Source organism: Calypte anna, chromosome 3 (genome assembly GCF_003957555.1).
Source record: "Calypte anna isolate BGI_N300 chromosome 3, bCalAnn1_v1.p, whole genome shotgun sequence".
Classification (NCBI taxonomy): Eukaryota; Metazoa; Chordata; class Aves; order Apodiformes; family Trochilidae; genus Calypte; species Calypte anna.
Window position 1 is genome coordinate 101,003,492 of NC_044246.1, and position 130,514 is coordinate 101,134,005.

At 38.1% G+C, this 130,514-nt stretch overlaps 3 protein-coding genes and 1 long non-coding RNA gene across 9 annotated transcripts in view; 2 read left to right on the top strand and 2 right to left on the bottom strand.

The window, feature by feature from the left end:
* Window positions 1-2,228, top strand: part of SLC66A3 (solute carrier family 66 member 3) — a 10,027-nt gene extending 7,799 nt beyond the window's left edge. The window contains exon 7 of the mRNA XM_030448469.1: window positions 1-2,228. This exon is cut by the window's left edge and continues 54 nt beyond it. Within this exon, the coding sequence (XP_030304329.1) occupies window positions 1-35 (35 nt within the window). The 3' untranslated portion in view covers window positions 36-2,228.
* A 6,817-nt stretch (window positions 2,229-9,045) lies between these two features.
* On the bottom strand, window positions 9,046-105,375 carry ROCK2 (Rho associated coiled-coil containing protein kinase 2). Of its 5 annotated transcripts, XM_030446890.1 has the most exons (35): window positions 104,650-105,375; window positions 65,129-65,210; window positions 54,754-54,854; window positions 48,887-49,024; window positions 46,201-46,461; window positions 41,010-41,154; window positions 38,365-38,503; window positions 36,577-36,668; window positions 35,612-35,771; window positions 34,981-35,044; window positions 34,816-34,827; window positions 33,155-33,234; window positions 32,746-32,794; window positions 31,867-32,002; window positions 31,654-31,745; window positions 31,159-31,405; window positions 30,735-30,841; window positions 29,941-30,100; window positions 28,920-29,080; window positions 28,335-28,519; window positions 26,918-26,987; window positions 24,897-25,000; window positions 24,518-24,704; window positions 24,101-24,194; window positions 23,888-23,982; window positions 23,101-23,280; window positions 22,701-22,869; window positions 22,128-22,304; window positions 19,584-19,654; window positions 19,029-19,117; window positions 18,200-18,278; window positions 17,724-17,985; window positions 16,892-17,102; window positions 11,718-11,827; window positions 9,046-10,497 (listed from the first exon to the last, which is right to left on the bottom strand). In XM_030446890.1, the coding sequence occupies exons 1-34, from the start codon at window positions 104,797-104,799 to the stop codon at window positions 11,731-11,733; spliced, it is 4,446 nt and encodes a 1,481-aa protein (XP_030302750.1). In that variant the 5' UTR covers window positions 104,800-105,375; the 3' UTR covers window positions 9,046-10,497; window positions 11,718-11,730. The 5 variants fall into 5 exon arrangements, with proteins under 5 accessions (XP_030302750.1, XP_030302751.1, XP_030302752.1 ...); XM_030446891.1 differs by lacking the exon at window positions 34,816-34,827; XM_030446892.1 differs by lacking the exons at window positions 22,128-22,304; window positions 34,816-34,827.
* A 202-nt stretch (window positions 105,376-105,577) lies between these two features.
* On the top strand, window positions 105,578-116,157 carry LOC115598131. Its single transcript, XR_003987410.1, has 3 exons — window positions 105,578-105,846; window positions 114,560-114,712; window positions 115,643-116,157. It is a non-coding gene; the product is annotated as an uncharacterized LOC115598131 (long non-coding RNA).
* Window positions 116,158-123,062: 6,905 nt separating this feature from the next.
* LOC103529867 (transcription factor E2F6) lies at window positions 123,063-129,033 on the bottom strand. Of its 2 annotated transcripts, none has more exons than XM_030448581.1 (7): window positions 128,693-129,033; window positions 127,515-127,563; window positions 126,503-126,719; window positions 126,030-126,188; window positions 124,906-125,020; window positions 124,035-124,182; window positions 123,063-123,385 (listed from the first exon to the last, which is right to left on the bottom strand). In XM_030448581.1, the coding sequence occupies exons 1-7, from the start codon at window positions 128,747-128,749 to the stop codon at window positions 123,336-123,338; spliced, it is 795 nt and encodes a 264-aa protein (XP_030304441.1). In that variant the 5' UTR covers window positions 128,750-129,033; the 3' UTR covers window positions 123,063-123,335. The 2 variants fall into 2 exon arrangements, with proteins under 2 accessions (XP_030304441.1, XP_008493591.2); XM_008495369.2 differs by having other exon boundaries at window positions 128,684-129,033.
* Window positions 129,034-130,514: the final 1,481 nt, after the last annotated feature.

Below are 130,514 nucleotides of genomic sequence, written 5' to 3' on the forward strand. Positions count from 1 at the left end.
TCCTGCACTACAGGAAAACTAAAAAGACTGATTAGAAGACACTCATCAGCATACAACATAGATTACATCAAAAAAAAAGGTGGTACAGTTAAGTTCAAACAACAGAACAAAGGTTGAGAAATCTATGTCTTAAGCCTAGTATTTTTTCCTAAGCATAATAAGTCATGTTTATTTTCTCTTATAAATAACTCTGATACTTAATTTAAGCAGCATCTTTTCTTTGGTCATTTAAGACAAGTTTCATTGATACCACATTTTCTCTGGGTTTTTTTACTAAATGAACAAGGTATTTTGTATTTAAATGTATTTAAATGTTTCTCCTGTCACTTCAGTACTTTCTGGTCACATACAAGGTTCTTTAATTATACAAGAGCAATTTTCAACCAACATATCATCTCATCTTTTTGCATCTGCTGAGTTTTAAAAACAACAGATGTTTGTCTTCTTGCAACTCAGTTAGTTCGACACCATAACTATCGTTTAGGATCTTATAGGATTAAGAAAATCTGAGTCAAGGCCCAATCCAAATTAAAAAAAAAAAGCTTCTGTTTTACTAAGTCATAATCCAGTTGGGATGCTTACATGCAACACTTATACAATCTATACAGCTGATATAGGATACCCATGGTCACTTTCTTCTATATGCCCAGATTTTATTAGGATTTTTTTATTAGAATTTTTATTAGGATAGAGCAAAAACTCAACTATGAATTTTTCTTTTTCAACCTGGGCTCTCATTCACTGAACATTCTGTTTTAGGAACAGCAGATACCACTATGTATAGAACTTAATGAAACTTTGACCAACAGTTAAAAACTGTGTTCAAGCAGAGTTCCTGAACAGCTACTGAGTCCCCCAGTGCAACCCATACTGACACTGGTCTGTTTACACTGGTCTGCATACTTGATGCATCACAGCAGACTCATCAGCTGTCAGTTCTTGACGATACCACTCTGTGCTTTCTTAGTTTTTAGCCTGTCTTAAATAAAGACATCAGCTTTTACTTTGGAGATTCTAATCAGTTCGTAGTAGGAATACTTAAAAGGGAAAAGGATATTCTTGGGAACTATTAACAGAGGATTTTGCTTTATGAAATAATGCCTTTCCAGCCAGAAGGTACAGAATTTATCCTATATTGCCTGTTTCTCATTATGTTCTCCAAAATGAAAGGTAATGCCTTTTTGAGAGTTCTTGTGGTATTCCAGTTGATTGGCATGTTAAAACCAAGGCACCCTTGGGCCTGACACCCTTGAAAACTATCAGAAGGCTGCACTGACTACGTTTGAGGCAGGTTTTCCTTGCAACACACAAAATCACTGGAGTCCAGTGGAAGAGCAGGATCTGCTCCAGCAGATGTTTCTGCCAATGTACACTCTGCAGTCAGACTGAGACCTTCACAATCAGAAATAGCTGCATTGGAAACTCACGTTAGAGTGGGAAGGAGTGGGAAGCAGTACATCTGTAGACATAGAGTTTCATGAATCTCATTTACTGACAGCAATTTCCAAGATGAGGATTTCTCACTGTTCCAATAAAATTTATAAGTGTTTCTGTCCTGTTTAAAAAAGTAAACATCCTGTTACTGATTTTATTAAAGCTGTATAAAATACCTGGAGTGGTCTGAATGGTGGCAGGTTGCATGTGATACATTTTCCATGTCATATTAATAAATGCTATTCTTCATGATTGAATAATGTCATACTTACAGTTAATTTTCATTATAGTTATTTTTTTATTGTTTCCGTATATGGAGAAAAAAATGAAATATTCATTACAGGTCATTAGTGGCAGCTTTCACCTTAATATTTGAAGCATCAGTTTGTATTAACCTGTAAAATGCCAGAGAGCTCCAGCATCATAAAATAAAAGACTTACTTCTCATCTTGTCTTTTTATTTTACATATCTTCTTGATAGAGAAAGATTGATATGGAGTCCAAACCCTGTCTGACACTGACATCCTGAATGATGCCATAACAATTTGAAGACACTCCATTTTCAGTTTGAGGATCAGCACTTCAAGTTGTTTTGTTGTCATAAAACACTGGAAATACATCTAAGCAAATTTCTTTACAGATTGCTTAACATACCTACAATAAATAATCCTAGAAACTTTAGGCAAAAAAAGTGAGAGACTGAGTAGAAGAAACAAATCTGGGTAATTCACAAGCTTAAGGTAAAGTAATTTTGTGGACTTAAGAGCTGGACCATGAGTTCTCATTCAAGCTGCAAGAGATGTGTAACAAATCAGAAAGTACCAGTAAATAGTTTTACACACTTCCCTGGCCCCCTTCCTCATCCAACACTGATTTATTTCACTTTCAGAAGGTGGAGGTATGATCAAGCCCCACAGAAGTGGAGGTGCAGACCTAGTTTTTTCCAGTACATAAAACCATCATCTTCTCAGTAGCTGCATTAAAGGCAACAGTTTTAGACAAGACACACAGGGACATTAAATCTTGTTAAACTTGGATTTGTCGGGGTGGACACAACAAGATGTGTGCTGCAGACTGCAGCAGTGTACCAGAGACAGGCAGAGCTGCATCCTGGATTTATTGGGATAATTTATTGGGATACTGGCTGCATAAGCCAGTAAGCAACTTCTGCTCACAGGGCTGGAAGTAATTGGGCTCCATTCACAGATCCTGCAGAAGTGCTCAAGTACACTTTTGGTGTCTAATTGCAGCAGTCACAGCAAGCCTCAGAGGTAAAACAGCCTTTCCTGTCCTGGTTGATGAAGTTCAGGTCCTGTTGGGGTTTTCAAAAAGTATCAGTTTTCTTGCCTTTGAAAAGACAAAATCTGAGATCTAATACCACCCACTGAAGTGTTGCTGTTAGCCCAGATCTCTCCAGCTGTGGATTTGATGAACTGGGGCTGCTGTTTGACAGCACGAAAGAGTAAACATTGATCATGAGATTTACAGCCCAAAAAAAAGGAACGGGGGCATGATTCCAGAGGTAACAGGTTGCAGGCTTGAAAGTGAAGTGCAGGCAGGAGGAGGCACCTTTTTTGTGACCTGACCTCAGTGAACAGAAACATCACGCGCAAGCGCGAGCCCATCATCTGCCCCCACACTCTGGGCCTCCTGTAACGCTGTGCATTTTGTGCAGAGTGGGACTATGCACACATGGGTGTGTTTGTGTTGCTCTAATCCAGCAGATTTTATTGCTTGGACTGCTGAGAACTCCCTGTCCCTGCCTGACCCCTGAGCCTCTTCCATTGGCTCCAGTTGTGCATGCAGCTGCTCCCTGCCCTGGTTCTGCTGCTCCATTAAAACAGGAAGAAAGGAGCAGGGTGGGGCATGGGGGCACAGACTTCCACAACTGAAGCTCAGAAGCTGGATTTGAGAGCACTTTGAGTCTTTGGAGAAAGTCACAATCAGCTAAAAGATCCCAGACAGCTCGCAACTTGTAGAAAGCTTTCATTCATGCCTTTCTGTGAGGTAAAATTACACTTCCTCCACCATACAATCAGTATCCATTTCAGGATATATGTAGCAGGGAAAAAATAAAAAAGGAAATAACACTTCAACTCCCACAGGAAGAACTGTTATAAATGAAAAGCTAAATGAATGTGGATCAACTCAAATGAAGTAATTTCCCAACCATGTATTTTCTATGATGATAAATAATTATTTCTTCCTTGTTAACTCCTTTAAGGCTGGTTTGTTGCACTTCCTTTGGTTCCAATATTCTTCAATACTTGAAATTCATACTTCTGTATGAAACAGAACATAAAATGATGCCTTTCATCACTAATAGTGGTCTAAGGATGTCCCAGTTTGGAACGTGAGAAAGCTGAAAAAAGACTTGGGTTATTAAATTCTTGATTTGTACTTAATTTAGTTTGCTTGATTTTAAGTGAAAGTTCTCCAAGATACTTAAAGGTTCTTGGAGACAGATGTCAAATAGGTATCTTACAGCCACAATAAGCATCACTGTAAGAACCTGCCAGCTCAACACTTGTACAGGATCCAATTGCAAGACATTGGCAGTCTCACAGACCTGAGTCCAAAAGGACCTCAGGTGTTTCTTTCCTGATGTCAAGACAGACATAAAGACATCTTCATATAGACATCTTCAAATTAAAGTGTCAACTGTTCCATTCTACCTCCGACATGGCTTGGGGCAAGCACCATCTCTGTCTTCAGACCAGGGGTAAAGTAAGTTTTTTACACTGTACAATACTCTTAATGAAATTTAATTGAGGATACCTAGAGGACAATTTGAATAATTGTCGTAACATTTTTATGCCCTGTTTCGCTTCATTATTGCAGCTCATAAATCAGTATCCTAAACAAGTACTTTTGTGTATTATGTGGTATTATTGATTCACAGGAAGGGAGCTTTAAGAGGTCAGACATCTTTTTATCTGTTAAGTGTTCTGGAAACTCATTCAAAGGCCAGAACCTGCACCACCCTAAAATGTGACAAGTTAGCTAATAATGATAATGACTTGAACTGAACAGTAACATGGTTACATCCTGAAAATATATTCTTCTTACCACCTTACTGTAACTGCAAGTTACCTGTGTGACTGCCTCCTCTGGGCTGTACAGGTGAAATAAACCTCCTCAATTTGGAGGATTCTGGCAGTAGTACCAAGAAACTCACCTGCCTCATAATGTACAAAAAGCATAAGTAGAAGAACTCTGTGTCACCTCTGTCATGTAAATCAGGACTCTAATGAAGCACAAACTGAACTTACGTAAAGTGTACTTTAAGTTACACAATTGCTGTAAAGCAATTATTTCACCTTTAAGCAATTGACTAGAGTTTTCACTGACTTCAAAAAAATGACTTGAGATCTTAAATTGTTTTCCTTGAAATGCACCATCAGCACAACCTGCTGTTCTCATCGTTCCTCTTATCTCAAGGATGTTTTTTTCTCTGTCTTGATGTTTGTTTTAATCTTGCACACATGTCCAGCCTTTCCATTCCAGTAGCTCTCAACAGTATATATAGCACAGCACACATCCAAGACACATTGCTAACATGGCAATTCAGTGCCTGAAGTCTAAGCACTTGAGAAGCTAAAGGAGAAGAGCACGACTGGCAGTGATCCTACAAGTCTGATGAGCTTCTTGTTGGGTGGCCATGCTTACCCTGAAGAGCAAGCAACCGTGATGACAAATTATATGAAGAATTTGATCATCTAAGAGGAATGCAGGGACATAACAATGCAACACCATACATACAAGTAAGCTTCTATCTCTGAATGAACACAGAAGGTCAAGACCTCAAAATGGGGACATACAGCTGAAGCATCACATGCTATTGCCTTGGCTTGTAAAAGCATTTCTATGTAGATCCTGCAAACAATCCAAAAAGGGCTGCAGGGACATGCAAATGCTATGCTCTCTGCTCTTTCTTTTCAGGATGAAGACATGGCTTTGCAAGTTCCTCAAGATATGCAGAACTGCAAACACTTATAACTTTGTAATCTTGCTACCTTTCACCGTGACTTTAATTTTCAAAGATTACTTTAATCCTGGGGATTCTGTAAGACAGATGGAGCAGCAGTGGCCAAATCCAGCTTCACACTTTCCATAGCAATTATTGGGTAGCAACTTGACTTATAAAACAATGCATCCTGCCTACAAAGGACAAGAGTCCAGAGCAAGCTCAGAGGAGGGCAATGAAAAGGAGGCTGAGGGGAGACCTTATTACTCTCTCCAACTACCTGAAAGGAGGCTGCAGCGAGGTGAGGGTCAGTGTCTTCTTCCTACTAACAAGCCACAGGACAAAAGGCAATGGCTTCAAGTTGTGCCAGTGGAAGTTTAATTAGGTATTAGAAGAAACTTCACTGAAAGAGTAATTAAACACTGGAATAGGCTGCCCAACGAGGTGGTGGAATCAACATCTGTAGAAGTGTTTAAGAAGACACACAGATGTGGTGCTTAGGAACGTATTTTGAGCTCTAGCCTTGCTAGTTAGGTTAGACTTGGTAATTAGAATCCTTGTAACAAATTACAGTTCCTCTGAGTCCCCACTTCTTGGAGAAACGGTTTTACAGGGAGCATTACTACTCACTGCAGTAGTTTCTGAGGAGAACTACATTTGATGTGTTTAGAGTAAGTGTTCTTTTCTGCCATGTACAGCTCAGTAGACTTGTCTCATTATACTCAGATGAGCATGTCTGAGTACATCATTGTCCACTTTATAGGCAAGTTCAACAAAGTACATGCATTAGTTTCAGAACTGCTCCATCAACATCTTTTAGAGAATTACAAAAGAAGGCTCTTTCCCCTTTCATGAGAGATACTTTGAAGCTGTAGGCAAAACCCCATGGTCCATGGGATGCTGATACTCCCTGGTTTATAGGATTGTCTTAAAAAATAACAAAAAATGCTTTAAGATTAAAAGGTAATATCATCAGAGATTATAATCCAGAAAATATTCTGAAGATCAACTGTAATAACTGAAAAAACACCATGCCTGTCAGAGTTCAAGAAGCATCTGGACAATGCTCTTGGTATGGTTTAGTTACAGGCAGTCCTGTGAGGAGCAGGGTGATGGACTTGATGATCCTTATGGGTCCATACCAATGTGAGATATTCTGTGATGCTATGAAAAAAACAAACAAATCACTATTTTAGCATCAATGCCAAGAAAAAATAACCATGAATGTGGAGAAGGCCTGAGCTGAACCATTGACTGTTATGTTCTCCCACCTTAAAAACAGAATTAGGAGATGGTAAGGGTTTGTAAGAGCTGTGCAGGTAATAAACTTGTTTTTGTACAAGTTCCCCCTTTTCAACAGCACCATCCCAAACTTGGCCTCACAAGCACAGGATGGGTGAAGGCACTTGAGACCAAGACATATAAATCCCCTTCTCTGGATGACTCTCTCAAAGCTAGATGGAGAACTAATACAATCTAAGACTATAAACACAAATGCTCCAATTTCTCATCATCATCTGACACTGCCTGAGAAACTAAAAAGTGTCTAATTTCGAGTGGCAGCTTTCCTGGCCCTAATGACTTTAGAGAGCCACTGAATACCTGTCAAAAATGTAGGAGGTCCAGTGCTTTCAGCAGTGGTAAGAGATTTAGACATTTGCAGTAAAACTTCAATGATGTTTTAAATTTGGTCAGTCACTGCCAACATACCTGAGCCTATGGTCCATATCACATTTTGGTTACAGCATCAACTCATGCCAAGAAGCACAAGAACCACAGTGTTTCCTTCAGTATGCAGACTTGGTGCTGGATTGCTGGCAGCACTGTGAGGGGTTGAGCTTTGGCAGGAATCAGGAGAAGTAGGAAACTGCAGTACACAATTAGGATGGAAGTGGCAATCTCCTTGCAGAGGGGTCTCTGTGACAACTGACACGTTACCTTCAATGGATCTTCCTGTCCAGCTTCCGTGTTGGTGAGCTCTTGGCTGGGAACCAAAAAGCAAGTTCCTTACATGTGTCTTCAACTTTTGGTTCCAAGTTTGACCCCTGATTTTTCCAGAAGGTTAACTTGCAGCTTGGCTATGCTATTTATTTACCCTTGTGAAACAAAAGGAGTTGGAATGAGAGAGAATTTCTACAGATCAAGTCATCCCAGCCATAAAAATGTCCTGTTTGCTGGGACAGTCCTGTTACAAAAAGGAAGTGTTTGTGTGTCAGTGGCTTTAAGACACTTATTCCTGATTTCAGGAACATGCTCTTCTCTCAGAAGTTTAAAATATTACCTCTGGACAATAAGGAAACAAAATAGCTTCCAGGAACTAATGTTTAGGAGATCTTTGCACTCCATAGATCAGCAGATGGAAGCTCTGTCTCTAGCAGGAGGACAAGTAAGAATAACAGAAGAGCAGCTTTGCATTTTGTGCCCTGGGTAGCAAACAAGGTTCAAACCATCAGCCAGTGATCCCCACACTGCAGCTCAACACAGCCCAGGCTGTTCCTTTGTTTTTGGGAAAAACTGCATGAAGAAAATAGGAGTGCTATGATCCTTGCATCCTTAGAGGCCAAAGGCCAGGAGGAACCTATGCTAAGCTGGCCCTGCCTTCAGGCAGAGGTCAGACCAGAGGAGCTCCAGTACTCCCTGTCAGCCCACAATGTTCTGTGATAGCTTCCCAATACAGGCTGCTGGATGCGTAACTAGGAACTAAGCTGTGGCTACTGAACACTGTAATACAGTACATTTCTTAACATTTCAAGCTTAACAGGGCCCCAGGGATTCACAGTAAATGAGGGCAAGCCAAGGACAAGAAGTGAAACAGATCCAGCTCCAGCACCTGATGGTCAGACAAAAAGGTTCCCTTGGAGTCTGTGCTTCCTGCAGGCACATCCTGTTGAGCAGCCCTTGCCTTCCCCACATCTGCTGCAGTAGTTGCCTATATAAATATTCCATATTAATTACCAGCTTCTCAAGTTCAGAAACTATTTTACCTTACTCAAATAGTTTATTTAAAAATATATATATATAATATTCTCCAATTCAGAAAAGGATAGAACTTCCCACAACGTAACATTTTTATATATATATATATATATATATAAAATATTTATGCATTCAGTGAATGGAAACAGTTTTACTGCATACATTTTTAATGCTGTGCTCTATGCAAACCTGCATTACCTAAAAATATACCTTACTTCTGTAAATTAAAACAAGCAGGAAAAAAAACCACTGTAGCTTTGTGTTGGGTTATAATTCCTAACAGAAATTATATGAAAGATTTTGTTTTGAATTTAAGAACTCACAAGCAATATTTTACTTTGTGAGTGCATAAATAGAAGACTGAATACATTCTGGCCCTGTTACATTGAACTGCAGTAGAGGTTACAAAATGTAAATATGTTTATTCACTTTCAGTATTTCAGTGTTTCCAAGTCCACCTTTCATGATAGTGTTAAATAAATCATGGTCCTATCCTTCCAAAAATTTCAACACTCTTTAAAAAACAAAAGCAAATAAAATCTTAAAGTGAAATGTCCTCCTTCATTGAAGTGTTAGATCATATTTTAAATTACTGCACTCCCACACAATATTTTATATATATATATTTTTAAATATATATATATTTATATATATAAAGAGACCAAATAGGAGACTACATTTTTTACTGTCAATATGTTTAACTTTGCATACTGTAGTTGTATAAAACATGCATTTTCTGGGATAATTATGAACACATCATGAGTAAGCCCACATAAATTATATTTTTTGTACAACTCCAAGTTAAAAAAAGAAGTCAGATTAAGTGCCTCTGAGGCCCTTTCTTCCCAGCTATCAGTTCTCAAAACACACTACTGAAATACTTATCTATGCCTACAGCTATGTGCTAGAGAACCAAATTTAAAATTTTAAAACACATCTACAGTATGTTTTAACTTTTCTTAAAGTTTGCGACAGTTCTCGGATATTGTGTTGTGAAATGTAAAAATAGTCACAGATTCTCTCTTCTTTTCCAGAAATAAAAAACACATCTAGGAGAGTATGCAAAAACAAGGCAAAATGAAGTTTCATAGCACTTAATGAGGGTTAATATAAGTCAATAACTAATATTGAGGTTTGTAAAAAGGGCTGGATGAGCAGTTACATGCACAAGCAAACGGTTTAGTAATCCCAATGGTATCAGACATTGTTTCTGTAACCAACACTTCTCCACCCTTAAAACCAGTCGATATACATTCAAAATAGACTGACATTGATATACTTACTAGGTGTAAAAATAGTGCACTATTTTTTCTGCCACAAAGCAAAATTGCATCCTAAGAGCTGGTAAACCTTCTCTTTTCTTTAAATAGACAGAATGGGCAAAAAACTTGAAAAACTTAAATTAAGGCAATTAGACAGGTAAAACAGGACTGCCCATGATGGTGTAGCTGAAACTAGTATATACTTCAAACTTACACTAGCTGCTGAACACTGACATGCAGCATTTGATAGGCATGTATGAATGATATAAACTTCAACATTATGGCTTTATACAAGTGCATAGTTGCAACTGCGATAAGTAACGGGATCTGATTAATAAGCATAAAAAAATAAAGTGGAAAGATTTTTAAAACCCTCTTGCAGTATTACAGTACAATATATATACACAGTATAATGGTCACTTCTTACAGATGCAGTCTATATCACTATGGTGGATCTTCCTCCTGTTCTTCTTGAAGACATGCTGGTGGCATCTTTATGAAGGTGAAAAGTCAGTTTCTTCCATTTTAATATTCATTCTTCTCAATCCTTTTATGAAATGTAGTGTAAGTGTCTTGCCAAAAAAGCTTTTATGGAACAGATTTCAAAATGTTACCTAACATATTCTTTAACTATTTACCAACCATTCCTCATTTGATCAGTCACTCAGGAAAATACAAGAAAACCCTCAGAGATTAGTAATTTATATTGCAGCAAAAATGTAAACCTCTGATATATATAGCACAATCTCTCAGGAAAATATATATATTTTTTAATATATTTTGGGATGTTTCAGTCTTGCTGTAACGGGAAGAAAATTATCACCTTGAATTGTATCTGCATTCACGGAAAGTGGTTAGCTGAAAGAGAACCAGGAATTTTGGTCAGTAAATGCAAGAAATGTAAACCTGACAAAAATATACTTCCTCAAAGTCTTCATTTAAGAAAGGCTTATCATCATATTTTGGAGAGCCATCATTCCTTTATATCAAGAGCATTGTTATTAAAGTACAGCACATCCTTAGACATGATCCCAAATCAGTTAAACTCCGTTGTAATATATGAGGGCAAAGTAAAATGTGCATAGTGTAACAGTCACTTCTAAAAGATTAGTAATTTCTAAGCTGTTAATAAATAAAGATGCTGTATATTTAATTATTATTTTTACTGTAAACACTGGGCCAGGTAAGTTCTACAGGAGCTGGTATCTCAGTTAACTGAGTACACAGCTGATGTAGAGCCCTAGTGCTGTCCTTGTCTTTTCTTTTGTAAGGCTGAGACACACCTTATGTACCATTTAAAAGAATGGTTAGGAATTCAACATTGAGGACTTTTTTTCTGTGTAAACATAACACTGCATCAATATGTAAACACTGAGAACTACAAAACTGTTACCACTATTGCCCATATATTCATACTGCATGTTTAAGTAAGCTAGGGGACAAATTAGATCAATAAAATGGATGTATCTTTTCAAATGCAGTCAAGGAAACCAGGTGACATAAGCTGCAAAGCTCATTGTTCACGTAGCTTTCAAATGCATGGTTAGATACCCCAAAAGCACAGCACTGCAAAGGAAAGCCAAGTCAAATTCACTTCATAACACAGATAGAAAAGCAAAATGCAGAACTCTGGATTTCATGTCTGCTAGCCATAGACCAGTGAGTTTATGTTAAAAGCTTAAAAATGAAGTGTTTGTAAATGCTAATTTATTTTCAGCTAAACATCCAGCTGTTATGATCTCTATTTCTGCCTTCAAAAATTATCTGCAGAGGTTTAGCAGTATTACCACTATAGATGAAAAGCTATTCAACATCAGCAGATATTTATTTTTCAGGCAGGCAGACATGAATTTTCAATAAAGATCTAGAATTAAAAAAATAAAAACACTGGAAAAGGCAACAACATAGTTTTAATGAAGTAACTCCTGTAAAAATTCATCAACATGAACAGAATCTCATTTTTCCTGTTTAAAATATTAAAATGAGATCTTGTATTTTCTGTGTTTTGAGAAACAAAATCCAACATAGCATGCTGTATTCAAAGGCAAACAAATCCATTCCTCACTATTTAGATTTACCCCTCATACTTCTTCAGAAATCAAAAACATCGTCATCATCATCATCATCATCAATATCATCAACATCATCAAATGACCAATCCCAGTCCTTAAATGCCAGATCAAGTAATCTGCAACAGGAGGGTTTGATGTTTAATGTGTGTCACAGTTCTGTGAAAGACTTCAAAATTCCATTTGCTATCACTAAACCTTTTCGAATAATAGATTGTGTGGTCTTTTATAAAAGGTGGGTTTCCTTCTTTGCCTGTCATTGGATAAGAAGATTCAGTTAGTGCTCCTGCAAGCCATGAATACTGTATTAATTGGAAATTTATCTCACAAATCATTCAGGTCCATAGAACAATTAACCTATTTATCAAAAAAAAAAAACAAACCAAAACCAAAAAAACCAACCTTCTGCAAAGACCAATATATTTATTTCATAAAATTATCTATCTGCTTTCTGCTTTGCTGCCGTTCTTGTGACTGAGATGCAGTTTTAAGCTCTCCTGCTGTCTCTTTCAGTAACAGTAACAAAAGGCAAAGTTTTTCCAGTAAAATCAAATAATTTTGATTGCTGAACAAAACACAAAGTAAAATAACACCATCTGAATTTACGAACACAGTAGGATTTTACTATATATATTTAAAATACAGTGGAATTACTCTACGCAGCTATCCTGTAGTTCATTATTTAAAGCTAAGCAATGCCAAAAAGGAGGATTTATCAACTTGTTCTCTAGGCATTGCTGCCTGCACCCCTCCAGCATAGAACAAAGAGAGCAAGCGAGGCAAACTGTGTCAGCAAATGAGTCATTTTACCTATTTTAGGCATTTATTTTAGGATGGGATGAATCACTGTCTAGAGGTATTCATCTTTCTGTTGTTATAGAAGGATCTTAGACAACTTAGACAACTATCTAAAGTATTAACTTCTCAACTGTTACAGCTACAAGAAGTGAAAACCAGTCCAGTCATCTCTCCAGCAAGCAAATGGATTTTAAATCAGGATTACACACCAACCATGGCAGGCAGAGATAGAAACTTCACCCTAACAAAGTTCAGTTTGTTTTAACTAAAACATCGCACAGTGTTTAATACAGCTAATCACGTCTTGAGCAAAACTGGTTTCAGTGGTTTTTTTTGTTTTTAGGTTTTAAAATTTATACATTTTAAAATGTGATATATCCCTGAAAAAAGACCAATATTCATTTATTTTAAACTATGGCTACTGTAATTTCTACACTCTTTAAGAATTTATTAGGCATTAAAATATAAGAAAAGTTGGATTTTTTTTTAATTTCAATCCTTTTGGAATTATCCTATTGAATGGATAAGCAGAAATTGTATAGTCTATATCAAAACTAGGCTTGCCCTGATTCTTACATTATCATGAAAAGCAACAGCCCTGAAAATTCTATATAAACAACCAGTGTGTGAAATTCCTAGGGGGGACAGCACTTATAAGACCACGCAGGTTAGAAGGGATGTTGGGTGGTCTCAAAACCCAACCTGAAGCGCAAAGCAGGGTCAGCAACAAGGCCAGCCCAGGCTGCTTAAGGCTTTGTCTTGTCAGGTCCTCAAAGCCCCGAGGTATGGACCCTGCCCAGCCTGCCCAGCTCCTCTGCACTGGCTTTCCCTTCTATCCTGTTGGAATCTCTCTTGAACCCAGTCCCTTGTTTCTCACCCTCTCACCATGCTGGGCTTAAGAATCATAGAATCATAGAATTGGCTGGGTTGGAAGGGGCCTCAGAGATCATCAAGTCCAACCCTTGAACCACTACTGCTGCAGTTACTAGACCATGGCATTGAGTGCCACATCCAGTCTCTTTTGAAATATCTCCAGGGATGGAGAATCCACTACTTCCCAGGGCAGCCCATTCCAATGCGTGATCACCCTCTCAGTAAAGAAATTCTTTCTAATATTCAACCTAAACTTCCCCTGGCACAACTTAAGACCATGCCCTCTTGTCTTGTTGAAAGTTGCCTGGGAAAAGAGACCAACCCCCACCTGGCTACAGCCTCCTTTCCTACCTAGGAAGGTTGGACCAGATGATCCTTGAGGTCCCTTCCAACCTGGCATTCTGTGATTCTATAATCTCTGAATGATACCAATAGCAGTCTTTGGGTTTATGAGTTTTAAGGTAGCATTTGCAAACCCTGTGCTAATGAACAAGAGTTGTAGAGAGCGATGAGGTCTCCCATGAGCCGCCTCTTCTTTAGGCTGAACAGCCCCAGCTCTCTCAGCCTCTCCTCATAGGGTCTGTGCTCGAGTCCCTTCACCAGCCTGGTTGCCCTCCTTTGGACCTGCTCCAGGACTTCAATATCCTTCCTAAACTGAGGGGCCCAGAACTGGACACAGAACTCAAGTGTGGCCTCACCAGCGCTGAGTACAAGGGCAGAATCACTTCCTTGGACCTGCTGGCCACATTGTTCCTGATACAGGCCAGGATGCCATTGGCCTTCTTGGCTACCTGGGCACACTGCTCGCTCATGTTCAGCTTCCTGTCAATCCAAACTCCAAGGTCCCTCTCTGGCTGCTCTCCAGCCACTCTGTCCCCAGCCTGTAGCGCTGCATGGAGTTGTTGTGGCCAAAGTGCAGGACCCGGCACTTGGCCTTGTTGAACCTCATCCCGTTGGAATCAGCCCAACTCTCCAGTCTGTCCAGGTCCCTCTGCAGAGCCCTGGCTCTGGCTCCCTCATACCCTTCACAGGCAGGGAGAGGCTGCTGTGATAGCCAGGTTGAACAAGCTCAGCTTCCCCAAGCCTCTGCTCTGAGCATCCTGCTGGTCCCTGCTGGACTTTCCCCAGTTCATCAATGTCTGGGTTGAATCTGGGGGGCCCAAGCAGAAGGGCTGTATCTCCCTGCAGACTAAGGAGTGAACAGAGAGGGATAATCTCTTCTCTCAATGACCTGGCTCTGCTGCTCTTGGTGCAGCCCCAGAGCCTGCCCTGCTGCCAGGGTCCATTGCTGGCTCATCTCCAGCTTGTCCCCAGCCACACTGTCCCCAGATTTCACTGGCAGCTCAAGCTTCATTCTTAGTAAAGTTCCAAGAGAATGTTATTCCTTCATACAGTAAGTCCTTGTACAAAAGCCTCATAGAGGCACCAGTCAGATATTAATTTACCATAGTACTTGGAGTAATTTATAAGTATGTGGTTTCTAATTGAAAGTGTGTAAATTTATACAAATTTCCACTGGTTTGACAGGCCTGCATTAGTAAGATGATAGGGGAGATGACCTCACAGGACGACACTATTTCCATCTGTTAGGTACATTTGCAAACTTAACTTGGAAAGTTTAATTTACACATAAATGTTCCTTCTCCTCCTTTTCCCACCATTACAAAGTATACAGATAGAAATATATATATACACATACATATAGAAAAAAAAATCCCTTAAGACTGACTCAGACTGGAGGACCACAACTAAAAAGAGGTGTAATAGTAAACAGTGTTTTATGAAAATTTTTTTTGTAAAAAATTTCATGGGGACTGAAAGAAGGGTCTTAGAAGGAGAGGAATTAATTTATAAGCACCTAGGAACAGCTGTCAAAAACCAATCAGAAGTTACAACATAGCCTTTATGTCAGCAGTAAGAAACAGAATAAACTAATGAATTAAACTGTAAACACTACACAAAGGAAAAGCATTTTACTTGTGCCCAATGTTTTCATGCATGTTTCCTTGATTCATACTTCCATCCAGTCACTGATATTTTTGCTAGTTTTGCACAAAGAAACCCTTTAATACTCAGTCCTTAATTAGTAATTAAACAAATGTTTATCCCCATGGTTATAATCAAAAAACCCTGATCATTTAAAATGGAAATTATGGGGTCAGACTTGGAGTATGTAAAGAAATCACAAAAAAAACCCCAGATTGTATGGAAGCTAGGAGAGAAGTGAAATGAGCTTTGATTCATTTCACTATGTATTTCCACACACACTAAAATACCATTAATTTTTTTAAGAGCTAACTCCTTGTAGTGTAAGGCTGTTCAGGGATAGCATCAGCAGCATGCATACAGTGCATGCTTACAGTGCACTCCCCTCTGTATTATTACTCTAGGTGATGAAAAAAGCAAACTGAGAAAATTCTGTACTGTGCAATCACATATGCACTACCTGCAAAATGTTATCACTTCCACAATACAGCATAGCATGTTTAAAACATATCCAGTAATTGATAACTGAGTTGGTTCTTTTTTTCCGAATCAGAGTAGGAATTTGATAAGACTAGTATTTAGCAATCATGAGATATGAGCATCAGTCCTTTCAAGCTAAATGAGGAACTGAAACCAGTTCTCCCACACCTTAGTAAGTGCTCCAGCTACACAAAATGTTGATTCAGCTCCTCCCATCTTCCTGCTCTCATGCAAAAAGGTCAAATGATGCTCAGACAGGTGCCTCCCATTGCAGCAAGTGGGATTCATCTGAACTAGCTTTTTACTGTAGCTGTCCAAGAGCATGCTGTACGCTCCCTTTCTACACTAGGAGGATATGAATCCTGATAAAATCAAATGTAAATGGAGACAGAAATAGATACATACATTTGGTCAGATGAAACACACTCTTAACATACTAATCTGCAGTCAGATATCTAGCCTTAGAGCAGGGCAGGAATTTCAACACATGCCTCAAAACCAAGCAGTAAGAAACAAAAGACAACACAGTCTTTTGCTACATGTAAGGCCTTATGCACTGCTTTTAGAAGGCACTTAATTCTTTCTGAGGCTCATTAGAGCCACAAGCACTTAACTTTAATGCTCAGCTTCAAATCAGGTACAGCAGTGACCATTTTGAAAACTGTTAAAGCTTTTTTTGTTCTTTTCTACTTTTAAATCTCCACAGTGCTCTCACTGACCATTTGCCTAGTTAACTCCCATTTACCCTACTAGCTGCCAGTTTACAAGAACTATCAGGCTACAGATGGTGCTTCACATTCTGCCTATTACACAGTAAAGCAACAGGGGACATTACCAGTATGGGAGGGTTAACTAAGAGGCAATGCAAGGTCCTTTAAACAAAAAAACAAAGTGGTTCCTATAAACTGAGGTTTGTAGAAGATAACATGCTAGACCACACATCAGTAGCTAACAACATCTGTGGCCAACTGACTTTGTCAATGCATATGGCATTAACTGTAGTAAAATACTTAAAACAATAAACTGAATAGCAGCCCTTGTGTCACCTTGGTTTTGGAGGAAGCTGTCGACTTGGTCGTCTGATGGACTGGTTTGGCTGTACCTTCATGGAAGTTCTGGGAGAAGATCGGGCAAAGGGGTCAGGTGCTGGAGGCTTCTTGGGTATTTTTTTCACCAGTCGGCTCACCCATTTTTGCTGTTCTTCTGTAGAATTAGCTAACAGTAGTAGATTCTTGGCCGTTGAAATATCATAGTACACTGTAATAAGAATTTTTAAAATTAAAATTAATTGTTATAATTCTAAGCATGCACACATCAAAAATTACTTGTCAGATTACTGTACTCACACAAAGAGAAATCAGCAGGGAAACGAAAACCAAAGAAAGCCCAATTTTTACCAAATTTTGTTTCCTGACAGTGCCTCCTCCTCACATTTAGAGGGTAACTACTTTCTACTAGAGAAAACAGACACTCCCAAGGAAAATAAAACCAAGGAAGAGGTATGTCTGAGCCCAAGAAACTATGCAACCTGAGTCACAAGGAGTAAATTTCATTGAAAATAATCTATTCCATAACATGCACTAACACCATCATTTTGTATAGCAATCCAGCACAACACACAGTGTGAGTGGTCTTAAAAATACCACGTTTTACTGCGTGCTGGTATATATGTGTATCAGCTACACACCATTAATTCACAGCAGTGAGTTGATCCTTGTGCAGACATTCTTAGCAAGGTTCCAGTGGTTATGTACTAACAAAATAAAAACCTACCTCTTTATGTTTAGTTGGTGTCAGACCACTACTAGAATCCTCTGAAGTATTAGAATGCCCTGTGACACCAGTGACTTTATCCATATTCAAGTATCTGATATTTACCTTTGCAAGGTGCTATAATCTCTTCTTTTTTATCCATGTGATCTTTGTGACATTTGATATGGCAACGGCGACATTCTAGAGCAGGAGGAGGTTTAAACATATGCCACAGTGGCTTCATACAAGCTTCACAATTGGTTGGAAAGTGATAAAGAGTAGGTATAAACTCATGTCCTTTGTGACAAATGTAATTTGACTTCTCTCCCATGGGCTCCACTGGAAATTCCTGTTCTTTTTTGCTCTCTCCTTCATTAGCATACAGAATCTAAAATCAAAGCAAAATAATCTCAGTACTCTTATATGACAAATGGAAATACAAAGTAATAACATAGAAAGACTGAGGAAATACAATGGAGCAGATTTTTTTAATGTTCTTTATATTAGCTAATATATCATTAGACAAAATTATGAAAATATTTTTGGAAATGTGCAAAATACCATCTTTGTTACACTAGAAATATTAATTTTCTTCTGAATACCTGGAATATCCTAGGTATTTCCTTGGAGTCTGCTCTGTACACATCAGTCTGAGTGACTGGTCGGACATGGAAGAGTTTGCTAGAGAAAATTATTTCAATAATGACAAAAACTTATGTTAACAAAATGATAAATTCAAATTGACAGATTAAATTAGGACACAATATACCACATCAAGACTTAGAGCCCTTAATGATTTGCCAGTACAAATTTATAATCACTTGCTTAGTCCTGTCTTTCAATCCTGCACATGAACTTCCAAAACTCCTAAATGAAAACGTCACAAGCATCCAGCTATATTTGCAAAAAATAAAGAACTACAGCACTGAAAAAACAACATCACATGACTTAAATTAATTTATAATCACATGCAGCTTTCTAACACAATCCTCCTCTCCCTACACTCCAACCTCTGGATATCCACATTCTGTATTTATTAAGGAAATATCTTAATTAATTGTACAATCCACTTGCAAGGACACGTTGTAAGTAAAAATGTACGAACACTGAAAATTACAGCCTCTCCTTTACACTTTTTATTTGCTTTTTGCTACACTGTGTACATGAGGCAATGGGTGTAGTGGAGCTAGAAGAAGCAGTTCAGTTACATCAGAGCTCAGCAGAGGTACCAGTGTGAGGCTGAGCACCCCACTACTGCTGCACCACTCCTTACAACCCATACTTCAGCTCCCAGCTCTGCAGTTCAAATTGTGAAAGGATGCCCCATGTTACCCCCTGCTCCTGGACTAGACTTCAAAAGGTCTCCTGTCAGTCTTTCTGGCAAAGTTCACCCACGAATCAGAAGAAGGAAAAGCACATGATAATACTTACTCTATATCTAATACCATATAGGGATTAGACTGCTCTTTATCTTGTTCACTGTCATAGAACAGGATCTTCTTACTGCTTACAATTACATACTGGTAAAGAGACAGAAGAGAATGAAATATGTTTTAATCAAGCTCATCACACATGTCAAAGATGTCACAGCAATTGCTACAGATGTCACAGCAATATTTTTTCTACAGTCTTTTAAAATAGTAGCTAAATAGACACTGGTAGTATTGTATCTGAGTACATGATTTGCCAATAAAGTCAATGCACAAAAAGAAAATCTAACTATCTGACAAATCAATTTATGTTATCAAATAAATTGATATTTAAACATATTTAAGTACCTATGAAGAGATAAAAATGAAAGTCTAGAAATAAGTAAGAAGGTTAAGAAGTATCAACATACTACAATTGTCCTAACTAACTCCTCTCAAACATAATTATACCAGCTAACATATTTCAGGTAATGAGAAAACACATATTGAAGAAAATTAAAGTGTTGAAATCCTGTAGACTACACATAAAACTAGATAATAATCCTGGTTTTCTTACCTTTTTAACCCATCCAAACTTTTTAGTGTTATTTCTAACAGGCAGTGACAGCCAGCCTTCCAATCTTGATTCTGAAAAAAAGTTACATAACAAAAAGAAGAGATATTCACAAAAGATTATTTTTGAGACTACTGTGCATTTTAAAATAGTTATCAAAGATAAAAAATAAAGCTGTAGAGCAAACATGAGAACATTAAGTATTGAAAATTACAAGGTTTTGCAGAGTTTATCACAGTGGATGTTCAAGAAAAATTAAACTGTATTCCTGTATAGAGCCAACAACCAACAATGCAATCACAAAAGAAGTAGAGCAGTAGGCATAAGGAAGAAGGGGAAGAATAAACTTGCAATTATAGCACACACATTCCCTTTAGTAAGTTTTTAAAGACATTTTAAATGCTTACATCTATCAACCTTCAACTTTTAGAGCAGCATCTGAAGATATTAGTACAGCCCACACAACATCCAGCTCAAGACAAAAAAAGGGCCAATGACCCCCACCAACCTATATTCTCTACAAGCCAGGTAAAGTTTCAGAAGTTTAGTAATTCATATTTTTTGCCCTGTCAATTTTTCTTTCTTAGAATTCTGCCTAAATCTCCTAGGGTTTCTAATTCAAAATAAGTAATTTTTGGCTAAGCCTTAGGCCTTTCCTAGATTCAACTGCCCGTTCACTTGCCTGCAATATTTAATTCCACACTGAAGTGTTAAATTTGATTTATCAACAGAATTAACAGCTCAGCTGTTGTTTGACACACATTTCAGTAGCAACCAAAGGCTCACCAGCATCATGCTTTCCTAGTGCTGGGTAATACATAGTATCACACAACCTTTGACCCTATTTTTACAGCTGCACTTAATACACACATTTTTTTCTCTATTTCGTATTGAAAGGAACTACTCAATTGCAATAAAATTTTCCTAATGAGTTTCCCACCCTAGCAGATAACATCTACTGCTGCTGAGAAACCTACAAGTCAAAAATACCAAAGTCTTAAGTTTTAATAAACACAAAACCATGAAAGGAGCATAAACATGCTCCAAAATTGCAAAAGCAATTTACTCTCACCAGGGGACATTTTCGGGGTCCTGTCCATGTTTAACACAGTGTAACAAATAGTTATAACATGTTCAAATAATTCTCATTTTGCCAAGAGACTTCAAGCAAGGTTATTTATTCAGATATGGCCTGTCTTCAGTCTCTATAAGCACTGCTGCTGATGACACCTCACTATATGTATCAAGTAAATGAAGTAGTTCCATAATGTGCATTTTACCTCATACCTGACACTTTAAATTGTTCCTTTCAACTATATGTGATAAAAAGGGTAGCAGGAATAATGCTGACACAAAAAATTCTTTCCCACATCCAGGAAGCAGATGTTTGTTAAAGGTGTGAAAAAAATTTTTCCTCTGTAATCACTAATATTATCCCATGAAATCTGACAAAATGAGCTTCTGGTTATACTTCTTCATTTTTGGTGTCCAATCTATACTAATGGATCAGACAAAGGTCAGAATATTCAAAAATTTTCACAGTACATGCTTATAAGAACTAGAGGGGAAAAAACCAACAAAACACAACCATCACACCTCAAATCTGTTGTAATTATGTCAAAAAAAAGTCCTGCTTTAGGATAATTTTTACTTTAGAACAAAACAAAACCATGCAGGTACCACAACAGCAGCTAATAAGGAAAAATCAGGTACATACTTAAAAATTCTTTTACTAGAAGCCTAATAGCTTCTAATAGCAAAACCAGAATGAAGAAAAGAGAGGAAATGCTTTATTTTTTACTCCAATTTGATGAAGTAATGTCATTATTCCAAAACAAGTTTTGTCTTCAAAGGAAAGGTATTCACACTTTAAAGGAACCTCAAATGAAATACAGAAATTTGAACACACTTAAAAAATCCACCTCTGACATTAACACTGAAGTTTTGTTCAACACAGTGTATGTGTAGTCATAGAAAATATAGAATTAGTAAAACAAAAATAATCTCAGTATATGCTTAATGTACTGAAAAAATGAATAAATTTTGTTTGCCTTATCATACAAGAATCAAACAAAAGGTTTGAAATATGGCAACACCATGTAATAGTCAGAAGCCCTGATTTCTACAAGCAAGTAAAGCACTTTGTGACAGTGAGGATTTAGATGTCTCCACACTTCATTAAAACCACAAAGATTTGACTATTTGGTGTCCAGTATCTTGGGGTCACCCAGCAAGCTGCAGATACTGGACAGAGGCTGCCTTGAAAACAAGAGCATAAAGCTTGTTTATTCAATGCTTTATTAGAAGAGGTGAGTTTATAAATGGCAGCAAACATCTGTAAACACTTAAGAGAAACCAGGCCAGTTGTTTGTCCATGCAAACATCTTCACAGCTTTGACAGCAAAATTTACTGTCACTGCAGAGCATTTACTGCCAGATCTGTTTTTTGCAGGTTTTTTTTTTTAAATAATGTATTAATAGTGTTAGTTTTGAAACGGAGAAAAAGACAAAGTAAGAACAAAACCAAACAGTTCTCAGGGATGTCACCTGTGCTATCAACTTCTGTAGGGCTGTGGGAACAAGACAAAGGTTCCTCCTCTGAGTCAGAATCAGAATCGAGAAGCATGCGAGAACTGGAAGGCTTAGTGGCAATACTGACAGAGGTAGAAGAGTGCTGGTAGGTAAAAGACATTGATTCCATAGTGTGGGATTGAGTGATATGGACTAAACATGAAGCATAAAGGAGGAAAAATGTAGAAAAGAAGTCAAAATAGAATCTCTAAGAAGAAAGTATTAGTATTACATTTCATCACATAACACAGTAATTGCAAAGTAACCACCACAAAAAAAAAAAAGGAAAAATATTTAGTTTTAATGGGGTACAATAGAATTGTTTTGAAAAAAATTCTTTAAATAAATGTAAGATGATGTATGATTACAGACAGATTCAGTTAGTAGGTGGATAGTGATCACTACCAGATCATTAATTAGATGGTATATACACCTGAAGGTGAAAAGCCACAGAATCATCAAAGCCATCAATTTGAGACTTCAGCTTCTATGGTAAAAACACTTGATACAAAACCAATTAATGCAGAAATATTAATAAACCTAACATACCAGGAAATCCATCATCTGCCTCAGCATCTCCAGGTCCACTGCCTATGCTACTGTTGTCAAGACCTATGTGTAATGACTGCAGCTGTGAACGAAGCTGTTCAATGTCACTGTCCTTGCTGTCCAGAGTCATCTGGAGTTCAATCCGTATCTGACTCTCTTCTGCTATTTGCTGTAAGAATAAATGACAAGATTTCCTATTAACACAATACTCAGTTACTCAGAGAAAATACACACAGAAAACTATGCAGAATTTGCAGCCAAACTCAGTATATGTACTGCATATTTCTTTTGGGCATGGGAAATGCAGGAATAGAGACCCTGTCTATTCCTGAAGCTCCTGTTGATTTTATGAGAATTACAGAAAATGCTATCAATGTTTGTATTTACAAAAGGATCTTACTGCCTGCATTTCATTGATTTCCTTCTGATACTTGATCATCATTTGGGTTAACTTTTCTCTTTCAGACTTCAGTTCCATGTGCAGTTTTCTATTTTCCTTTTCCTTGCGCCGTACGTCAGTGTCAGCTCCACGTTTCACCGGACCCTTCCGATTCATGATCTCAGCTAATTTATTCACAGCCTTCCCATGGGAAAGAAAAAGACAAAAAAACCACCAATAAATTCACAAATTTATATCGTGAAGAAATAATGTCTTCTCTTCTTTTAATTTAACTGTAACCTAAGACACCTGCATACCCAGTACTTTAAAGTTGCTTTAATTTAATGTACTACTCAAAACTGAAAAGAAGGCAATGATTCCATTTTCACTTTAAGCAAGCAAATGCTTTGAACGTTTCTACTTGAACAATTACTTTAAAGTCTCTTCCATTTCCATTAGCTAGCTCCAAAATATATCTTCGGATTGTAATGCCAGTTGTACTAAAAATCAACCCAGATTAAAATAAAAAATACACTGTTTTATGGAAATTATAGAGGAATACAGATCAAGATTAAAAGAAGCAAAATATGAACTAATTTGATTGAAATGAAGAATGTTGCTGGTGGACTGCATTTAGATTAGGAGTTCCTCTATAGTAAATCATGAGGATGCAGTTTCACTACACTGAAAGTCCATTGAGTACAAGCAAAATAAAAGATTAATATATTTTGTTTCAGGGGCAAAAAATAATTTTTCTGTTAAAAATTGTGAATGTTATCTCCTCATTTCTTTACATAAATTTGCTTACCTGGGTTTTCAATGTTCTTTCATTCAACAACTGTTTCTCAAATTGTGCTTTAATATTTCCTACATTCGCTTCTTCTTCTTTTAGCTTTGCAATTTCTGTAGCAAGGTAATTAGAAAAAAAAAATCTATGAAAACCTATTACAAAAGCAAATAGGATTACTAAAGAACAAAACTGGTTTCAAATCAAATTACATTTTGTTCAGAGAATACATACGTTCTTGTCCTTCCTTCAGCTTATTGTTTAGTTCCTCTTTCTCATTAGCAAGATTAGCCACATCACTAGTTAGTGTCCTGTTTGCCTCCTCCAACTACAAAACAAAAAGTACACGTGACTATGTAAGAAAACACATTTGGCATACGAAAGCACTGCAGGACAGAAGGAAATGCTTCAGAGTGAAACCAGGGTAAGAGCTCTAAAGTGTGTAGGGGCACAGAAGAAAGATAGATCAGAGAGATGCATGGAAGAAACATGGTAATAGATAGGCTTTACTTTATTCATAGAAAATAAATATCTTTAAAATGTCAGATATACTTGTGTATTACTCATCTTCAAGTATGGTAAATAACAAAGGATAATCCAACATTCAAGCTCCTGTAAATCTCTACCAAAATTATGATTCATATTACTCACAGAGGCTATGGTGGCATCTTTCTCAGCAAGTTCCTGTTTATGTCTAGCCATCATCTCTTTAATCTCCAGTTCTTTCATTATCTTCTCTTTTTCCAAATCAGAGTACTGTTCTTCAGCAATGGAACGTGCAAGTTGTTCTGAATCCGCTTTTGTCAAAGTAATCTCCAGCTGAGCAGCCAAAGAATCCCTGCAAATTATTGATATATACTATTAAGTTTATTAACATTTAGAAATAGGAGGTCATGGCAGAGGTGGGGGTCATGTTAAAAAAAAAGAAAACAACAAAAAAAACCACCACCACCACAACAAAACCACAAAAAAACCAGCAAAATGACATACTAATTTTTTATATATTATTAGCATAACTAGTAAAATCTACCTTTCATCCTGTAACTCTTGTATCTTTTGCTGTAGTTCTTTACAAAGTTTGGTCTTTTCCTCACATTCCTCTTTAAGTTCTCGAACTTGTGTCTTGTACAGAGTCTAGAATTTAAATTCACATAGAAAATGACATGATTTGCATATTCAAGCATGAATGTGCACAAAAAATGATATGACACTATGCAGTTCTTTGATCATACACTCAATTAGAGTGTAACTGTGCAATGCCTTCTCTAAACTTAAGAAAACATTATTGTTCCCAAATATGTTGCAGTTATTTTACTTTGTCTGGTTTTTTTTTTAGCTTGTATATTTGTGAATGTACAGATGTAAATACACATTTTATATGTTTGTAAACATACTGTAAAGAGACTCTTGATGGAAATACCACTATTTGATAGCAAATCATAAGTCTAAGAAACAAGGAAAACCAGTAATTACTCTTTTTTTACTATTTTAGATTTTTGTCAGAGGAAGGTAGGTGGGTATAATTTACAGCTTAATCCTAAAAATATATTAAAACAATATCTCCTTTAAAGTGCAAAACAAAGGAAGAAGGAAAAAATACAATAGAAAAGCATTTGAAATAAAATTTTTTGTGAAATGGATACAAATTTAGAGCTTAAAGGGAAATGTTAGAAAAATTGTATTGCTTCATACACTCAAATGACTTCATACAGGTAGTGACAGACAACTGCAAGTTTTCTGTTGATCTGCAAGAAGATTCAAGACAGACCATCTCTGGCCCATCCACAGCAGACAAATTACCTCAACTGTTCCTTTCTCTACTTTAATGTGTACACCTTCTTGATCTACTAAACCTTCTCCTCACTGACCTAAAGACCAAAGTAAAACATTAAGCTTCTGTGAGAAACTACTAGAAGCTTCCTCCATATCTGACAGAGCAATGCCAGCCAGCTCCAAGATGAACCTGCTGCTAGCCAAGACCAACCCATCAGTGACAGTGGTAGCACCTCTGGCACAATCTATTTAAGAAGGCACAAAAGTTGCTGCATAACAGCAGCCAGGAGAGTAAGAATCAACTCTGTAGACAACAAGGTCAGTGAAGGAGGAGGAGGAGGTGCTCCAGAAGCTAGAGCAGAGATTCCCCTGCAGCCTCTGGTGAAGACTGTGGTGAGGAAGGGTGAACCCCTGCAGGCCATGAAAGACCCCATGCCAGAGCAGCTGGATGCCTGAAGGAGGCTGTGACACCATGGGACGCCCATGCTGGAATAGGCTCCTGGCAGGACCTATGGATCCATGGATAGAGGAGCCCATTCCTAGTCCTCCTATGCCTCTCTGGGGAGGAGGCAAAGAAAATTGGGAGTGTAGTTAAGCCCAGTAAGAAGGGAGAGGGTTGGGTGAATGTGTTGTAAGGTTTTTGTTTATCAGTATCCTACTCTGATTTGATTGGCATTAAGTTCATTTCTGAAGTCAAGTCAGTTTTGCCCATGGCAGTCAATGCTGAGAGATCTCCCTGTTCTTATCCTGACCTACAAACTTTTAGTTGCACTTTCTCTCCCTAGTCCAGCTGAGAAGAGGAGTGATAGAGCAGCTTTGGTGAGCACCTGGTGTCCAGCCAGGGTCAATCCACCACAGATCCCTCGCAAGTCTGGCTGTAATGGAAAAATTTATTTCCAAGCTTTAATTATACTTTTTGCCACACTATGTGATCTGAGAAAACAGCTATTCTCTGTTGAGCAGCACAGAAGAGATGCTGAATGCAAAAGGCTTGAAACATGCAGAAAATTATTCAGAAAATGAGCTGTTTGACTTCTCCCTCTCTCTAAGCTGTGTTTGGGATTCCCTTCCAAAGCTGGAAAATTTTGTTGCACAAGCTCTTTTCACACTGCTCTGTTATCAAGAACAAGGAGTAATGACAAGGCTGCAGACAAAGATGAAGGCCTACATAAGAAGGATTAGTTTCAGGTTAGAGATGTGAAACACCTGATGACTGAGGAAGAAAAAGTAACATTGTACTCCATAAATAACCAGTATAATAATAAGCACAAAACATACTGAGAAATACTGTTCAGCTTCAAGTTGGTCTTGAAGTTCTTTCATCTGTCCATCTGCATCTTGACGTTCCCTAGAAAGGCATAATATACTTTTAAAAGAGAAGAAATGAAACACACTCCAAACAAGTAAACAGAAAAGACAGCATTCACACTCTTAAGCTCTTTAGTCCATACCAAAGTATGGTCAAAAATTAAATGTGAGACTTCCTTTGGCTACCAGCTCTCTTTTTCATATGTACAGCTGAGAAAATTGCAATAGTAAGAAGTCACTTTAATGCTCTTAAGCACACTGACTGCTACAGTCACACAGTTTAATCAGTAAGAGAAACCCATAAAGGAAATGGACACCAAGACAACCCTAGTTTCATGTAAAACATCATTGATCTGACAGATTTAGGGTCTCTTCTTTACTAGAGCTCAGACCATGAAAACATTTCTGTATTCTTTGACACACATCACTGCTTGAATTCATCTGTTATTAAAATAACTCAGAAAGTCAATTAGCCACTCAACAAAAAAGAACTGTAATGTAGCAAATTTCTGCCAGTGTTTCACATTACAGCAACCATCACATGCAGGCCTCTTCCAGGTGAGTAACAGCATCTTTGTGACAGAAAAGAATAGAATAATTTTTGTTGGAAAAGACCTTTAAGATTGAGTCCAACTGTTAAGCCTAATACTACCAAGTCCACCACTAAACCATGCCCCTAAGCACATCTGTACTTTTTTTCAATACCTCCAGGGATGGGGACACCACCACTTCCCTGGGCACCCTATTCCAGTGTCTGACAGTGTCTGACAACAACCCTTTCAGTAAAGAATTTTTTTCTAATATCCAATCAAATTTTCTCCACTATCACAACTTGAGGCCGTTTTCTCTTGGCCTATGGCTTGTTCCTTAGGAGAAGAAATTGACATCCACCTTACTATAACCTCCTTTCAGCTACCTGTGGAAACCAATAAGGTCTCCCCTCAGCCTTTTCTCCAGACTAAAAAAACCCAGTTCCTCTCAGCCATTCCTAGCAAGACTTATGCTCTATAACCTAAACTGATAAACCATCACAGGTCATTAAGGAGCTGAAAATGAGATTCAACTGATACATGTGCTAAACATGTCTTTTCATTCACAAGAATGTTTTTTGTGAAAAAAATACAAAAACTCTTTATTATCAGGAGCAAATACTTCTTGTAAATCACTGAAGAACAAACACCTTTTTCTACAAATATATACATTACTTAATTGCTAGGGCAAATCTCAACTAGTCACTATAAATAGTTTTCAACAACAATTAGGTTTTGTACAATAGAGTAGGATATGTTTTATAGCAAATTAAATAATCACTATTGCTTTCAGCTTTTGCAACAAAATAATTACGTCTCAATAACAAAACTAAAAAACACAGAGCCACTCTGCGTACTTGCGGAGTTCGTTATTTTGTTTTTCCAGACTTAATTTGATTTCCTGAAGATGGTTATTCTCCTGCTTTAACTGCTTCTCTGACATCCTCAAAGTGTTGACCTGCTGCGTTTGCATCTTGAGGTCATTTTGAGTGAGACAGCGTTTCTGTGTTTCTTGCTCTATTTTTAATGTCAGGTTTTTTACCTGAAAAATAAACAGAAACCTATGAATTTTACATGAAACCAATATTTAAACAGTGTCTATTACCGACCTCCTCTACACTTTTGTACAACACACTCACACCTTTTCACAAGTCAAAGCTGTTTCCTGAATAAAGGCACTAGCACACAGTAAACAAGATATTTTTCCTGTCTCAATCTCATAGCATTTTAGACTTCAGAAGAAACATTTTTTGAGATCAATAACACCAAAATATTTCAGAAAAACTAAAAAATCTAAAGTGTGGTTTCCAGTTCCAAGTACAGAGAAGGAAAAAGTTGCTGCTACTTAAAATCATAAGCATTCCTAAATACAGCTGTAACAAGGAAAGTATTATGTTGAAAACCAGGTTCCACTCAAGAGTCCTTTTGTTATTGTTCCTTACATCTTCATTCAGTATATCCTTTTGCCTAAGGAGTTCATTGATTTTCTGCTGTGATTGTTTGAGATCGCAGTCCAACATGGAACGCTGCTTTTCAGCTTCTAACAACCGATTTTCTACTCTTTGCTTTAAGGCTCTCTCTTCCAAAAGTTTCTTCTCCATTTCTGTGAAGTAAGAGATTTCAGACATCAGTCAGGGTAAACTAGCGGATTTTGGAGGGCAAGAGGAGGAGGACTGTCTCATACTATCAATAACCAGTGTGTTTATTCATTTATGACTGAAGAGACAGATTGCTCTGAAGTGATTCATTAAAATTTTCACAGTAAATCTACACCCAAAGAATGTTTTTACAAGCATTCCTGACTGATAGCTATTTTCCTGCTTGCGAGTTTCAAGAAAACTTGAAGTTTATCTGCAACAATCTGAATAAACAATCTGTCTAAATCTTGACTTTGACTAAGATAATTTGAAATCATATGAAATCTGCATGCTTGTGAATGCTCTCCGATTGGAAGGACAGAATCTATAGGTAGCTTTTTAAGTAGCTGCAATAAATTTAAATCATTTAATTCAAATATAAGAGCTATGTTCAGTAATTGTTTGATGATTACTCCTCTTTCCAAGATATTTCAGTTGTCACTTCATGCATGTGTGACTATGAAATCATAGCTCATAGTGACTCAATATACTGAGTAAGAACACAGATAAGCTCTTAAAAATGTTTTAAGCAGTTTTAGTAATATAAATTTGAGAAAAAGTAATTGAAAATACATTAGAACAGAATATTAATTAGTGAGTCTGCAATGGAGAACCTGTTTTACTCTAAGACTGCATCAATGTCTTTAACCTAGCAAAGTAAAGAAAAAGGGTCTACTGTTAATCTCTAAGTCAGTAATTATATTTCAAAAGAGGAGGAGAATCAATGAAAAAAAGCCTACACTTATCCTTCCACTAACTTCAGAAGATCATATTTCCTACTTTGTATAACTTATGCCTAAATCCAACTGTGATATCAAATAAATACCTTTCATGGCTTCAGATTTTGCTTCCTCTATAGATTCATAGATCTTATTTTTGTCTGCTAAACGTGCTTTTGTGGCTTTATGTTCAGCTTCTTCTTGTTCGAGGTTCTGCTGCATAACTTTGAACTTATATGTCATGTCTATTTCCATGTTGCTCTTTTCCTGTTGAAGAAAACATTACATTGAAAAAAAATATTAAATAGAATATTAAATAAATTGAATACCAAAATTCGGACAATAGATTGGAAATATATTAAGAGTAGATGAGAGAGCTTAAGACTCTAAAAAGCTGAGAACTCAGTTCTACAAATGTTTTTCTATGGATCACTAAGTGATCTAAAAATGCACCATGGCATCCCCAGCTGCAATTACAGAATCACCTCCTTAACAACCAGCATTCTCTGATAAGAGCAGTTCAAAGATCAGGTTTATTGAAGATTTTTTTTCCTTTTTTTTTGTGTGTTTCAAAGACAAGTTTGTAAAAATAAAAATGCTATCAGAAGCTTTTTCATCTTGGCAATACTGAGGGTTTAAAGAAAAACCTACACATCTACACTGTGGAGTATACTATTACATACTTCAGAAGTATAACAGATTGTGATCATAAGGAAAATTAAGTCTTTTATCACCACTTCTCAAATTGCAAAAAAATCCCAAAATATTTAAAGAAAAAGGATAAGTGCTGAAAACAAGGCTCATTTTTTCATAGTTTTGTCTCCTATCTCAAGCAATAAAAGCCTAAATTAAGACATTCCATCAGAATGTAACAACAACGTTCACCTAGAAGTGATGTTACCTTTTCTAAGTCTGTAAGTTTTTCCTGCAATTGTCTCTTCTCCATTTCTAGTTTGGCTAATGCACTCTTTCCATTTTTTACTTCTTCTTCAAGGCTAGATATTCGACCTAAAAATTACCAAAACATCCATGAGGCTGTGCAGCGTGTGAAAGAAAAAGATACTTTATCTACTTAGAGACAAAATGTTTCAAATATAAAAGCTCTGAATCGAGAGTATCAAGAACACCTCCCTTTTGGGATGATTTTTAATGTTGTCACTGACATTTAATAAATCACACATTTTCTCTTAAACGTGTGTCCACAGCTGTGTAGCATTGTATAGCATCGTACACTAACCAAGTCCCACTGAAGCTCAACCAACATCAAAAGCTACTTGTATTTCTGAAATGAAAACCACAGCTTAATTTTAGATGTGGAGAAATACCTTGCAAATCACTGATAATCTCTGATCCATGACTTCGATCTCTTCTTTCTGATTCTAGAGCTGACTGAAGATTTAGAAAATCCTTCTCTAGTTTGAGTTTTGCATTCTCCAGCAAGCAGTTCTTATCTTGCAGTTCTCTATTATTAGCTTCCAGCTGCTGGATTTGCTTCGTGCTTTCTGTCTGGTTCTTCCTTAACCTGGCTGCAGTATCAGACTCTGACCGCAACAAAGAATTGGCTTCATCCAACTGAAGATTGATTAAAAACATACTTCAGAAATAATTAAAATACAACAAGTACCATTTCTACTACAGAACACTAGGTCATAAGGAGGAGTGTATTTCAGGATTATTTTTAGCACCAGAACATGAGGAGAAAGAACAGATTTTAAAATGCCATTACACATTTCAATTCCCTTCACTACTAACAAAATCTGTACTGCAAATAGCTATTACTTTAAAATACATATATATATATATATATATAGTTGGCTTGCCTGTCTTTGTAGTTGATTGATTTTCTCATTGGATATTTGAGAGTTCTGATTCCTCTTTTTTAAATCTTCAAGCTGATCTTTCAAACTGTTAACTATAACAAAAACAATTCAACATTGTTAATCACTGTCACGATAACTTGAATTATAATTTATCGATCTTATCTTTTTAAAACTGGCATCAAAACTGAACTCTTCAAGTATGGTTTGACATACCCTCATTTTCCAAATTGCGTTTCTTATCTGCTTCATGTTCTGCTTTTCTCTGGTATTCTGTATTCTTATGCTGAAGAAGAGCCTTCTCTCTTTCTAACTGTCTGACTGCAGACTCTACATTCTTCCTTGAAGTTATCTGGACGTATTTAAAAAAAAACAAACCACCACTAAGTATATAAGGAATAGCATTACTCTTTAAATGATAAAAAGACAGCTCATACACTTAATTTACTTTCTAATGAAGAAGCCCACAGTCTATTTGCCTGTTGCAAATATGAAGTGTCAGAACACATGGCCAAATGCAGCCCATGAGGACTACAGTCAGCAGCTTTTACAATGTAAAGGCTGTTTGACAACTTGGATCTGATGAATCTGGTAGAACAGCCTAGCAGCCACTCCCAAAAGCACAGAAAGATACATGTAATGTAAGGTCTTCATGTGCACCTGGATTAGCAACACATTAAGTTGTACACACTCATCCAAGAGATGACAAATTTGGAGTAGGATTAAGGTGCAGAGCTAGGCAAGAAATAGGATCCTTTTACTGACACTGAACAATGCAAAGAAAGGCCTTCCTCTTCCAGTACCATTACTCTCACATCTTCAGTGTTTAGAACCATACATGAGATCTTTATATCACACTGTCCTCTACATGAAAGACATCGTAAAAACAAATTCTAGAAACAAATGCGTAGCTGCACTACAGAAAGAGTGAAATCTTTTAGCAGTGACAATAATTTTGTGCTTGTGAATATCAAGCAATCAACTGATACTACTTGCTAGAAATACACAGCAACTCAAAATATAATTTGTTATTTCAAAATGTAAAAAGCTATCTATAGAAGTTCTAATTCCAAGAAGAAATAACTATGGACTTACCTCTTCATCTAGCTCTTTCACTATCTTCTCTAAACGAGTTGTAGTAGACCTAAAGAAATTTTAAAAATATTTTTAAGCTCTGATGATTACACAGAAATAAGCATGTTTGGATGTGTCTCATTAATTTTACATAACATACTCTATTTCCAGCAATCACATGAAAATTTGAGGACTGGGAAAATCACTCAGGAGATTCTTATGGAGAGTTAAGGAAAAAAACCAAAACAATAAAACAACAACAAGAAAACAAAACACAGAAGTAGCAAGAATTAAACCAGCAACTTACAATGAAGTCTGCTTGCAGGGCCAGGAACCCCCACCGTGGATTAAAAACTTTTTAGGTACTCAAAACTGAAAGGTGTAATAAAGTTTCTTTATAACCATACCAAACATGTCAAAGCAGTCTCACCTGTACTTCTGTTCTAGTTCATCTTTGGCTTGTAGTTCATTACTGAGCTGTTCTTCCAGCTTGCTTAGTTTTTTCTGAAACTGTGTAAAATGTCAAAAAAGCATAGCCAACATATAAAGACACTGTCACATAAAAGAAGTGTAATTCCATTAAGTAACAAAAAAAAAAAATGAAGTGAGGAAAAGTAATTCAAACTTCCACTCTATTATTTTTAAATCCTCAAGATGATACATCTCTACAAGGTGTTAATCCCAGTGATTTTAAAGACTCAGATCCAAAGCAAAAAAATTTGTTGCATGCTACATTAAATCTAACCATCACAGAATTATGGGCCACAGGTTATGAGTCATAAAATTTCTTTGGGCAAAGAATATTGTTACTGGCCCTGTCCTGCACTCCTCCTCTATAGACAGAGACTTTCCACTAGAGCAGAATTTTTAGGGTAGTTCTTTCTAAATAAAATTAAAAAATAATAATAAGGGCACACAACCAAATTGTGCAATATTCAGAGAGTATTACTAAACGTGCCCAATGATGTCATGTAAAGTACAATTTCTTAGTCTAACACATAGAGAAGCCAACAAACACTTTCTAGGTTTGGGGATGCCTTGGTATGTGTACTAAAATATTGAATAGAAACTGTGAGTCAAGAATTTTAATGAAAGAAATTGCAAATAATAAATTTTGGATTTCTTTAATGTCTTCAAGCTTTCAAATACATTTATTTTCATCCCTTCTTTCCTCCTTCACCAAAAAGTGGTTTTCTAATGTATTTCAATTTTTTTACAATTAAAAGAATCCCAGGACAGGGGCACTGAAAAGGACATAAAAACTGGAGATTCGTTGAGAAAATACAAATAAAAAAGGCTGTCAGAAGTGAAATGCAGAATTTTACCAATTATGTTTACTATCACAACATAAAAAGCAAATATCATGAACACGACACTACGTATTTTAAGCAGCAGCAGTATTTCTTTTAAAAAAGGAAACTCTAAAACTATCGATCTATCCAGCAATGTCTAAATCTCTCCAGCTATTCAGCAATGACAGGAAGGAATGCAATGTAGTCTGATAAATATTTGCATTTAAACTTATGCCAGTCAGTATAGAACATATTTTCTTCACTTATTTTTTAAAGCTTTGAAAAGGAGTTAGAAGTTTTAAGTAATGTTAGCAATACGCTATTTACACTTGACCAACACAAATCCTTTAGTAATGAAGTAAACAAGTACACGAAAATTCTATAGCATTTTCCTGTCATATGTAAATTTAAATTCAATTGTCAGGCTTCACAAGCTGGATAAACACACTCCATACACTCACTACAACTGAGAGCATGATTTAAAGATTCCTTTAGCACTGCAGGTGACAATTTAATTTTCCAAACTCTGAATAAATCAGTCACGAATCATTCAGGCAAATCTGGAGCCAAAATTCACAAGCTTCTCAAGAGTGATATTGTTTGTGGCAAACAAAGCCTTACATGTTTTCCAAACAAATTCTAGATGCCAAAAGAATTAAAGAAAAGTGCTTGAGTACAGCTGCTTCAAAATACAACTGGTTTACTGTTAACAATTTGATGAATAAACGTTTATTTCACATTCACGTAAATTATGTAGGAAATTTTTTTATTCCTTTCATAATTCAAATAATGTGCTTACCTCCTTGTTGTCCTGCAAACAGAAAATACCATTTTTATTGAGGATCATTATATAAACTCCATCCCCCCAATCTACTGAAAACTTACTTTAGACTTTGTCTTTTCTTACCAGACTTAACAAAATTTGTTCATCATGCCATTAATACTAAGGAAAAACGGTACTAACCTCATTTTTACTAGATTGCACAGACTCATTTTCCCTGCAAGACTGAGAGGAGTCACTTAGCAACCTGTCAAAAACAAAAACAAATCCCTCTAGCTCTTATTCAGGTTTTCAACAACTTGGCAGCCTTGCCAATCAACTCATTTTAATAAATTCTCTCAAGACTTAATTTGTCCTATGCTATTCTCAGAATGAAACTTGCTTTCTTTCAATGTGAATGCAGCTTTATGATTAAAATCTTTTCTTAATTGAGGTATCACATACATTTTTAAATCCATTGCAGATTATAATTTTTTAATTACTTGAGGCCTAGCAAGCTATTATCCTCTATAAACGTCTTCCAAAAGCTGCTAATATAAAACTATTTTAGAACTAAATTACAATCCTATCAGTAATTTAACCCTAGGGAATTTTTTAAGACAATATTATTTTGTTTATATAAAAAATATTGGTTTTAATCAATTACCAAAATAGCAGCAAATTATATATTCTACTTAAACTCCAGTCTGTATTTTCACAATTTCACATAAATTAATACTATGCAATGAATAAATTATGCACCTAGAGTTGAAGTAAAATAGGATAGAAAAATCTGCAAGTGTATTTCTAAAAATGCATATTAAAATATACATACAAATTGTCTCTGTAGTAGGTAAACCCTATAAAAGGCAGCTGGTTTCCCACGAAGGCTTTGGGGATTGGAAAAGTTTCCACGTCTCCCTTGTCGTCCTCGATGTCATCAAAATTGCTGCTATCTATGTCACTGCTAAGCTCAGGAACAACAGGAGCAGCAGCTATAAAAAGAGGGGAAACGATCAACTTCACTTCAAAATTCAGTCACTTGATATATAATGGCATATTTACAGTGTTAATAAGACTGTAGCTTGTCCTGCTATAATAATAAACATATAGTAATATGTAGTAACCATGAAGCAGATCTGTAAGTATTACTGAGAACATTTTTTTACTAGAGAAATTTGGTTTTAGATTGCACATGCATGGACTATTTAATGCACAAAATGCATTTGTTAAGGTAATCACATTTGGGAATAGAACTCTAGATACAATCATTATTTAAGAAACTTCAGTAAAACATGACTACCTAAGTTACAATCAAGCTCATGATCTAAACTGAAATGCTCCATTTTTTCCATTAAAAATATCAAGTTCACAATGCCTTAATTGAAAAGCAGTAAAACTGACAAGACCACAGTCAAAACAGTCTTAACTACAGAATGTTTCAAAAAAATAAAAGGGAAAAAAAACCAACAAACCCCAAAGCAAAACAGTAAAAGCCACAAAGCAACTAGCATACATTCTTAATATTAAGAATTCTGAAACATCCAGGTCCAGTGTTCAAAACAGAACTACAAACATTACAAAGCATAATAAAGTTGAGGATAATTCCAGTAGGAAAATTGTTTACTATTCACTAACTGTTGGTAACATTGGTAATAGAGGTTTTACAATACAAAATATCAATTTTTGAGCATGGTTCTTCATAGAAAGAAAATACTTTATACAGCATAAAGTGTCTCTTTTAATTTCTACTAATGCAAATATTGAATAAAAACAGAAGTTTTGTGCTAATCTACTTACTCTCTCGAATGTTGTCCCAGTTCCACTGATCACTCTTGAAAAAAGGGTGATGCTTTATTTCTTCTACACCATTCCTCCCTAGTCGCACATCCCTAAACACAGCAATTAAGCCAAATTCACATTAGGAAAAATAGCACTTGTGTTTTTTCATTTAATTTAATTCTGACTTGCTCACAAGCAGTAAAGAAACTTTCAGTAAAAACTGTCTGTGTTAACCACACTCATGGTCAAAAATAAAAATTAAAAAAAAACAAACAAAAAACCCCCACCAACTACTGATCTGTAGTTCCTTATATAAAAGGTACTGTTTCTTAGCATGGCCTCTCCCTGCAACTGCTAAAATGTCCAGAATCTGGAGTCTGCCACGTGGGGAGTAAAGCAAGAAAGAAATCACTGAGGCAAAAACGAAGAAAAAAACCTAAAAACACAAACAAAAACCTAACACCCTCAGGGGGAAAAAAACTGCAGAAGTTCCGTGTCTGCCAAACCACATGATAAACCTTAAGATGCAAGTGAAGGAAAGTCTAACTTACTGCACAGAACAGTTATTCAAAGCTGGACTGGAATAAATATTTTAAGAATTCCATCCTCTGCCCCATAAATAACCCTGACACATCTTCTGCTGATACTTGCTGTGAAGTAAATTTTAAGTGCAACAAAAAAATTCCAGTTGGATCAGAAGAGTCTCTCTTAAAAGTATCTACTAGAACTGGACATAAAAACAATGCAAGTATAAGAAGTAATAAATCATATGGTTGATGCTTATTCCTTCTTTAAGTGCTTAAGCAGTGATCACCCATCCAGCAAGAAGGAATCTGTTTCAAATAAATCACTCCAGCACTGTATTAAATATAAACAGGAAAACGGACACACGTAGTGGAAGTGCACCTCACCACATCTACATTATTCAATCCTACTTGTATTTTCTCTCTACCCTTCAGCTACAAAGAGTGAAAAATCCTGTTAAAGCACATCCTTCCTGAGAAACCATGATAATTGCTCAACAGAGCAAACATTCTCTCTTTGAATGCAAAACAGATTATAAGGCAATTTTTTTCCTAAGCCTTGTCTACAAAGGCTCTGCTGTAGTCAAGTTCAGGTGACCACAGCAAAGTACAAGAAGTCATGATGGATACAGAGTTATTATGGACCTATAGCTCTTCTTTTAAATCAGAGAAAATGAAGTTGATCTCTGCTTTCTGGAATTAGAGAAAATATAAGTGTTCAGAACAAGAACAAACTTACACTGCTTAACATCAATGAACACTCAGTTACATAAAGGGAGACCTCTCAGATCTATTTGTAACCAAAACCATATCCTAGCTGGTTTGTTACCCCAACCTATCAATAAATACAACAAAGCAAGTGAAAAAAGTTAAGACATTCTAAGAAAGCCTAAACTCAGTAAATACATGCTTACTTCCATAGAAGTATTTGTTTTAATTTTTTTAAGTAACACCTACTTAGACACTGAGCACAACAACTTGGTTCCTGCCTTGGAGCTCAAAAAAGTTCTTTCAGACTTGCAAGTTTACTGTTTTATACACTGCCACTGCAAGGATTTATTTGGCACAACTTGTGTTGCTAACAAGAACTGTCAGAACTACTCATAGAAATAAAATACAATACCTGGAAAAAACACCCCAAAAGAAAAACTTGAGAGCAGAATTTGCAATAAGGATTTGAACAGAGATTAGCAGAAGTAATGGAAGGAATTAATTTTTAAAATGTTCATGTGCTAATACACCATCCAAAATAAAAATAATATCAGCATAATAATACACTTACCTGTCAGTTAAAAAGGCACAGATAAGGTTCTTAGCATGCTTAGAAATTTCCACATCATCTGGGAAATGTAATGAGTTCTTATGATCCATAATTTTACTGTATGTTCCTACTAATGAGTCTGCATAAAAAGGAGTATCCCCTGAAAAACAACACCACAGTAAATTGATTGTGATTTTGAATGCTGTCCAACTCACGTACGCTGAAACTGACAACAGAATATAAAGAAAAGTCTACAAGTTGTTTTACCTAAAACAGTCTTTTGTTAAAAAAAAATTAAAAATTGGAATGCAGGGTACAAAATAACATCTACTTTAAAAAATATTCTTTCCCCAAAATGCCTGTGCTACAAAACTAAACTGTTTTCCATCCTGTGTATCACTACCAAGATTTTTCCCAGTGAATTACATCTTTTTTTCTACCTGTAGACTATCACTGTGTTTTTTAACTCACAGTATGGCTGAAATCCACAAAAATCTCCATCCTCAAGAGCTTCCATCGGTATAATGGCCTGATACTCATTAAAGATTTGCTAACACACATTTTTTGGAGTGAATCCAACAGTCTCCAAAGACTCTTTCAGAGGAATGAAGGTCTACCCTGCCTAGAGCTGCCTAAGGCAAATCAGCTCTGAGCAGAAGCCTTCACAGTGTGTTACTGCACTGTTAAACCCATATTAATAAATCTTGCTGACTGATAAATTATATGAGCTTGGGTGCCCATACTAGCATGGGCAGGTGGCTTTTAAAATTACAGCCCTTCCTCACACAAAGTTTTGCAGCACAGCCTGTAGCTGAATCCAGGTTCTTTGCAGACATATCCTTAATAAAGGTAAAACTGGGACAACTGAAAAGAATCAGTACCAATAAAACTGACACTCAAGTTACCTGGCAACATTTTGAATATAAAAGTGGTTCAAGTCAGTAACCAAGGTCAGCAACTTTTATATTAGTAATTTCTGAGAACTAATCCATAGGTTTATGAACAATTAATGACAGGAACTCGGCACTTTCCTCCGTCCTTGTGTGCTGCAGGCAGGCAGGGCCAACCCAGCAGGTCATGCTGCATGCTGCCTGCCTGCCTCCAAAAAGCTACTGCAGCTGCCAAAAGCTAAATAAATGTACAAACAGACCAATGGACAAAAAAACCCCAAAACATTCAGCTTGCAAAATGACTATAAATGCAACAATTAATTCCGCTTTTAGCATCTTTGTGTCACTTAAAGCAAAATAAGAAATTTGTGCAACCAGCTTGAATTAAACTTCTGGTTTATTAGGCTGCCCTACCAGTACATCAGTGGGGTGGAGGGATAATCCCTGTGATAGCTGTTTCCACAGGTATTTGCTGCTGCAAATAATAAAATACCATAGACAGAAACTGATGCATAAACACAAACAAAAAGTTTCAACAGGTGTGTGGGATATGGAGAAAACAAGATTATCAAGAGAAAACCTTCTATGAGAGGCCACAAAGACTTTAAAAATGGTTATTGTTAATGGGATCTTGACACTGGTAAGATTATTTAAGAATGGAAATGGTAACACTAACAATGTTTTATGTTACATATTGTTGAGGGTGAAAAAGAAAAAAAGTCAAAATACTTAAGTGTGAGAAAAAAATCAAAAAGGTAATGAAAGCAAAGTTTCCAGTCTAAACAGAAGAAAAAAAAATGTGCTGAAAACTAAAAAAAAAAACCCAAACAAACAAAAACAGTAAAAATATCTTAGATACAAATATTAAAACAAGGCATAGCTTGGGAAGAAAAATTAAAAATTAAATAATAGAAATTTTCCAAGACACAACTCCAAACTCTAGGAATAACTACACCAACTAAAGCTTAGCAACCCATACTGAAACCTCGGAATAACAACAAAGCATATTGCACTGAAATCCAGATGGATTTTTGTTTGAATCAAGTACAGGCTCCCTAAGATAACACCAACACCTCTCCACTTTCACTTTATAAAAATGGTTTTCCTTTGAAGGATAAGAATGGGGAGAATTCTCTTAGACATAAAGGGGGAAAAAAGAGGCTCTGCAAAACATTCTGGGCAGCTACATCCATAATTTTGTTTATTGCTAAAATTGTTTATGAGAGACTATTTATTATAAAACACACTCAGGATACAAGAAACATCAGATCTGCAATATTCCCAGAACATGCTGATTTGGATTTTTAATAATTATATGCTCAATTCCATCCTTCTATACTCTGTATTTTGCTACCAGCATATAATACTGACCCTCACAGTCTTTTAAGATGCAGATGACTCATTTCCCTAACAGATTATATTCTATTTTAGTTACCATAGCAGTCCAGTGTATTTTACTGGAAAATCCTGACTTAACACAGAAGAGAGAATCAAGCCATTCTACCACAGCCATCTTGTCTAACAGAAGGCACTGGTACTGCCCCTGAGGTGGCAGAAGCCTGCATGAGATGGTGAGGAAGCTGATCCCTGTTAAAAGTATTCTAAGAATTATTTTTTAAGGTGAACAAGCGATCACTGAGCAAGCACGCAAATGGCTGTCACAGAATATGAGCGACAAAGCGCAAAGGGAACAGGAATAAAACAACAGCCAAGTACAGCTAAAGGCATAGTCAAGGCTCGACAATAATCTCGTGAGCAGAATAAATCCCTACTTACCAACGAGCATCTCAAAAAGGAAAACTCCTACAGACCACCAGTCACATTCCCGTCCATAGTAACCATCACCCCCCTGTGACTTCAGGACTTCAGGGGATATGTAGTCGGGGGTCCCCACAGCTGTATCGCAGCGCACCATACCCGTCTGTGCAACAATGGGAATGCAAACAGCTCAAATAAAAACACTTCTCAGTCTTTAAACAATTAGTCTATCAGTAGAACAGAAAAACAAAAAATACAGCCCAAAATACTTGAGAATGAGTTTGGAAGTTTCAGGTTTTTTATTCCAGAAGCAACATGGAACGAAATAACTATTCCTGATAACGTCCTCTCCCCTGCCTACTCCATGGAAGAGTTTCTTGACTGCATCTTTCAAAAACTGAGCAACTCATTATTTTCACCATTAGTTTCAATATGACCCTATACTCCACACCCTTATTTCACTTAAGTCAGGGACAAACTTCAGAATAACTCTGACAAGCTATGAGTTCTCAGCCCCACATAACAGTTTTGTCTAATTCAGATACAACAGATAAATATTTAGTCACACCTTGGTATTTTTTTAAAGATAGGGAAAAACTATAAACAATAGCAATTTCTGTTATAGCAAAGTGTCCTTAAAAAGTAAGGTAAAATACAACCACCTCATTGATGTTTATTAACAGGGATTTTTTGTTTCAACTGAATGATTCTCTTAAGGAATGGTTTCACACTGAGAGACTAAAAATGCAGGTGCTAAGTGACGCAGAACCATCACCAGACCTGCCAGCATTCTAGTTCAGACTTATAAGCCCTGTTTCCTTTAATCAAATCCACTGCATTCATTCCAGAAAGAACAGATGGATGAATGAAGTTAGAGAAATACCAAAAATACACTCCTCTTCAACATCAAGTCTTTCCTAAGTCATCTTATTAAGTTCTTAACGCATTTTGCCATCAGTTTTTGCTGAATATTAATACAGAATATTAGTGGCAACTACTGAAGTCAAAATACACACTAACAGACAGGAAGATAAACATTTTGCTTTTAGAACAGTATTGACATGTAAAATTTGAGACACTGGATTACAAGCTTTCTTTTTCCACATAATATGGATGGCCAAAAGCTTTTATTCTTAAACCAGAATCCTGGACAGCCATGAACTGGTAGGCAAAAGCTAAAGTGATGACTAAATACTGCAGAGACCTAAGAAGTACTTTCCAGTGTCCTCCTGGCAAATATCTTTCTTCTTCTACAACTCCATGCTCAAGCTGAAACCTAAAGGAAGTTTTAACTTCTCAGTTCCATAATAAAGAGCAACTTAACTTCTGCTTTCTATACCAGGCAACACATAGCTTGACCATCCTGGAATAAGAAAATTAAGTTATATCTTTTCAAAAGACCTAATGCATTCTTTGGACCAAGAATAATACAGATGAACACTAAGAAACAAACTAAAGACCAAAAGCCCTAGAAATCTAAAGCTGAGAACACTCAAAATTGAATCTAGTACATGGCAGTAAACACTATTTGATTCTACCATGTCCCTTGAGAGGCTAGTCCACTATCACCTGAATATAATACTCCTAGATACTGCTCCTCTCATTTACACACTTGTTCCTCCAAAGAACTTGGAGGTTGCTCTGTATGTATTTTTAAGTACTGGATACTCTTAATGCCACAGCCAGTCTAGCTTCTCTGCTTTCTGGCATCAAAGCCAAGTGAACAGGAAAGTCTTCTCTGTGCAGCACATGGCATCTTGACAGTCCCTACATTCTGCACGACGACTCTGCCTTCTGTACTACAGCATCTGAAGAGCTCTAAAGGGTGTGGTTTTCTCTCTGGACAAAGTGTTACTCCTGTCTTTCAAATGCTAAGCCTATGTTTTATGCTTGAGTAGCATACTTACTACAGCATTACTACAGCATTACTTACTTCCCTTTTGGATGGGAAAAACCACTCAGGCCAGTGTTTTACCTGGGACTTCTCTCCTTATTCAAATATGATCTAAGTGGACCCTGGAACTTCATATCCAGGGAGGCTTCTGCAGGTATGTGAGAGAAGCTGTACATGACACATAGCCTGTTCTCACAGCTTATGACAGCTTGGTGTTGAGACTTGCATTTCCTATTATGATTCAGAATTATTATATTTTGCAGACAAAGCTGTTCAGTTATCATCCTCAGAAGAATCTCCATCAGACTTGAACTACTTGCTGTCACTCCAAGGACTTAAAGTCACAGACTGGACTGGGTTGGAGGGTCCCTTCACAAAGATAATCTAGTGCAATCCACTTGCACATCTTCAACTCTACTGGGTTGCTGAGCCCCATCCAACTTTGAATGTTTGGAGGGATGGAGCATCTACTGCTTCTTTGGGCATCCTGTTCCAGCGTCTCACTACCCTAACTGTAAAAATTTCTTCCTCATATCTAATATAAATCTATACTCTGTTAGTTCAAGACCATTATCCCTCATCCTATCAATACAGGCCTGGACATAGAGTTATTGACCACTACCCTCTAGATGTGACTGCCCAACCAATACCTATCCACTAAATCAGGCTTTCACTCCCTCATGAAACTCTTTTCAGCAGCCAAGAGCTGGAGCAACCTAAGTATGAGGATAGCTCAGATCAGGTGTTAACACTGCACCCAGGTGTGCACAGCATGTTGTAAGCAATGAACTGAAGCAAGAAGGATCCAGAAGTATCTTGGATGAGCTTCAATAAGAAATTAGTTCTGAAAAGAGGAAAATGTTCCTTCTTTCAGCTGAACTGAGATGATCATTCCAAACAGTAAACATCTCTTCTTTTGGTCACATCTCTTTTCAACAGATATCTCTAAAGCTGTGCTCTTCTAAAAGCTAAGTTAGCACCAGAAAGCATTATGTACTGAGCTTGGCAGCACCAAGAGTTCCCAGCTCTACAAAACTACCAGAGCCAACCATGCTACTAACTAGGTTCTAACAAAAAGCCTTAAGAAGTGTCTGGTGACACTTGCCCTGGGCTATCTTGTCATACCTAAATACCAAAAGGGAACTACAATTCCTACTAAACATTTCAGGCCAGCTCCATTCTTTATTAAATTATAGAAACACTCACCTTACTACAGATTTTTTTAAAAAGGAAGCAAAAACAAACAAAAAAAACACACAACAAAATAATAAAAAAAAAAACCCTACTCGAAAACCCCAAAACCATCATAAGTGAGTTGCACAAACAACTTAGTTCCTTTTATTTTGGAAAAGATCACTAAAACTTAGCAATTCTTTCCACACACTGGTAAGGAGGAATTCTGCTGCAAGCATCTGGACTGGCCTGGAAGACTTAAGAGGACATCAAGTTCAATTCCACTGCAGAGGTCAGAAAAATGTCTCACCAAGGCAGCAGAATTTTCCTGGGTTCTCAACAGCGTAAGAAAGATGCTAATGTGCACAACTGCTAAAAGAACTCCAAATTAGAAAAAATATGTGTTGGGTAAGCATATATTTTCTAGAAATCATCCTGCCAACTTCAATATTATATTTACACAGCTGGGATGCGTTCATGTTTTGTAAGAAGTAGCATGAGATTTGGAGACAATCCAGAACCTCTCAACTTCTAAACCTTCCTGTATAAAAAATGTTTGCCATTCCACTGAGTATGAAAAACACAGAGAACTCAAAATGTGATCTGTTAAAAATTAACTTCTTTAGGAGATCACTGGTTCATTGATGAAGCCCAGTCTATGCTGGAGGTCACTTAAACGCTTTAGGAAAAACATGCACACACTTCTCACATTTATAAAATGATTAAACACATTGTAGTATTCCATCCTTTTAACAACAACGAAAATAAAAAGGGAGGGAGGGAGGAAGGAAAAAAAAGAAAAAGAAAAAAAAAAAAAGGCCTTGGATCATCATGTCTCGAATCCCTAAAATAGCATACAGGATTCATTCCTTTTTTTGTAGATTTATACTACAAACATTCTGATGGTTTTTAATAGTCTGTTCTGATGAAATCAGATTCCCTTAAAACTTACAGTCGATTAGCTATAAACCAAAATTAATTCTTTTAAGGTCTCAATTACGATGACATCAAGTAATACTACTAATTTTCTGCTTTAAAGTAAATGCTGTCTCCTAAAATACAGATCAGTAAAACATCAGATTTAGAATTGCATTTAGAATACCAATTACAGTATCATCAAAAGGCAGTTCAGACTACTGAGCCTCTGTAAACAGCTGTAGCTATTCAGTGAAGGTAATGGACTGTCATAGGAATGAAAAAAACCCAAACCAGAGACAGTACTTCTACACACAGTTGCAGAGACATAACTTGATGATGTAAGTGGAAATTAGGAAGTTTGAAGAGTTTATACCAAGCAGTGCCTAAACAATTCATTACAAAAAAACTAATGCATTAAAGCAAATAGGCTTAAAAGGATCATCCTTCCCAACATTATTACATAAACCTTTCAAAGACCTTGCAAATGGTACACATATAATTTTTAAAGAATCTATTACAAAAGGCAGAATATATTGTGCAAATTACAGCATAACAATGTTTTTCAGGGGAGATTTTATAAGTGCAAACTACAAAAGGTAGCTTTATTTTTAAAGCACAAGCTGTTCAAAACCACCATATATTTAATGAAGACAGAGTGTTTGGCTGTATGTGGTAAAATCTGACAAATTAAAATGTATGACATCTTGATGAATACCTAGCATAAATTTTAATCAGTAGACACATGACTGATGTCTTACTGTAACCTCATTTTAATGACCACTAGAGGATGCTATGAGAACAATTAGAGTAAAAAAAATAGGTACTGTTATCTTGCTTATAAAATAATTTCACTCAAAGAGAAATGTCAGTTTATGAACTGTTCCTAGGCTACTAATGTTGAAACTGAGCTGTCATTTAAGCTTTTCAGACATTTGGCAACCACCCTCCCCCCAAAAAAACCACCTCAGAAATTCATAAACACGCATGCTTTCAAAAATAACAAAAAAAAGCAAGTTTACTTCCTCCTTCCACGAGCCAGAAGAGTTTATTATAGACAAGGTTACACTATTTAAAGTATCCTTGTATTTGAAACTAGGAGAAAAGGAACAGCTTTTCAAGCAAGTGGACTATTTGATGAATATACCTTTGGGTATTATAATTCAGAAGAAAATAACCTTATATTTACAGTTTTATAGATGATAAAATATTCAGTTGCATACTTACTTCATCCATTTTCATGCAAGTGCCAAAATCTGCCAGCTTCAGATGCCCATATTTATCTAAAAGCATATTATCAGGCTTCACATCTCTGTGTATCAAGCCCATGGAGTGAATTGCATCAAGAGCAAGAACAACTTCAGCTGTATAGAACTTGGCCCATTTCTCAGGCACATCATAATTGCTCATAAGGTTTACAAGATCTCCACCTGGCATGTATTCCATTACCATGTACAAGTATTTGTCATCTTGAAAGGCACAAAATAGCTGCAACATTAAAAAGAAAGGAAAGCAAAAGAAAAGTAATTACTTTTCAGAGACACCTAGGAAAAAGAATAAAGCATTTTACCTTGAAGCTTCCTCAAACCAAAACATGTAGTTTCAAGACTAATTAAAGTAACTTCATTTTTTATATTCAGATAATCTACATTTTCCATTAATTATGACAGTACCTTGAAATTTACTGAATTTCAAAAGCCCCTAATTTTCATTTTTAAGAAAGCGAAGATTTCCTGACTATTTTAGTCATATGGACTTCTACATACCCATGCTTCTTGGCATTAAACAGTACTACTGAGTCAAAACTCAAAATATTACATCTGAGAAAGGGAGACTCATGTATTGAAAACAGCTCAACAGTGAACAGCATCTTGGACTGTTTCTAAATTTCTTATGTTATAAATCTCTTTATTGCTGTACCTATTTAGAAAAACACTGGTCATTACTGATTTTGTCCTAATTCAACAAATATACTGAAATAAGAATGAAAAAAAAAATCCTAATTACAACTATAGCAATTTAAAAGAAAAAAAATCCTTAAAACCAAAGTAACAGTCTGGTTTGGTTGCAGTTAGCATGTTTCCTACTGGTACAACACTATAAGGAAGTTTAAGCTCTTTAAAATGATCTAGAGTGTTGAAGTTTGATAGATTTGACCCAGAATTCATCACATCTGAAAATGGCCCACGACACTAAAATGCATTACTATCAAATATTCAATGACCACTTCAAATTCACCCACATCAAATTCAAAGTTAATTGAAACAGGGAATGTGAGGAAAGCAGGGGATAAAATACAGGGAGATCAGGGAGAATGAGGAAATATGAAAGGCAGTAATGCTAGTAAGGAGATTTGACTTTGAGATTAAAATCTATTGTACAATAGTGACAGAAGACCTGAAAATAAACATGCATTTTAATACATATATATATATATATATTGCTCTGTGCTTGTTCTCACAAATGGACAGTACATACACAGTGTAATGATAATGGATTTGATCATTAAAGTCTAAAGTCAAAATAGATTCTGTATTCTCATATGCAAAGATAAAATAACATACTAAAACCATCAATACTACACCCTTTATATACCATCTTCATTATAGTCCTCGAGGGATTTAATTAAAAAAAAACCAAAACAACACAAAAAATATCAAAATTATCTAGGGCTCTGATTTCACTTGTTTTTTTTTTTTATAAAAGAGGAGGCACAGAGAAGCATTGTGATCTGTCCCAGTTTCTAGCGAAGAACCTACACTTTCTTCAAACTAGCTCAATGTCCTATCCCACGGGACCATATTAACCAATATATCACACAAATACATTTACAAATACAAACAAACATTTATATCATGCTTGACACACTTTCCTTTGACAATTGAGTGTCAAACATTTCTCCTTACTTTCAACTGTATGTGAAAAATAAAAACAATTCCAGATAATTGCTATTATTACAAAGAAGCCCAAACAACTTACTAAAAACCCCAACTATTTGGTTAACTATTACTGTTGAATACAGTCAAGAACACAGAATACACTCAGAAGAGCAAAACATCTAAACAAAAAAACCAACCTTGTACAACATTTCTTGCATACCTGAGGTAAAATATTATGAAGAATATAAGGAAAGCTTAAGGCCTCTCTTTTCTTATTACATATACAGAAGCATTGCAATGTATGTGAAAGTATTTAAATGTATTAATTATTTAACAAAGTGAAGTACTAACAATTTCTCTAAACATATGCTTTCACTACTCATTTTAGTAATTGGTCTAATTTGCCAGTTGCAACAAATTGCAGTATTTAGCACTAATTCTTCCCAAAGGCATAATTCATATTACAAACACGATGCTGATATATGTCATGAGACATCTTCAAGCAACAGTGTTCAAGACCAGCTGAAGGAGTCAACCCTCCATTACTTGTGTATCACTGCTGAGCTGGGATGCAGTAACTGACAACCAGACAGAGGATGGTTTCATGCAAACCACTGCTACAACCTCCTGTTCTGCGGGAGACCAAGAGAGTGCACTCATCCATCTACCAAACCACAGCTGAAACTTAAAGCACTCCTAATACTAATTGCCTACATTTCTATTTTTAATTAGTTGCAAAGGTAGCCTCTCTGTTTTTCCTAATAATTATGTGTATATCTAAAAAATCTGTTTAATTCCATTTTATGATGCATTTGAAGTGATTAAAATATAAATTAATATACTTTCTAACACAGCCAAAAGTGTTTCTAACACAAACTCAGCAAAATGTAAAATGCTGTAAAAATGTATCCTTTAAAATAAAAACTGAACCAAAACCATTATTTCAATTTAGATGTAAGTTCAAAACCAGCTCAAGACTGAAAAAGATTTATGGCTCTATTATTATAATTTTACTCTTACATATCTTTTCTTACCTGAACAACCCATGGACTGTTGGCAAAGGCCATGATGTCTCTTTCTTCCCAGAAAAAGGCTGAATCTGATCTCTTGATCATTTCAAATTTACTCAGTAGCTTCATTGCATAAACCTTCTGTGTCATTTTATGGCGAACCTGTTGGATGAAAAAAAGAGAAATAACTTTTTAAAAATGCCATGTGAAAACCTGAATGCCAGCATAGTGTATTTCTGGTATGTGCAAACTGCATTGATGCAAGCCCATGTTCTTTCTCACTATGGTTCTGAACACAAAAATGAGAGTAGATCCTACTTGTCTGCTGAAAAAAACACAACCTAACCCAAAACCAACCCAAAACTCAGAATAATAAAAGCACTGCCTTTCTCTGAAGAACTGGACTGTCCTTCTTAACACCTTAGCAACACACCTACTTTGTATCACCCAGAGCACTAAAAAATATTAAATAATTCTGGTCACAGACTAAAAAGGAAATGTTTGTCTATTCCCTCTTCAAGAGTTCCACTACAAAAGGAGAAATAAATGTTTACATTTTCTTATTCTGAACACCATCAATCTGTTGGATTCAGCTCAGAAATTCTGCAAGCAGTCAGTCTACTTCGGCCTCTTCCAACTTTTCTTTCACCAAAAATAAGTGCTCCTATTTCTTAAGTAGTAATTAAATTCAATTTAAATAGTGTAAAATAACATAAATCTTGTTGGAAAACTGAAATGAAAACTCTTTAAATCTGGAAATATTCTGCAAAACTTTATCTGAATACGGACATGAAACCAAATCCTTAAAAGCACAGACTGAAAAGTCATTACTCTGTTAATGAAACCCTGTTAGACTTATGCTGCTTTATGAAACAACTACTAAAGGACCAGTAGTCTTGAGTGTTCCTTGAAGAAACCAAGGTGAGAAATATTCAGCAGTAAGATATCTGAGTCAGCAGAAAAAGAAATTAACTGCATCTTAAGTTTCTGCATACTTTCTTCACATGAAAGAAAAAAACAAAACCGTGGACTAATTTATGAAACCAGAACCAAGTGGTTATGACTTTCTGGTATGTTTATAATCCTCACATTTAGCAACATAAATCATACTCTCCAACCACTTAGTTTTACACAAGTTTAATTACTCTACTTGGAAGAACGTTTAATAGGCTCTACTGATGAACATTTGTAAGAGTTTCAGGTGCATTACAACTGCAGTGTGAAGCTTCAGAGCAGCACCTATTTGGTCTACAAATTTGGGAACATCAGTCTCTTGCTCCTGAGGAGCTGCAAACATTAATGTTGCTGAAGCAAACAGGAATTACATGTCAAAATAGGAGAAGCATTAGGGGGAGAGGAAAGAAAACCAATCTTGGAAAGGTGAGAACATGAGAAACAGGATTATTTATGAACTTACTATTCTTGAAATTGGGACTTTTTGCTCTGAAGATACAGCTACCAAAATTTTAGGTAGATAGTAGGAGGGCTTGAGCACCTCTCATATGAAGACAGGCTGAGTGAGAGACGTGGGGTTCTTCAGAAGAGAAGGCTCCAGGGAGACATTTAGATTTAGGTTAGGAAGAAATTTTATAGTGTGAGGGTGGTGAGACACTGACACAGGTTGCCCAGGGAGGCTGTGGATACCCCCTCCCTGGAAGTGTTCAAGGACAGGTTGAATGACATCTTGAGCAACCTGGACTAGTGGGAGGTGTCCCTGCCCATGCTGGGAGGTTGGAACTGGATGATCTTTAAGGTCCCTTTGAACCCACACCATTATGTGATTCTATGACCAGAAATCACAGCCTGTGCACCATCTAAGAAAGTGCCAATAAGGCTATTAGTCAGCTAATTTAGTTCTCAAGAAAATTTTGAGATAGGTTCATTCTCTGTATGAAAATAAGGAACCAAAGCAGTAGTTAGCATACTGGCACACCCAAAGGCTGAGTGTGTCCTACAAGTGAACAGAACCACTGATGTTATTACTAATATCACACCATGCCCCTGGAGACAGCCTATTTAGCTGCTAGCCACTGCACTTTTTACCCAGGCCTATATTTGAACCTACATATAATGGCTCATAGCACATATTTTTCATGTATTAAACTGTCATGATGTTTCAATTTCTTCCAAGTGCTTAAATGAACTGCCAAATTTAAACTGCAGTTTACAAGAATAACTCTCAAAATAGGTAGGAAAATCCCCTCATGCTATCAGTACCAAGTAACACAGCCTCATTTAACTTACAAAAATGCATTAAGAATAAGAATTTCCCTCTACTCTGGTTCATCCATTTAAGACTTTCAAGAAACAAATATGCACAAAATGCACATAATTTCTATAATATTCAGCCCAGAAGACAATCTGTAGGCAAAGAAAACAACATATCCATTTGAAGTTACCAGACTGACTAGTATTGATAATGGTACGATCTCTTTATGATAAAAGAAAATTTTATTTGTCCTAAATTTATCTGTCCTAGAACAGAGCTATGAAATGGAGTCTAAGGTTTGAAATAATCACAAATATTGTGAAATGCCTAATAGAGTCATAAGAAATTACTACAGATAGGGTACCAAAGTTCATATCTTGGTAAGTTTTCAGGCTATAGACCACAACTGCTGTATTTGCTTTACTGCAGCAGTCTACATCAGCAGTAGCTGGGGAACTAAACCTAATAACAAAGTACTCAGTTAAAGAAACTAAACCGGTACCTTTTTACATGGGCAAAAATGCTGGTTTGCAACACTAAGAAATCACATAGAAGAGACAGTCATCCAGACCATCCTTTACTACCTAAATACAACAGAGTTTGCCTTTCTTTAGTTTTCTTTTCTAGCACATGATCAAGTCAGCCTGCTGTGTCACAAGTGTGGCAATGACACAGCACTTTGTGATGGGACCTGGAAGAAGGAACAGAGAATGTATTTGTTTCCAGTCTTGAGGATTTTTCCTCAAGTGAAAACAACAGAATTCTCAGGATGTGCTTTCATAAATTACTGTTTCTGCATAAACCGTAAGTAAGAAATTAAGCCAAATAATTCAATTTTTCTATCTGTCCTAGACACCAGTCATTTTTTTCCACAGTACTGTATAAGAGAAACAGTGATCTGGCAGCTAGCAACTATTTTCTTAGCTTTCCCCATCAATACAGATGCAGCAAAGCTAGAGGCAAGAGCTAAAGAGTAGAGTTTAATATTTCTGGAGTTATAGGAAATTGTTTTTCCACCAAAGCCAGACGCTCAGACCAGAGTCATCTGATCTCTCTTTAATGGACTGAATTTTTTAATTTTTTGGTGGGGAAGATGGGATAGAAAGTGAGGCTTTTTTAAAAGATCTAGCTGTAAGATGCAACAGGAGATAATGTGTTTTCCTTTCCTGCTAGAATCCAGAAACTAATCTCTCCACAACACTTCTTTCGCAAGAAAATGCTATTTTGGAGCAGAAAGCTTGGGAGAATAACACTAAATTAAGGAGCTCATAGCTGATTATTTTATGCTATAGATTAAAATAATTTTTTTTTTTTAAATCTGTTATATTTAAATATTACAAATGTTTTAAAAATATTTGTGCTACAAATATTTTTGCACAATGGCACACACTGATAACATGACAGTCATGAATTTAACTCATGTTCTCAATCATGTTTTATTTATGGTTCTTTCTGTGTTTAGCCCCCACTGAAGCAAATTTCTATTTTGATCACAGAATGTGTTGCAAAATATTTTGATTACTGCAAATCCATCATCTGCAACTGTGGTGTTAACATTCTGAATGGAGTAGAAATAGATCAAGCTTAGCTCAACAGATTAAACTTGTCTCATACCCTGTGAGCAAAAAAATGTAGGTATGTATTCCCTCATCACCAGCTAATATTAGTTGAAAACTACAGCTGGATTTATTAACCCACAGTTTTTTAGCTGTAAGACTACACAGCATTATGAACTCTAAGTGCATTTTTACATTCCATTAAAAAGATTGTTCTTTTAAATTGCCATGGAGTGCACAAAAGCTCTTAATGAATACACAGAAGTTCTCTCCAAGTCGAAGCATTCATGGCTTTTTTCTATTTGGGGGATTGAAGGCCTTATTTAAAGGATTAAAAAAAAACCCTTCATAATGACCAAAAAAAATCATTATATGACCAAGTTACTATGCATTTTACCATTCCATTACAATGATGAGGCAAATGAGATGTATAAAGTTGGTTGTCAGATTCCTCAAACTAGCTAACTGCAGCATGTACACTGTAAAAAAATCACCTACTTAAAAAATTTAATTGGACATGGCACTGTGAACTAAAAAGAGTTTCTATTTTAGAACAGAGTAAGTTAAAGAACTTTATAAGTTAAAGAACTTACATTTAAAATAAAATGTTAAAAGAAATTAAAATTATTTAGAAAAACACATCCTTAAAAGTATACATTTGAAATAAATTAATTTTGATTTTTGAAGTACTTCTGCTATTGGAACCTTCTCTTTTCATCTTCTCCAATGAATAGATGAGGAAGTCTGATCTTTTTAAGTTGATGCTTTGCTGACTTCCCATGCAAGTGCATGAAAAAGGAGCACTTCTATTAGCTCCTGTAGGTGGATATATGTAAGAATAAAAACCTCTAACAGAAGAACTTTAAAATAAACCATTTGAAATTACTGTCAGCAAAAAGCCAGAGAGTAGATTGATTTCTTACAATGCTCCCTGCAGCAGCACCTGTGCAAATGCCACGCTTGGATAACATTGCCTTAAAAACCAACATAAATAAGTAAAAACTTCTGATTAAATGTTGTGAACTGCCATATGAATTACATGTAAATTTGCAAAGTACCCATGCTTTATGCAAACAGTGTTAGGGAAGGGGCTTTTTTCAGCAATCAAAACAAATATTACCAATACTAAAACGGAAAATACAAATAATTTTATAAATGTATTGTCATTACACATTGTGTACCTCCCATAAACACTTCATTGCTAAGATATTGCCACATTCCTCAACAATATGTCAAAAAATCGGTTTTTTCCAAAATCAATGTAAATTCTAAGACTATGATTTTCCCAGCTTCCTAGTGCAAAATTAGCCCAGAACAGTAAAATGTCAGTTCCATATCAAAGGACACAATCAATAAGGTAATTTTTGTTATCTTGTGGGAACAAGATAACTTGTTTCAATTGCTGCAAACTAGTTGCTCCCCTTTGGTTTGCTTCACCTCTTCTTCTTCTAAAAATGTTTACACAGAAATTTACCATGAATCAACTGATCTGCAGCTGTCAGGTCATCATAACTTGTCTCTGGTGTCTGCATTCCCAGAATCTATTTGGTGCTTGTATCCATAGCTTATACCAAAACTGACATCATTTTTGTGCTATCTATCACACAGTATGACTTAGAAGCCCAGGAAAATTCAAAATTAAATGAAAAACTGTTACTTTTTGTATCTTTTGTTTTCTAAATATAATTTCTCTCTACTATATAAAGTTTTAAAGTACAGATATGGATATAGCACAGGATACAATGTTGAGTGGGCAAATCTTAAGAAAAAAATCTTCTATTAATCATTAGCAAATCAGGTTTTTTGTTACCCTATCAGCACGCACTTTCATAGGACTGTTTCAGATATTTTTATAGTGATGCTTGCAGCCAAAAAAAAAAAATCAGAATTGCCATGAACTGACTTTTCCATTTTGATTAAGATATAGCAAACTGCTTTCCAAGTCCTTCCCTTCAAATACCTCATGTTTTAAACTCAGATGTACCAGTTACTATGCACAGAAATGACCTCATGATACAACAAAAATAGCACTCTTTATAACAATGCATTTTTAGATATAAAACATGCAAGACGGGGGAAGGTTTCAGCTGTAAAACTGTCTAATCATTAAATCATTACATTCTTACCAGCTGCACTTCTCCAAAAGCCCCTCTTCCAATCACTTTGACAACATCATAGTCTTCAGCTTTCATTTGTAAAGCTCGGATTTTTTCCACAATCTTCTCATCTAAAGCAAAGCAAATAAAAGCTGTGATAATGTATGTGTTAACAGAGTAAAAGGATTTTTTGAAACACTAGCATTCAAAGCTATTTCTATTTAAAAGTTTAGAGCCTTGGTAATTCTTGAAATTTTCATTCACTAATAATTGCCCCTTTCATTATTGTTTGGAACCATTAACCATCTGCCTTTGGCTGTAACAACCAAAATGTCTTTTGGATTTTGCTGACTCTCATTTCACACCTCCAGTATCCATTCACAAGCACACAGGAAGACACTGCTAATGAAAAGAACCAGAGATGCCTATCTTGAGTTTTCAGACAATTATTTTTTCCCAGCTGCTGTGCTGCCAGGATCTACTGATAAAGCAGGAGTGTGAAGTACCCAGTACACACAAAAGCACTGCAGGTGCAACCTGGTCCTACACACAGCACTCAGACAGCAAGGAAAATAACTCAGCAACTTTTGTGTACTACTTCAGATCACCAAGTGTATGACTTCAGATCAACTCATTCATTCCACGTGATATATCATTTCAGTTTACATATGTCTATGCAACTGCTAGCCATGTCAAGGAACTTTTAGCAATCAATGCATGTGTAGTTCTATGCTTCCTAAAACTAGATCTGCAATAGTCTGTTCAAAGATCTTCAGGTGCAACATTCTGCTGGCAAGCTCTCCCTTTCAGTATCCTCCTTGTTGGTAGTTGTGGGAATCTGTAAGGGAAACCAGTGAAATTCTGATCTCTGACAAATTCTAAAAATGTCCCAGGCTCTTTAATTTTGTACAAGTAATATGCCAGTGGGTGTATTCCTGGCTAAATACATTTTTTTAAATTCTGTTCTTATTAGAAGGACAAAAGATAACGGGAGCAATGGCTGGAAAATTAAACTAGATGTAATCTTTCTTAAGGGTGACAAGATTTGACACTGCCCCCACGGATGCTTAGAAGAAGAACAAAACAGGCTGGCTGGTGCAAGACCTCTACCAGGGAAGAGCATTAAATTGTATGAAGAGCTGTAGATGCTTATGTTCAAAGAGGAATAGAAGTGTGCATTGCAAGATCCTTGTTTAGGGTCAAAGACTGTGGAATTGTTGGGATTGTAGGGATTGTTGGTCCCTACATAAAGGCATAAAAGAGGATCTCAGTTCTGAATACCGGGGGAAAAAGGATCAGAGGTACAGTTAATTCCTTTACAGTCATTTACAGTTAATGACATTAAAGATGGCATTGTCAGTAGGGAGTTAATGAATATCTAATAAATAGTTCAACTATTCCTACATATTCATGAAGAACAATCTGGTAGGCTACAAGCAATCCAGGAGTTTCCTAACCATCAAGAACATTTCTTTTGAGGCAACTGAGCAACAAGTCTCAGCAGTGAAGCACTCTGATCTACTGCTCACTAATGAAAAAGAACTGGTGTGGGATAACACAGGAGTCTGTGGAAACCTTGGCTGAAGCTCCTGTGACAGGGTGGCATTTAAGACCCTGCAAGAACCAAAGAAGAAACTCCTTGGTCTTTAGGAGAACAGACTATGGCTTGTTCAGAGAATTCACAGGCAGGATCCTGTGGGAAGCTAGTGCAGAAGGTAGAAGAGTGGGTTGATCTTCAAAGATGATACATTCATAGCGCAAGAACAGTCTGTTCATGTTAGCTAGAAATTAAGCAGGCAGGGCAGAGAGCCAGTTTGGCTGAACAGGCAACCTCTGCCACAACTCAAGCACAAAATGCAAAGGTTTGAAACATGGAAGCAGAGATGAGCTACCCAGCAGGAATCTCCCAAGCATGCAAGGACGAAACTGGGAAAGCCAAGCTCAACTGCAGCTGAAACCAGTCAGGGTTATGAAGGGAAACAAGAGCCTTGACAAACTGTCAGTAAAAGAAAGAATGAGGCAAATATGAGCCCACTGTTCTCAGTGAGGTAGAGGATCTACTGCTGAAGGACATGAAGATCAAGGTACTCAGTGTCTTTTTGGCCTCAGACTTCATCAGCAAGCTGTGCTCACATGCTCCCACAGCTCCCTGAAGCTAAGACCAGGGTGTGTAGTGTTACTGTAGAGGAAGTCAGAGTTAAGGATCAACAAAGCAAACGTGACTATACCAGGCCATGAGATGACACAGGATGCACCTGAGCATGCTGAAGGAGCCAGGCAACAGCATTACCAGGCTGTTCTCTATCACCTTTGATAGGGCCATGGCAACCTGGGGAGGCCCCTAATGACTGGTAAAGAACAAATGTCATGTACATATTCTAGAAGGTCAAGGAGGATCCAGAAAGCTACAGGCTGGAACCACAGCCTAACCTCACTGCTCATGATGACATATCCTTCTAGAATCTACTTACAAACACTCAAACACAAGAAAGGATGGGAACAGCCAGAACAGATGTAAGAAGGACAAATGCTGTTTGATAAACCTGACTGCCTTCCATGACAAGATGTCTGACTTGGTGGACAAGGGGAGAGCAGTATAGATTTCCTTTCTTTGTAGCATTACTTTCAACACAGCACTTTAAATTATCTCTGTAACCAAACCAGGTTGTAACAGAGAAATCACAAGGCAAACAGAAAACTTGCAGAAGTCATGGTTCAAATTTGATGGAGAACTGCTGCTCTTCAGAGAGACCCAGACAAGATAGGTAAATGAGCTGATGAGAACCTCACAAAGTTAAGCAAAGGCAAACACAGAATCCTGTACCTGGGATGGAAAGACACCACACAGCAATACAAGACGGCATTCACAGGCACCTTGAGACAAGGTGGACAACACCCTGGTGGACAACAAAAGGAATCAAGAGGAATGAGCAGTGAGTCTCTGCACCAACTGCATGAAGGGGCTGCATTGGTAAGTGGATAGTCAGCAGGCTAAGAGGAGTGATTTTTCCCCTCTGTTTGTCATTTGTGAGACCACATTTGGAATGCTATGCTTCGCTTTGTGATTAGTAAGTAAACAAATGAGATACCCACTGAAGAGCTACCTGTTTTATTACCCCTATGAAATCCTGAGGATGAAGAAATCTTGCCTAACTAAAAGAATATTAATCTTCATTAAAAATAAAAGCCATCATCTAGGGATGTAGGTGTTGTGGAAGTACTATTTGTACAGATGGATCATCTCTTTTGTCATAAAATTAAGAGATAACCAAAGCATGGAATAAACCTGAAACAAAAAGCAGGCTACAAGAAGGTAAGCTCAGAGAAATACTGAAGCAATCTCATAATTGCAGCATGCTGGATCATATGATTTTGTTCGGATCCAATTCAAGGTGCAGGAGACCTTTCCAACACTATCCTTCTAGTAGAGGTCTACATTTTCAGAAGATTTCACAGAGATGAGCTCATACATTTGCCGTATCTGTAGGCACAGATACAACAGATGGTATCTTACAGCCTCATGATTTTGTAACAGCATGAAGCCCAGCAGAATAAAAGTGTCAGGAAGGAAGTGTTTAAAGGAAGACATCAGATGGACTAACCAGCCCCAGAATAATAGAGTATTATAAAAGTATTGATATTTGAATACAAGTCCTAAAATGTCATCACCTACAACTCAAGTTTCTTGCTCGACACAAGAAAGACCAGGAATGTTGGGTAGCAAGAGTGCGTAAGAGGCAGCTTTTGTTTTACTACTTGAAAATAGCACTATGATCTTTACACAAATGAAGATTCACTTTCTGAAGGGCAGGGTGGATCACTCACTGACAGGTGGCACCAAGAATGTGGCTGAAGGTTACAAGTGCTTGTGAGAATTGAAAAAATACTGACTAGAAGAGTAAAGGGGGGAGGGGAGGAAGAGAACACCAGGCTTTCTTGCTCTTTGAGTAAAGAGAAAACCAAACAAAACAGAAAAACCCATGTTCATGACCAGGTTATTTTCTTAAAAGTTAAAAAGAATGTGTATCAGGCAGTTCTGGGTCGTTTATATATGGGGAATAAAAATGCAAGGGAATGCAATTTTATCCCCACAGACCAGACACTGTCAGTCAATGAGTGCTGCTATGGAGTACATTAAGTGAGAAGTTGCTGCCCTAGGCAAAAGCCTCAACAGCAGTGATCAGCCAGGAAGTGCTGCAATCCCACACCCGCCCAGAAACAAACCAAAAGCACAACAGAAAGACTGAAATAATTAGGGGTGCATACATAATATCTGGTCAAAGGCGTGTGAAGAACAAGAAGATGCTGGAGACCTTGCAGAAGCAGCAGGAAGAAGGCAGCTTCAGACAGGCTCTAAAGAAAGGGGGGCAAAAGAAGTATTTTGTCTTGCATAGATGAAAAGAACAAAAGATATGGAAACAGAAAGCAGCAGTCCTCTGATTTGCAGAGGATACATGCCTGACTTAATGACAGTAAGCCTGATGGAAGAACTTCATTGCTTTGTATCTACCAAATACCCAAATGGAAAAGTGGTTAGTAACAATGACATAAAACTTGTTTATACATCTAAGACATTCTGTCTTTAACACTTGGTGCCTCTTAATTCATGCTGATCTTGGGAAAAGTTGCTTATTTGATACCTCTCCCTCTCTACCTGTTACTCTTACCAGAACAGTATCATTAAATATGGAATTGGAGTTCAACCTTATGAGGTAGGTGACTGCAAAGACCTGACAAGGAGTGGCCTAAGGACTAAGAGGAAAACCAGAGAGGGAATTAGCTCCTCAGTGCAAGTCCTACAGTGCCCTAGATTTCTAAAATTCTTCTGGGCATCTGACATTTCATCTGTGTCCCTGACAAGAAGTAAGAAGCACAGAGAATTAGTCATGATAGACATTAACATCATATCAGAACAAATTTATCTTGGTTAAATGCATGGCTGGCATCTGATTCAGGAACTTCAAGCAACATAAAACAAAGGGAAGGAAGCAGAACTGTTGCAAGAAGATCATCTGAACAGATAGATATTCTAAGTAAACAGTGTCTGCCTGAAGAGGAAAATGGCAAAAGCAAGCTTGGAGTAAGTTTATTCAGCAAGTTAGCAAAGGTGCTACATGAGTACACCTGTACTAAAAGTCCCTCCTATTGGAAATATGTCCATTACCATTACACTTTATTAGTTTGCCAACCTCAAAACATCAGCAAATCATTTTAAAAACAGAAGCTTCCAATTTTTGAGTGATGCTGATTGTTGCAGAGGAAATCACCAATCTGTTTAGGGAGTCAAGGCTTCTGGATTGTACCAGGCCTGTAGACAGCACCACTTCCTGTCCTCATGTATTGACTTCCTCAAAATCCATTCCCCATGCCCTGATGATAGCATTATAAACGATTAAATATTTTTAACTGTTGCTTAAAACTGCTGCTTAATTATTTAACTTTCTGCTCCCAGAAGCTAAAGCACCTAATAGGATATGAATATCTGCAAGAGAGACCACCAAAGCCAGCATGGTACAAAGCCACTCAGATAGGCTCCAACACTTAGCAAATCTCAGATGGCAGAAAAAGTGACTTGGAACAATTTACTCAAACCGTTGTAATAGCCTAGATGTCAGAAGAGGAAAGAAAAGGTCAAGAAAGATTCGTTACACCAAGCCCATGCCGGAAAGCTCAGGCTTCTTTTCTAAAATAAGCAAGACCTCAGAGGACTGTGAAATTCCTCTCATTGTTTTGGGAATTAAATATTACGTTATGCTTTCCTGTCTCACAAATGTGCCAAAGAAGCAGCCATTGAACTCAACTCCTAAGAGTTGATTACAGCAATACAGAAGACACGACAGAAATGGTTGTACTTTCAGATGTGATACCTATCTGCCTCTTATGTTAAATGCATGCTCTACTTTGCTTCAGTGCTTTGAAGAAAGTGATATCCAATCAAAACAGTAAGAGTAAACAGGCAATTAGTAAGTTTATTGCATATTAAATACATGACAACTGTTTAAAAACTGCAAAGCAGTCAGAGAAACAGGATATACCAAACTGCTGTAGTACAGAGAATTAATAAATTGTAGCTTTGTGAAATGAGTTTTAAAATTTGAGTTTCAGGTTGAAACTATGAGTTGAACTCAGTATCTCAGCTGAGATGCAAACTATTTCTTTAAATTAGAATAAACTATTAATAAAACCTTAGCCTGATTAGTAAGACTTGCAGTTGGTGTCAAGTGGGGTGCATTCAAACCCCTGAGAACACAGTAGGAAAAAAATGTCCTTCTCCAAGTGTTATTTTGGAAGAATTAAGTGCTTAAATTGGATGAAAGCATGATGATTATTGCAGTGCTTTCCACAACTTCTGAAGATTTTTGTAATATGGATTGTAACAATCATAAGTACCTATTCTGCTTCAGCTGCTTCACTTTGCACAAAAGGGTGTAAGTCACAAGATCAGAGTCTATTAGGACCTTTTTACAATAATTCTCATCTAGGCATTAACTACAGCTCTAAGATGCTGAGAAAAAACAGAAGAGACAAGAACTTGCTGCTCCCCAACATAAGAAAACATCTTCCTCTTCCATAAATTGATACTATTCTCTAGTCTTCTTCCATGTCCAAGTCCAGCCTCTCAGAGAGGTTTCATCAAGCACATTTATGCTCTTCCTTTCCACTGATCCATGCCGCCCTCAGAACAGTTTCCAAAAAGAGAAGAGATACGGGTTCAGCAACTTTAAACTGTGTAAACTGGCAATGCCAGCAAGAAGCCAGTTGTCCTGTTTTGTCACACAGTCAAGCAGCTTCCTCTGTGCTGATACAAATACTGATGAAGCAATATGAAAACCTGAAACTGGTCTTTGATTCTCTCTTCTTTTTTTAACAAAAAACCCCAACAAACCAACCAACCAAATCTTTGCAATAATTCTCCTCAGTTCCCCAATCCAGTTCATAGCCATTCACAAAAGGACTGAAACAAATCCTTGTGACAGGACTCATTTTTTTGAGTTGCAATGCCAAAGTATTACCAGCTTCAAACATTTACAAAATTTTGACTTGAGAATTTTTATTTATTTTTTAAAGCCTAAATCACATAATCTTTGCAGCACTACTTTCCATTCTCCCCCATGCAGTAAGGAAACAGAAGTTATGTAAGTGATTCTTCACACCTATATGGCCTCACAATGCATGAGCCAAAAGTCAGCTTTTGCATGTTTTTTTTGAAGTTCAACAGGTAAAGATGAAATGCACTCCTGAAAACTTGTAAGTACCGTGAAATTTCTTTACAATACAACTCTTAATTTTCTTTAGTTAGTATATGTCTATTTTAACTATAAACTGTCAGCTGACTTAAAAAAAAAAAAAAAAAAAAAAAAAAGCACTAATAGAACTGTGAACCAAAGCATATTTTATTTTGGGGTTTCTGCAGGCTGCCATCAGGTGCTTAATAATACTTGCTACAACAACAGGAGAAAAACTAGAGTAAGAGGAGCCTTCAGAAAAGGAGTTACTTAAAATACTGTTCTGTTCTTCACCTATTCTTTCATTAATATTTGGCTGAACTTCTTTGAATAAAAAAAGAAAAATCCCAAGGTATGCAAAGATAGGCCTTTCCTTCCTGATCTGCTGTTTCTAATTTTCACTGTTTTCAGCAACTTGTCCAAATTAGACTTCACTAGCAACTGCAAAGCAGCATATGGCCAGGAATGGAGCTCTCCTAAATGTCATGAGGATGCACTGAATTCACAGAATCATAGAATTGTCACAGCTGGAAAAGACCACTAAGATCACCGCATCCAATTGCCAACATCCACCCCAAATAAAACACACATATCCATATCTGTAACACACACCAGTCCTGCAGTGCCTTATGTACACATTTTTTAAATACCTCGAAGGATGGTTACTCCACCACCTCCCTGGGCAGCCCATTCCAGTGACTAACTAAGCTCTCAGTACAGAATTTCTTCCTCATACCTAGTCTAAACCTCTCCTGGAGCAACTTCAGGCCATTTCCTCTGGTCTTATCATTATTCACTTGAGAGAAAAGGAAAGCAGACACCTCCCCAAAACCTCCTTTCAAGTAGTCATAAAGAGCAGTAAGGTCTCCCCTCAGCCTCCTCTTCTCCAAACTACACATTCCCAATTCCCTCAGCCTCTCCTTATAGGACTTGTTCTCCAGACCCTTCACCAGCTTGGTTGCTCTTCTCTGAACTCACTCCAGCAGCAAAATGTCTTTCTTGTAGTGAGCCTAGAACTGAACACACACAGGACTCGAGGTGCAGCCTCCCCGATGCTGAGTACGGGGGCGCCATCAGTTCCCTTCTACTGCTGGCCACACTGTTCCTGACACAAGCCTGCATGCTCTTGGCCTTCTTGGCCACAAGGGCACACTGCTGGCTCATATTCAGCAGGCTGTCAACCAACACCCCCAGATCCTTTTCTGCTTGGCAGCTTTCCAGCCACTCCTCCCCAAGCCTGTAGCATTGCATGGGGTTGCTGTGACCAAAGTGCAGGACCAGCACTTGGACTTGTTGAACCTCATATTATTGGCATTGGCCCACGGGTCCAGACTGTTTGGGTCTTCCAGGTCCCTCTGCAGATCCTTCCTGTCCTCAAGCAGATCAACACTCCCACCCAACTTGGTGTTGCCTGCAAACTTACTGAGGAAGCATTCAATCCCCTCATCTGGATCAGTGCTGAAGATATTGAGCAGTGCTGAAGATATTGGGCCCCAAACTGAGCCCTGGGGAACACCACTGCTGACTGGTCACCAACTGGGTTTAACTCCATTGACTACAGCTGAGCCCTGCCATGCAGCCAGTTTCTAACCCAACAAAGCCTACACCTCGCTGTGCTATGAGCTGGCAGCTTCTCTAGGAGAATGCAGTGTCAAAGGCTTTACTAAAGTCCAGGGAGACAACATCCACAGCCTTTCCCTCATCCACTAGGTGGGTCATGAAGTCATAGAACAAGACCAGGTTGGTCAAGCAGGACTTGCCTTTCCTGAACCCATGCTGGCTGGGCCTGATCCTTGGCTGTCCTGAAGTTGCCATATGAGCTCACTCAGTATGAACCGCTCCATAATTTTCCTGGGCACCAGAGGTCAGGCTGATAGGCCTATAGTTTTCTGGATCCTCCCTCCTTCCAGCCCTTCTTGTATATGGGTATCACACTGGGAAGCCTCTGGTCATCTGAGACCTCCCCTGTTACCCAAGACCATTGGCAGGTGACGGATAGAGGCCAGGTGAGCTCCTCTACCAGCTCCCTCAATACTCTTGGGTAAATCCCATCCAGCCCCATGGACCTGTGGGTGTTCAGGTGTCATAGCATGTTGTTAACTCCTTCCTCCTGGATTATGGAGGGGTTGTGCTGCCCATTGTCCTCATCTTCCAGCCCAGGGGGCTGACTACCCTGTGAGTAGTTGGTCTGACTAATGAAGATGGGGGCAAAGAAAGGATTAAGTGCTTCAGCCTCTTCCTCATCCTTGGTTGTAATGTTTCCTCCCGCATCCAGTAAGGGATGGAGATTCTCCCTGACTCTCTTTTTGTTATTGCTGTACCTCTAAAAACCTTTTATGTTGTCCTTTAGAACTCAAAACAAATTACTACACTAGCCATCATTTATACGAGAAGCCTAAGTATTCAAAGGACATAGCTCTTATGAGAAAAGAACCAAAACAGGAGTGGCGGGTATGACTGCATCCACAGTAACCTTAACATATGCAACAGAAAAATTTTGGTTGGTTTGGTTTTTTTTTAATATCTCAAAATGAGCTCACTATAAAACACAGTTGTTCCAAAAAGGCTTACTAAACATTTTAAAGCAAATAATCCACTATTTTTACACACGAAAAACCACTACATGTTTATATAGGTGAACAGAAGATAATTTAAAAAGACAAAATACAGCTACTCTGATGCAACAGTCTTATATTTTCATACACACAATAAACACGGAGATTTTGATTAGTTTTGGGAGAATCACAAACATTTACACAAAGGTTCAAAAATGCACCATCACATTATAAGGTACAGCAACTTAATCTTAAAAAAATCAACAGAAGGCTTCTCTATTAGATTAAATAAGATTGTATATACATTGTTGATGTTTTGAGTAATTAAAAGAATAGAAATAGAAAAGAATAATTTGCAAATTACATAGCAGCACATACTGAAGATAAAACCAAAAGGGTTTTCCCCCAAAAAAATTTTCCCTGGAAAAATTACAGCCTACAGAGGGTATTTTCCAACATATTTTCAGCAACAGAGTACCTCTCTGTAATAAATGGTCCTCAAAAGCTTTATGAATATAGAAGCCCAATTATAAAAACTAGTAAAATGAAAATCTACCACTCTGACCACTCAGTTTCCTATGACTGAGATCACAAGTATTAGTTTAAAAGCCACTTGCAACTTACATCTATTTAAGAAATTATCAATGTTCTTGTTCTTCCTCAGCGCTGGATAATCCAGATCAAGGACCAGAGAATTCAAGCCATCCTGAAAAGAAATTTCAAAAAGTTAATTGAGTTCTAAAACAGTAATTAAGCACTTTCTTAAAACCACAACACTAAGCCTCATTATACATTATTCAAGCATGCATTACATTCCTAGTAAGCGAATCAAACAAGCTCTCAAGTATGTGTATAAACCAGTCATTGCAAAGGAGCTAACACACACTGCCTGGCTTCAAGTTGGTCTATAAACAGTACAGATACATTACCACTGATCAGTGGCACTGGGACTTAAATTGGAGTAGTAGCTTTAATCTTACTCATTAAACACTGGTTTAAGATACTCAGTTCAATCCGTTTTTCTTATTTCCATTACATTTTTTCTGTATATATTAAAACCTGTTTGTGTTATCCGTGTTACTGCTTTGATCACCTACTCTCTACCTTGTCATTCTGGATTTTCAAAAAACAACTATATATTTTTCTTCTTGGAAGCAAGATATAACCTAAACTGAACAAGGCAATTCACACATAATGCAGGGTCACAATGCAGAAGAAAAGCTAGAACTCTGCATGCTCTTCTGCTACCCACTATCAATGGCTCCACAGAACACAACTGAGACCTCTTAAAATGGCATGGTATGAGATCACCAAAATCAAAATTGAAAATAGTATTTTAAACACCTGTTATAGGACTTCATTCCACCCATCAGTAACCTAGAAAAACTTTAAAAATTACTCTTTGACACAGTTACCCTTTCCAGTTACCCAAGGACAAACAGAAAACAAAAATTAGTTTCAGATACTAAGAAGTGCCAGAGACTCCATCCACATTCAGCATCTCCAGTGTTCTGCCTGAACTGGTAATTTTTTTCAGTGCTCTAAGAACAACATCTTGAGATTGCTTCTTCAGGTTTTTGAGCCCTGACAGGCCATCACAGAGATTCAAGTCAGAGCCCACATCACATTAATTAACAGACAGCCAATAACACTAGATAATTTTTCAGTCTTCTTAATAACTGAGGTTATAGCTAACAGTCTGATTTTTTTTTTTTTCCTAATACCTCCAGGAAGAGAGAACTTTTTCTGCAAATCTCACTAAAATTTTTATACTTATTCTAAGAGTATTTCTACTTGGATAGAGTTATAGGCAAAGTCCAAGATTATTAAACAAATTTTGAATGCCAGACTGTCCTAAACAGGCACACGCACAAGTAAGACTTCCTCCTAACACATGAAAATGTCTTGAGAAGAATCAGTAGCACTCATTAATTAGACCATATGGAAAACAGGACTTGCTCAAGAAATATCCATTCAAAGGCATTCTTGACACACAGAAGAGGTGGAGAGAGGACACTATCACAAAGTTGAATAAGGGGAAATGCCAAGTCCTTCATCTAGGGAGGAATAACCCCAGGCATCAGGTACAAGGTGGGGCTGGAAGGCAGCTTTGTGAAGAAGAACCTGAGGGCTCTGGTGGACACCAAGCTGGCAATGTTCAGCACCGCATGCTCACAGGAAAAAAAAAGCCAAACTCCTTGGCAGAATAAGGAAAAACATTATCAGCAGATAAAGGGATGTGATCCTTCCTCTCTACTCAGCACTTGTGAGGCCTCATCTGAATTGCAGTGTCCACTCCTGGGCTCCACAAACCAAAAAAGGCAGGGACTTACTGAAGCAAGTCCAGCAAAGGGACATGAATCTTAATTAAGGCACTTGAGCATTTCTCATGATAGCAAAGGCTCAGAGAGCTGGGACTTTTCAGCCTGGAAAAGACAATACTCTGGGCAAGGGGGCTCACCAATGTGTGTAAGTACCTCACAGGATGGAATGACAGAAAGCTAGTGCTCACTAACAGGACAGGAGGCAATGCGCACAAGGTAAAACACACGAAAATCCATCTGAACACAACACTTTTTTCCTGTGAGGGTTGTCAAGCACTAAAACTAATTGCCCAAAGAGGTGGTGGACTCTCCATTAGTGGAGACATTCAAAACCTGACTGGATGTGGTCCTGGGTAATCGACTCCAGGTGATGCAGCACTGAGCTGTGGTTTGGACCATGTAATTTCAAAGAGGTCCTTCCCAACCTCAACCATTCTGTCATGTAGCACCTAAAATATTTCTACTGGTGCACAGAGAAAATATGGTAAATTACCGTGGAATCTATGTACTCATCTTTGAGAGGGGCAGAAGAAATAGCACCTATTCCAAAATTTGATTATATTTTTATGAAAGACACAGCAAAGCTAAACTGAAGTAACAAAGTTGTTCAATACTCATAGATTATTCACTGCATGAACTGCACAGGAACTCCCTGGACAAACTCAATGGAAAATATTCTGACTTGAGGTGACTTCCTGAAAAACAACATAGCAGAATCTGTAATACAAAACTATTTAGAAAACACTGTCTTCCAAAAAATGATATCTCATTCTGTAGTACAGTGTGTCAGCAGATATATGGATCCCCACCTTACAATCTGCAGAGAAGGACCATACTGAATGCCCTCTTTTAGGCCATCTCTTACTATTTTATCTAGCATAATGACGTCTCCATTCCAATTAGCTGGTAGTTTACACACAATACCTAACTCCAACATCAAATACAACTTGAAGATAGACTTTCATTAATGTATTTGATGTATAACTGCATTAATATATGACTGTGAATTGCAGTATCAATTTACAGTATCAAAGTAAGAGCCTTATTCTTTAGAAACTCTTAATGCAATTAAGAATTTCACAATTGGTCTTGAGCATATTTTTTCATGATTGCAGTATTGCTTCTATGGTACAGATTAAAAAAAAACTAGTCCTGTAAAGCTCTGAGCACCTTATTTCTCTCTTCACAGTCCAATCCCTTAGTTACTCCTCCTTTTACATTCTTCTTTTATTTCTACTGAAACAATATTTTAATCATGACTAACCACGAAGGGTGGTAAAAGGCAAGTCATTGAGGCATATTTTTGTTCTTTGTGTTTGGGGAGTGGGGGAGAGAAAGATGAGGTCACCTGGTATTTTAATGCTTTTCATGCAAAGATATTTTAGCAGTTGGCAAAGTAAATCCAGGGAAAAGAAGAAAGCTATCCTCAACAGATATTTTAGTAACAATGTCCAAAACAACCATAACCTCCAACTGAAACTGAGTTGTATATTCTCATTTCAGATGTCACTAGTTTTGCCTCTGTCATTCTGATTCCACAGCCTTTTTATGATCTAGAAAAACTGAGACTGTATTTGAAAATAATTTTTTTTATTAGCTCATTTCATCTCTTTTTCATGGACTTCTGGCAAAAATTTTCACAAGTCACTACTAATGAATAGAAGTCTGGGAACAGCACAACTGGCTTCTTTAAACTATTTGGAAGTGTCCTTACTCTTGAGGACAGTCAGCTATTGCTGGCAACAAAGAGAGGTGATTAGTATCAGCACCAAAAAAAACAGTCTTTTTTTTTTAATCCCTGTGAACAAACCTTATGATCACACTCTTATAAAAGTAACATATTAAGTTCTTGAACATAGTTTTAAGGTAAGTGATTTCAGGTTCATATCAGCACATAGTTTATGAAAGACTTGTCTTGCACATTAGCATTTTGCCAAAAGGTCTTTCCTTAAAGCTTTACGTTTTCATTAAAAGGCTTACTTTACATTACTTAAACCAAAAATTGTACTACAATTACGAAGATGGGTCGAAAGATTACACAGCAAACCAGGCCGTTCAAACTGAAGTAATCCAGGAAATGACATCTCCTCTGTCTAGGCCTCACAGATAAGTTACTTCAACCAGGAAATATGTTATTAAAGTGATTTCACTGTTCTCTTCCTCTTTCTGCTATTACAAAAAGCTCAGAAGCTAATAGCCCAAGAACAGGAGTTTCCAAACAAACTCACTGTTAGCAAAGATGTTTCTGTCCCCATCAAAAGCTTCTGCTCGTGGCAAACATGCCAAAATCTTCTCCACAGATTGTTTTCCAATAAAAAAGTCCCAACTTGATATTTTTGCAACGCCCTCCAATCCAAAGAAAAGAGTTCCTGGCTACTCTGGCAGCAGCCACCACCTCTAGGGACAACATGGATGGAGCCTGGCTTTCCCTGAAAGCAGCTTGTACTGCTACAGGCCTGAACAAACCAAAGAAAAAAGAGGCAAGAAAAGTTCAAGAGGTACAGGAACTGAATGTTTATGTTCTTCTCTGATAAAAGGGGCAGTAACAGGAAAAATAATGGTAGCTTCTAAATAATGAGCTCAATGCTAATTCCAGACAATCCTACTGAAGCTCTCACAAAATTAAACCATGCTGTGCTGATACTAATTTCTAAAATTAAAATAGCTATTTGAACCTCTCCAATGTTGATAAGTACATGTAAACATGTGACACAGGGTGCCACAACAGCCCTGGCTACTTCAATTTATTCTTCATGATGAGAAAGAAGAAAAGCAACTAAAAACCAAAAAGTAAGACAAGTGAACAAAAGATTTTGTAGTTGTTTCATTAGAACTTACAGGAAACAATTTATAATCCTGTAATAATGAGAAAACTTGAGCAATCTGATCTAAGATGTCCCTATCCATGGCGCTGGGGTTGGACCCCATCTTTGAAGGTTCATTAGAACCCAACCTATTCTGTGATTCTATGAAAAGTTCACTTAACTGTAACACACAAGAAAATCACACTATTCCTTTCCCCTTTGCCAGCCTTCCAAATCCTCAATTAAAATAAAATTAATTACGCTGCAGTGAAAAGTAAGGATAGCAGCACCTGTAACTTCAGGTTTTATTTTTCTAACTTGACCTACATGCTTTTTATAGCACAACTTCCTAAATATGCACATGGGAACTGACCGTGTAATGACTTTTCATGAGGATTAAACTCCCAAAGCTCCATATGCCTAATGGGACCTTAAATAATTCTGGTTTTTTTCCTGAACAATTACTTCTTTAAAAAACTTAGCTACAGATTTTACTTGCAATATTATTTCAACATATGCAGGTAAAAACAAAACTGTAAAAACATGTAAATAAAGATCAGAAAGGCAGAGGTATATAATGAGTTGTATTTTAGCAGGGACTTTCAGAAGTTTGAGAACTCGGGAGAACAGGAGAGGTCAAGAAGAATGAAAAGGGCAAAGCAAATAATTACTATTATAAGTGGGAAGGCCTTAAAATATATAGAGCTGTGTTAGAACAAGATTCTAATCCATTTGTAAACACCTAGAAGATGAACATACAAGATCCAAGTTTTTTCTGTATTCTTTTCAAAAATAAACTGATGTTGTGTAACTGATTTCTGCTGGAATGTATCAAGTAATCAATAAAGCAAAGCATCTTAACATAGGAATAAAGCACAAGACAAGTCATTCTCATTATCAAAGTGAAAAAAAAATACTGTATATGAAATCATGGAGAAAATGTCAAAAATGTAATTATCACAAGTTCAGTAATTATCAAGACTTGGAAAAGTGTGTCAGAACAATACTCCTCTGGGTTTTTCCTGTTCCAGTTCTATGGTATATGTTCATTACCCCAGTACAGCAGAATAAGTAATTTATCTATTAAGAACAAGTAAAAATCAGCAAATTATACCAAGCTCAAAGTTCCAATTTTGTGCTTCTATTGTATTAAAAGTTATCTTAAAATTTTTAAAAAAGTATAGTAATAAAAATACTATAATAATAAAAATTAAAATATTATAATGAAAAAATTAATACTTGGGTGCAAATGACAAGCACAAAAAGAGGGTGGAAAATCCCCATCAACATATGTTTTTGAAATAAATTAAATACACAGAACATGAAATGGTAACAATAAGTAAACAGGAAGATAACAAAAAGACACAGTATTACAGCAGACTAGAAGCATAATCTAGGATGCACAAACCGGAGGTTCATTGTATAAGACCTCAAAGAGAAAGAATGTTATTTAAGTATTGTTACAGCCGAAGTCAGAGCATTGTGTCCAGCTTTGTGAGTCCCTGTACAGAGGACTGCAATAAGCAAGCTGGAAAAGAACTGAGGGGAAGTTAACAGGAGCAGCAAAGTGATCACTAATTTGAGCTAAGGAAGACTCTCGAAACCAGAGACTTTAGTCTTCCAGAAAGTTAGCCTAGGAGGAGACAACTCCTTTCAGAACATAAAAAGTTGGTTTAAGCAATGATGATTATGATTATGGACATCTCCTCACATCCCCCAAAACAGCATAAGAATTAAAATGACGTTAAAATAAAATTTTAGATAAGAAAAAAAAGCCCCAAATAACAGCAGTAAAGAATGGATGTAACATATCTACCCAGAGAAGCTCAGAAATCTTCCTCAGAAGAGATACACAGTTTAGACAAGTATTTGTTACAGTAGATCCAACTATGGATCTGTTTCAGCTCTGTGAAGAGGACTGTTCTAGTGACCTCTAGTATTCCTTCCAAGCTAGTATGGAAACTCTTCACAAATTGGCTTGAAAACAGAACAGCAGTAAATTAAGCCAAAGTGAGGAGACTAAGGAAGAAGGGTAAACCCAGAAGCTGTGTATATACAACTTAATCTCTAAAAGAATATTCACTTTAAGAAAATAATGTATTAACACCTACCCGTTACCATTTTCTCCTCCAATTTTTCTCGTCCAAATCTGTTGTACCAATTTTCTCCTTAAGGGCTAATAAAACAAAATGGGTCTCACATGTCTTGCTGGTTAGCACTGTAGCCACGGAAAATTCAGTAGTTCAGCATAATTTTCTTTGATATAAAGTCACTGTACATTTCCAGCTTACTTAGCTACCTCTGGTTTTAGAATCTGTACCACTCTCAAAAAATTAATGTGCACCAAACCCCAGAATTGAAAACCTGCTAAAATAACACTAGAGGTAATTTCCCATTAATTGGAATTCTCCAAAGTATTTATTAGCAAACTTAGCTCCTTAAAAAGAGCACAAAGCAGTCTGGCAATTGTGACTATTACTCTCCTGCAGCAAACCTCTTATGCATCCGTGCAGATGAAGATTTCCTAAGCAATCAAGCAGAACAGTACAAGCACTAAGAACTACAAACACAGAAAACAAACCTGGGCATGGAATTGTTTATCTGACGCCCTGAAAAAATGGTGTTTCATAAAAATTCAAATGCAAAACATAGCTTTTATTCATGTCTCATTAATTAAGGCTTTCAAATGGCTTGACTGCCGCAGGAATTAAGAGGTGACACCAAGAACACAGATAAAAGGTCAGGGAACTCATCTGTAGTTGAGGTATAAGACAGACGTACAGTCTATTATTAAAATCTTACTTTGACCACAAGGCCATCCTTGTTTTATATTAGTCTTGCTTCTCCACCATGAAAACTATTCTCTTTTTGTACCCTTAAACTGTTCAATCTGTGAAGTTTGTTTCAGCAGGTCATCTATCCCTTTGTTGCACTGCGAGCTTATTTTTGGATAAATGTATTTCTTACATATTGGAAATATGTAAGTTGGAAATAGGTGCATCATATTTTGTATTTTTAATAATCCTTCTAGTAGCCTTGGACAAATAAGATGCATTAACTCCATCTAATAAGGAGTTAAATTATTAAATTTTAAAATTAAATTTATTTTTATAAGGGTACATAATAAATAATAAAAATTCTAACACTGCTTTACAGAGTAACTGAAATTGCAAATAAGGGTCGAAAGAAAAACGAAGATACTGTCTAGCCTCCATCTCCTCCAAAAGCATGACTGACTGTCAGTAATATTAGGATGCTTAATTTTCTATAATCACTGATTAAGAACAAATTATTGCAAAATGTCCCTGCACTAAAAATACCAGGAACCGTTTAAAATCACTCTTCAGGGCATTTCTAACCAAATAAATAACAGACTGCCTACCATGTTATCTCCAGCCTAACTTCAAATTTGATGTCAGCAGCATATTCCTATCAGCTGCACCACATCTTTCTTAAAACACAAGTGCTGTACTCCACCATAATTCCACAAACCCAGATTTCCAGTTAAGGTGATGAATAAAAGTGAACCAATCAGCACCACACATAACTTGAAGTACAGAACTTGGATGCAGTATAGAGTATGGCAAAACCTTTACTGTTGCAGATGGATTTTTTTTTTTCTTTTCTTTAAGGTCAAGATATCAAGATCACTCTACTGGGTCTCAGGATGCTCTATATGCTAGCAGAAATAGCCACTGTTTCTACTCCAGGAGAGAAACGACTGAAATCAAATAGAAATAGTCAAAACAGAGAGAATCTTACCATTTTCCTACTGTTTACATATTAAGACAAAGATGTATTTTATGGACAACTTCTGGGAAAGTCAGCAGTTATCCAAATGATTGCTGGAAGGAAGGGAGCTTGCAGGGAAGAGCAGGAAAGACAAAATAGATATAAAAAAAAAACGAAAAAGGGCAACACAAAATACCTTGAACTTTAAACCACTCCTGGTCTATTGTCCAGTAATATGGACAAAACAATCATTTTAAGATTATCTTTGCATGACACTGGAGGAAAATTAATGTTATTTAAGCAAAATGAACATGTATATCTATTCTACTAATAATCAATACTAAAAACAAGTGGGGCAAAATAGAATCAGCATCTGGAAAATAGGTTATTATTTTTGCAATAACATATATGCATTATTGCTTGGTAAGGAAATAACTTCTTTTTAATTTAAGTCAACAAAACTAAGCAGCTCTAAAAATTTATTTCTCACAGAAACTTATTGACAATTAAGGAAATTCTGTATAATTTTAATTCATTTAATTAGTGAGTATACATTAGTTTCTTGAAATATGAATGTCTTCTTTTTAATCTAACTGGAATTCTCAAAAATAGTTATATCTGCTCAGAATCTTAGTTAATAAAGATCTCTATTATTAATTTAAAAAGGACATACAACTTGAAAAACAGTAACATGTTTATATGGAATATGTTTGAAGAAATGCTTTTTAGGGTTCTTTTTTAGCAGAACAGTGTATTCACATCTTATAATTCTCATTTCATACATATTAGATTCACTTGGAGTTTCAAATAAAGGACATTGTGATACACTATTCCACGGTGCAACATGCACCCTCCTAGAAGCAAATTTCACTATTGACCCTAGAAGCAAAATTCACTGATAACCCTAGACTGCAGTCAAATTCACTATTAATTTTGCCTCTGAAAGAGGTAAGGCATTTTCCCATAAAATAAGCCTATGTGGAAATATTTTAAGTATGCAAATACTTAAAACAAATGTTTTAATATGTAAAGTAACAGAAATAACACTTCAATTCCAACTCCTGTGTCAGAACTACGAGAAAAAATCCTGGGTTTTAAAGCAGAACAGGAACTTTTCTGGATTATTTCTTCTGAAACTCAACACATGTGCTTCTAGGGACTGACTAGACTATTCCATCAGATGTAAAATCCATCATGATGATGAGGTATCATCAAAGATTTGATGTTTTATGAGCAACTTCAATAATAAAAAGGTATTTAGGAGGTCACTAGCCTCAGCCTCTAGAACTGCCAAGGCTCATGTTGGATTTCTGGACAAATCCAACTAAATTGTTTGATCTCCCATTTTTTCTCTGGAACAAAAATGATTAGGATTGTCTTTGTTATCCAAAATAATTTGAAGACACTTCCTGTTCCTGAAATACCTACCAAAAACATAAAAAGAGAAAAAAATGAGAAAAAACCAACCCTCCTCCCACCTATCAGCCCCACACAACTGGTTGTCCTGTATAAAAGAGACTGGACTCACACTTGGGACAGACATTAAGCAGCTGCTGTGAGCAGGGGTTGAGCCCAGATGACATCCTGAGGTTTTCAAAGCTGAAATACTCCATGATGCTACAATTACCTTTGACCTAAGTATGAGGGTCAACACCATTAAAATAATTTTTTGTATCATTAGGTTTAAAATAAACAGTGTTTTTAAATAACAGATTCCTTTACTGTAAAAATATATGAAGTATAGCAGTAGCAAAGAAACTTCCTCTCTGCAGATTTTTTAAGAGACTTACTGCAGAAAGCCTGAGGAAGTGAGGGCCTGTTGCAATCTGCTGCTGTAATTACTTATTTTTCAAGCAACTAGTTCATTCTGTGTACAAATCTGTATTAAATAGCTATTTCTCCTACAGGACCCTTCAGGACTTCCACTCTGCAAACAGCTGCTACCTGAAGTGGTGGGTGCTCTTTGTTAAGATCTTTGGCCACCTTTTTTTAGAGGAGGCAATGCTAAAGGCCACAGAAGAGAGCAGAAAATTCCTTCTGAAGGATTTTTCAACTACTCTTTCAATAAGCTAATCTAGTCACAGAAGAATGGGAGCTTGTTTAGTTACTAATATCCATAAATAATTCTTAAAAGTAAGGTTTTAAAGACATCAAGGTGAGAGTAGAGCATTCTTTGAGAAGCTGTTAGCAGAATTCATAACAAAATTTAAGATTTCTACCACAGTTGACCATAAACTGGGAAATAGCTCTTGATTTCCTATCAGTTTATCTACCCATAATTTCCAGTCTGTGGGTGTTGCACTCTGCTGTATGCATCATTTTGCAGAAGCCTTTAATGCTAATTGCAAGCTGTATTGAAGGGAACTATATTTAAAAATAAGCTAAATGTTACATAATAATTAACACACAAGAAGAGAACTCCAAATTATTGCAGCTTGAACACACAAATCATAATGAACAAACACTTTTTATTCTAATACATAGCACCTCAGTTTTGCTTCAGTGGGGAAAAAACATCACCTTACCAGTGTGAGATACTCAAACGCCATGCAAGACCATAATAAAATAAGCATATTGTATCACTTCAGTTCCCGTAAAAGATCCCACGACAAGCACAAAAAAAGCAGCTAAATGAATGACTATGAGTAAACCTTTTTCTCCTAAACCAGGAAGCATACAGAACTACACTGCCCTTGAACAACAGAACACACATACGTGTACATCCTCATACACACACGGGTTCAGATCCTGGCAGTGAAACAGCAAGAAAAAAAGCTTCTCTTAATAAATCAGCAGCAAAGGAAAGTAAATGTAGGCATACTTCCTCAGTGGGGAGAGACAGAAGATGAGCACTTGATAAGCACATTACACAGCTCCACTTGAGGGACCTTGACAGTATCCAAGTGAGGAGGGTGAGGAAGCTCCCTGAAACCATTACCAGACTGCTCCTACCACCTCTGAAAGGTCACACCAACTGCAGGAGGTTCCTGTTAACTGGGAAAGGGCACTTATTGTGCCCATCTTCAAGAAAAGAAACGAGGATCTGCAGAACAACAGGTCAGAATTCCAGTGTACTTCAGGCCCGTGGCAACATTTTCAAATACATGAAGAAAATGATAACTGAATACACTGATCATGAGCAAATGGTGCCAAATCTACACGATTATTTTCTATACAGAGATTTCTGTTTCAGTACCCAAGGAGTGAGTAGTACATGCTGTATATGCTGTTCATCTGCAATTCAGCAAAGTATTCAACATGGATACCTACAGTAATCTGACAGTCCAACTGGGTAAGTGAATCATCAGCTGGGTGGAACTGGAAAGCATCAGGTCAAAGAATTGTCACTATCAGTCGTACCAAGTCCAACTTGGCAGCTGGTGATCACTGGCATTCCCCAGGGCCTGGCAAGCAATATTGTCTGATGTTTTTACTAATGACCAAAAAGCTAGGACACAGTATACCTTCAGCAGCTTCATAGATATCATCAGCCACTGACCCTGGTTGTTGTTATACTGCAGAGCAGAGGTGCTATTCAGGGGGACCTGGAGAAGCTGCCAAAGTGGGCTGGCAGGAGCCTCATGTACGTAGGACACATACAGACTTTTGTACATGGGATGGAATACCTCCAAACAGCAGAAAAGACTGGCACTCACTGTCTAGCCAGTGGCTTTGAGAAAAAGGATCTGAGGGTCATCTGGCCATGAGACAGCAGTAAGCCTGTGAGATAAGCGACAAGATGCAACAGAAATGAGTAGTCACTTGGTAAACTGCAGTTGGCTGTATGGAAACATTTTTTCCATCACGGTCAAACATTGGAACAGATTGCCCAGAGAATGTGTGGCATATCTATTTGGAGATTTTCAAGACTTTATTCTTAAACATCATCTGATTGAACCTGCTTAAGATCATCTCAGTGGCCTGGACCAGAAGACCTCCAAAGGTCCTTGAATGCTTAATTACCCAGTGATGGGTATTTTTATTCAGTTCTGAAAACATTTTCAACCAGAGCTCAATTATTGACAGGATGCCATGTAAATCTCCAGAAATATCACAAATTATTTGTCTAGACACCGCTGTTAAAAGGGCTGACAGGGTATTTTGTGGAACAATAATTCATCGTGAATTGTATTATCACAGTGCCATCAACTATAGACCAGGGCCTGTCTCTGGAAGATTATGACTGTTTTGTATTGCAGTCAAATCTAAGATAAGAGATGGCTGATGGATAAGCAGAGACAACATCAGACAGTAATGCAGGCAATCAACTGGAACCTGGTCTCTTGCATATGTGGTGACTCAGACTCCCTGGAGAGCTGGAACCCCACTAATAGGAGGATGGAAGGCAAACAAAGATAGAATGCAAGAGAAAGGGTTTTTTCACATCATGGTTAAGGCTAGAACTTATTGTCAAGGGATGTTTCTGCTGCCAAGAAGTTTACATTGGGCTGATGGCTATTTGATTCATGGGAGATAAAGCTGTCAAGAGCTACCAAACAGAAAAACAACACATCTTCCTCAGAGAGTCCCCAAGCTGCCTTGTCTCCACAGCTTGAGAGAATGTAATAAAATAGGACAAGTCCTTCTGCATTCTGTCCCAAGCACTTCTGAGCTATTTGGTGTTGCTGGAAACAGAATATGTAGCCTAAACAAACTCCCAATTCAATCTAGTGTCCATTCCAGTGATCCACTTTCACATTACTATTTTGGGGAACTGTCCTTTTATTCCTATGCAAGCTGCTTCAATTTCTACAAGTAATTACAAAGAAGAAAGACAAAGACTTCCTTTCAGCTGCAGTATTACATGGTCTGCACAAAAGAGGACACCAGGTGTCTAAGTCAAAAATACACAAGGAAGAAGAAAAGAGTTTCAACAACAGCAACTAAGCGAAACCATTCTGAAACCAACAGTACAACGTATCTTGCCTAAACCTGAAAAAAAGTTCAAATGCCAGCTCTGCCAATAGCTAAATCAAGTGTCACCACTATAAAGCAGGCTGAGCTCACAGAAAATATCAGACAAAAGGACATAGTATCAGCCCTAGGTGGAGTAAAGAATTGATCGTTTTCAATTAAGCACTACACAGGACAATAAAACAATTTACCATTTAGTGACAGTTTTTAAAGTAACACTACATCTAGTTTAAACTAACTTGTAAATCTTGGAAATGGCATTACAACTACATACATATACAGCTATTTTAAGAGAGAAATTTTTCAAAACCTAGGGTATAACAGAATAAAGTTTGAGTGCCCAACATCAGTCTACCTCCCCTTCCACATCATGATAATTCTCCCAGCATGGAACAGGTAGCTGTGCAATACTGCTTTGTGTCATGTTTCTGGGATGTAACTTCATCCCTTGCTCAGTGATTAAAAAAAACAGCTAGGTGTATATAATGTCTCTTTGGTACATTTCAGGTACATTCAGTGTTCTAGGAACTTGATTTTCATTACTGCACAGACAATGCAAAAACTACTCACACTGCAGTTTCTGAAATACCATGACTGATAATCAATTTTACAGCTGGTTAAACCTCATTCTAGTTAAAAAAAGGCTATTTGTTGTGGTAATACTCTAGATGGTAACTCTGAAATAAAGTGGGACACTTGGTCTGGCATTTGCATAACAAGTTCCCAGAACATTTTTCTTCCCTACTGTTCCAGCCGTAGGTGCAAATCAAAGAACTGGGCTTGTTTATTAAAACAAGATCTTTTTTTTGTTTTTTGCATTTTTGAAAAGGAATCACATCAAATTAGCAAAGAACATAGTCTTTTTAGAAGAGACTGAAAATCACAACATCTGCCTTACTATTTTACTGGTAAGAATTAAAAGAATTGCAAGTTGTAGCAATATACTGAATAAAGGGTTTCTCTTAACAAGAACTCCAATGTTCTGTTTTGTTAAAAGAAAACAACTATCTCAATTTTTAATTTAGCATTTGTTGGGTAATTCTACACACATAGGAAATTTGTATTTTAAAATCAAAGCAAGACTATGTTTACTAACACATGCCATATTCTGAACTTACTCTGAAATTAGTAGCACTAGAGTAAATATATTTTCTTCACAGTAAAGAAGATATTTCACAACTATTGTACAACTCATTCTTCTGTTCATTATGGATGACATAAAATTTTTCTGTACATACGCACATCCAACCTTTTAGCCATGTGAAATATGATTTGCAAATGACCACACAAGTTTTCAAGCTGTCAAGAAAAAAACTTGTTCAAACCCACTACATTTCAAAGTCAACATGCATCTCTGCCTTCCTTTACTCTTTAAGAGAATTCCTGATTCCTAACTTCCTGTACACAAATCAGGAACATGAAGATGGAACAGACATAAAGGATTTGCTTTTTACTTTCAACTAAAAAGAAAGCATTTCAGTAGTAATACACAAACCTAGCATTATAAAATTTAACGAGTTTATTTTAATCATTTGAAATAAAGGTACAGTAAGCCTGTAATGCAGCTTACTGCAAAATTTTGATATTGCCCTGTACTACACACTATGCAACTCTATATTTAAGCCATCCCTTCACTCAGAATGCCATCACTCTCAGTGGAAATCCTTTAGTTAAGATACCAAAATAGAACTCCTAGAAGCAGTAATCCTTTCTGCTGACTCATTGATCTGAAAATACAACTTCAGTTCTTCGAAAGTATATACGTAACTTCAGTATGTGCTCAAATCACCCACTTTTTAAGTGTACTTTTAAAATTGCAGTTACTGTTTTACCACCGTGGGAAACAAAAAAACAAACAACACCAAACCAAATAGTGATTTGTGAAACTTCATTCATGTGCAACTAATCCCTGCCATTCTGTCTGATCCTACACTAACTTAAAAACATCAGAACAGTAAACTGACATTGGATTGGCTGTTTGCAAAGTATGCACAACTGTGTTTGCCTATTAGCAGATGTAAAACCCCTTCACCAAAGGGTAGGAAAAGTGTTAAGCAGGATAAGAAACACTACAGAATGTCATCAAATTAAAAGTTATTTAAGACCCAAAATGTTAATCACCACAAATACTGATGATGGTTTGGCAGGAAAACTAGATCATTTCTTCATGCAAAGGATTTGAAAGAATGAAAATCCAAACAGGCTTCTGCAGCAAATTGTGGTACTGAAAATACAAGTCTATAGTAAAATCAACAGAAAAAAAACAGGCCAGAGTTTTAGCAGATATAATGCAGACAAGAAAGGGGGTCAACAGTTTAAAAGATGAAAGGATACAGAATGATTACACAGGGAAATGCTGAAGATCATTCCAAAGACATTTTTACAGGAATTCTAAATATTGCTATCACTTAGACGTGGAGAAAATGAGGAGGGGTCCAGATAAAACAGTTACAGCCTTTCAATACAAATTGTTTAATTTAAATTATAAACCAGTGTCTCTACACTGACTTTAAATCATATTAGCTACTAAGGGATATGGCAAATTGTAATTAGACAGTGTTAATGTAATTTAAATTCCATTTAAACAAATAAAATGGAAACTTAACTCCCTAACTACCACTGAACCACACTGTGGGAGAAACAGAAGCTGCTAATTCAACAGTGAACTTTTCCATAAAGTTTAAAATGCTATTAGTGTAACCTGTGTTAGAATTACAGAATAAGGTCTAATGTTGTTAAACAGTTTTTGTTCATAATTTCTTTAGCTAAAGGATCATGGGATTTTTTTTTTTGCAGATACTCCTACACATAGTATGCCAATAAAGCATCATAAATTGACAACCAGATTTTATTACCTCTTATCTGAGTTGTTGCCAAATTTCAACTAGGGGAAAAAAATATATGCTTTAAAGCTGCTTACTGAGCCAGGCTGACAGATATTATTCTGGTGATTCACGAGTGTATGTATATCATACTGATTGTAATGATTCATTAATTGCAAATGGTTTCCAGGATTCCCCATATTACATCAATGGGAATAATTGGTGGATAATTAATCTGAAAATGGAAGTTTGTTGTTTTGTAATGTTATATTAATGGTTGGACTTGATGAACTAAAGGGTCACTTCTAACCTAAATGATTCTGTGATAAGGAATGATAAGCAATCCAGTAGGCTTACAAAGCAAGAGAGGGGATGCCATCATCTTGCAGGGGAAGACAGACAAATGGGATGCCTTTCAGGTAGACAGTGCAGGCTGTCCAGGGTACAGGTCAAATAAAAGAAAAAAAAAAAAAACCACAAAAAACAACTTCACAAGCGCTATCTTCTGCCAAGAAGCCAGTCCTAACTTGAGAATCACAAGTGTCTCAAGTTCCCAAAGAATGGTACTTTACAGCAAGGCAATAATCATACCCAAAGCAGTGACTCAGCCCCCATGCAGACTGTACAGCTGTATTTTATGCCACAGACTATGTTACAGAGCAATACCAGCAGCACAGATCACACCCTGACTCCAGTACTGCCTTATCACCGCACTGCAAACAAAAAGGTGGATGACCTCAACAGCTGCTGCTTGCATTTCCCCTCCTAACTTGAAACCCAGGCAGACTTCTGGACAGAGCCCTCTGCCTGGAGTAGGTGCACAAGCACACAAGATCACCAGTGTTCTCCCTTTCTCCTCCCTCTTACTGATTTTCACTCTACCGTTGTCACAGCTCATATATATCTCATCCAGGATGCCAACACCCAGATAGGCAACTGATTTCCTTCACTGAGAAATAGCATCAGTTTAACTAAAATGCTGTACTTCCCACCTTTTTTTAGCCAACACCAGCAGGAAAACGTACACTGGGAATCACAGGCAAATGGCCTCAAGATCAAAGATTAGTTTGTGACATGCCATAGATTAAAACAGGCAAATATTTACCAGTATCATCCATTAGTGAAAATACATCTGCCTATGCAATGAAAGCAACTAGAGCAGCCTAGTAGCATCATTTTCTGTTACATCACCTGCTTGTTCCCAGTTTGGCAGGAGCTTTTACAGTTCAGGAGTTACTCAGCACTCAGAAACCTGGTACATATTTGAAGTGTCCCCTGTCAACAGCTGTATAAATACATACAGTATAAATACATAAATACAGTACTACTGTAAGTACTAAGTAAGTATTAGAAGTACTTTAAATAAACCAAGACAGTATAGCATCTTTTTATGAAGTATCTTGGATAAAAGTATAAAAATAAAATTTGTAACTTATTCTAAACTTTGGAAAAATCTTCATGGAGAACCATCAGGCAGAACTGTGCAGGAAAGTTGACCTTCTTACTATACCATTCATCTGCTAACTGAAATTTTACAGATCTTTATTTGGCTGGGAAGCAGCACCCAACAACCCCGTTGTTCCCTGCTGAGAGCAGAGCCACAATCACAGCCACAGCCAGGGCTCGGATGCTGCTCCCTTTCCCCCAAGCTCACAGGTGCAATCAGGAGCACTGGCTTTACATCCCCTTAGGCACTCAGAAGTAAGAACCAAGTGTTCCCCTCCTTGTGCCAAAGAAGCCTTCAGAGCTGGCTCCCCACCAACCCCCTCACAGCAACATCTTTCTGTCTGAAAACTGCAAAATGTAAGAAGAAAAAATATCCCCAAACCCACAGAGAAGCATTTTCAAAATTAAGAGACTTTCCTTCAGTTACATGTGAACATCAACACTGCCCTCAGATCAGAAGCCTTACCTTATCTCTGACAAAGAATTCTATTCTAGTTGAACAAATGCTATCCTTCTTTACCATACTGCAATTTACCAGAAATCAGAGTTGTTTGCTAGAATGTTATTTTGCATATCAATTTTACATCTAAAGTTGTGCTATTCAATTAACAAGAATACTGATGAAGATGTTAAATCACTCCCTTTGTATGGAGAAATATTCTAAACAATTAACTTCTCAGCATCACCATTTTAGATTTTAGATTTTGTATCAGAAAAAGGTGCTAGATAAAAACCTATTATAGGGAAATGAGCAGTAAGTAGAAATTATACTGAGAAGACATTTTCTCAAGCGTTCTAAGCTCTAAAGAGACCTATAATTTTGCAATCCAATCTTATTTCATAACATAGAAAAACCTGCAACCATGCTTTGCTATATAATAATTTCTATTCCTTCGGTTGCTGTAATTAAGACTGAATGTGCAAAATCAGCGGTGTGATGTTTTTATCTTTTAAAATATTTAGGAAATTGTAACCATACTTTGCTTCATTTTAAAAATATCTCCCTTTATTACTAAAGGAAGCAGTTGAACAAAGGCAGAAGGCACCTGCCCACCCCTTCGAACAGCTGCTCAAATGCTATCCTCCGGTACGTGCACTATTAAATGGGAAATGTATTTAGTTTCCTGGGCTGCCTCAAAAAGGTGCTACGTAACACACAGACATCTGCAGGAGCTCCTGTGTGAATGTTTGTGTGTAAGGCAGGAATTTTTAACAATATTACAGTTACTTGTAATTTACCCAAACTATGCATATGTTAAAGTCAGTGTGATACATTCGGTAAGCTCTGACATTCACAATGGAAAACATTTGAGCTACATTCAATGTAGCTGTGACAATCCAAATCACAAGGCTCTATGCAAGATCCTTTTCTGACTGACTACGTAATTATGCCACACTGTAACCAAGTATATTCGTCCAAATAGCTAGAATCTTAGTGAACAAACTGCCTCCTTTCAATTTTTTTCACCAAATTAAAAAAGAGGAAGCAATTGCAGACCTCCAAAATCCCCTCCAAAACTGTTATTACACAGCCGCCTCACTGATACATTTCCTGCTGGCACCTCATGTTCTACTAAAACATTTAGGTCCTTCCCTAGACAGAAATATACTGAAAGCACATTTTAAAGACAGAAGCATGAAGATCAATGGAAATTTGTGATTTTTCTGGCAACTCAAAGGAACATTAAGTACTGCCCCCAAAAATGCAGAGGTAAGCAACTCTGCAGTGGGCATGAAAATAAAGCAAAGTGCTTTTGCAACTTCCAACTTCAAACCAAGCTGTGCCAGCTCTTTATGCTACAGAAACACATTGGAAAAGCTAAGTTTCTTACTACCTCATGCTGCAATATGGCACTTCAATCAAGATTCTCTTTATTACTATTGAAGTCAACGGATCTGTCTTACTTTAATACTTAAGGCTTTTTAAAAAGTGGTGCTTTTACTGTGTAAGTAATAAATCAGAAGAAGTCACTTAAGAAAACATGGAAGCATGCCTCTATTCTCTTCTTCCAGTGCCTTTCCTTGCTGTAGCTTCACTCAGCTTGATTACCACAATCATTGAGAAATTTTCAATTGAAATTGAGAAATTTCATTCTCTCAAACCCTACCTTGCATTACTTCTGTAATTTGTCATTAAATTACCTGAATACTTAAGTGTTTGACCTTGGCTGCATGCCTTCTTTAGAGCTGCAGTGTCTTACCCAGCCAGCACACTTGCAGCTTTTTAAAGTCATCTTACTGACACTGCCAGGTTGCCATGTAATTTTTTCCTACAACCATCTATTTTCTTCATTACATGTGGAGAGGTCTATACAGTATTAACAATACACGGTGCTCTTTCTGCAAGAACACACACTAAAAGACCTTTTCAAACCTTCAGACTGAAAAAACCATGAACTCTGCTTTTGAGAAAATTTTCAGAATTCTTCCCTTTACATTACAACAGTTCAGCTGATCTTTTTTCCCCCTAGGTGCATATACAGACTTGTAGAGGGCAGGACAATTTTCCCATTAGCTGAGAGCTGTCTTTACAATGTTCTCTGAAGGTTTTTCTATTTCTAAGTCTACTCAACGGCAAAAAACAAGTCAGACCTACTTCACACCTAAACAGTAGCACCATACAAACTTCACAAAAGCAGAGAGATTCTCAATAACTGTTATTAATAATCATTTAGAGAGAGATTCTGAAGGGCTGTTCTATGGAATGGTACAATCTCAGCATTTTCTGTGGCAATATTATGTTTACCACAAATATGAAGTTAAAGCTTTCCCATACACATTTGACTTCCATGCGCATCAAAGAACATTCTTTTATTTTTTAAGCCACCACATACTGAAATTCAGCAGAAGTGCCCAACTTGAACTGAAAGATGTTTTTAGTAAATAAGCAAATGTTTGACAGAAATATTATTTAGGAGCACTTCAAAATAATCACTGGGCAGCACAAGAAGGTCTGCCTGGCACAACTGCCTAAGGAGATGCACATCACTGCATAAACCACTCAGGTTTTCAAATATATCAACAAAGCACCTGGGTGGCCATATGAAGTTCCAACTTTACGTTTGTAGTATTTACTTTCTTTAAGCTGTTGGAATGCAGTTCATAGTTTAACACAGAAGACTTTCTAATCTTCAAGTTTTAGCTGTGTAATGTCATTTCAACTCTTCAACAAGATATAGCCATTGCATTAAAAAGGTTACATAAGTTATTAATATAAACTCTCTCCTCAATAAATCTGCAACTTTTTCCTAAATATATAGTCTATTAAAATAATTTCTACACAACTGTGTAGAAAGTAAAATCAGGAAAAAAGCCTGGAAGTTGTAACAAGTGAGCCCGACACTTGGAACACATGATGAAACAGTTATTTGCTATATATTTTAACAAAGTCTGAAAGACTTCCATAAATAACAAATGTGCAAAAGTTAAAATTGTAAAATATGCTGGTAATTGCTTTGTCTTAATTCAGTGAAGAAAAATGACCAAAAGTTGTTCACTGGGAGGGGTTCTGAGCTGGACTTTAGAGAACAGCATGTACTGTTCATTAAGACAGACCGTTTCTGACAATTTTCATAAAAATAATTAGCCTTATAAGGCGTTCTAATACACATGCTGTGGCAAGGACAAGGCTAAAGCATCTTTTGAAGCTTATTTCATTCTATTTGCCTCAAACCATAGAAAATAGCCATTACACTGCTGATGTTATCAAGAAGCATTTGAATAAAAACTGCAGAGAAATGGGAAGCTCAAGCCTATGCTCGAGTTAAATGAAATGTGATACCCAGATCAGCGAAGAGGGAGTCTCAAGCACGAACTTCCTCTGCCTGACTCTCCTCAAAACAAACTCCCAAAGCAGGTTAACATTACCATTTGCGTCCAAAGCTGTGTATGTTGCAGGCATCTAACAATGAGTAAATCAATTATAGCGACCCACAGTAATTTTCGGGGCTGCAGATTAACCAGTCAAGCAGCGTATGTTTGCATACAGCAACGATCTGTATGACACTCAAGGTCTGAGGATGAAGTTCCAGGGCGGCCTGAACCGGTCTCCCTGTCCCCCAAACAACAATCCCCACCCCTCCTTTGACTCACACACGATGCCTTTCTCATCCTCAGCAAGCCAGTTACCCATCTTCGGTAGTTTTCATTTTTGGCCACTTAGTTTCTTAAGCCTGCTCACTGCAGGGTCAGTTAAGTAAAATAACAAGTGGAAAGGAAGCAGAAAGAATACAGCAACCAAGACAGAGCAATGAGATGTATGGGGAATTAGTCCTGAGAAATGTTAGTTCATTCCAACTCGAAAAACCGAGGGGAAAACACACAAACAAACGCACACACTGGAAAGAACTTCCTCCTCTTATTCTACCAATACAGCTCCAATTGAAAAAAATGTATCAAGTCTCAGAACTGATTGTTTCTCATGCCAATCAATGTATTTTAAGCACAGAAAGCAGTTTTGTAACTCTGTAATAAAAATATGCTAATCATACTATTAGTAGATATTAGTTTAGCCATAGAAAACGTTTTGCATTTTGCTGAGGATTCACATCCAAGTGGACAGATTAATATCTGAAGAACAAAACACTCCCTACATGTTTAACTGAAGTTGTCCAGTAAGGTCATCTTTTATTTCTTGACAAAGAAACAAACAAACAAACAAATGAGAAAGGCAAAATATCAAAACAGTGTATATTTTTATATTAAATATAAAAATTTTCAAACATGAATATAGTACCTTTTTTTGCCTAGAAGCATAGCAGGAAATTTAGAGTTAAAAAGCGAAAAGTAATTAATAAGAAAATTATTTACATCCTACACATTATGCTGTACATTAACACACAGCTATATCAGTAAGTTTTTATTTTGGGAAAAGATTAATCACAAACTGTTGTCATTTAAATAATGCTATTTTAATTTGATCCATCCTCTACAGAATAATAGTAACACCACTTCAACTCTTTAGGTAGCTTTTCTCAATAGTTCTATTTAAGACAGTGGTCATGGGTCCTCTCATAGAACTGTTGTTTGCATTTATATTAAATAGTTTGAAAAATGTTGATCTTGGGTTTTGTACATCTGCCCTGTCAACTCGGAAACCTCTTCCTTCCCTACCCCTGAAAAAAAAAACAGCCTGCAAAACTCTGAACACATTTCTTCCTTAACTTCCTATCCCATTCTGCAGAGAAGCCTTAGTTATTCATTTATCTTAAATCTTGGCTGTACTGCCATGCAATTTCACAGACACGAAGACTTGTGGAGCTCAGTCCTGCTGCACACAGCACTGCAGCATTTCCCTACAGCTGGAGCAGCCATCTCAGTCCAGTGGCCTTTGGCTCCTGTGGTTATGAGACTCCAAAGACTGATCTTAGTCCTCGTGAGAAACACTGTGTTCATGAACTGCACCTTACAGGATCAAAACATTGGTGAAATCTCCTGCCTGAAGATCTTGGTCTCTAATTAAGTTCCACTCAGGAAAAGAGTCTTTGTACAATAAGAATTGAGTTTCATCATCTCTACCTAGAAGCCTAAGCTTTTGAGGGACCAGTCCAAAATTAGGGAATGAAATTCCACACAAATTAAGAATTACAGAAAAGCTCAACAACTTTCCCAGTGCAAGGTACATTTCTCAGACAGACTCTGCTTATTTGCAACAAATTTGTCTCCAAATATCATAGTTGAGGAAGCCAGCATGACAGCTTACAGAAAATAAAACATAATTCTCAAAGTCTAAAGAGAGCTTGCAGGAGGTCTGAGAGCAGCCAGCCCTGCATGGGTGAGACAGATCAGTTTTCTTCACTTATGTCAAGCTCATTTTAAAATGCATTTTGTGACATTGAAGTGTGCTCTGTCAGCAACGCTTGAAGTTTGTTGCAGAAAGTTTCTCCTATATACAACTAAGAGGTTATCAGTTATCACAGCTGCTTATAAATTAAATAGTTAGGAAATACTACAATTTATCTGAGGATTTAAAAAAAATATTTATTCTTTAAACATGGCCTGTATATATGGAGAGAAGAGGGACAAAAAGAGGTAATAACTGGTTATTATTTGATAGTTTGGGTTGAAATTGGATTCCAAAGACTAGCCTAATTAAGGTAGTACAGGTCTCACTAAAATGAGCGAAGTAATTTTCATTAAATGAATAGCAAAATGAGAGGAACAAGACAGAACATATCAGCCAGTATCAGCTGATCAAACTTACTGAAAAGCAAAAAGGAAAGAAAACACAGCTAATGTGTGTATTTCCTCACTAAAGAGATAAAAAAATATTCCTTGTTATTTCCAGTGTTACACATTTTTTTATATATGTCAAAGTGGATGAGTAACTCAGAAAATTAACAATTATTTAAGTAGCCACAGAACATATGAAGAATAACACATTTTTGTAACTACTCAACATATACATGAAACAAATCTCTTGCCAAAATTCACTTTCAGTAATATAAAGAAATACTAAGTTCCTGGTACAAATGTATGTATGCATAACAAGACAGACTCTAGATCCTACCAAGAACCTCAAAGAAAAGCTGACAGCACCATGGAAAACGTTCAGTTCTTTAAAATAAAGTCTTCTAAGAAAAATAATAAAAAAGGTTCTATCAACCTTTGCATATTCAAAGATTTGGTGGTTAATCAGTAACTTTAATTCTTTTCATTTCATTAGTGTCACAGATTCAAGCATTCCAGCCACAATCCAATTCAAAAATCACCTGGGTGTTACAGCAACAGAACAAAACATGTGAAGGATGGAAAAAAGATTTTAAAAAATTATCATCATCACTGGGTCTGGGATGTCTGCTCTTTTTACTTCCTCCAATTATTTCTCTATATAGCAAACAAAACTCACTCCAAAAACATAACAACATACCTGAGAAAGAAATAGTCGTATTCCATGGAAATAAGTTGAATGCATTACTAAATTACTGGACGTATTACTAAACTTCATGTAAAGTAAACTGTTTGGCTTTGAAGGAGTAATGACTGAGCTCACAGAACTACATGCCAACAAAACACGCATTGAAACATTAAGTTAAAAATGCAAAGAATCCGTTCAAACAAAACATTCTTATTAGGAAATAGACTTCATGTTAGTCTCAGTCAAAATGGCTCCATGTTGCCCTGAGACGAGAAGAAAGATTAAAAGGAAGTGGGTACAAATAAGTATCTTAAATGTCAAAGAGATGACCAAAACCAATATACAGTCACTGACAAAAATCACCAAACCCACAGTCCTCTGGACTAAAACGATCTTATGTATGATTCAGGGCCCATAAGTAGTTTAAATGCTTTAAACTAAACACAAGCACCTGTAAAACTCCACCCTAATAATATTTCTGAAAAACACACTCCCTCTGAAAAGTGTTGTTTAAAAGACTTTGAAGAATCCATCTAAGATCTATTTCACTTCCATGATTTTGTAAAAGTTAAAAAAAAAATAATTAAAAGCCCTTGCCTAGCTATCTGGTATGTTTATCTTGGAGAAACAAATTTATAAAAAAAAAAAAAGATATGAGAGAGCATACAAATAACCCAAGACACTCCCCACTGTGCCACAGAAACACCTTTCACCTTTTTCGTGAATAGATGATAAAATTCATATTTTGGAAACATCTGCACAGTATAGGAATACAGATTTTTTTTATTTTCTGTATGTGTTTTTTTCACATTAGTATTGTCAAAAAGAAGTTTTTATGAAAAATAACATCCCCCAGGAACACAGTGCTCTGAAAAAACATTTCCTTCTGCATGTCTGACCAGGAGATCTGGTATCTACAGAAAGAGATCCAGTCACAGTTCCTGTGCTGTAATAGTAGAAAAATATTTTTGTACCACACTCAATCTGGTTTGTAACCAAAACAGGGCTCTGAACAGCTTAATATCAGACTACAAGTAGGAAACAAAGTGAACACAAAACTGACTGTGATGACACTGAAGTGCTATTCCCTCCACAGAGCATATTTGATATAGCTTTGTAAAATTTTCAGACAAAGAATCAAGAACATTAATTCCAATTGTAACTCCAGTAAACTAGTGGCCTATTTATGGGGCTTTGAGCAACCTGATTTAGTGGTAGGTGCCCCTTCCCATGGCAGGAAGGCCACTCTATGATTCTATTCCTTCACAAAAAACTTGTGAAGTTCAAAAAAGTCAAGTGCAAGTTCCTGCATCTGGATTGGGGCAACTCGGGTATTAATATGGGCTGGGATATGAAGGGACTAAGAGCAGCCTTGAGGATACTTGTGGATGAAAAGCTGGACATGATCTGGCAATGTGAGCTCACAGCCTAGAAAGCCAAGTATATCCTGGGATACATCAGAAGAATTGTGGCCAGCAGGACAAGGGAGGTGACTCTCCCACTCTACTCAGCTCTTGTGGGACCCCACATGGAGAGCACCCAGCTCTGGAGTCCTCAGCAGCACAGGGAAGGCGTGGAACTCTTGAAGAGGGTCCAAAGGAGCCATGAAGATGATCAGAGGGTTGGAGCACCTCTCGTGTGAAGGCTGAGAGATGGGGTTGTTCAGCCAGGAGAAGGCCCCAGGGAGACCTTACAGAACCTTCCAGTACCTGGAGGGGACTTATAAGAATGAGTGAGAATTTTTATCTGCACGTGTAGTGAGAGGATGAGGGATAATGATTTCAAACTGAAAGAGGATAGATTTAGATTGGACATAAGGAGAAATTTTTCACAGTGAGGGTGGTGAGACACTGGCACAGGTTTCCCAGTGAAGCTGTGGATGCCTCCTTTCTGGAAGTGTTCAGTGCCAACCTGGATGGGGATTTGAGCAACCTCGCCTAGTGGACAATATCCCTGCTCATGGAGGGGGGGGTTGGCTACATTATTTTAAAGGTCCTTTCAAGCCAAACCCTTCTGTGATTCTGAGATATTTCTTTAATAATTTCTTGTCTTTTATCAACTGTGAAATTAAAAGCTTATTTTCTATGGAACCTTGAGAATAGCTTTATCTGAAATAAACATTAACAACCTAGAAGTAACCTCTCTTCTTCTTTAAATGAAACAATCCAGACTTGAACAACACTACTGATGTAGTTGATGTTGTTGCCCTGATATGAGAGCATGAAAACAGAAAACACTGTGTAAGTGCAAAGTTAAAGCAGTCTTTCTATAATTTGGTCCAGTCAGGTATCAAAGGAGACTGCACTGATAATCTGTTTGCTTTGGGCCAGCGTAATGTAACATATGTATTAGAGATGGAGCAACAGTAACATGGCACTGACAACTTCCAAATAAGCACTGGCAGCTGAGACCTCAAATTAGTCATTTTGGCATCTTGTATGCTGACAGATTCAGTAATTTTCAGAAGAAAATATAAGCCAGTATTCATCTTTAAAACAAGACTGTTTACAGACACAGTCATATTTTTTCCTAAAACAGAGGGGAGAAGAAATCCCAGATTACAGTAACAGACTACAATACGAAAAAAATAAAATAGGTTAAAGTTACCTGAATTCAAATGTAGACAAATGCCAATAAGAATTTGCCTTTTATTAGTTTATTTTTAAAACAAACACCTTTCCAGTTTCTACAATTTTGTCTGTACATAGTAAATTTTAAGATGTACATGTAAGATGGTGTGCTATTACCCCATTAGTTTCTTACAGAGGTCTGAATGTGACAGCAAAACTTCACTCTGATTCTCTTCTGGGTTTATATGAGCAGCTTCTAGCTGCAATGGAGTTCTCTGCATTTTTTTTTAAGTAGCTGTAATATTTGCACAGCAGGAATGGTGCTCTGGGTCATGTCCCCACACTCCCTTCAAAGTTTCATTACTGACTTTGTGGAAGGACACAGAGCTGATGGCTCAAACTCAGAAAAAGTAGGCTGTGTACTTTTATTCCTAAACACACCACTAACTTGAAACCTGGTTCTTTGAGGAAAGAAGATAGAGTGGGTTTTTTAGTTTGTTTTGGACAGGTTTAGGATTGCAGGTTGTTGGGGTTTTTTTAATATCATAGTGGTAGTTACCACTGTGTTCCACAGATCTGCCAGACTTAGCTGGGAAAATGAATTCACAACACAACAGCACAATCATTTGTGTCATTAACAAGGTGGTACCCCGTGGAAGCAGGTGGAGCTCCTTCTTTAACTGATAGTGAAATTATTTATGGAACTTTGTCAACCCTGTGTTTTTAAACAGACCCATGTAGCTAAGTGAAGAAGACACAAGAGAAAGAGTCTCTTACCTTCTTCTGATTTCAAAACATTTATTTTTCTAATATTAAAGGCTGCGTGGTGTCTCCCTCCAGTAGTGCACAAGTTTATGGGTTCATTTACAGACTCTTGCAAGATAAAGTGTATTTTTTTTAAATATATATAAATTTGATTCTGAGTATCCTCAAGGACTGAAGCCCTTAAGAAAAATAAATAAATAAAATCTGGGCTATTAGAGAATAAACCAGAAAACCTAATTTCAATTATCAAGACCATCATTTCTATTCCTCTTCTAAATGTGCTACTAGGGCAGAAAAGCCAAATTGGCTCCATTAATAATAATTACTGCCCATATACACCACTGGTAATGCATGTCTGTCCTCCGCTGTGCCCACCTTCTGAAAAATAAAATGGTAACCCTCTTTGTTGTATGCTCCTTCATTCAGAACATTACAGATTAACACAATGCAGACCGGAATTGTCTGATGCAAAGATCATACTCCTCTATTTATTAAATTCATGTCTGCAATATCTCATCTTTCTGCTTCTCCAAGTCATTCAGAACTGACAGTGCACCCTAAAACACTGTAAGGTTTACCTACTCCCCCAACTACTCACTGATGGTAAATGGGTGACGACAGAGCTTATCTGGAGAGCCAGAAAAACATTCTCAAGTCTTTGTCTACAGCTGATAGAGATCTTCACAAAGGAACCCACATCCTCAGGAACTTTGGTCTCAACCTGACAATTAAATAGCTCCTATCTTCAGAATTGTAAGACTACTTCACAGCCTTGTCAAGATAAAACTATTATAAGGAAAGACTCCTGGGCACCACAAAACTTAAACCAAGTATAAAATCTTTCTTTTCTTCTTCACCATGTCATCTAACAGAAGATATGATGCCTGCTTGCCTTTGACAAGACAGCTGCATTACACTTCTATGAGAATTTTTTTACATACTGATATTAAAAATATCAGCTGAAATTATGGTAGCTAAAAGAAATTTCAAAAAGGAAACAAACTTTTCCACGTTATTTTGCCTGCATTTATTCCAACATGATCAGTTTAACCTGTGTAAACTTGTCTTTGGAATAAAAAGAATAAAAAAAATGACATGAAACACAAATATGGCAAGAAATTCAGGGCTAAGTGAATACCCCAAGTTACTTGGGAAAACAAAGCAAAACAGAAAACAGATTTCAAGTTCATCATGGTTCCCTAAGTGGAATATAGTTTCCCATAGATAGTATCATGATGTTTCCTAAAACTTCCTTAAGCTTTGGCAACAAACAATTGTGGTACCTTGCCTCTCCATTAGACCTGAGCAGATCAATTCCCTCAAGAGCCAGCTGAAGCAGTTGCTTCCATGAAGAATCAAATCTTTTACATTTGAAGAAAAAACTCCCATGCATCAAGACCATTAGGGTCAGAAAAAGTCCATGTACTTGGCTAAATGTTGGGGGTTAAGAAAATTTACATAGGTCTCTTGTATGATTATTCCAGCACATATCATGTGTGTGTATATGTACTTATATATTCATACATACATATATATATATTATATACACACATAAAAGTATGGAGCACAGATCCATGATCTAACTAGAAACAGGTAAGGCACCAGTGCTGCATTACCCTACAGAAAGCACAGACTATTACTGTCTGTTTACTAAACCAGCATTTCAATCCGGGGAAACAAAGTCCTTATACATCAACAAAAAACTGACAGCTTCACCATACATGATTTAGGTGACCCTAATGTTTCAGGCCATTCCAGACAATTTTGTGACCCTGACTCAGGTTTCTTGTAGTTTCTTACCTTCTTTATGAAAAATCTGCATACAACTAGCTACACTCACCTCACTGTCCAATAGAGTTCAAACATACAAAACATTTATTATGGAATATGGTTTCATCCATTCACTCACAGACCAGCATTTTCAGAAAGTGAATATAGAAGTAAGACCAGATAACTGGAGATACATTATTTTAGATGAAAAGACATCTTGTTTCTAAACTATTACCTCTTGCTCTACTGAAAGAATGGTAGGACTGAATTTCACCACTATGTATCTTAGCCTGCTCTTTCAAACTGTGTCTATAATCCAGCAATTAAGTCAAAACCAGCAGCAAAATCAGCAATTTATGCCTAAAACTAATCTTGACAGCTCTCAGCATGACCAATGGTTTCCAAGACCACATCTGTAGCAGCCAGTGAAACAACAGCAGCACCTGAGCCCCCGTGTGAGACCATCATTCCCCAGGCTGTAACCACACACAGGCTAAGAACCCAACAGCAGGGACAAGGCAATCCAATGCCAGCCAGAGCACCGCAGGACCCTGACACTGTCTGGTTACTGCTATAGATACAACGACTTCGGCAGGCAAACAAACCAAAGGAAAAAAATAAATGTTATGATCCTCTCGAGATCTGTATCTAGCTTCAGCATCAGTGACCCTACCATATTATAGCACCAAAATGTTTGTTTCCTGCCCCCTCTCTTCCATTTCAGAGGACAATTAACCCAACAGTGGTTAGGATTTCAAACATTACAAAATAAATCAAGACATGATGGCAGTAAAAACAACATTAATTCTGCACTTCCAAAAGCTGTATTTTAAAGTGTATACATATATAAACCCAAGAACAATTAATTTGTGAATCTGATCACATGGTAGCCCCTACTGGTAGCTACACTTTAGAAATCAAGCCTGAAATCAAAATAACTAAAATGGTTTACCTTTGAGTAAAATGCATATAGGACATTTTTCTTCAATCTTGCTTTCTTCATACCACAAAAAGTCAAAAGGGCTTACACGTAATACCATCTCCCCCTGCACATTCACTATCTATTTGATATAACATGTTGATAAGCAGAAATAACTTCATTGTACCTTGCTTGGGTTTGATTAAATAAAAAAGTACTTGGATTGCAAGTATACTGAAACCACTAATTTACATCTAATCTGAAAAATATCGAGAGCATTTTCCCTCATAAATATATTTAAATATATTTAATACACCAACATTTGGCAAAGATGTTTTCACAGGTAGAGAGAGGACAGTTGGGATTTCTGGCACTTGAGGAACACTGCAGGGCATATGTGAGAAAAAAAACTGGTATTCCTTCTAAAAAAATGAAGAGCACTGAAATACTTTACTTTGACACTTAAATTGCCTCTCTTCAGAGGCAATTTCTGCAGAGCAGCTATTAAAATAGATGACGTGAGTCATATCTCACAGTGCTATGTTCTAATTCAAACTTAAAATATTGCTTTACAAATTTACAAAACTTTGCAGTTTAGTAATACAAATACTTTATCTTGGAAAAAAAGGAGTTATTTTTAGTTTTACCTATCTGATTTCTATCTTAGAATACCAGAGTAAAACTCTCAAGTTTAACAAAATTAGTAACTGTATTCAGAGAGAAAAATTAAACACAGAAAATATCTACATCAATAGCTGTAGCTGCAATACAATAATAAATTGTCAATATCTCCTTGCCATATTAATAATTCAATTAGTTGTTTTCAGTCACTTTTCACACAAAATAAAAAAAAAAAAGGGGGGGTGGGGGGAGAGAAGAAGGAGTATACTCCAAGCTTTTGCAGCCTAAGGAGGTCATTAAATTGAACAGGCCAAGAAATAAAAATTATGGCTTATTGCCTAAGTGGTCTGACTTCCACTGTTAGAGGAAGAGGTCCTGAAGTGTTCATTAATACAAACAGATCATGTGTATATACAGATGGCATTAGAAGTGTTTTCATTATTCACTAAATCAACAATTTCCAATATGGTATTATTTCCTGCTCTTCAACATTTTCTTGCAATATTACAGGGCATAATTCTATTCCTAAGGTGAGAAACATCACAGCTGTTCCATCACAAATATTTAAAAATTTCACCAAAAAAGCATTCAGTGGTCAAGCATGGTCATGAAATTGTGCAAGAAGGGCTGGAAACAATATTAAGTAACCCTGTAACACCTATTTACTATGGCTTGTTCCAAATAACTTCAGCTGCACATACTACAGTTCTACCACAACATACACTTCCCTGTATACCTGATGGTGCAAAAAAGTCATTTACAAATAAGACCCCATGCCCTATGCATGCAACAAACGACAAGGCTTGTCTCCCTAATCTTGAACTCAACATAATCAGTGCTAAACTGAAAATGGAGACCAGAACAAACCAGTTTCAGAAACCACAGGGAAAACCAGTTTAAAACTAGTTTCCATATGAAACCAAACATTTTCATAGTACAGGCAAGTCAAATGATTGTATAGCCCTCAACTAAAAGCCGTGTTATTACGAGTTTTTAGAGAACAACCTCTTATGCTCAAAAGAAGCAGAAGTACATGTGTACTTGTGAAGATATGTACATATGTACACACAAACCACAGGGACTTTACTGATGCAAGGCTCTTCATTTTAAACAAAAGAAAAATATAGAGGGTCAACCAAGTACAGTAGAAACAAGTATGAGTAGATTAAGTCTTGCAAATTCACAGCTCATTCAATAAAAAGTAATTTCCAAGGAACGCCCAAGGGTATTTCTCTGTATCTAAATGATACAAAGGTAAATCTACACTATTGAGAGAGCAATGTCTAAGATTTAATCAACAACTAAGCTACAGACTTTGGACAACTACCTGTAACAGCAGTGACAGATATGGACAAGGAACAGTGATGCTTTACAGCCTTTAAATAGTAATCAACATTTAAGTTAAACTTTAAATACCATCTGCAAGTGTGGAACTCCAACATTTTTTGTTCTAGTTATTTATTCATTAATAGTAACAGCCAGCATTACTTGTTTTGAGATTAAAAAGAAAAAAACAAAAATAAAAAGTATTTGGTAAAGATTAGCTTTTCTTCTTTCATTGTGGTTCAAACCCTCTCTCATGTCTGTATATGATCTCCTTTTCATTTCCTCCCGAAGTATAAAAAAAATCCTTGTGTTTGCATGAGTCACCCAAACTTTATCCTTTTATGAAGGATTCTGTTATTCTGTACTTTAAATCCAGACTACTAAAATCAGTACCTATGATTTAGAACAGTCAATAAAGCAGTTTTCTGTATCCTCAAGGCTCAGAATCACACACTGACACTGTTTCCTCATGATCCCCTTTTTTTATAAAATGTAAGTTCATACTTCATGCTAAATATTAAATTATTCTCTGGTAAAAGTTTTTTGATTTAAAAAAAAAAAAATCATCATCCACCATCTCTACTTCCTATAGCTGGAAACAAAGATTTGTCTGATGACAGGCACTGTCAGAATTAGACTAGGGCTCAGACCTTCCTGCAGACCATCCTTTTGTCTATCCCTCTGCCTGTACCAAGTGAACCACACTGTCCTAATAACAAAAATTAATGCTGACTACAGCATTACAGAAGCAATGCTGCACACTAACATCAAAACCCTGGAGTCTCCACCTGGGCACACAGAAAACACAATATATGTGACTGGTGACTATCTGCAAAAGATTTTATTTAGGTGAGTCGCTCTATATTAAATAAATAAATAGAGAGGCAAAATGAAAAACCAGATTGTATGTGGCACCCAGACTGTTTTTCTGCTCATGTCTGTCACCTTCCAGATCCTGCAACAATCAGAAGTAGAGACTGAGCCACAGGAATATTTCACATGTTGAAGAAGAAATTTCCATTCATCCCTTTATGTGAAACAAAACAAGTAAACTCCATGGAATTTTAAAGAAGAATGAAAAAAAAAAAAAAACCAACCAAAGCACAAGGCCCTTCTACCAGTAGCTATAGCAGATTACTACATCCACATCACATAAGCAGCTGCTACAGATTGGGACTATCTAGCCTAGTGAAATCTGGACAAAATTCAAAAATCCACAGAATCACAATATTCCAACTATAGAGTCTCTGCACGTTATGGGGTGGCCATCTAAAGTACATGGTCCTTTAGCTATGTATATGTATTTAGATAAGTATATGGTCTTGCCAGCAGGTATTTACTAGAATGTTTCAAAATAAGGATGGAAGTGAAACACCACCTGCTTACTGTCACTGGCTGTGAAGATGCCCTGCTGCTGGCAACACAACGAGTGTTCTGACATTTCACTACTGTACAAAAGCTTCATGCACAGCAGGTATGGCTTGAGAACTAAGTACTACTACATTCAGTGTTCTGTTTACATAGTGAAAGACTCATTCAAATAAGTTTATTACTTGCAAAGACCGCCAATATAAACATTGTATTCTTGTTCTTAACCAACGGGATGTACCAAGAGAAATGCATTTTTAAATAAATTTGTTACCAGAAACATTTGGTGCTCTTCAGTATAACAGTCTAGAACTATCTCGGACACAATGTAGCCCCCTCCCCCTCAAAAAAAGCTATCCCAATAGATTATAAAAACATGTATTTAAAACAATAAATAAAGTATTTAATTATTGAAAACACTACTACCAAGTTTCAATCATTTCCATCTTTAAAGTCCAAACTCAGTTTCTCTGTGGCACTGATACAATTCCAGTCAAATTTTGTGGATCAAACACTGGCAAGATCTCATCAATTGATAGCTACAGAGATTGGCTACTGTGGTAGCATATTTTTTCTTTCTAAATTAGGTAGCTTTGTTAAGGACTGCATTACTAGACAAAGAGCCAAATGATTTGGCACTGCTCAGCTGCTGGTTGAAAACTGAAATTGTTCATTTATAAAAGAGTTTCATGATCAATTGCACACACTCCCCAGCTGACGGGCTACTAACATTTGGAAAAGTGAAGACCTCCTGAATTTTCATTCCATGACAAATAAAGCAGGAGAGAACTGTGCTAATTCAACAGCACGGCTGTCTTTTTTTTTTTTTTTTTTTTCCCTTAGGTTGTTACAGACTGAACAGCTAAATGATACTAATGGCCTACTCTGCAAACTGATCAACACCGGTGAAATACTGAGAGTGAATGCACACACATAATTCACACACATCTCCTGTGGCAGTGAAAGTAATGAAGCTGAACAAACTGGCTTTTTTCCTTCCTTAAACTAAAAGAGAAATGCTTTAATCCTAGTGTGGAATAAAACAGAATATAAGAGCATGTAAAACTGTCAGAAAATAGAACTGTCCTTTCTAGTTAACAACATTACTATATATAAATCCACCACATGGCAACAATGAACAAAAGACAATTTTGTTTCTTTAAAGCTCATCTTTTTCAACCCTGCAATACATGTTCTGGAATTATAGATAAAAAAATAGAAAAATTATAGAAAGAATCAGAAGGTGAGAGAAATTAACAGCACAAGAACTGTAACAAACAAGAAAATAATTATTTCTCCAAGAAGAACAGAGAATCATTTGGCCTTTTGATTACTTACTGGACAAGGAATTTCAGATCAGATCTGCTAACTACAATATTTCTAGCTCTTCCCTGTGTGTGCTGGCTCAAATTAACACAGCATATTGTTCTTACTGATTCAAAATCATATGGTAATAAATTCAGGAAAATGAGACAACATGAAACACTTTGAAAGCTCATAAGGCCAAAATCCTGCTAAAGGATGCAGGTGATGACCTGGAGACCCTGTATTAACAGAGCTCAGCCTAGTGATCTGCTAAGTTAACTCTCTTGGTATAGAGTTGCTATCTATCCAGTTGATGAGATTGCTATGGACAGATGCACCAACTGAAAGGATCAGAGTCACAGCTATATCTGCAATCCACTTTTCATTAGCAGTAAAATTCTATGGTCACAATGGCAAGGATCAACTAATATGAACATCTATTCATGTTCAAACTAGTATAAATACACAGTTTGCCTGTCAACTTTATCTAACGAAGAAGTAAATGACAAATTCGTTTAGGTTTTAAGTTTTAAGGCATGTATACTCCAAGACACAAGCATTCCCTGCTAACCAACCCTCCATTTCTTAGTCCACTATGAACACCCTCCCAGTGCAGACCAGCACTGTGCTCACAATTTCACTGCTATGTTGCCTTATCAAAGGTTTTCAGAACTCCATCTTTCAAAGGCTGACACAACCACAGCAGAACAAGCAGAAGACCCTCAACACTTTACAGCTCTAGCGTTACATCAAGGTTTAAGCTTAACACTGAAATCCTAATGCTTGTATATTGAACAAGACCAAGGGCAGACACCAGTTCCTTTCTCTAGCCAACTGTATTTGACTGTAACTCCAGCAAAAGGACCAGGCAGACAACTGCAGGGAGGAGGATGATAACATTTATCAGCACTATTCGTCACCACCATGAAACTCTGAAGCTGAGTTCAGCATGTGCTGAAATGATACAACTACACATGGCAATGAAGTGGAGGTCTGGATTAGTTTCACACAGCCTACACTGACGTATGTGCTCTAGTGCTAGAACACATTAAGCATTCAACTAACACCAAAACACCCTTAAATAATGGGTATTTAATAGTCTATAAAACAACTGATTTAACACTGTAAATAGTGTGTATACAGAAAAGAACAAATACACAAATGCATTTGAGAACTGCTAAGCTCTTCTTAAATGTAGCTGTCAACCAGAAACGATTCAGTAGGAATGTATTTATAGAAGGGTTTCTTATAGATCACCCAAGGTCAAATACCATTTAGTGCTATCATCCATGTGTACATGCAGTACACATCAAAATGTCACTTCATTAGTGGATGACACAAACTGGTAGAAGAGCAAATAGTAATAACACAGTATTTTTACAGTGATATGCACAATCTAAATGTAATACACAAAACAAGTTCTCATAACCACTAATGCAATGTTACATGACCAAAAAGAGCAAGAGGCTGTATTAATAGAAAGCTGTGACAATAAAAAAAGTTTTCTTTATCTTAGCATAGGTAACCTAACACAGGCTTTCAACAAGATTCAGTGAGAAAAAGAGCACTCAGTGATGTCTAAAGGAGGTTGCAAAAACCACTTTCCTTTGTCTTCACTGTTATGGGACAGTAGACAGAATTTTAGCACTCCCATTTTCATCTCTATCAGAAGAGAACCAAAAGAAACCCACCAAGTGCAGGTTATGCATCTGATTCATGCTAATGAGTATAAAGTACTCTATGGTATTTTTATTTTTTTTAATTCAGCAGGAAAAGGATAGTGATAACCCAGCCATATATTTTGATTTGCATTTTTTAAAAATGCTGTCTTCATTACTATCAGTACAAACTACATTGTGAGTTCTCTTAACAACTCTGAATTAAGACCGTGTGTCATTTCCAGAACATTTTTTAACCAATCACAAATTATTATGCTCAACACAGTCATAACCAGACATGTGTTAAGGCATAAGAAAATCTAATGGTCTCTTCTCCTGAGCCCAAAAAGGAGAATAGGAATAAAACAATCCATCAATGTATTTGCCTTCATAGATTCTCCTGCTGAAAATATAGATGGATGTGGTCAGCCATCCTGTGGTCAGGAATGTACACAAAGAAAGTATCTTCATTTAGAGTTACTCAATAAATTATCTTGTGATAGGCAGTGGAATTGGTACCCACAGAAGGACAGCTTATTACCTCAGCTTTTCACATCTTTCATATTTGCCTCATGTGTTGCAGATTAACAGTTAGTTTTTTGCTTTTTACAGCTTCCCAAAAATAAAGCATGCACAGAAAATGCAGCTGTTTATGACTTTTTACAGTGTAAGGAAATGAATTCCATTTTGAATTCCATTCCACATTTTTAGTTTTGGTTATGTTATTTTTGGAGGATAAAGCAGTGGCATTCCAGCTAGTCTTTTTAAGATGTTTTCCCTGACTTTTAGTTTCTGTTGCTGTATGTCTACTTTTAAATGAAAACACATTTCCACTTACAATGTACTTTACACTGAAAGTGAGCTATGTGGTAAACAAGTAAATTCTGCAATTTGAATGTAGTTTATTACTCAGATTGCTAGCGGAATGCCAACATAAAATCAATGCCAAATAGCGTAAAGCAACAATACCGAGGGCCAAAAGAAGAGGCTTTTAAAGGAAATCTGTTGCAAACTTCCTAAATAAGAATTATTAAAAAGCAAACCTGAAATAGTGAATGATTTTATACATAGATCCATAGAATGCACAAGCTAGGAAATGTGATTAATTAGCATTATATTTTACATACTGATAATTTTTATAATACTTACAGGGAGAGTGCAGAGAGTAAAGTGATGACCTCTACTATATAAAAAAAAATAAGTACTTACAACCCAGCTAACACTCTCCCGTGGTTTATTGATTTGTCAAATATACCACATGTAGACATGAAGTGGTCTACACTGTAAGCCTACAAAACACTAAAAAAAGATTCAAGTGCTCAGCAGCCCAGTGTCAATTTTGCAATTAGAATTTTTCTTCAGAAACATAAACAGTTTTTAGTGTACCTAATCTACATCCTACAGAGAGAACATAAGAGAATAAAAGAAACACACTGTTGAGTATAAAAGCAGAAAGTGTGAAAAAGTCTACTGCAGTTAAGCATTAACCTGATGCATTTTTCAGAACGACTGTACTATTTTTAACTGCTCTTTTTTGGCCACAGGTCAAAGTTTTCCTAGCAAAATACCAAAGTGAAAATGCTGGGAGCAAAGCCCAGAGGCAGCTCTCTACTTTGGCCTAAGCAAAAACTTATCTGAATCCAGTCAGATATGCAGCTCTGCCTCCTGCTCCCCCTTCACTGACGACTCTGGGTGTCATGATGCCTCTGAACATCCATGAGGGGAGTACTTCAGTACTAAAGCCTCGAGAGCATTTTTCAGATGTTATAGGAAATTCCTATATTCTCCACACAGCACAGGCATACATACTGTTCAGTCAGTTCCTGTATTTTTGGCCAAACAGAACTGAGTCATTTGGAAGCAGAAAAAAAAAAAAAAAAGAAAAAAAAAAAGATTCGGTTTAAGTGCCTTAAGAAACTCTTGGAAGTACTGGGAAATTACCCCCCCCCCCCCTTTTTCTGTTCCTCATAACTGGGACACACTGAAAATCTTGGGGTGGGCTGGAAATATAAGGCTTGAAGACCCTGAAGTTCAGTTAGAAAAAATATAATAATCAAGATTCCCTCTCACTGTCTTTCCAGGGTTTGGATATTTTAAACGGGGAAATATAACTCCCTTCCCACTCCTTCCTGAGGGCACGGATTTTTTACTAAAGGAAATTATATTTCATGCACTCACACAGAAAAATACTATTTGAAATAGGATACAGACGAATCCATTTGCCCCAGTTGAAAATAAACGTGACCCTACAGGACCCCCCAGTTATATTTCTCTGAGGCGTGTCCTTTTCCTGCATTATTCCACACCACACAGCAAACCTCAAGTTTACCAGAGCGCAGTTTTAGAGGGGGACTGAGAGGATGGGTAGCGGGTTCCTGTGAGGGCACACAAAGGCAGGTACTTTGGGAGTGGACACGCTGTGATTACGAGGCAAACGATAAACGGTTCAAACGATGCTGGCAAAGAAGGGAGGAGGAGAAAAAAGAAAAGTTTTTCTCCCCAGGTCAGATCTTTCCAATCTTTACAGAGACTCTTCCCACTTTCTCCAAAATATGCTCCCCCTAAACGGAGAGCGCTCGCTCTTGGCTCACGGCTCAGTGCCTCCACTCGCCCGGCCCCGCCAGAAACAGCCCCCGGGGCCGAGGGTTCGCTCCCTGCCCGCCGGGGCCCTCCCCTCAGGTGGCCGGGAGCCGGGAGCTCCTCGCCCCCCTCGCCGGCGGCTGGGCCGGGGGCGTGGAGAGACGCCGCTCCCCCACCCCCAGGGTAGGAGCCGTCGTCCTCCCCAAGGAAAGCTCCTCCAGGACGCAAGAGCCTTTTCCTTCCTTCCTTCCTTCTTGCCTTCCTTCCTTCCCCCTCCCTCCCGCCCGAGGCGAGGCGAGGGCAGCGCTCCCTTTGTTACCCCGCCAAGCGCTTCCCCCCGCGGCGCGGCCCGGCTGCCCCCTCACCAGCAGGCTCTCCACGTTGACCGGGGAGCGCGGGTCGCGGATCATGGATTCCAGCTTCCTCTGGCGGCCCTCGAGCATCCCCGCCGCCGACTCCAGCGCCGCCGCCGTGAGGGGAGCCGCCGACATCTTCACCGCCGGCTGCTGGCTCATCCTCCGGCCCGCCTAGCGGCGGCGGGAGCCCGTCCCCCGATGCCGGGGAGGAGGGGACTGAGCGGGGTCGCCCGGCGGGCCGGCTTCGGGCCTAGCGCTGTGCAGAGGCCAGGGGAAGGGCGGGTACCGCGGCGGGCCGCGCCTGGGCAGCGAGGCGGGAGCAGAGGGCAGGGCGCCGCCTTTGGCCGCCTTGCAGCCTCCCGGGCATGAAGGGCGCGGGGAAGCGGCCGCTGCTCCGCCCGGGCGCGGGGAGAGGGAGGGGAGTGGTGGGAGGGAGGGAAAGAGAGAGAGAGCGCGCTTCCCGCCGTGCCCCCGCCTTTCCCCCTGCTCGGGGCGTCCCTCGGCGGACGCAGGCTCACCGCCCGCTCTCCGCCACCGGCAGGGCCATCGCACCGGCCGGGCACCCCACCGAGGGCGGAAGAATGTGAGGAGGGGAGAGGGAAGCGGCGGCCGCTGCGGTGTCGCGCTCTATCTCCCGCTCCCTCTCCTCCGCCTCCTTTGCTGATCAGGCAGGAGCCACGATCGCTGCCGGCCTCGCCTCGCCGCTCCCCCTCCGGGCCGCCCCTGTCCCCTTACTCCATGCTGCGGCCGCCGCCCGCGGCGCGCTCCTGCTGTCGCTGTGCCCGCCCCCACTGCCCGGCTCGGCTCGGCCCGGCCCGGCCCTGCCCTGCCTCGCCTCCTCCTCCCGCGGCGCGGAGGCGGCCTCTCTTACCCACAAGGCCCCGCTGCAAGCGGCGTCGCATAGCTAAGTGCTCACTCACAGCCTAACTATAACCCTGAGCTCAGCGGCCCGCAGCGGAGACCGGGCCGGGACCGGGACCAGGACCGGGACCTGCCCACCGTGTTCATCCCGGCCGCAGCAGCCGCCAGGGGACGTGCTGCTTCTCCGGCCTTCGAGGCAGCCACCGCGGGCAAGGCTTGGCGGTGGGGCCAGGCCTGAGCACAGCAGCCGGGGAGAGAAGCGGCTGTGTGGTATCTGAATGAATTTTGGCGGACACCTCCTGCCCGCCGAGCGTAAAACACCCCGAAAGAATAACAGGAGTTAGAGTGAGTGGGCAGCGTTTCAGGTAGAGTCACTGTACTCAGGGTACGCGTGAGAGAGGATGGAGAGCGAAAAGGTGAGAAACTGTGCCCACGGGACGTGCAGACCTCCCTCAGTCACCCCAAAAGAAGACGAACCACGGGCTGTGGTTACTGCTGGCCTGGCATTTTACAGCGGCGTTGGGATGCTGCTGATCAAACCTCAGCAAGATCCGAGATCAGGCTCTGGAGTGCCGCTGGTACCCGAGCTGTGCAGAGGTGGAGGATGGTGGGGATGCTCCGTGGGATAACGTAGTAAGGTTGTGGCTGATCTGTGGTTCTAGCAGGCCAGGGATGAGGCCAGCATTACTGGGCAGAGCGACAGAAACCATGCAAAGTTCCATTCATAGAAGTGGAGGGACCTCTGGGGGGAAAGGTTAACATTTTAGTGTGTTGACTTTCACAGCTGATAACTGGATGTCAGTGAGCTGATGTCAGAAAAAATAGGCCAATATTTTAACTTGAAAGGAAGAGAAGAGGGTGTCAAAGAGAAGTAAATGCGTGAGTCACTTGCATGGTTTTAAGTGAGATCACTGCAGTATTCTGAGTCAGGGCCATGGCGCTGAATAACCTCCAGCTCGAGGGAAGATCAAGTCTGAATATCAGCCCAAACCCCACAACTAGATTCTGTTTTACAGCCTGCTGAATCAAAATCCTTGAACCTGACAGAAACACACACACATGAATGTTGTGAAAAGTTAAGTCAGGAGTTGTGGCTCACTTCTGTCGCTGAACCACATTTAGGCATTTGTGAGTTTTCTAGATGAATTGGTGAAAACCTGGGAGGGGCACCAATTACTGTAGGACTACTTCATCTTGAAAACAGATTAGGATATACTTAGCTGCAACACAACCAAAAAAAAAAATCACATATTTTGCTTTACCGGTTTACTCTGTGACAAATAAGTAGGTGCAATAACTAGTAGGGTTGCTGTTGGGATTGGGATGTTGGTATTAGTAAATCATGAAGTTATATGGCCTGACAATCAAGAATTAAAAGCTAAAAATTTCCTAAAAGAAACATTTCTTACAATGCATCCCACTCATCAGCTCACTTATCGTAAGCAGCACAGTGGAAATGTTTTGCTTTTTTAAAGAAGGAATGTCAAATACGTTTTACAAAAGACCAAGTGTGGGCAGTATGTCTCCAGTGATCAATACAGAGCCCATGCCACATTTTGCTAATGTCAACAGGAATTTTGGTGTTGACTCCAATGAGCTTTGAGTTGAGACCCAGGTGATATGAAGATTTAAGCTCTCTCAGTTTCCCCTTGGCTATTGGCAAGCTGCTTCTCATTTCCTCATTTTTCTTATCTATAAAATAAGCTCTGTAATCTTTACTTTGTCTAGTTTATATAACTTAAGTGACATTGTTCAGTGACCATAACAAAGAAATTATTAAATTTCACATTTTTGCATTAAAAAAAAAAAAGATTGTGACTTCAAAAGCAAGTGTGTAGAAACAGTACCTTCTTGAAATTTAACCAAATAGTTCTGTTCCTCTGGCCTTCAGGACATATCTGTTTCCTGATGAAACAAGTTCTGCTCTGTTATAGGAACAAATTGGCAATGGCAGAGTCAGCTGAATTCCCTTTTGTACCAACACAAATCCTCAGCAAAATCATCAGCCAACATCTAAGAGCAAAAGCTTCATTGCTGGTTATAATGATTAAGTGGCAAAAAGAGCACCCAGAAAGTCATATCCTGACCTCAGTATTTGAGAAAAACCCTTTTAACATGTAATTTGAGCAAATTTTATATGAATGCCCTAAAGGAAATAGAATACCAACAGCTGTAGTCTTTTTACAGTTTTATCTTTTCTGCCTGTAGTGGCATATCACCTATCTCTAACAAAGACCATCTAAGGAAGACATGTTTTTACTTGGTCCCTGTATGGTAGTTTTGAAGTCCAGTCCACTGAATTGTTAAATGTTATTTACTATGTTTTTTAAGGCAAAGTCCAAGCCTTCCAGTATGCATGCTGCAGCTTTAAGCCTGAGTCCACAGTTGGATCCTTCATCTTCCTCTGCTCCTTAAAATCTCATTTAACTACTTACCTTTCTACAGTCCAAGTATGTCTGAGGTGTCCTGAGGCAGTTAGGAATTTGCAGTTTAAAATTTTCAGAACTGGCTGCATTTTTATGAGTAGATTTGTAAGAAGTTGATAAACTAGGATTCTTGGTTAAAATTCATCCGCTTCAGGTCATTCCTTTAGAGTATTCCATAGGGTTGAAGCCTTCTCAGGAAGAGGGATTTGGCTCTGGACATCAGGCATGCTTTAACTACTATCTATTGCAAAAGACAAAGAAGGAGGCAAACTACCCATCTGTGCATCTGTTTTAGGAGAAAAGGCTGCTATGTTTTAGCACTTGTTTTCTGGCTAGTTAAGGCTTTTGCAGATCCTCAGACTCCCAGACTCTGGCTGTATTGTATAGAGAGCATAAGAGCACTATTGACAGTAGAATTTGTTGTACTAATTGGTAGAGTCTCTAAAATTTAGGTTTAGCATCTCATTTGAATCTAGTCTGTTTTTGTGTTTCCATATGGGGAAATGGATGCCTAGAATTTTAAGTGATTTGCAGGTGATCTCATAGACTACGGACATGAATTGACTCTCATCCTGAATGAGAGAGAAGCAAATTGTGACAATGGAGTAAGAAGGATAAAAAAGCCAAGTAGTCCAAGTAAATACACAGTCTTTGAAAGATGCCCAAATTAAACCATGTCAAACTGCCAGTGGCAAAGATGCATGACTATCATCTTGTCCCCGCTGGGGCATCCAGGGTGGTGCACTGATCCTCACAGCTATTGTTGTGATGGAAATAGGACAAGAGGTGATTTTTTTAGATAATGAGGTCTCAAACCTTTGGAGGTTGTAGCGAAAGACTGTCATTTTACCTCCAGCAAATAACTTACATTTACTTCGGTAGCAGAAGGTTTTCTTTAGATTCATAAATATGAACAGGGACAGGAAGGAATATAAGGTTATTGTGGTTCGTTTGGTTTGATTTTTTAATTCTCCTTTTTCATGTGCCAGTGTTTAATCAGTCTAGGGGTTAATAAATTATCTTTTGGATTAAAAATAAACCCCTTTTCCTCATTTTAGGTTAATGAAAACAGATGGGAAGGAAGTTCCATGACTTCTGTATCTAGGAGATGTAAAAACACATATTTTTAAAGTCACAGAGTTGGCCACAATCGCAATTATTGTTCATTCTCTTATCCCAGCGTTGTCTTGGTGCAAATACTATAGCTAAGTAATGTCCACAACCCCCCAGTTTTTTTGTATTCTTTTATTTAATTAATGGTACAGCAACTGTTGCATTGCAACTGCTGGCTTTAAACACAAGCAGCTTTTCCAACCCCATCTATTTTCAGACCAGCCCTCAGTAAGAATGACACTACCACATCAATCACTAGCACAGGCCAGCTATAAAATTGCAAAACCTCTCAGCCATCTGTATAATTAAATGCAAGCCAGGGTAATCAAGCAAATGTTGAAGAAATTAACTTCATATAGTACACTTTATAGGTAAAGGCCTGCATCTACTGTTACTACTTGGGAAGGTATACATCTTTGTCTCCCATAGGTATGCCAGCTGTTGTTCCTTCCCACTCTTTCAAACAGCATTTATAGCTGATAAATGCAGAAATAGTAGCAGGTAATGTCTGTGCTGTGTGGAATTCGGTATCTTAAGCACAAATACCAGAGGATCAAGAAAAGGAGGTGTGAAACCAAAGTGGCTGAATAATGCTTGGGTGTGTCTTGATAATGCAGGACTCTTGGTCTCAGCCTTTCTTCTAGCTGGTTACATAATTCTCCCCAGGTAACTACCATTGCTTTTGTTAACAAGGTAGCTTTGGAGTTTCTTAGATGCACTGGGAGAACAGAAGTGGAACTGTGAAACTGGGTTAATTGAAACACATACGTGATGCTGATGTGCCAGATTCTCTGCTCTAAGTCCCAGGAGAAAACCTGAAGTGAGCATAGCTTGGTGAGTAAGGACAAAGTGACCTCCAGTTTTCTTTTGCTGCTTTCTGCATTCAGGCACTTAGGGCCCTGTGGTCAGTCCATTGGTGTAAGTCACAGCAGTTCAAGGGGCTGCTCTGGGTTATTGATTCCTTCCCATCATGCTGTCAGTAGGCTGCTTATATACCTTGCAGCAGAGGAGGGTTCCTGCCACTCATTTCTGCTGTGACCATTATCTCCAGCACTTCCTTTATGTTCCACACTGTAAAGGTTGCAAAAGTGAAAGCATGCAGGGTACAGAGCTGCTGGACCTGCACAAGTGCTGGCCATAGCTTCTCAAAGCTGTTTCTCTCTCCTTTTAATTCTGACAAAGGGGCTAAGGACTGGTTCAGTCCCATCACTTGCATGCCTGTATTCCATATCCATATGAACACCAGTATTTTCCAATACTTTATTCTGTATTTAAGATCAAACTTTTAAACACCCGCTTCCCAAAATAGAACCTCAAGTCCAGAAATGAGCAAATAGACTCCTAATAGAAAACCTGAGGAGAATCAGACATGTTAGAAAACAGTGCCCAGTGGCATACTGAACAAAACTTGTCAGAAATGTGCCCAAAGTCCTAGGTTTTCCCAGAGGATACATAATCTGTACCAGTGTGTCCATCCTGATCTGATCCAGAATTCTTTAGCAGAGAAACCATGTAGTTACTCTCCATCCTGTCACAATTCATGGTGCATATTCTACCTCCAATAAATAAGAATGAAGTTCTTAGCCACTTAGTCTTTCAGGTTTGTGTGTGGCTTTGCCTCTTTAAGGATGCATTCTGCTGAAGCAGTCTTAAAGGAGTAAAAATGCATTAAAAACGAAAAAGAGGCCAGGAAGCAAAGGCTCTCAACCCTACCGGTAAGAGTGCACAGCAGGATGGAGGCAGAAAGGTAGATAGCAAAGTTGACAGACAGCTGTTGAGTTTTTTTGGACTGTGATCTTGGATTTTAGATTTGAGAACCATTGTAGGCATCTAATAAATCCTTCTTTTGATCTGGCCTTTAGCAGTATGTCTGCAGGAACTGGCTTGGAAAGTGACAGCAAAACCCTGGGCACCAAACACTCCTTGCAATTAGGGGGAAATGCCAATAGAAGATGACGTGTATAGAACAGGCTAAATAAAGATGATTATTGCTGTAGTTCTGTGTGCATCTCTGAATGCCCATATTATGTGTCTCCATATTAGCACTGTCACTCCTACAATATGCTTTTCATCCAGACTTACTGCTGGTAACTGTGGGGAAAGCAAGGCAGGGTACCCAATACTGGGGTGTAAAAAAGTACGATTGCTGTGCCTGCTCTTGGGGAACTTGCAGGGGCTGTGAAATAGAAATAACAACAATTGGGAGTGCACTAGTGAAGATGTAGCTTTGCAGATAAGGGTTAATACTCTTGGAGAAAATATGTCATGTTGTATTTAAACGACATCAGGGTCTGTCAGCAAAGTAAACATTCAGCACAGATCGAGAAAGGAAAAGGGAAAGGGAAGATAGAGTAGAGAAAGAGAAAGGAGAGAGGGAAGGGGGGAGGGAGGAAGGAAGCCATATTTCTACTTCATTTTTTTAAAAAAATGGGTTTTCAATTTCCCCTCATTTTGTCTAACAAGGACAGTCTTGCTTAACAACTGTTATTGCCAGACTTTTCTTTCAGATGGTCAGTGGGACAACAGTGTGAAGAGGGTAGAATAGAGATAATCTCAGTTTTGCCCCTGCCTGAATGAATACTTCATCTTAGACTTTTGTGATTGGTGTTGATATTGAAACAAAAGTGATAAGCAAAATTGGGATATGAAAATGAAAATTCCCATTTAAGTGGTTGTTACAACCAAACTGGAAGAAAAATGTAGAAGATTATCTGATTGGGATCAGATAAACATCCGAAGTCTGAAATTACTAAAACTACCTCACTTTCAAGAACAAGTGTTTTTCACATGAACTGCTATTGCCAGGATGATACAATATGATTGAAAATAATAAGTATAGGTCTGATGGCTATCAGACTCCTGTGACCTCACTACCATGCAATGCTTAAAACATTTCCAGCAAATGACAGAGATATGGAAGAAACTAGAAAACAGTCTAAATGTTTATCATGCCAGACTAATCACAGCTAAAAAATAACAGGAAAAAAAAAGTGCATCTGAATGCATTTACCTTGTTTTGATTGAGTAATTTGACGTGAGGCTGGAGTTAATGGGAATTATTAAGGGAACTTTTCATTTACATTCTTTGTAGGAGATCCATCTTTAAAACATTCTGGAGGGTAATGTACTATTCCTAAACTACAAATAAACTTACCATGGGTGGGACAGCAATGCCTTGTGGGGTGAAATGGGAGGGTTATTAGCTGAGTCCTTGAAGATCTGGATTAGTTGGAATTACAAGGGCCAGACTTGGTCCATCTTGTTTAATGTTTTGAAATTAGAAACTTTTTGTTTACCAGCATGAAATCAAGGAGTCTGCTGATGATGCTCACTGTTTGCAGAGTCAGAAGACAACATCAGTAAAGGGCTGAAGGTTGGGATATTGCTCAGAAGATCTAGATTCATCTCAGTGATGGAAATGGTAGAAATAGAATATAATAAAATGTTACACTGTATAGAGGGATGTGCCCTTGGGGACTAGTAAGAAATTCTGATATAACGTGGGAATTTTTCCTTTGGAAAGAGCCAAAGAGAAATACTTCAGGCTTCTATTAACTGACAGAAATGTGGAATTAAAAAGAGTAAATGGTATTGTAAAATTTAACAGATACTCAACTAAGATAGGGTAAACAGTCCCGAACAAATAGTGCCCTTCATCTGTATTGAAGGAGAGGACCTGAAAGTGAGAACTGGGCAGAGATAAAGGAACCAGGCAGCTTGTTTTATGAGGTGCTTGAATAACTCGATCTGTCAACTCCAGCAGAGGAGGGACTGAGGGTATCAGTGTTTGTAGGTACACCTAAGAAGTTAACACCAAGGAGACTCAGAGCTCTCTTGCATGTAAACTGGCCATGAATAGACTTAGATGGGAAATAAAGTTTCTAGCTAGAAATTACAAAAGTTTGGTACAACCTTCATCTGAGTAAAGGCAGCAGGAAATGAAGAACCCGCAGCAGCATCTGAGCTGTTTGAAAGAGCTTTGTGACCTGGTGAGCGGCATCACAGGCACTGGGCTCGGGAGCCCCCAGTGTTGTTTTCATTTCTTTGTTCTGTGGCTGCAGACACAACAGTCTTTAAGAAAGGTAGTGCTCCCTGAATGAAAGTGAAACCAAACTATTTCATGAGCAGTTGAAGACTTTCTGTAAGTTGCGTTGTTTGTTCAAACCCCTTAGTGAATATAATAAAAAACAGCAGAGTTTGGACATCACCAAACTGTCTGTTTTCCCTTGCTGAGAGAAAACAACCTTGAGGTATTCTTTTGCATGGGCCATTAAATGTTCTTATTGAACATGGTGTAGAATATTTGCTCTGTATGCTTGAAAGAAGAGAGACAATCTCATTTTTAATTTTTTTTTTTAATCTCATAACATAGAAATACTTAGAATAAGGAAATCCAACTTTTGTCCAAGAGAATTTGAAGCAGAATTCTACTTCTCAGGATCCTAGTAGAGGACTATGGATCCCTGAAGTGGGAGAAAGAGGAAATTCTTCCTCATGTTGAAGCTGTTGCCCTGTACGAAGGCACTGACTTTATTGGGTCAGGGAGGAGGAGGAGCATGAGAATCATGGCTTCCAGTGCTGAGAACCAGTGCAATCCCTTGGGAGATGTGTCTCCATCCTTCTCTGGACAAAATCAAACTGGTCACAGGAAGGATTGAGCATAGCCTGCCTCAAAACAGCCTCTGCTAAGGAGGCTCTGCTACCTAAGTAAGTGCTCTGAAGTGCTCTGATCTGAGCTGCTGAGCTGTTGGGTAACTGGGGACTTTCCTCCAACAGAGTTTATCCCCTCTTTTTTTTTTTCTACTTTTTTCTTTTACTTTTCTTTTTTACTTTTTTTTTCTTTTTTTTTTGTTCCCCCAGCAAAAACTACTTGGTGGATTTGAAGAAAATAGTTTAGATATGCCTAAAAACACATTTTCCAGGTAATTAATAAATAGAACATCCAACTCTAACTCTTACCACTTTTAATATTTATGCTGCCTCTTTTCAACCTAATTAAAACACATTTTTAATCTTAAGTGTGAAAGTTCAACCCACCTACCCAGCCAAGGTAATAAATTAGGGTGCATTAATTATGGTGTTTGGTGCATGAGTCTATTAGAGCACTTACAACTTATGCTTATTTCTTAAACCTACCAATTTTTTTTTTTTTTTTTTTTTTGCCCTGTCCCTTTTATCCAGTCAATTCCAACTGCTGGTGTTTGGAGGAAGGGAGAATCCTCACTATTATTTCTTATCCTTTTCTAGTCAACTAACCTGGAATTAATAAAAAAAGTACTTTTATCACTGTTGATAGTTTGCAAGTCTTGTAACTTATTGATAGTTTAGAATATGCCATTCCACAAGGTAAAAACTAAGCCATAGGGAACAAACAACAACAACAAAGTGGAATTGATAAAAGTATAGGAAATGTTTTAGTAAAACAGAATTCCAGCTCAGAACCAAGTACTGGATGTGATGCTGCCTGCAGAAGACAGATTTCACTACAGAAAATAACAAAATCTGTGTTTTCTTTCCAGAATTTTCTGAGCAGCTAAGAGTTCCCCATAACAGATTCTGCAAGCAGGCAGGCAGCTGCATAGCCCACAGAACCAGGCAGCTGGGACCAACCCAACCCAGCCCAGCCCCGCTGAGCTGGCAAGACCTGGAAATCCTTGGACTGTCAAAACCAGGTGTGTGGGTCATGCTGGATGTGCTAAGGGGAAAGTAGTAGCTGGGGATGTGGGGAGAAGCCTTTTGCTTTCCACCAGATCAGAGTTTTATGATGGAAAGTGGCTTACATGGACTTCCTGACACACTGGAATTGCGTCTTAGCTTTCCAGGTCAGTAGTTTCCAAAAACTTCCCCTAGGCCATAGTGAGTGTCTTTACAATGTTTTCAACTGCTGTTTGCTGCCCAGTGTAATTTGTAGCTGGCCAGAAATGTGAGGTGATGGTTTGGTAACTCTGATGGAAGGGTGGGTGTAGACATCCCTCTAGTGGCCCTGCAGGCTCTGGGAAGCCAGGGAGCAGCTCTGCCCAGGCCCTGGCACAGCATGGACACAGGCACCTCTACCTGCTCCTCACGTAAGTGACTTAAGTCACAGACAGGGACCTGTCTGACACAACTGGATAAGAAATGGTTGGTAATTCTTCCCTCTGTTCCCCTTCACCAAAGTTGCCTTTGAAACTTTGCACCAGTTCAGGCTGTTCAGAGTGATTATTACTCTGACAAAAGGTTCTACCCATTTCAGTTCCTCTTTGGCCACTGTGAAAAGGATGACCTGGCAGATGAAAAAGGAGCTAGGAAAGGGCTAATAGCGTCTCCAAGCTTATTTAAATGTCAGATATTTAACTGAGAAAGAAAATAACTTTGTTGTTGTTGAAAAAAAACAACAACAAACAACTTTCACTGAAGATTAATTGTATGCTACAGGTTTTCCTGTCTCATCGTACAAAACTGATGGGTTACAACAGGAAAAAACAATATATGTAAAATAAACACAGGGAACATTTATTTGTACATTCAACCATTTTGGCTTTATGGTTGAAATTGTCAATAAGATGCTAATTTTGATGATGGTTTTTGAACACTGAATTTATTTTGCCATTCAATTTTTACAGAATATGCAGTAAAGACGGAGTGTCAGTAAGCCAGGCCAGGTCAAGGTCCATCAAGACAGCCAAGAGTTTTCCAGTGCTCTTTTCAGAGTATGGTCTCCTGGAACACCTGGGAAGATACAGCCCTGATGGTGATTGCTTCACACAGCACAACAAAAGTCTAAGGATTGTCCCCTGTCATTGTTGGGGTTTCTAGGATGAGCATCCTGTGGAGAGTCCTGGGGAAGCTGGAACACACTTAGGAGTCGTGGCAGAGCAGAATGGGCAGGAATTTGTAAAGGAGACCAGGGCAGTCATTATGCAAATGGATACAGCAGAGAGGAATGATTTGCCCAGAGGCAGCGAGCTGCCTGATGGCAGTGTCATGTGGTGTTGAAAGGATTTATGGGTTTATATGTAAGTAAAACTGTCCTTAGAGGACAGCCCACACTGAGATTCTCTCTGTAGTGAAACCCCAAATTTCATCCTTCTAATAATCACAGTTAAGTTCCTCAGTAATTTGTCTGAGTGTTACTGTTGTGAATCCATTATTACTTTTAAACTGGTATAATACCTATATAAAATATGGAAACGTAACAATTGAGTTCCAAGTGTAATTTAAATTTATTCATCTTACTAGTGTCCATTTCAAAGCTAGTGTTTGTTATCTGTTTGTTTGTTGATTTAGTTAAACTGATCAGAAGTGATTAACTGAATGAACAGGCACCCTCCTGGTCAGTTTTGTGAGGTTTTTTAATTTCAAAGGTGATAAAAACTTTTAAAATGGCATCAGGGGAATGTGTTTTTTCCTATCTGCAGCTGAATCCTTCTGCCTCTAAATCGTAAGTGCCATTTTGCTGACTTCCCTCCCTATCTCACAAAAATAGCTCCCACTTGTCAATTTAAGAAATGGTCAACTGGCTAATGACCAGCAGAGACAGCATGAATGCCTGAGAAGTTGTCAGGCGACATCTATGTAAACAACTATTGTCATGTTTTTATGTCTAGGCAACAACCTCAGAAACACAGCATACAGACAGTATCTAGTCAGCCTTCCAACCCCTTCTGTCCAACTAAAGCTGTCTGTATTTTCTCTGTGTATAGGAGAGCACTATTTTACAGATTGGGAATAAAATATATTTTCACGTGGCACATGCATGTTTTTAAGAATCTATGTAGTGATGATTTAGTGTCACAAATTTAATGCCTTTTTAAAAAGTAAGATTCCTGAGCTTCAATCTGCAGTAAATTTTTAATGTAGTCTGGAGTCTTTCAGAATGGAAGAAACACACAGTTAGTTAATAAATATACAGCAATCCATATTTTCCTTTTTGCTATTTGGTGGCCCAGGACTGTCAGTATTAGTGAAGTTCTGCAATTGCAAACAACTACTGGGAAGTTTCATTCAATCCTTTAGTGCCCAAATAATCAAAGAGTGTCTGGTCTTACTCAGGGCACCATCACAGCTGCTGTATGGTCAGGAAGATGTGGTCTGAATGCTCATGAGTCTCACCAGGGGAAAACGGTTTATTTGTTCAACATACGATTTATTTTCTGGACATTTGCGAACAGGAACACAGGCAGAGTAAAACCTAACAGATGAGTAGAGTGGAATTCTTTCTCAAATTTTCTTCCAGTATCCCAAAATACCTGTCCCATCAGCTTTGTGACACTTGGTTGCCATAAGCAACGACTGGAGACAACTTGCAGTCCTGTAAGGATGCATTGATGGGGAATTTGAATGGTCTGCCACCCACGGGGTGTACAGCTCCTTGCAAGGTAGCTGTTTGGTTTGCAATGGTTGGCACAGTCAGCAGGGCTGTATCAGCATTCAGGCACCAATAACCAATCGTTCAATGCCACCTCCTGCCTGGTTTCTGAACTGGCCAGGCATGTGAATCACAGAATCCTAGAATGGTTAGGCTAGGAAGGAACCTTAAAGATCATCAAGACCCAACCCCCCTGCAGGGGCAGGGACACCTCCCACTAGACCAGGTTGAACAAGGTCTCATCCAACCTGGCCTGAAACACCTCCAGGCAGGGGGCAACAACCTCCTAGGTATCCTGTTCCACTATCTTATTACTCTTATGGTGAAGAATTTCTTCCTAATTATCTAACCTAAATCTATCCTCTTTCAGTTTTAAGTGAAGTGTATGGGGAGTGATTTCTGGAGACAATGTGGAGTTTCTCCAAAGCAGCCATGACTTCAGAAATCCCACTCTGTGCTGCAGCAGGGACAAACAGTGTTGCATGTATGGGATGTTTGGCTTGGGGAGTGCAGGGGCTGTGGGAGGTGTCAGCAGTAGCTGCCATGAGCTGCTTGCCTGACAGCTATAAATTGACCTTGGTAGCTTGGCATACATCTCTCTTTCTGTTCACACAGGAGTTTAACACCTTGTCATCTGGGCCTCACACCCAACCTCTCAGAATCTTGTGTTTGTTGTGAAATTTGTTCTTCCATATCTATTAAACACTTAACCAACTGTCTCTGAAGACCCACTGGAATCAACCTGTATGGGCCTTCCGCCCTTACCCACTGATAAGCTCCCACTTTCCAGACTGGCAGGCTGTTGCAGCAAAGAATCTTGCAACCTCAAGGAGCAACCTTGAGAGGCATCCCTACTAAAGGGGATATCCTGGTGTGCAGTCTGCTACTGTGCAGGATTCTTCCAAGGGCTCTTGACATCAGTCATATTTGCATACTGACCAGAGATGCTTTTTCTTCCAAATCTGGCTTGAGCAGGACATTGATCAGCACTGTGGCTAGGTGGGCACATTACTCACTCTAGCCCTTGCCTGTTGTGTTATTTGTCTTTTCCAAATCCACACGGAGCAGGATGCAGACTTGTCCATTACTCCCACTACTGGTGGTTATCTCTTTGGCAGGTCAGGTTGGGTGGGGTAGAGCACAGCATCACAAAGACAAGGTTAGAAGACAGTCTCATCGCAGGTTGCAAAAAGATGGATCTTACCAGTAACAGCATTAGAGATACTGTGTGCCCTCCTTTTCTAAAATCTCATTAATGCCTTCCCTAAGATCTGTTTCACACAGGTACCCATGTTTTGAGAACCCTACTTTGCCTGCTTGTATAGCAAACAAAGTAGGTATCTTCTTACAATCAGCTAGTGCTACAAAAAATGGAAAGAAATTCCCCCTTTGCTGATGTCTCCAGATCTAGAATTCTTCTGTTTGATTTCCAGCTGTCTCACAAATATTTCAGTCATACTAAATCTCAGCCAGAAATCCCAGTCATTACAGAAGTGTGTATCTAGCTTCAACCTTTACACTTACTGACTGGTCTAATAACCATGGGGCATATTGACCTTCTTTTACTCTTCCAAGTTTGCAAGTATTTGATTTTTAAGTTGTGTTTAAAGGTCTGGGCCCATCTCTAATTTACAATCCCCTTTAAACCCCATTACCCAAATAAATTCTGCAATTATTTACTGGACTTAGAACTATCTTTCTAACAGATAGCTTCCATTTGCACATTTGGAAATGAACTCCTAATGTTGAGTTTGCATACAAAAAGGTTACCCTAGGTTTAGGAGCCAGCAAGCTCGTAAGAATTTGTGTGCCTTGTAATTAAAATATATACATAAAAAGAGATTTTCTCTTTCTGAGCTTGCTGAAACTTTGCATCTGATCTGACACCTTTTTAATATGGAAGAAACGCTTTATCAATTTTTGTACCATTTTTAATGACATGCACTTTGGTTGCATGTTAGAGAACCAACAGCTGCTGTAACCTCCATGTGACATTTTTATGGACATAGATATATTAAAAAAAAAAAAAAAAGAAAAAGAAAAAGATAAATAGTTCCTTAAAAAATGACAGCAGCTACACTAAAATTACTTGTCTGTCTGGAAAAGAATATCATATTGCTTAAAAGCAGTTTTGTATAGGATTTGCATTACAATTTACAAAAGACTGAAAGCAAAACTGTTTCAGAAACTTGGATAGTTTCTGGCAGGTTTTCATGTTCCTGAGGTTTTCATTTGAAATGCCAAGTTTTCCATTTGAAGAAGGATGTTATGAAATACTGTAGGCCTAGTAAAAGTCAATAAAAGGCAAATTATGTCCGAGCTTGCATCTTTTGAATTTGCTGTTACAATTTCTATTAATTGTGATGCCCCATCACTTAATTTAGGGACAATTACCAACACTATCTCATTTATGGATCACCCTGTGAGAAGCTACTATGAGACCATGTGTATGACTGGTACCCATACAGCTCAGCTACAGGCCCTCACACAGCCCACTATCAGACTGCAGTGGGACAAAAAGAAGGGAAAGGGATGAGTAGCAGATGGATAGAGAACCAGGCTTCTCTTTCTCTCCAAACAACATTAAGATTTCCTTCCAAACACATGCCATGTTTTTTAAAAAGAATTACCCCAGTCCTTCAGTAAATGAATGTAAGAAGCCTCATGTAGACTTCTATAAATGGTACACAACCAAGTATAATTTATGTCACTTCAACCTCAACACACTTCTCACAAATTCCTGTTGGCAGATCAGAAGTGGAACCAAAAAAAGCAGATTATTGCTCTGGATAAACACATCAGCAGTTACTTAAATCCCAGCACCATGTCAGAGCCAGCCTATACACCAAGATGGCAGATCAACCAAGGGTTTAAAGTTTGCCACGAACTCCAGTGACCTGGGACCAGCCGACTGCCTATCCAGCAGGCTCATTTCCACGCTGAAATTGCAGGAGTGAAAGTGATGTTTTACATCAGTGTATTTAATTACACTTAGAAATGAGGCTCTTCACAAACAACAGAAAGATTATTCAAAATTAAGAAATCTCAAATCTTTTAAGTCCTTTCAAAAATATAATAATTTAAACCAATACTCTCTCTTCTTTACAAAATAGTATTATCTAAAAAGTGTAATTCACACCTGAAAACTGGTAAGTCATTTCCAATACCAAGTAAGAGTTGAACTGTCATCTTGTGGTGTTTTGTTCAGTATGTATTCAAGAAAACCAGGCCATCTTATAAGTACAGATTCTGGCTGTTGCTATTCTCAATTAATACATTTAGATGCTCAGCCATTCTTACTGAAGGAAAAACACCATCTTATTTGAACTTTTAGAGTCTGCCAACAGCTGAGAGAAGCGCTTACACATATAAATATGCTGAAAATGGGCAGATAAGGACTCAACAAAAATATTTTAATAATCTTTCAGAAAGAAAATAATCAAGCATTATACAAATTCAGAGTAAGATCCTATCACATTTACCTCTAAAGTGACCTTATAACTCGTATCTCAGTTCAGCATCATTCAGTAACTTTTCCTTAAGTCAAAGTCTAATCTTTTCAGCTAGTTAGTGTATGAGCTTACTGCCCGTTGTATCCAGTATCATGAGTGGATAATGCTCTTAACTATTCAAGTAATAACAATAAAGTGGTTTAATCTTCAGAAGTCCATTTGTTCCACTGAAGGTATGCTGTTAAAACAAAAACTATTTAAGATAATAATTATAACTGTCATATTACAGCTTCTTCCATTTCACTGTGATAATTGTATAGCTTGAAGTAAAAACTAGAATCACTAGATTTGTTCAAAATGAGAAATACTGATCTTTCCATTAAATGAAGCATGTTCTGTTTTAAGACAGGCTCTCTCAGCATTTATAACATGATTATATTGTACACTTCCTTACTCCACAGCTCAAAACACTGTGTCACCACCTCACAAAATCCAACCCCAGTGCATTCAGGATCAGTTGCTGGTGCTGGCAATGTCCCACAGCAAATGTTATTCCAAGCTGTTGACCCAGTGCAGGGGTATCAGTACTCTTCATACTGGTTTTGGCTAGGGTTGAGCTGATGTTTTTAATAGCCAGAATAGCATTATAGTTTGGATTTAGTGCAGAAGATTGTATGAATGGTGGTAATTTGCTCTGGCTTTTAGTTGCTGCTGAGAAATCAAGGACTTAAAAACTTCCCAGGTTTTGCTTGCATGCAGGTGTTGGGTGGTGCTCAGGTTGCCAGCCGAGGTTGAACAATGGCACTGACACACAGACCTCCTTCCCAACCAAAACAGAAGAGTAATGTAAGAAAATCAAATAGGAAGTTTGCCTATTTGAAAGAAAAGTGGCTGGAAAGAAGCCAGCCACTGAAGGAAAAAGACAACCTGCCTGTGCAAAATGAAGATCTCTTCTTTTTAATCCTCACCCCCAACTTCACTGGAAGAGCACCTTCTCCAATTTTACTGTGATTTAGGTACAAAATGTGCTTTCACTTTGCTTTTATTTATTAGTGTAACAGCTGAGCCTGTTGTTTTTATTTTATAGAGATAAAGAAAAGTAGGATCCAACACTGAAACCCTACATTCTGGACCTGGAAGTTTGCAGTCCATACACCAGAAGTCAAGATTACTTTCTGATGCAACCTTGCACTCAGTGTATTGCCCAATTTGCACAGCAAAATACTATTCCTTGTGCAGAACTAGTGAACCCTGCAGAAAACTAGATTAACTCTTGATCTGTATTTGAGGTCCATTTAAGATCTTCAGTATCAACTGCCTACCTTGTTTATTAGGAGAATTTTGGGCACTCAACTTCACAGCTGTAGAGTAGCTGGTTAAAACTTCCAGGGGTTTATTAGCTTTGTCTGTTACCTCCAGGTAGATGGACAGTTGTTGATACTGTGACAGGAAAATGTCCCCTTGGACTTGGAAACAAACACCACCCATTTCCCCGAAAAACTGTAAAGTACACTTTTCAATAGTAGAGTGGTGGCAGAGAGGGTGGCTGTAGCGGGAGGAGCCATTCTTGCTCCTGAAGCTCGACGAGCTGCTGGTCTCTTCCAGGACTCCAGCCACCACACAGCGCTTCCAGGGTAGAAGTGTAGCGGGAAGAGCCTGTCATGCCCCAGAGGCTCGACGAGCTGCTGGCCTCTCCATGCCTCGCACTAGAGTGAGCTGAGGTCTGCTCTGTGGGTGTGTGTCCCACCTTTATTGGCCCCCTGGTCTTGCTCATGCCCAATAGGGGCCTGTCCTAATCAGGCACAGGTGGACTCACACCCACTCACTGGCAATTCGAGGCACCTGGTTTAGCTTGTCTCTCTACATGTGGCATTTGGACAGTGATTCACTTGGAAAACCAAGTCTCAGTATTCTGAAACTTCATTTCACGGATGCAGATGGATGAATAGAGACATAATTCTCAAGTTTGACATACCTTTGCAAGCTAAACACTGAATCTAAGCTGTATGTTAACTCTAGAAACTGAAAGGAGCAGTTTAAATAGTTGTTGATCACCGTGTTTCTCATGTTTCTTCTGAAAACTGCTATGGTATTGTTGTATCACAGGAATCATATCTAAATGCTAGCTGATCAGTTGTAGTGCCAGCATAAGTTTTCATGTTTGTAGTCATCCAGTGAATACCAACACAAACCAACATGTTTCAATACACTGACCAATTAGTCTATTTATTTTATAAACTTATTTTATTTCTTTGCTGTACAAAGACAGAAATGTAAAACAATTAAATAAATCTACATCAGTAACTACCTAAACATGCTACACATATATACAACTATTTAAGGTCAGTACTGGTACCATTGCTCATGTAGAGCTGAATGCAAACAATGCAAACAGAACCTACACAGCGTAAGGCTTAACTCTTGATTTTCTGAGTGGTTTTGGAAAAGCTCTGTAACACAGATATTTACATTCTGTATCAGATTTCTGAGTTGTAATCAATCTGCCATCTCAAGTGGATTGATTTTCTCTTCCCCTGGAGATCTCACTTTGAAAGGAAAGTTGCAGAAAGGAACACAGTTACTGCCATTGTAGGAAATACAACTCTGAGTCATTTCACAAGTCAAATACATTAACAAAAAACAAACAAAACAACCCCAAAACAAACAAAAACCTCTAGATATTAAAAAGTCAACTCTTCCCCTCAACCATAATGCAGCACAGCAAAAATCATCTAACTTTTATTCCCATCACATTTATTTTTAAACCACAACATCCTGCAGCACTGGGGCTCTTGACAGACCTTCCAGCCAATCTTCACTGTCAAAACACGACATCCCCTCTCCCACCTGCCCTCCTGCTAAGGACAAAAAGCAGCATGCTGTCCTGTCTGAAACAGCAACTCAACTCTCCTTGCAACTATTCAAGCTGAGCTGCTGGACTCTGCAGTGAGGCAGATGAGAACTGACACACACTGCTCCACCTGCAGAGCTCAGCTCTGATGGGAAACTGGTAATGAGCACAGCACACATTTCTCTTCCACAGGTTTCCTATACTCCCACTCACCTTGGCCCACGCACCATGTCCACACAATCACAATGCTACAGTACAGTTTCAACTTCATCAGAATGGTGACCTCTTTAACAACAACACCACCACAATCACACAGGGATAAAAACGTCAATGGAAGACGCTACCTTCCATGGGAGGAACTGATGGTTCAGTTTCAGAAGTGACAGTATCCATATCTTCACAAGTTTTGGCACCTGACTTCCCTTGTTCCACCTCACATAGATACACATCAATGGGTCCTTTTGTGCTCTTCACGTGTACTTCTATGCAATCCTATAATAAAGCAACTTGCATATAAACCAAAGAACAAATCTTAAACACTAGTTATCATTTTGCATGTATTTCAAGCAAACAGAGTAAGAACAGAAACACTTCTGTTTAAAATTGTGTTACTAGCTCTACATAAATTATAACTATTTACTTTTAAAGGCCAATTATTAAGCACCATTCATCTAACAAAGTTTCACTTCTGGCAAACATGCACCCTTCTTCATTCTTGTACTGACCTTTAGATACATGACCAAGATTTACTATACATTTAGGAAGAGTAACAAAAACTTGACTAGTCAATGCCACAGATCAAAAAATGGGAGGATACATGTGGCACAGTGAGGTGAGGACAGAGCACAGCTCCCCGCCCCCATCTAAATAATCCATCCTGAACATCATCTACGAGAGTGCCAAAAAGTTTTCTTAGTTTAACCATACTGTGTGTTCCATACTTCAGTATGACAGCAACAATAGCTGTATACTCATTAAGCAGTAAGACAGCATTTACATGCTGTTAAAATCGTTACCAAAACATGCTTATTGCTTTGGTTGGCTAGAGGCACAATTCCTGTAGGTTTTAATGGACAAACAGTAACAGCTCTGGGAAGTTTCATTATCCTAGGAAGTACCAAACTGACAGAAACTGGAAGTCAGCTACTGATTACTGCTGCAAAAATCAAATCTGTGCACTTTTTTTGCCTTAAAACAGAAGCATGTAGAACTTACCTCTTTAGGAATTGGTATTTCCAGTATGGTTTCCTCTGGAGCTTTGATTGCAATCACAATCTGTTCCTGAAATGTTTGAATGCTACGGATATCTTGGTATGTCACATAAGCTAGTGTATACATTGGTCAAGGACTTGGTAAAGTAATTTTCTGATGGGCGGAAGCAAAGAGGACAATGTTAAAATACACTGGAAGGGATACTGACTTAAGAGGGAAATAGCTCAGATGAGGTTACTTCAATACCAACTTTGTAAAATATATGGGCTAACAAGTGAAAAATAGTTTTTGTTATTTCTAGCAAGAAAATCTCTAAAAAATTGTAGAATTGTAGATAACCAGTATTAATAAAAACAAAATCCATTTGAGAAATGGTTTTCACAAAAGCTGTCTACAAAGCAGACAGAATGCTGTCCTTAAGAAACTGCTCCTCTTTTGGTTATAGTAATTATGCACATAAATAATTTCTTGAAAAAACTATGGAATTAATTTCTTTACCAGAATGATAAGGTTTATGGGAAAGTTTTTCTGATATCATACAGAAAATAGGCCAATTTCAGCTGAGCACAGACCTTAACATTCTGCCAGCATTAGAGAGAAGTAATACTTGATTGTAATCAAAGCCAAAATCCAATCTTTATGTCATTATTAAAATAAATCCCTTTCCTGTTACCAAAACCTACGTGAAAGGTTAGACTGGTTGGTGCAATGGTTGTGAATAGTGACTGCACTGGTAGGTCAAAACCAGCCCAGACAGAAATTTATAATGGGAGGAACAAGGAGATGATCTGACTGTTGCATCACCTCCATTCTTCAGTGGCAAGGTTGTACAAGCAGCACTCCTTTGACAACAGGCTATATTACACATGACACTGCAATCAGGGTACATAGCCAGTATTTACTAAAATAACCAATGAGTTCCTACTATGAAACTCATAATCAATGATCCTTGCACACCTGTGGCACCAGCCAACACCTCTAACGAGATACTTGAGTACTTGGAACCAAGAGTGTGGTGAAGTAATGAGTGAAAAGGGGATTTTGCAGTTTCTTTGTCATCTGTCAATTCAAATAACTGACCAGCACCAAAATAGTGTGCTGAAGTAATGAGAAAGTAAAAAGGATATTTTGCAGTTTCTTTGTCATCTGTCAGCTCAAATAACTGACAAGCACATTCCTTGATTAATTCATCCAGAGCTTCTTCCATTTCTGACAATTCAAAAAGTTCATCTTCAAGGCTTTGCTGGGCTCGTGCTTTTCCAGAAACAAGGTCAATATTAGAACCTCTATGAGAATAAGAAAAGTTGTATAGCATCAATATATAAATAAGAGGCTGCTGCTTGAAAACTAAGTAAACTTACAGAAAACAACCAGGAACTCTGGCATCCTTTACTGAAATATAGTTTATTGTGCTTGATCATATAGTAATTCAGATATTCTGAGCATATAGAATAACTTAAAATACTTTTTTATCTATTAAAAATAATTCAACATGCTTGAAAATACTCTGAAATGTATAAGCATTACTCATTTATAAATTCTACTCAGCACTGTTGGGGTTTTCTTGTTTCAAAAGCCAGAAGTTTCAAAGAAAACTCACATCCACTGGATAACATTCTTGGATCTTTTCCGAATTAAGTGGACTCCATGCAAAACACTGGTGATGTCATACAATCTTCGCTTTGGTACTCCAAGCATTGTTGCTACTTCATTTAAATCAAGGACACCATCTGGAGCTGCTTTGACAAGATCCATGAATTTTTTGGTGAAAGTAACCAAGGACTGATCAAATCGACACTTTTTAGCTTTCAGAGTTCCTGTAAAGTTTAAAATATTTACTGTGAACTACTACAAGAGTATGAAGTGGTTTCTAAAGAAACAATAGTGATAAAGTAAAAATGAAAATAAAAGTCTGAAAGCAATGCCATTATTAAGATTGACATTGAAATTGTATCATATAAAGCTTATTAATCACATAGGTCTCCATTTGATTGCAATTCTTATATCTTAGTAGCATCTTCATGCTTTGAATGATACTGTGAGATGTGTGAGACTATTCCGCTGGAGAGAAAAAACAAAACCTCAAAACAAATTCACTCAAGCTTCGGCTTCAATATTTCTCCCCAGGATGAACAAGATGTGCACCTTTACTCACAGAATATCACACCCATTCCATGGCTGCAGGATTGTGCACCCTTTACCATGAACTGACTGGGTCAACAACTCACTTTTGTGGACTGGGCTACTGTGAGATGTTGGAGACTATTCAGATGGACTGAAAAAACAAAACCTCAACACAAATTCACTCAAGCTTCTATTTACAGTTGTTAATAATAGCTGAAAAACAGTGCTTGTCAGCATCAGTCTTCCACTTTTCTCTAACACACTCTTCCCAGAAGCTAGCACCTTTACAGCAATGCACAGGTATTCTGGCAGCAGATTTACAGAAAAACCAGGAAGAACACCTGGCATCATATATGTCACTTCATCTAATGTGCAGCATTCCTCCTGTTCTGCCTTTATTCCATTTGTTTACATCATGCACTCAGCATTGTAAAAAGCATGCAATACACTTCAAGAATCATCTTCACACAGGGAGCACAGAAACTTACTTCTCACAAAATTCTTTTCATTGTTCACATTCAAGTTTGTCATTGGTGTCTACGGAAAAACAAAACAAAACAACAAAAATATAACTGATATAGAACAGTATTGACATGGGAAGAAAACGATTGGTTCTCCAGAAAAAATACCCAAAGCAGCTTGAGATGCAACAGCCATCAGAGTGCTGACAGCTCATAACACAGCAAAGGAGACTAACTGCATACATCTTCATTAATTCCTGACACAATTTTCAGCCCTTAATCTCAGCACATCCCCCACTGCCTTGGAAAGCAGGAAACACCACCCAACTCCTGAAAACTCAGGCAAGTGTCACAACACAACCTGTGCAAACTGCAAATACGAGCTTTCCCTACTCTGCTCCTTGCCTTCCTCGCTACACCCAGGGTCTGCAACTCCGCTATTCCATCTCCACTACACAAAGCTCCTGGTGATTAACACGGCCTTGACCTCCCTGCCCTTCAGAACCACATTCAGGAAAGCATCACCATAGATGACTCACCTCAACACCGACACCAACAACGTGAGCCCCACACACTTTCATTCTTACAATCATTCCCAAGAACACCAACCTGCCAGCTACCTCTTTAAAACCTCATGAAAACTTTTCCATCCCCTTAAAGACAGAGCTATGAACTCACATTTACCACAACGGGCAAGGTTTAAAAAAAATAAGCGTCTTCAAACACTTTCACAGATGTCAAATCTAGCGGCCTGGCTGCTGCTAGATACCTCAGAAAAAGACCAAAAGCAGCAGCACAAGCTGCATAGAAGACTACCTGAACATCACACACGTTCCAAGAAGAACACAACACTCTGGCACTCTGCTTTCCTCAAACACAGATGCAGCCTACAGAACCCCATCGAGAAGCCAGAGGCAACAGCTACGAAAACATCCCTTTGCACTATGACTGACATCACTGCATTTGCTTTGCCCGGGCAGCCTGCTAAGATGCGATGGGGAAGGGACGCCTCCTGCATCCACCGCTCCGGCTACGCCTGACACAGCTTTCCCACCCAGGGATCTCCCGCCACACAGCCGAGGAACGACTTGACGCAATCCCCGTCCCATCTCCCGCCTCGGCCGAACAGCGCTGCACAGCCGTCCCGCCCTTTCCCCGGCCACAGGCAGCACCTCCCCTCTCCTCCCGACGCGTACCTCACTCACACGCAGCGTTTCCGGCGGCAGCTGCTTCGCACGCTCACAGTCGAGCGGGTTGGTCATGTTCGACCGGACAAGGACAAGGCCAAGGCCTCGGCCCTGGGTCCTTACTCGCACCGCCGGCTGCGGCCTAGCGCGGCGAAAAGCCCGTCCCGCCCTGGAGCGAAGAAGTTGCAGAAGGAGGGTGCTCCCTCAGGCGCCTTCCCGGAGAGCCTGCGAGCCCCTCTCGGAAGAAGGCGCTGCCATCCCCACCTCCGGGAGGAGGGGGCGGCAGGAGCCCTCCCGCCCTCGCCGCACACCGCTATGGCCGCCTCCAGCCCCCGGCCCCCGCGCGGGGGCGGTTGGGCGCCAGAGCGGAACCCCCGCCCCGCGCACGCGCGCCCCCTCCCGCCGCCGCCGCCGCTCCCGCTCCGCCCATCCCGGCGGGCAGCGCCTTCCCCGGGGGGCGCAGCGCGGGCTTTGCTCGCCGCCTTCCCGCGTACAACCGGTGCATCGTTTGGCTGGGAAAAGGCGTTCGAGATCATCAAGGCCGTCGCGAACCCAGCGCTGCCAAGGCCGCCCCAGCCCTTGTCTGGGCATTGGGTGCTGCCGCCAAGGGGAGCTCCCTTGAGCACTCGAGGAGCTCAGGCGCGTTCCACCGGGTTCTGGATTCTACCACGAGGGAGGTTTTTCTTCCCTCGAGGGACGCAGGTACCTAAGGATGGAGAGAGCACCCTGCCCAAGTGCCTTCATATAAGTTGAGCAAATAAAAAACCAGCTCTAAGTTTTGGAAGAAAACCCCCACAGGGATAGGGATACAAGAAATTTCTTGTCTACTTACATAAAAATTTAATTTAATTTCTTCGTCTCGCTGAACCTCATACCAATTGTGCTTGTCCCATTGGCTCAGCCAATCCAAGTCCACCAGCAGAACCTTTCTACCGTCTAGGCAGATCCCACCCTTCCTCTCCTCCCAGGAGGGAAGGAAGGAGCGCCCTGCGCAAGTGCCATCGTGTAAATCAGTGTGAGAATAATTAGTGTTGCCTAATTAGTGTTGCCTTCTTGTCCAAAAAATACTGGGATACAGCTTGCTGAGGGTAAGAAGGCCAAAGCTATGTGTGTGACTGGGGAGACAGAAATCCCATTCCATTGTCAAGGATAACTGGATGATATGTTTCTGTATTCAGGGCTGGGTATTTTCCTCTAGGGCCAGAGAGGAGCAGACAGAGGGCTGGTTTGAAATACGCCAGTCTATTTAGCCTCCAGCAAGAGGTCCCAGATCCTTTCCCACATGCTGATTCCACAGTTTCTGCCCTTCCAGACTTCTGATAACCTTTTACAAGCACTGACTGCTGCCTTTCTCATTGGTCAGCATCAGCATTAATCTAAAAATTGATGAAACTCCTGTGTCAGACATGAAACTCCTGTGTCAGACAAAAACATTTACTACAAACAGAACACCTTTTTAAACTCATTGTTCTCAATGGTAAATAGATGTCCTCTACCATACTTTACAACAGATTGAATCCATAGTGGATTTCTTTTGCCTAAAGAATTTCTGAACTGTTTTTACTTTCTGTACCTACAACTTAAATGAACCTTTCAGTCATTTCCCTGCCCTTGGAGCAGGAGCTCTGGAAAAATGTGTATTTCATTGGACATTGTATAAAAATACCACGCTGGTACGAGGAATTTAAAGCCACAAAGAACCTTATCTTATCACCTGCCAGACTGGAGAGGTTAAACAACATTCTATTGTCATGAAAAAATGCTGAATTCATTTTATTTTACTAGCTGTTCAGTATCCCTTCAGGTTAGACATTCCTCTGAAAGAGCTCATGTCATCACT

Bases quoted from the DNA above. Each gene is read 5' to 3' on its own strand.
- ROCK2 (XM_030446890.1), bottom strand. From the start codon at position 104,799: ATGAGCCAGCAGCCGGCGGTGAAGATGTCGGCGGCTCCCCTCACGGCG. The intron at 41,155-46,200 runs GTAAGTATGCAA...ATTGTTGCACAG, and splicing joins CTTGCATGAAAATGGATGAA to ACGGGTATGGTGCGCTGCGA. The intron at 29,081-29,940 runs GTATTTATTTGA...CTTACTTCACAG, and splicing joins AAAATCTGAAGCCATGAAAG to AAATGGAGAAGAAACTTTTG.
- LOC103529867 (XM_008495369.2), bottom strand. From the start codon at position 128,749: ATGACCAACCCGCTCGACTGTGAGCGTGCGAAGCAGCTGCCGCCGGAA. The intron at 127,564-128,683 runs GTACGCGTCGGG...GTTTTTCCGTAG, and splicing joins AAACGCTGCGTGTGAGTGAG to ACACCAATGACAAACTTGAA. The intron at 123,386-124,034 runs GTAGCGTCTTCC...TTCCTTTCAAAG, and splicing joins ATCAGTTCCTCCCATGGAAG to TGAGATCTCCAGGGGAAGAG.